The following is a 118,165-nucleotide window of genomic DNA, read 5'->3' as shown; positions in this document are numbered from 1 at the left end:
CCATTTATTAAGAATGTACCGCGTTTTAAGGAAATAGACGAACAATGTTAAAGGTGTCCGACGGCAGGATTCGAACACAGGACCTCTAGCACGGAAGGCCCGATATTGAAACCATTATGCCACGGACGCACGTACAAGTGGAACCACTGCAAGTAGCAGCGATTATATGCTTGCTTGCAGAGTCTTATCACCCTCTGCATTAAAGAAAACTATAAATTGCTTTGAAGTTTAGTCCAATTTAGGACCAGATAAAGCGTGATAAACGAATAAGCCACGAAGCCAAACGAAGCCAAGCACGAAGTGCAGTCAAATCCATGTACTACCAGTCATTCCCATGGTGGGTGAACGATCACGGCACCACAGTTCCCTACAGTAATTGTAGGGAAACTCTGTGTGACCCGAGTGGCTGGCCTCACCGAAAGCTGTAGTACGCTGCACTGCAAGAAACCTAACGCTATTCGTGGCAATGGCAACGTTTCAAGCTGCAAAACTAGCGTTGTAGAAACTGTCCCCGCTCGCGAAAACTTAACGAGCGGGGCAGGCATATTTTTTTTTTCCGGCCGGCAAAAATGCTGTTTGTCCGCGGCTCAAGCTCTTATCGCTTATGTCGAACCACGTGGGTGCTGCAACCTGTGCCGAACGGACGACTGCTACGCGGGACGGAACCTACATGGGGCGGTGCACGAATGCGCCAGCACTTCAGTGGGAGGGACCCGCCGGACCAAGCTGAGGTAAGCGCTGAACCTTTGTTTTGCACGCACATTCTTGCGCGGTCTAGAAGGTCATTTCATTAGTTTGTTTTTTACAATATTTATTAGTTACGAGTCCGCCGTGTATCCACCATACACATGAACAATGGCTAGACAATGTGTTGTGTGATGCTATCGCATTAAAACATTCCACGCTGCATACATGGTCACACAGAGGTGCGCACTGCGCTGTGTGATTGCGCCGGCTACGTCCAAGCTTTGTCAGGTCTCGCGCGTTGTCGAGTGTTCATCTTTCTTTTTTTCTTTTCAGGCGAGTAGTTGGCTGTGGCTCCCAGACCGCGCTACCCGGCAGCGTTATTGTTAACTCGTTTTTCCTACCCGAGCAGCTACCCGCGTCAAGACGAGACAAGAAAGAGTTGGTTGTTGGCGTGGCGACAGTCGGCGTACGCTTGACGTTGGCTCCCTCCCTCTTTTCTTTGGGTCGCGCGAATTGCGTCCTGCACTTCGTCACCGGTTTCGAAGTGCCCACCCAACGCGATCACGTTTGCACTCGCATTGCCTCAAGTTTACACGCGCATTGCCAGTAGTGGGGACACTCACAGTCGCGCCAAGCCACTCGCAACCGTAGTTTCACATAGCGCGACCGGATGCTTGCTTAACCTCAGCGGTTGGCGTTCGCTGAGACTCGACAGGAAACTTTCAGCCGGACAAAACAGCACGCTTTTGCAGGCGTTCACCGAAGCGCCCTGTTTGGGCGCGGTTACCGACAACGAGCATCACAGTACTTAGCAGCAAATTCTTGACCCAGACGTCGGTTATCAGGACCGACGCATTTTTATTACGATCTCTGCTACTGCAGCACAGCGCCTCCGTTACAAATCGCATCGGAAACGTTGCGAGGACATGCTTATCACACGCACTGCTCACAGGATCGGCGCACCCACGCACTTGATTACCGTGCCTTCGAAATCAACCCTTCTTTATTTTTGAGCCCACGTCAACAACGGCCGGTGAATGTGCTGCATTATGCTAGCGCGTTAAAACATTCCTCGCTGCATTCGTGGCATATATATATATATATATATAGGTGCGCACTGCGCCAGATAATTTCTTTATACAAAGTCCAAACTTCGTTCACTGATTTCTACTGTAGGGGCTTTGTCAGCTCTTTCGCAGTGTCGAAGGTTCATTTTTTTTTTTCTTTCGAGCAAATAGCTTGCTTTGGATATTTTTGCCCGTTTCATGGTCGGCGGCCGGTCTTTCTCCGCCTATATGCAAGTGATCCGATGCCTATGGTGCTTGCTATCGCGCAGCGGATCGAGTCGCGGATCGCGTTTGCCACCGAACGCCGGGGATAGCGTCTTCAAGAGGCACGTGCTCTCGCCAGGGATTTATGACGTCAGAAGGTTCAGTCGCTGTCGGCGGCGGCGGCGCCGCGTCGCGTTTCATCCGGCACCTCGGATGACGGTTGCGGCGGGGTGCATTCGTCCCCGCGTCCTTTGTAGCCGGTTCGCATCGCCGGCTCACCGCAGCTTCGCGTGTGGACCGACTCATACAGAGCGTGGGGATATGCATTGTTTTACGAAAGGTACTGCGCGCACTACGAAGTACGCCCCCTGCCGGAAATGACTGGTTGATGATGACGTGGTGCACGGCGATGCAGCGCCATCTAGGGAATGGAAATTCTCGCACTGGCGAAACTTATTTTCTGTATCGCGTGTTAACATGGAGATTAAGGTTTGTGCACCGTTAGGTTAGGTTAAAAGCAAGTTGGGGTTGATTCGGTTAGAACGAGATATTAGAGACCTTTAGCGTGTCCGCTATTTCGGCAAACCGGGACGGTTTGCATGCGCAAGCTTTTCTTCACCCTCGAGCTTCTATCGATGATTTCGGCCAAATGTGGATCCGCTGCCTGAGAAGCGCACAGTATATCTGAAGGCGTGGCAGAGTAGGTTTCGTTGGAGCGGGCACTTAAAAGGACACTACAGAGAAATTTCTGCCGTGTTAGTGAATTACCCGTGTGCAATACCACAAACATCACCCCTTCCGAGAGAAGACGCTTGGCAAGCCAGAAAGAAAGCGCGAAAGGGAGAGACGAGTGGCGACGCCACATTCGAGTTCCTGTATAAAAATGCTGTGACGTCATCGATGGTGATGGCATCTGCTAGGTCATCGTTAATTCTTTACGGGTAAAATATGAACTACACTGTGTTCCAAAGGAACCAAGGACTAAACGTGGCAAGCTTCGCGAACTTTTACTGAGCCAACGAAGCCCAAATACGAAAAAATAAGAATACTTTGAAATCCGTGACGTCACACTGACGTACCGGGGTTGGAGTTCCAGCTCCAAATAATAAAAAAAAAGACAAACTTTCATCTTGACTTTTCTCTTCTAATAATCAACCTACATTGAAATTAACGACAACAGAGTTCTCAAAGAACGCTTTGTCTGTCTAAACTGACCAAATTGTTTTGCTTTAGTGTCCCTTTAACCTTGCACTGTTGCTAATGCGAGGAAGCAAGATCTTCAAGACAAGTCACACGTGAAGTCTACTCGAAGCGATACTCTGTATCTTAAAGAGGCGGTCGAGTTAGTTCAGATCGGTGAACGAGGATTTCGAATCTCTGGCCCATGCCTCGCCAGTGTTCGCCACTCCGCCGTCTACGCTAACGACCCACGTGACCGGTGCGTTTTCTCCAGACGACCGCCGCAGTGGGACGACGGCTACGGATATAGTCCTCAGTGCAGTGAACTAGGTAAAACGAAACGAAGAGCACCTAGAAGGAGGGTACGAGACCAGAGCAAACGGAGGGGGGGGGGGGGGGGGGAGGGAGCAAACCAGTGCGGCCGGCTCGGTGCGTTGACCGGAGGACAGTGTGCCCATGGGTTGGCGCGAGAGTGGTTGCCATGCGTGGCCAGGCCCGAGCCAGCTGCTGCTTTCGGCCACGCGAAACGTTCTTCCTGTTTTGCCTCGCCGCGAGGAAGGCGAAGAAGACAACAGAATGCCGGCGGCGGCAACGACGGGGGGTATTTTCGGAAAACCCCCGTAGTTTGTTTTCGTATGTCTCATTTCTGTAAGTCCTCCCAGCTTCTATACAGCCGAAATTTGTTCCGCACTAGTATTTTCTGACGATGCATTAAATAAACTTACGCAGCATGCTCCACCACGTGACTCAACGTTTTGGGTGATCGCCAAGTCAGCATGTTTGGTTACACGCTGCGGCAACGGCTTTGCGAAAGCTTGTGCCGGCTGGTGATTCGTGATTGGACGACGTACAGCGCCTGTACGCGCGAGGCGGGACAAGAGAGACAGCACTGTGTGACTGCTCTTTTCTATGTCACGTGCACGTTCATGCGCTATACACATAACCACGAGCCACAGCAGGCTTGTCAGTGAGCTGATTGGCTTCAAGCAATTTCTTCCCGACTACGTACAAAAAGTAATATGCAAAAGAAACACACACGCATACGCACACATCCTTGGAATATTAGTGTGGTCGTTTTGAAGCACCCCGGTGGTGCTATATAGAAGCGGATGAAAGGCATCTCTAATGCTGTAATACGAGAACAGCCGTAAATAGAAGCGATGATCCTGCTTCCTCATCACTGCAGCCGGCGTATGCAATAGGAATCCCGTTATTTCATTTATTAAAGCACAAGTAATTTCCCCTATGTTGTCCTTGGTGTCAGTGTTTGTTGGCTTCTTCTGATAGGAATCCCGTTTAGTATCTCTTGAACGTGAACTCTGCGGCGCTGTAAGAGCGTTCAGAAACGGGCTCTCGAACTGCCAGCAGTATGATCAAACCCAGATGCCGCGGAAAATAAGGACCTGCCAGGCGACTCTGCGGCTATAGCATTCTCCTGAGGAAAACGAGGTCTCGGGTTCACAATTCATGGCTGAGGTGGTAAAATTTAGGTGCTAACACTTAATCTAGTACGCACCGTGACGGCGTCTCTCACACGCCCTCGGCCGCTTGCGGAATTATACCCAATCGATCCGTTGAGCGAACGACAGGGGGTCAGGACTTACGTGGGCCGTATCAGCACACCAGTCTTGTAGTGCTCGCAATACAAAAGGCAGGCCAGTTGCCACAATAATAGCAACGTAAGGAATACGTCACTCCTCCGTTATCGCCCCAAACGATCTGAAAAGCGTCGGTACCTCGCATGCTCGGTCCAACCGTTTCTTTGTGGTAGCTAGCGATGACATTAATCCAGCTTGGATGGTAATAACAAAACTACGATTAAGTCAGACCGACTCAGGATAAACTGAAAGACACAGTCTTCGTTATGTGAGTGTCCTGTTAGGTCAGAGAGCCAACGCTATTTAATAAAAACTCGAGCTTGCACTCAGTTCAACGAGTTCGATATCACGGCTGTGCACAGCCTTCTGTGGATGGTGATAAGTCGCTTCTGTCATTATTTGTAGATGGCGTTATTATCCAATTGCGAACAAAAAAAGGTAGGTAGAACTTCGTCAATCGAGCGTCGAGCAGCGACGAGGTTCCGTGTCGGATCGTTCGAGTTTCCCGCTCTTGCAAGCGAGAGAAACCAAGAAAATCAAAGCGCTTCGTTGGGCAGAGAGTGAAGGAAGCAGTCGATTGGCGGGACGGAAAGGTGGGAGGAGAAGCTGGAGGGGAGAGCAAGACAATACTCTAGTTTCGTCACAAGCATACGTCACTACCGGTCGGAGCGCCGTCGTCAGGGGACAAGCAAAAAAGACAGAATCGAGCACAGCGCGCCGACAACCTGCTTTGAAAACCGGAACGCGCCGCCGCAACCTCACATTTGGCATTGCTCCACCGCGAGCGACGCTACGAACTCCGGAGCCCCGCGGCCGGCATTTAACTTCGTTTTCGGCTCCGCGAGTTGATGTTATTTACTAGCTTATTTGAGAATTGTAAACAAGTTATATCGCAATTTCAAACTAACTTTCGGGTGTCGGCTGTTTTCGTGCGTTGGAAAGCTGTGACCCAGCGGTTGTGCTTGCAGACGACGAGTTGTGCCGCTTTTTGCAGACGACATCATCGGCGGAGTCGGTTTCGCTTCTGCGTTTTGGATACGTCAACGAGCGTTCCGTTTCGGTGTGTGTGATCGCGGGTCAAAGGACTCGGAGCTTGGCACCCGTGTCGAGGGCAGGAGGCGAAGTATCGGGAAGTACAGCGTCATCCCTGATGCTATCGAGGATCGGAGGACGCCATAAAAGTTGGTCAACCATGTCGTCAACCATCGGTGTGCTAGCAGACGACAGCGGCTCGTTCCGCAACCGAGACGGACACAAGATCGCCTGCGTCACTTGGAGTCCCGAAGTTCAACCCAGGTTTGTGTCATTCAGGCTCGATCTCGCATACTTAAATGTCAGTTGGACGAATAAGTGCCTTCGCTTCATTACGACAGCCCGAGCTACAGTTTATTTTCCCCGTTAGGCAAGTAGAAGTTAGCATCTTAAAAAAAAAAAAAAAGGGTGTGGGAGTTCATTTTGTTTCTGAACCGCCTTTTTTAAGGTGTCCTCCAGGCTGTAAATTTTTGTGTGAATGTTCTGTTCTTACCGACCAGCTTCGATGTGTCTAGAGGTGCTCAATGACTTGCATTTTGTTTTTGTTATGCTAAGTTCTCGGTGAGGCGAGAAATTTGTGTCGCGGCTTATTAGGCGTGCGTGAACGTGTATTTTGACGCAATTTGTCAAAAAGGCGATTTTAGTTATTACTGATACTTCTCGCCTCTCGCACTGCACTTGTACACCTCACAGACCAACTGTAGCTTGGTTTGCTAACGCTTGCGGACATTTCTGGCAGACGACATTCCGCAAACATTATTAGCTTGCTACAGGGTCTAAATTATAAAGCACTCGTATACGCTTAAAACTTCACAATATGATTTAATCCTTTCTTCACACTTGGGCATGCTTTGGTCACAGACATCGAAATCATTTTAACGAATTACTTCGCTGTTGTAATCAAAAAGCATTCCATTATTGTTGAAAGTTAGTACCTGCTATTCCTGCATTCCGATAAAAGATCCCGACAGAGATAGTCCACCTAAGTTCGTATGCACGGGCCGAATCTACGCGATATTTTTTTTCTAGTGCGTCAGCGTCGGTGAGCACGAAAAGGTCGCAGGTGTAACAGCCATATTGCTCAAGTTAGCTATATTTATTAAGCGCGGTGATGAACTTGTCCGATGCCACCAGAGGGAGGCGTGGTCATGTGACGTCAAGCCCCATGTTTCGGCTGCGCAGTGCACCTAGTGGAAGACGGGGAAAAAAAAATCACTGTCCAGACTTAGCGTCCCCGCCTAGCTCCAAGCACGAGACTTATTACTTGATTGTAAAGTTCTTTGTGTCGATCTCGGTTACGTTTGAGAGCGAGAGAGAGAGAGAGAGAACAACTTCATTGACGGATTTAACACGAAACCGTGGTATGGGTCCGTGGAGAAAAAGAAGGCAAAGAAGGAAAAGAAGAAAATAAGAAGAAATCGTCCTATAACTGTGTTCAATGAATGAACAGGTAAGCGTGTAACGGTATTCGGCGCAGATATTTTAAGCCGCTAACTTCGAGAGTGATGTTAGTGTCAACAGTGGCACTCAGAGAGACGTATCTCGGTGACATAGAACGGTTGGTGTTGTCTGCACTGTTGTCAGTGCAAAAGTTGTCAGCGTAATGCTAGCATGGCGTAGCCAGCGTGTTGTGTCCCGCGTGGCTTCCACAAAGTTCTACACAATTCGCGCCGCACACGCGGTCAGATCACGCAAGCTTCGGTGACAACAGACGGCAAAAAGAACCATCGATAACATTCGAGAAACTTCCGATACACGCAGGTGCGTCCCCTGCTGAGCGAAAACGTTTGTTTGACGCTGAAAAGCGGTCACCCGAAAGAAGATAAACAAGCACACGTGTCAATATCAATGCACGAACTTTCACGCGTTGGCCCGCTTTGCTCTTTCGCGCCAAACCACCAGACGGATAGTCGGAGAGCTTGCTCCATTCCGTCCGCCACGCAGCCTCGGCTTTCGAGGTCAAATGGTACTTAAACCGAAGAGCCTGTCCTTCTGCTGCCACTAACTGGAAGGTCTGTCTTCACATTCGTCTCTCAGCTTCGGGGAGGCCACGCTTAAGGCAATTAGGGTCCTTTCTGCACGACCGTGAAGCGTTGCGCGCCCACTTCTCGGCTTAGGGGGACGCGAACTTCGCTCCGGATGTTGACCAAAACTTTCTTCGCCTAATATAACTGGGAGTCTACTGTAACGCAACTACTACACGCCGGGCGATCGAAAGCAATTTGGAGTGAGACGCCATTCTCGTGTCACCGAATAGTCTATTCGAGAACGCCCCAATGCGAACGCGGCAGTAATGTGCGATATTAAACAGTAGTAAAGCGTATATCTGTATCTTGCAATGCAAGGTAAACTCAACATTGTTGCATTGTGGTCGATTCTTTGTTGACTATTTAAAGACCTGCGATATAGCAGGAGTAAGAGACTTAACGAGAAGCAACGCGGGAATAATAACAACAAAAAACGGGAACAGACTTAAGCACAAAGGGCGTATGAACAAACCTCTCGGTGACCTTGTCTTACGGCTAATGACAAGCCGACGGTATTCCCATATCTTAACTGCACGGTATAATTGTTTCTTTTGGTGAAATTCCGTGGAAGAGGGTTCAAGGCTTCGACGAACTCTCCGAATGCAACCGCTTTGTGTCACGCAATGGTGCGCCTGGTCTTTTGGATCGTAGCCAAGACGCGAGTCTCGTGCGAATCGTCGAGGCAGGGCAGCGGTAAAACGTTACAGCTGTACTGCCGGAGAAAGGGAGGTAAAGCGTTCTCTTCAAGTTGTACGAAACATATGTCCGCAACATTATTCTCCAGCCTAAAAAGTTCCCGAAAGAAAAAAAAAAATATGTGCATGGTCGAAGTCGGAAACAACGAAATCCTCGAGAGTGATGATATACGTCTTCTCTAAGCGTCTGGCACTGTTTCCTGTTTGTGCCTAGATTCATGTCAGTTTCGATCTGCTTGGTGCTAGAGCGCTCGCTCGAGACAAGAGTAGATTGAGAGAAAAAAAAATCATAAAGAAAGATACCGGCCTGAGTTATCACGTTCCGGAGAGATACTGCACATTAGTGGGTGAAGTGTAGAAGGAAATGACCCGGTGGTAACAGTGATCGCTGCAGTAGTGAAGTTCACCCGCCCGGCGACAAGAATTGTTTACACCCGGCTCACATCTGAGACTTGTTTCTCCGCATAAGGTCAACGACGGCTCTAATTGCTTTGCGAACATGCCTTCTCCCTGGCCACGGGATCCCGAGAAGGTTGCTCCCTCAGCTCCAAAGAAAAACACATCGTTAATGGCTGCCCGCCCAGCCAGTGCATGCAGAGAGGCAGCAACATTAACCAGATGGGAACCCGCCGTGGTTGCTCAGTGGCTATGTTGTTGGGCTGCTGAGCACGAGGTCGCGGGATCGAATCCCGGCCACGGCGGCCGCATTCCGATGGGGGCGAAATGCGAAAACACCCGTGTACTTAGATTTAGGTGCAAGTTAATGATCTCCAGGTGGTCAAAATTTCCGGAGACCTCCACTACGGCGTGCCTCATAATGAGAAAGTGGTTTTGGCACGTAAAACCCCATAATTAAATTTTTTTAAAGTTAACCAGATGGTAACATCCCGTTTGCTACCCTGCAATGAGCCAGGGGATGACAGGGAGAGGGCAGAAGAGGTAAAGGAACTGTGAATACCGCACGCTTAGAGGAAAACCATCAGCATAACTTCGAAAGGGAAAGCACGACGCAGTGTCGTAGATTTTCAGACGTCAAGGGGTACGAAAAGCGTTCCGACCTTGCGCGGTGATTATTTACATCGCGGCAGAATCATTAAGAAGTCTCGTCGCCCTCTGGGTAATGTTTCCCGCACGACAACAACTGCAGCGCGCCGACGTCGCACCTGCGTTCGGCCGGGCAACCTCGACACAAGTCGAAGTCGAGAGGGAACGGATCCAAGTTTCCCTCGACGAGCCTGGAATTCGGACGAAGCGGCCCACCGCGTTCGTTGCGGCCACCGAAAACGAGGAAAAAAAAAGACATCTTGGCAGCTCCGGCGTGAGAAAGAAGAAACGCGGCCGAATAACGTTGCGAATGGCAGAGAGAAAATAGCGTTTCGTTCTTTTTTTTTTTTCCCAGCTAAATCCGCACATGTGCGATGGGAGCGAGACCTCAACTCGGTTCGTACGCTTCCAGCGGCTTGGACTGGCGTCTGGGGAGGTATTCTGTAGGAGTCCACCTAGTGGACCTTCCATTTCGGCCGCTGCTGATTGGCTGGGCCCGCTCGTCTCCTCCTCGCTCGTACAGCTGCATCCAATCAGCAGCGGCCAAAATGGACAGTCCACTAGGTGGAGTCTTGCAGAATATCCCCTTGTTGGGGGTTACGGCACGTTCAGTGACCGTTACTGCGACAGCAGGGGGGGGGGGGGTGGTATCCTGTAAGACTCCACCTAGCGGACTGTCCATTTTGGCCGCTGCTGATTGGATGCAGCTGTACGAGCGAGGAGGAGACGAGCGGCCCCAGCCAATCAGCAGCGGCCGAAATGGAAGGTCCACCAGGTGGACTCCTACAGCATACCTCTCCAGTTAGACGCTCGAAATGTCCGTCTGCCCACTCTTTGTTGTATGGAAGACGATGGCAAGAGTACGTCGTAAGCATCACGAAGTAGCTGTTCTCGAAAAAGGTGAAGGTGACCTCTGCGGGAAGCTGGCAGCGGTAGCGTTTAATGATTGGAAAGCCGGAGGGGGCAGTCGCTGAAATGAGCTGATTTTTAAAAAGGGGATATCGCCGGCGTGCCCTCTCGCCTGCTGTTCCTTCTGGAGATTTACCGGTAACAAGCACGTACGGTCTGCAGTAGGAAGGAAACAACCAAAAGAAAAGTCGCGGTTTCCCAGGAGGCCTAAAGCAGTGGCAAAGACAGCAACCGCGGTATACAGCGTGTTTCAGCTAACTTTGGCCAGAGCTTAAAAATATGCCGATGCACTCTAAGACGACGCGCCCAAATGCCTATTGCTCACTTTTGTATGCAGTGTGTCACGCTATTTTTCGTATATTGCTTAATTAGATAATTAGTCAAGAATAATTAACCAACTTTCGAAGCAACGAAGTTAGACAAAACATTTCCAATTGGGAAGTTGTAGAGCGCTTTGCAAAACGTCCGAATAGACAGTTTCCAACTTTCTATCGATTAAGTATTGTTGTTTTTCAGCTTACTGCGGATGCCCGCGAAATACAAAAACACACCACGTGACATACCCGCTTGTACGCCGTGATTGCGGCGCTCCCAAACTGTCCGCGTACAAACGAACATGGCATTTAGCAGGGCGTGCTGCCGCTTAAAAGGCGACGGGACAGTCAAGAAGGCATTGGCTGTGCGATTTTCGCCTGCGATGGGCTTCCCTTCCGCCGGTTCGTGATAGCGACAAGCAGACGCAGCCACAGACGAGATAGCCACAGCATTACCACGCAACTCTGCATTGCAGATGGTAAATCTTCTTTTTTTTTTGCGCCGATTTCTGTGTACCACGCAGACCGTGGGAACGGCGGCGTATGTGTCTACATTTTGGGGGTCCACTGCAGGCACTGTAGATCCACTGTAGCCCACCCAGGACGATTTTGTGGGCTTCAAAATGTTGTCTTTGAGAAGGTGATATTGTGCGCCGCGTGAGCAAGCTGCTGTCGCCGTAAAGGAGTCAGTGTAGCCGGAGGAATCGCTTAACTCTGTGTCCCCCCCCCTCCCCCCCCCCCCCTTTACTTTTGTACGCCATCGTTCTCCGTCGATTTATAGGGACTGCGAGATCGCTGGACAATCGGCGAACGACCATGAGCCGGAACGTGAGCGAAGGTTTAATTGCGCTCCTCTACTAGACGTCCTCTAGAGGACCTTTACACGAAGTCTTGAGTCGTCTGCGAAAAAAGAAAATTTTGCCGCACGTTGCGGCGTCATCGAATTGCGAGGTCTGCGGTAATCGCGAGGCACTTGAACTTGAGTGCGTAACGTTATGCACGTTGCCACCCGTATGCGGCATACTAAATATGCAGGGAAAACACGGGGAAGGCCGGAGATGGAAATTCAAGGCGATTACCGTCTTGGTTCCCCTAGACGAGTTTCGATGTTTCGTGACGAGTTCGAAATTCCACTGACAACGTATTCGACAAGTCCATCTATCGAAACGTTGGCTCCCCCTTTCACCTTGTTCTCGTATTGCATATATATATATATATATATATATATATATATATATATATATATATAATGATATGCGTTGCACGAACAGGAAGCATTTTTGGTTCGGTGGTTGGGAAATTTGTACGCGGATAACAAACCCCTACTAAACTGAGCTGCACATCCAACCTACGCCTCTGTAGCTACACACTGGCACTGCGATATGCGCTATGCAAAGGCGGCTACTCAACATTTTTTTTCTTTTTACGCTCAAGGATGCTGGCCCAGTCCCAAGGCCGTAAAACAAATTGTCTGTACAAATATGTCAGGTCAAACTGCACCTCCGATGAGATCCGATGAGAGAAACCGTGCTCGAAAACTCTCTATTAATTATGACCATCTGGCGCGCGCCGTTGATATCTGACAAGAGAATTAAGACATCGATAACAAACTCATGCACGGTGATGCGACTTGCCTTTGCCGTTTATATTTATTTGTTCCTGGATGTGTAGGACTTTATGCTGTAGATTTCTGACCCTGTGACGTCGCTTTTCATTTTCTTTGTCTACTTCGCTATTGCTTTATTTCCCCCTCTCTTCTCTCCCCAGCATAGGGCACCAAACCAGATCTACCCCTCTGGTTAACCTCCCTGCCTTTCCCCTTTCTTCTGTCTCTCTCTCTCTCTCATACTATATATTTCCTTTGTATATTGTTATTTCTACTATGATAAAAGGGGTAGCCGTCACCACTATAGCGTGACTACATCTTTTTATTTTCATTAAAAGAGACATCAATTAGTATTAAAGCTCACTTCATGCACTCCTAGTGCCGTTCTCGTAGCTAACACGTCGCCCACAAGTCGCAATATATATATATATATATATATATATATATATATATATATATATATATATATATATATATAAAGAAAACTGCACTTGTCCCCATCGATTCAATCTTACTCCTTCAAGAGTAAGGGTTTGAGCGGTGAGACAAACCAAGCACCATTTATACACTCTTAAGGGTGTTAGAAAAAAAGTTTGTGGAGATCTGCCCTCTCCTTGTAACGCTGTTCTTTACGGTCGTGGAACAGCGTGAAGCTTTATTTCATCGCGCAAGGACGAACACGCAAGAAATAACTACTAGACGTACTACGTGACACCCGCTTCCTCGCTTGATGTATATTGCAACGAAATCTCCCCCCCCCCCCTCCCCTACCCCGTTACGTGAGAGAACGCTCCCGTGTGGCTCAAGTCACGGAGTATCATACGGCGTTCACGTGAGAAGCTGAATAGGCGCACGTGGGAACCACCTGTTTGCGCGTATAGCTGAGACATTCCGCTACGAAAGGAAGCGTACGTTAATGGCAGTGGCGTCGGTAATTGCGTACGCATCACACAATGGCGGGTTTTTAGATTGCGCAACTCGGTACGGAAGGCGACTAACTAAACCGGCGATTAACGCGCGTCAATTCAACGTGTAACATCGTTACCAGCCAGGCCGATATGTGCTCTGCGAAACCGTAGCGTATGCCAATTAATTTGGCAAATACAAAAAAAAAAGAAAGAAAGGACGCGGCTTAGTAGTTTCTAGACTCGCTGAGGTCGTTGCGAACTCTGTGGCTGTCTTTTTTTTTTTCACGACGCCAACAACCATATACCTGCCAAACCGGCATCATAAAAAAAAGAAAGAAAAAAAACTTTCGGCCATCTGCGTCATGGAAGCAATTTACCCGTGTGCGATCGAGAATTAACAAACGTCGTTGGGAGCCCGCGCTCATAACCTCGGGGCAAGGAAAACGGGTCACATTCGCCATGGCTCGTAATGGAGGCACCACATTTAACTTGTTACGTCGGAGCGAGCTCAAGCCTCCGAGGCTCGATGGTTTTGACGTTGAAGGGGGCAGAGGCGCCATAGAGATATTCTGCGAGGAGGCAACAAAGACGTACCCTGGTGGTGAGGAGGAACAAGAAGATATTCGGAAGATGTGGCGAAACTGTATATAAAGTCGATAAATGTCGATAAAAAGCAGCAGCCGCAGATCAAGCCGGCACGCAGCTCGGCGAGCTTAGTGCCAAATGCTCCGAGGCTCTACCTTATACCGATTCTCAGTACACGAATGCAGTGTGTATCCTACTGCTTGTACGCCTGAGCTTTGTTCCGTGGTGCGTTAATATGGACCCTGTCAAGGTGGCGTTTCGAGCCAACCACAGGGAGCACACAGCCTCCCCGTCGCCCAATCAGAGGGTACAAGATGGCGGGTTTTCGCGGTATCCCAGACAGGCACCGGGGGTGTCTAATTTTTCGATAACTTCTGGAGGAATAGCCCACGAAATTAGCAGCTGGGAACGCGCCTCGTCTTAAATTCATGAAACTAAAATCAATTAAAGATTCACAGTTTTAGCGTACACTACTTCAAAGCACAAATTGTTGATGCCTGGCCTGTCAATCAGAAGGTCTTTTTATTTGTTTGTTGCGCGTGTGTTCAGGAGAGTTTGAAATCATGTAATGCCTGCTATTACTTCTGATTTTCGTGAAACTGTTATGAAATAATTTAGGTACGGTGCAATATCAGCTGGAATAACAAGTATCAAGCCGGCCCGATCGGCTCATGAGAGCAGTCAATGTTTTTTTTTCTTTAACTTCTTTAACGCATTGCCGGCTGCGGCTGGGCAGCCCTTGGGTAATGTTATATGCATTGCCACTATCTTACTCGGAACGTTTTCACCACGTGTCATTTACGTTCGTTTGTTCCCGGATGTACAGCTGCATACACGGCCTGGATTACCCCGACGCGAACAGGCATGGCGTACCGTTTGATGGCCCGACGTCGCGTTTAGTAAGGAATGGCCAACAGCCCCACGTGCGACCCTTGCAGCTGTGATGATATGTTCGCACGCACTATCTGTGTCTGCCCGTGCTGTTTTACCGAGAGGCAAGTGATGTGCAGAGTGCATGGACCAATTAGGCAATCGTCTGCTATTAGAGCTAAACGTTCTAGGCCTGTGCGCCCAGAGAGACTCCGCGCAGAAGGCTTTATAGTCGCGCTGAGATTCTCGCGGTCCACGGGCCTTCAAGATAGACTAAGAACGCCGTCTGCTACCGCTCTGTAGCGTATGTGGTTGCTTTGTTTGAGATCGTCTGTCTTTCTTTCTCTCTCCCCTTTCCGTTCTCCATTTTCGCTCACTCCCGCCCGTACAGGGTAGCAGACCGAACTGGTTAACCACTTCTGGTTAACCTCCCTGCCTTTCTGTACATCCTTTCTCTTTCTATCTCAAATTTAGGTCCGCTCAAACAAAGAACGATATAATGTTACAAAAAGAAGTCCTGTCCAGCTCCCGCACTGTTCACGGAAAACTGAAGTGAGTCCATTGCACGTCACAAAACACGCATAGGACGATTTATCCTAAGTTAAAATAAGCGTACTGTACGTCACATTAAGCGCACATAGCACGGCAAGTAATGCAACTAATGACGATTTAAAAAATAAGTAAGAGGACTTATCTCTGTGACCAGTGCGCTATGTATTTTCTAGCAAGTGAAACGAGTTCTCGAGCGCGCTTTGAATTCTTACAATGGCGCCGGGATGGCTTCCCTTGAGCTCTGTAGATTATAGATGAGGAAAGGTTCGTGTAAACATGGCTGAGGAGCTTACGCCGAGACCTCGGACGAAAGCTGTGTAACTTCTGCAAGCTGCTATTTTAGTGGCGGAAGCTTGCAAAAGATTATGGCTCTGGTATTGTGGGAGTGGTCTTGCCTTCCATCAGCGCAGTTGGGAACTGCTTTATGGAGGAAGCTGCCACGTGGAGTTGTAAAAAACAGCTCTGTTACCGGTGGTATCACGAAGATGTCGCCCTTTATGGACGTTATCATGGACGTTATTGTGAACTTACTTGTGCACTTGCGAACCAATTTGCGTGCTTGCGAAATCACTTGCGAACTTGTTTGAATCTATTTGGAGTGAACTCGTGAATTTATTTGTTAATTTATGAGCTTGTATACGAACGTATTCGTCAACTTCTTTGCGAACACTTATGCGTACTCCTATTTATGCTATCTTGTATGCTATACCAAACTAACGTGCACGTTCTCGTTTAGCAGGTCTTAAAGCAATGCGCGAGTTCTGAGTACGGAGAAGCATATTTTCCGGAGACGTCTCCAGCTACAGCTTATCTACACGCGAGGTAGAATGTGTGCAAGCTAGGATGTATCGCACTAATTAACGCTTTGGTTTGCGAAAAAGGGACTGAGAGGTATTGAAACGTACGTTGCCGTCAGGCGCGTCAAGGAGGAAAGAACTTTATTGTGTGCCCTGCGAGTTGGTGGGGAGGGCCAAAGGCCCCGCCTAGGTGACGGCCAGGAGTTCGCGGGTCCTGGCGGCATCCTCGGCCCGCTGGACGGCCCATAGTTGATCCTCGAGGGCGGGGCTGAGCAGCGCGTGCGAAGGCTGCTGCTAGAGGCCGCGTTTTCTTTATTGTTATTTATTCCTCGGCATTCCCATAATATATGCTCCAGAGTGGCTCTGGATTCACATGTTTTGCATTTGTCCGTAGGATATACATCCGGATATATGATGTGCGAGAGCGCAGGATTCGGATACGTCCCCGTTTGTAACTGCCGCCATGCGACAGACTGCTTTTTTGTCAATTTTGCATGAGGTCGCGGTCGCGGGCCTCTGTAACCTATAATGTTTCGTAATGTCATTATATGTTGTCATTCTGTCCTCCCACTCCCACTCATTTACCGCACCGTCACGTCCGGAGGGTGTCGGGGCGTCACTTGCGATTGCGGCTCAGTCCGTAAGGCCACGAGCCGCGTCGTGTGCCGCCTCGTTGTTGCCGTCCTCCGCGAGGGTGTGAGCGGGTGTCCAGGTGATGTATATCTTTCTTTTGTAATTTTGACCTCCTGCAAGAAGAATGCGTAGTGCCTCCGGGGAGATTCGGCCGCTGGCAAAGTTTCTTATTGCCGTCTGAGAGTCGCTGACTATCACGGTTGCGTTAGTCTGAGCCACTGCGAGCGCTATGGCTACTTCTTCAGCTATCTCGTTACTTGTGGTGCGTATCGTCGCGCACGTCTTGCACCGTTTCTCCCTATCGATTATACGGCTGCCGTAAACCCCCGTCTGCGACTGTATCGAGCCGCGTCTACGAACACTGCGTCCTTGTCGCTGTCCTTGCCTTGTCCTTGTCCTTGCCCTCACGGGCTCCGCCCAGCCATAGTTGAGCGAGGCTATACATTATAATTTCAAATGAGGCATCTACGTCAATACAGATGCCGTCGCGCGTCATTGCATCATCTACTGTCTTTGAGGCGCGTTTAGCCCATGACATAGCAGGTGTACTCCTTTCCGAGGCAATAAACGAACTCGCGTGAACAAATTTTGTGCACACGGTTTTGTTCACGCTTGTGTTTTTGTTCGCTGACATGGTGCTTCGAGTGTGCCTACCAGCGGCGCGCCTGAGTCCAGCGTCACCGAGCTAATAATACAAACAACTAACAAACAGGTAAAAAAACAAAGAAAAAAGAAATCAGCTTGCTGAGCGAAAATTTATCGCCCCTTCACCACTGCGTCCCCATGGCTAAAGCTTGTTGGCTTAACGAATAAGTACGAATTGTTGCCCCTACTTCAAGACTTGTTTCACGCTGATTCCCCACTGCTTGCAAACTTTGCTCTTCCTCGCACATACGCGTAGTATTTTGACTTCCTGCTAGCTGTTGGCTTCGGGTCTTAACATATCTTATTTTTTCTCTGCACAAAGCAAATAAACATAAATGAATGAACGAAATTTATTGCCTCGAATGCGGCAGGAAGTGAGCCGAAAGGTGTAAGCCCTCGCTCACTTCATCATAGCACAACTGGCTCACGTCGCGTTTCAGCCCACGTTAGTATACATGAATGGAAGCAGCCCATGTGCTATACTTCCCTTGTACTAAACCTAAACTCATGTTAGAAAATGATAGGGCACTTTTTTATCCAAATGACAGTCATGTTTATTCTGAATTTGTGTATCGGCACTTTCACTACGTAAATGTCACGTACGTAAATGTACGTAAATGGCGTACAAAACGTGGCGTGTATTACGTGTTTCCGGCTCCGCAATCACTTCCGGCGAATGCAGTTAGCAAAGGCATGGCCTTCGAAATTAGTTTGGTACCCAGAGAGAGCTGTCGGTGCATCGTGAATTTGGACATCACCTATCAAACTCTGCGTCACGGCAACCTTTAATTCCTAATTATTTTTTTGCCCTATGACATATAAATGAGGTAGCCGAAGTATTTTCTGCCTCAATATCGCCACAGCGACACGTTTAAACAGAACACCGCTAGTATGCTTTACGGCTCCGCCGCGTCACCGCATTTCTCACTCACGACCCGCCTCGAATGCTGCTGCTGACCGTATAGGTCTGCACAGTATTGTTAGTAAGAATGACGCATCAACTTGAAAGCGAGTGAATTGAGTCAGAAGGGTCAAGGGACCGCGTGTACGTGCAATCTCGCCAAAAAGGCCCAGGGCTCCAACCTTTCCCAGGACGGTTGATTCAACCAACCCCGTCACTTTGGTTGGCGAGGTTATAGCACTCGACGAGCAAAATGCTAGCTCGACGAGTCATCGAGGCAGAACAAGCCTTATTGGGTTCGTGGTAAAGCTTCGTGCTGCTAGGCTGCGTCCAGGTCGCGGGTTCGATCGCGTCCGCATTTCGATAGGGGACGAAATGCAAAAAAAATAAAAGCTCGTGTACCTATATGTAGATGCACATTTATGAAACGCAAGTGGTCAAACTTAATCCGGAGTCCCTCGATACGGCGCGTATCCTAATGAAATCGTTGTCCTGGCACGTAAGACGACATGCGGTTGCGGACACAAAGAACTTTATTAAGAGGATCCTGAGAAGCGCCGCCCCTTTAGGCGACACCGTGGGCCGCTCCCACGTGGGGACAGTCAGGCCTAACCTAACCGCCGCATCGCAGGCTCTCTGGACAGCCCAAAGTTGACGATGATATTCCGAGCTCTTGATGGCCGAGTTCCACTCTGTTCAGTGATGTCCTTGTTCTCTCGTAATGAGGTACACCGCCAGAGCATGTGATCTAAATTGCATGTCCTCCACCGCAACTATAGGAGACTGTGAGCTAAAATTGCCCGGAAATAAACAGTGCACGAAGGCCAGACTAGGATAAGAGCTAGTCAGAAGCATCCCAAGGGTTATAGCCTGTGGTCTTGTGAGCTTTCTTATGTGGTGGGGGAAAGATTCTTCTCTCCAGATAGAAATGTTTTGTGAATTCATTAAAGGTGAACAGTGTGCCCCGGAACTGTTGGACATTGGACTGGCATAATTTCTGTGTTAATGGTGCAGAACGATTTACTCGGTATATAGCGGGTCCATTTCAGCCCGCTGAAATTTTTGCTGGCCTTGCACGCCGTGCTAAACCTGCCGTATCGCCACCAACCAACGTGCAATCCCGCGGATCGCTTGTTTTGGTTTCGCACGAACTCCTGCAGGGTTTCGAGTTTGGCGCGCACGTGATACCGGAGCCTTCCCGTTCTGTCCTCCCACGCTCTCCCTGCCGTCATCGAGTGCAGGTCTACGTGCATGCTGCCTGGTCGCCACTTCTGAAAGAGAAATAGAGAGAAAGAGAGAGAGAGAGAGGAGAGACATGCAAATGAGAGAAAGGCAGGGAGGTTAAACAGAGTTACAACCTCCGGTTTGCTACCCTGCACTAGGGGAAGGGAAAGGGGAAGTAAAGAGGGAAAGAAGAGCGCGACAAAAATAAACGCGTGCCCCTACGATCACCGCCCCGCGCAATGCAAGCTATTCGTCCTTGAGACCAACGCTTTCGTGCATCTATGTGTTCGCGTCGGCGACACGTAGAACGTCGTATTGGGGCGCCTTGGCCACGTTGATACTTACAGTGCTGAGTAATTTAAACGCGATAATCGGACCACATTCCTTGCCGGGGGGGCTTCTTGCGATACCCGTGAGCTGCCACCAGTGACAGCACGTTGCAACCCAATAGAATCGAAGACTGGAATCGAAGGGAAGAAAGAACAACAAGGAAGGTCCCAGGGACGGAGCCGTTACAGCGGGGGTCATTGAGAATAAGAAACCGGTACCCCCCCCCCCTCCTCCCCCCCCCGCAGTGGCGTGACCCACGGCGTGACAGGAGAGTGCAGGAAGCGGGGTGAGAATAAATAGTGTGCCAAATGCAATCGCATGGTGCTTCACAAGGGCCCTCACTTTCATCCTGTAGTATACTTCATCAACTCGGTGCCCTCAATGTTAACCAATGTCAAAAAGACGAGGATAAAAAAACGAGAAAAGAAGGGGACAAAAAAAAAAAAAAATATGCCGGCTGCCTTCCGCTTCGGGTACCGCGTTTGGAATCGCCGAACACTGTACCTCGAGATATAATTTAACTGCCATCTCGAAACACTCTAGAGAAAAAAAAAAAGAAAAAAAAAAGAAAAAAAAGCTTCCTGGAATGGCTCTCTTCACAACGCAAGCCGAACCTTCGGTGATGTTAGGACTCCTTTGAAAGCGGCTGCGTGCTTATCTTTATTTTCTCTTTTCTCCACGCCCGGTGCATCAGCGGTGTTTCTGTTTCCACTGTCTCCATCGGCTACAGAGCCCATTCCTTGCAAGCACCAACCTCTCTCTCGCTGCTTGCGCACGGCGTCATTCCAATCGCAGCCTGCGCAGTTCGCTGCCAGGAGCGACCGCAGTTCGCTACCAGGAGCGTAATAGTAGCGCAGTACTCCGAGATATATAGACCCACCGCGGCGACCCAGTGACGTTCTGATGCTGAGCGCGAGGTCGAGGGTTCGATTCCCGCCCACGGAGGCGTGCATCTCAACGGGCGCATAATTAAAGCAACAACGTTCGAGCACTTAAATTTAGGAGCGCGTTAAACGCCCAAGTGGTTCAGGTTAAAACTGTAGGAAAGCCCGAACACTCTTTTCACATCAAGGAAAATTAGAACTCGGTCATCTTTGTTTCTGGTACTCAAGGAGTAGTATACGCGCAAAAATTAATAAATAAAGAAAGAACAGTTCTTTGAGCTATAAATTGGTTAGTGTAGTAGTAATTTAGTCATTATTTATAGTAGTAATTAGTTTTCTGAGCTGTCCACAAGGAAAACATCGCTTTAGGATGTCGAAAACGCTAGAATTTGTTTTGCTTTAAGTTTCCCCGCGCTTACTTAAGCATTTCGACTTAGCAAACCTCTGCGTATCAAATATGATACGTTCAGCGTTCTGGGGTTTATCTGGGACCCTATACGCCACGGGCGTCCCCGATAATCCCTGTGTTGCTTCGGAACATTAAAACACCGCAATTTGATTTTTTAGTTTACTTCGATACAAGTTTAGAGAATGCAAAAGAATGGGAAGACTGGAACAGAAGGGAAGAAAGAAAAACAAGGAAGGTCCCAGGGACGGAGCCGGTACAGCGGGGGTCATTGAGTATAAGAAACCGGTACCCCCCCCCCCCCCCCCCCGCCGTGGCGTGACCCACGGCGTGACAGGAGAGTGCAGGAAGCGGGGTGAGGATAAATAGTGTGCGCGCTTGTGTGTGTGTGAGACATAGAGGGCTGTCTATGTTGAGCACGGGGCGACGTTTGAGGCTCGCTGCGGCGCCGTTGCCGGGGGTCCGTTCCAACCCATACATTTGGCGCGCAGCTGTGCTGTCAATTGAGCAGCTGTTCCTCGCGCTGACTCTTTGCTCGCTCGTTTATTTACGTCGCATCACGAGGTGCACTGGCATCGGACACGCGGAAGTGCAATGAAATACGGCCATGCGCAAGTGAAAAAACACGCCCCTCTCCTCCTCACCTCCCCCCTTCACTCCGCCTTCATATTCTTTTTCGTTTCGGATTGCTGACAATGCAGTTGGTTCAGGAGTCAGAGTTTTTCTTGTTTCGTTGTTTTTTTTTTTTTTTTTTTGCTTCGACGTGCACGCAAGAAGATACGCTGTATATCCACGTATAGAAGCTCGTAACGTGAACACCACGATAAAGGGCTTCCGAAAATGGGGAGCAATCGAACGATCTCCCGCCCGATTCCGTCACGCCAGACTCACTTGCTCGATTCACTCGAGCGACGTTTGCTCGAACGCGCACAGGAATTCTTTATCTCGCTCTGCCTGTTCGTTAGTGTGCTCACCTCTACAGTGATGGAGAAACTACCGTAGAACAGCAGGCGAAGCATTCGCTCGGTGTAAGCGAGGAAGCGAAGCAGTTGTTGCGAAATGAAGAGCCGCTGAGTCGACATATCCTTCAGTTGCAGCTGGAAATACGCGATAAGTTCTTGACACACCGGGGAAGGAAAGCGCTGTGTGATGAAACCCCTTCACTCCGAAAGCAAAATTTTTGTTTCCTTGATTTTATTTCTTTAGCACGCGCGCGCGCGACATTATACGCTCTCTGAAAGTGTAGTAACCCAAAGTGCTCTCCAGGCTTCTTCCAGTCTGCGATGAGAACTAGATGAAATGCGAATGGGTTAACAAAAATAAAAGTTCATTTTGACACAATCTTATATTTTGCGGAAGAAAGAGAAAGAGAGAAATTAGCAACGCGATAATAGTTCAGGTAACATATATTTGCGAAGCTTTTGCCTTCCCTCTCCTCACTTTCTCCCCCCTCTCTCTTTCCCGGCCGAACTAAGATGGAAATTTGAGTCGGTCGACTGGAAGTAGTCATTGCACGATGACGTTACACGCAAAGCGAAGGAGGTAGCAAGGCTTTCACGGAACTTGTTCTTCGGCTACATATTGTGCATACTAAAGGAAATATTTACCGCCAAGAAAGAAACACAAAAAAGAGGGAACACACTAAGGAACATCGGCACTCGCGGGGATTCACACACGAGCGCTGTTTGACACTTTTATGTTTGTTTTTCTTTTCGTGGCGGTGCTGCAACATCCACAGCTGTGCTTTACCGACGAGCCGGCATGGTCGAATTGAACAGGGTACCGCGGTGTGTGCATGAAGGAACACTATACACATCCGCTACGCGTACGCCTATATACTTGACTGACGGCTTCTTTCAGGCGCGCTCTGAACCGCACGCCCAGCAATTTGAACCGGCATTGCAAACGTGCGGCCAATTCGAAGGCAAGCGTCAGACACTCCCGCTGTGTGTGCCTCGTTCATAGACGATGCGTCACACCTATACATCGGAGAGCTCGCCGGCCCCGGGAAAGGCACTTCCGGCCGCGTGGATGAAAACGTCGTTCGCTGTGCGGATTCAGAACTTCCGCCGCACGCGACGTTGTGATTCCGCGGTGTTCCATTTCTTCAACCTCTTCCTTTCTTTTTTTTCTTTAGTGTTATTACTCTGTCCTCGGAAATTCTGTCACTATCTGCGCGCCAGCAGAAGGGGGAAAAGCTTCGCGGAAGTGGTGTCTGTCTTGTCACATGGCGACAGCACGAAGACTGTAGGAATGCTCGGAGCTGTGAGGGTGCCTCATCCCAAAGCGTGCCGCGTTAGCCGCGTTGTTCGGCGTTTACCGAAGAACGCGAAACAGCCCCACGAGAAGGCGCGCGGCACGGCCATCGCGTGCCAACTTTTTATTTGTTAATTCGCATTTATTTATCGCGTTACCGCAACGTGTGTGCCGTTATAAGAGTCGCGTGCAAAACTTGGCATGTTCGTTGGGGTCTCGCCGTTCCGTTTTTTTTTGAACGTCTGTACACTTGTATGTGCAGCTGCGGGTCTCCAGCTCTGTCTGTCTGTCTCTGTCTCTGGCTGTCTCTGGCTGTCTCTGTCTGTCTCTGGCTGTCTCTGGCTGTCTCTGTCTCTGTCTCTGGCTGTCTCTGTCTCTGTCTCTGGCTGTCTATGTCTGGCTGTCTCTGTCCGTCCGTCCGTCCGTCCGTCCGTCCGTCCGTCCGTCCGTCCGTCCGTCCGTCCGTCCGTCCGTCTGTCTGTCTGTCTGTCTGTCTGTCTGCCTGTCTGTCTGTCTGTCTGTCTGTCTGTCTGTCTGTCTGTCTGTCTGTCTGTCTGTCGGTCGGTCGGTCGGTCGGTCGGTCGGTCGGTCGGTCGGTCGGTCGGTCGGTCGGTCGGTCGGTCGGTCGGTCGGTCGGTCGGTCGGTCGGTCGGTCGGTCGGTCGGTCGGTCGGTCGGTCGGTCGGTCGGTCGGTCCGTCCGTCCGTCCGTCCGTCCCATTCCTAATTTTTTTCACCGCATAATCCCCCACCACCTGCGTATGGTAGCAAATCGTACGTGCGTCCGGCTCGCGTAACTTTCCGGAGCACAGAAGCAGCACTAGCAGCGAGCGAAGTTAAGGACACATGAATGCTGTCTTTATCTCCGCTTACGTCGAAGCGGTCAACAATGAGCCAGCTCCTCCAAACTGAACGGTACATCTGATTTCCCCGCTTTTTCTTGTCTTTTCTCTGACACGGCGACAGTGTTGCTCAGATCAACGAATTCCTCGCGCTACCAGAAAACCAGTTGCATTACGTGCGCTCATTCGCGCTGGTACTGCGGCCAAGGTACTCGGACGCTTCCGCCTCCGAAGTCTGGGATGTGCTCAATAGCATTCTCCGTGTGTTGCAAGCTATTACGGAATTATTGCAAGCACGTAATGGCAGATTATGCCAAGCAATCCGCAAATGCTGCATCATAGCAAAAAAAGGGAGCGGAATTACTATACGACCGTTCCACGTACCACTCGATATGTCGTAATTCTGTACGTCTGGAGATGTTCGATGCTGATGAATAACTCCGCGTACAGGGCTCGTAACGTCCGCGCACAATCGCGCGTCCAGCTGCTCGGCCTACGGAAACCTCCGTGAATATCAGTACCTTAATGTACATATAGCGCGCACCACCTCGTGAAACGCACATTTCCGTGGTCTGGCATTGCAATTGAGCTTTATTGCTGCTTTATACATTTTTTAATCTTTCCGTCCCCCTTTCCCTTTCCCCAGTGTAGGGTAGCCAACCGGGCTCAGTCCTGGTTAACCTCCCTACCTTTCATTTATCATTTTCTCTCTCTCTCTCTCTCAATCATCGCGAAGTCTCTTGTATCGGACAAAGAAGGCGCCGTGGTGTCATCAGGCGGGGCTGGCAAACCTTGGATTCAATGTATTCTTTGCTAAGTTTTCACGACATATTCGCGTCATAACGTCTAGCTGTTTAGTCGCTGGCTATACTTGGCGCCTATGCAATAGATGGAAATGTCAGTGAGCAACATAATTAGCAAGTCATTGCATATTGCACGGAATTACTGAGAATAACACGAAACGTAGAATCTCGGCATTGGATAGCCAAAATGGCGCACACGTGCAAAAATCTAACACAAGAAATGCTTGTATTGTAAAATAAGTAACAGTGATAGAGAAAGGAAGATGCGTCGAAGAAATGCAATTGTATAGCTAAGTAATTACGGAGTAGAAGGGCAAATGACGGCCTGACGATATCTGCGCTCCATCTCCGTTACTCGTTGGTCGTGGCGCTTACGCGCGCAGAGCTTTAAACGCAAGAAAAGGTAACTGCCAAAAAAAAAGGAAAATGACGCATACTTATCTTAATTACGCTCACTAATCTGGTCGGGAGGCATCTTGCTTCCCGACCAGACGGGCTTCCGTTACAACCTCGACTCCATTAACCCACGCCGGGCGCACGGCCAACCCGCCGTGCTCGTCCTTGATTACGTTGTGAACACGGATCGCGTGAGGGTCCCTTTGTTTGCACTCAACTCAGCGCTGGAAAGGTGCTCTGTTATTTCGGTTCCGCGCCATTGCAGTGCACCGGTTCCGGCGCAAACGAAGGGTGCAGACCCACCAGCGATGTTGCGCATTGTCGGCTATGTCGAGTTGTTACGTCAGACTCGCCGTAAACAGCTGTCGATGTACGAGGGCGAACCAGAAAGTATTTGCCCCTATTTTTTTTATTAGCCAGAATAAGGTACATACAGGTAATCACAAATGTACGTAACAGTTTACGTACCTTACACAATATTTTTAAAAATTTATTTTACACCATTTAGTTTCCACACCGGTTTAGACGTTTGATCAATCGCAGCACTGAATTCGAGATGTCCCAGTGACACGCTGTCGTCAGTCAGCAATGCACGCGGCCTCCCCAAGCACTCGTTGCCATGCGAGTGTTCACGGTCTTTTGCGAACTCGCAACACCACCAGGCCACACTTTTCAAAGCGAAACACTTTTCTCCCATACGTGGGCTGCATTCCCCGTGGATTTCCGTGGGTGTTCATCCCTTGCTCCGTAGAAAACGAATCACACTTGGTTGCTCGTACGCCGTTGACGTCTCAAGCGCAGCCGCCATCTTGAAAAACTGACCGCAGCGCCATGCCGCGGAGCTACCGGCAGATAACGCCGGGACGGTCCAAGAAGTCCACCGCAGGGAATGGATATATTGACTTCGCATTTAGAGCCGTAACTTGGCTAAAAAAAAGCAGGGGCTATGACATCCTGATTCGCCCTCGTACATATTGCGTACATAAAGTCTAATCTCCAAGTACACGCGTCTATGACGTCCCATTTGAGACGGAAGAGGAGAAACGATGACGGCAGCAGCTGAAAAAAATGCTTCCGTGCATACCAAGTAGGCTGGTCGCGCCAGCTTGGAGCACTCTGTGATGCGAGGAGGAAGACGGAAACATTAGTCGTAATGTGGTACATTTTGCGCAAATGAAGACAGAATAAAACAAAAGTAACGATAATGACAGCGTCACATCGTACCCGAAACATTAGTCTCGCGCTTGCTCATCTCTGAAAATCGAACCAATTTTCTGCAAATTCTTTCACTTTTTGTATTGCCGCATCCAAAGCAATCAACCGATGCCATGTCGTATACAATGGCGTAATCGGAGTGGGATAAACTAAATAAAGGAATAGATACACAGTCGAACTCGGATATATCGAACCCCCATATAACGAATTATTGTGTATAACGAAACTCGGTAAAATTCCCACGAAAATTTTTGTATAAAGGTTTTATTTTATATATCGAATTACCTATGTAACGAGCTTTCTTGTGATCCTTCGGGTTTGATATATCAGAGTTCGACTGTAGTTACGAAATGAGTCCCCCCCCCCCCCCCCCTTTTCTTTTGCGAATTGCGGTAAAGAACAATCATTCAAGACAGCGCGAAGATGGGCGCGAAGCCATTGGAATAAAAAAAAAAGCACTGAGAGTGTTGAGCTGCGCCCTCCAGCACACTGAACTGCATGTGTGAGCGCCCCGGTTCGTTGATAGCGTTATCTTGTCAGACCACGTTTGTGCAACACAAAGTATATCAACGTTTGGAGCTGGCCAGACCGAGAGGCTCCCCTCGGAAACGGAGACGCCGAAAGAAATAAACACGGCGGTCGAGTTTCTGGAGAGGAGAGATAACGCCTCTCCGACTCGCATTTTGTCTTTCGTGCTTCCCTGTCTCGTTTTCCTGGCGGGGCAACGTGACGCAATTAACCGGAGAACAAAAGGACGCCGAGCGGCAACGCTAAAGCGGTGGCAGGGCCTAACAATCGGCAGCGCGAACCGGCAGACTGGGTGCCGCGTTTTCACCTACGCAAGTCCCACGTGCGAGGACAGCAGGTGGTGCGAAAGGCAGCATTCGTGAAACCTCTCAGACAGGATTTGCCCAGAGGTCGCTGTCTCAGGCTCCACGAGAAGCACCGTCAGGAACGAGCATTGAATATCTGTAAGGAAACAAGGAAAGGGAGTTGGAGGTTCGTTCCAGTGTTTTGTGCTGTCTCACGGCGTTCCCCCTCAAACGGGTGCTTCAATATTTAAGTCAACGAACACGTGAATGTGAAATGTGAGTTACCAGTTGGTATGGGAAATATTGAGGACTGATGATACGAGCGAACTGCGTGCATTTGGTTCTTGTTGCCGTCGAGTGTATCAAGTGAGACAAATGAAGCTTGACGTTGCACATGAATATGTCGCGTACTTCTACGTCGAAAATACAACTTCTCACATGAATGAACTGCAATACGGCAACATCCGTACGCTGACAACAGTTTCTGCCTTTCGTTAACAAAGGGCTGAGGCGAGTCCATCAATGCAGCGCGTACATCTGGCTGGATCTGACTGGATGCTTAGTTTGAGCACACTAGTTCGACTAATCTAAACACGTTATCTAAAAGTGCGTTTGAATCTGGCTGGATCTGATCGGGTGCTTAGTTTGAGCACACTAGTTCGACTAATCTAAACACGTTATCTAAGAGTGCGTTTGAATCTGGCTGGATTTGATTGGGTGCTTAGTTTGAGCACACTAGTTGGACTAATCTAAACAAGTTATCTAAGAGTGCGTTTGACTGTAAATATAAGATGTTTGTTTAGATGTTACCAGTGAGGTGCGCAGTAGCTTTCGAAGAGTTTTCCATTCCGTCAGTCCATTGGCCAAGGAATTTTATTCACGCACTGATTAGCTCTGCCTATGAAAAGCACGAAAGACCAGTCATCCTTAACGAGCCAGTTATTTTTGTTATAGTTTCTTTTTGCCCCTGATAACGAGCTTGCTGATTTCTGTTCGTTAAACCCCTTGGTGCGTTTCATACTGCGTTTGTGCCGACCATAAATGTTTATTTTTCAGAATAAGTTACCTTCCAGTTGAGCGGCCGTCTTGTCTATCTTGCCCATGCCGTATCCTGCTTCTTTTATTTATTTTTTGCCACAATAAACTAACTCACCCAACAATACCAACACGACCTGTTAAATGATGATCTGCCGCATACGAGTTTTGCCGTATCTGCTATCAGTGCTCGTCAACATATACCGCAAAATTCCCGGTGTGACAGATGATCACTTAATAGGTCGTGTTGTTGGGCTTGACTTCATGCACAACACGGGCCGTATAGCGCACACATAATGCACAACAAATGAAAGCAAGTCTACAAAACAATGAATAATAAAAAAGAAATCCGTCACACAGGGAGATGCAGCGGGAACGATGGTTTCCTCCTGTTCGGACAAATGCGGTACACGTTGACCTTGACGTCGACACAAATCCCACGACAATGAAGGCAAGCGCTGTCGAGTCCGACTTTCGCCTCCTGCCTGCCTAATGTCTAACCAGTGGACAATAGAGCAGGGGTGGACTCCGTGGTGCAAGTTCGTAGTCGTTGGCACAGCGAAACGCAAGCAGGAAAACTCCACTCTTAACGATGCCAGCGGAAAGCTACAGAGCGCGGTCGCTTGGCCTTTTATATTAGTTAATAAAACACGCATGCTCCGACCGCCACTGCTTGTCTCGTCAAATTATAAGGTTCCTCAGGCATGGTACGATACTCTGATACTCTTGCACACGTAACGTATTGCTACGGACCATTATTTACGATGACGAAGAGGCCAGTAGTGTAACGATCACGACGATTAGAGGCTAGCGCGGGCTATTGCCTCTTGGCCAATTGCGGCGTATCTGTTTGTAAATATAACCGTACACGTATAGCTTCTCGTCTGCGTCTTCCTACGTAACATATATGGTGGAGGTGGACGTTCCCTGTACCTCGTCACGGATATTGGTAGTGGACGGTTCGGAGAACAGATACGAAACGCAGCACGCGCACGTGACATACGCACATAAAGTACTGTAAACGTATAACACAAATGTGTGCGCAACATGCAATATTCTTTACAACAACATAAACGCGTTACAATGAGACTGCCTATACATCAGTGCGAACGAAACAGCGCTAGCACTTAACACAGGCAGCTGGGCCACTGGGAATTATGGTATACAAATAAAACACTGAAATGTAAAAGGCACTTTCTTTTCAGAAAAAAAAAAAAATGCTCGTATGGTGTATGTAAATACGCTGATGTCGCCAAACTACTCGCAAATGCCACTGTCCTCAAGAAATGCTTTTTTTTTTTTAAAGCTGGTAGAAAGCACTGTTGTATTGCATTGGTTCGCACCATGATGCTGGTAATATGGTTAACCCGAATTGTTTCCCATCGAATAGCGTCAGTGATGATTTCAGTCTTGTCTTGGCATGTCGTGAGGACATTCCGAAGATGACGACATGCGCCGTCGATCGTCCCCAGTTCTCAATGCCCTAGAATATGCACGAGACATACCGGCAGATGGAAAGCGTGTTAAACATTATGAAAACTCGCTTGAGCAATCTCTCGGCCTACTAACGTATTTTGCAAACAAACAAACGAACAAATTCACGCAGAAACCGTCGAAAAAATGAATGAACGAATGAATAGCTGGGCCTCCCGCCCTCGTGCGCTCGGTGGGCAACATTGGCAGCGTTCGCTCGAAACATTCGTTTGAACTCTTCGCTGCATCCTAGGTTTTCAACTTGTGCCAACATTTGAGCGGATAACGTGCAAAAGTGGGTGCATAAATGGAGCAAGATGCAGCTTCTCGCGTCAATTTTCGTATTTATAAGTATGTTCGTTTACTACCTCTATCGTGAACTTTCTGTAGTGATTGCCAGCTGTGTTAGCCACTACAACCAGTCAACAGTAGGTTTTCGGTGTATACATGTACGGACGCGTGTAAAGCAAACCAAGGATAGACATGACTTTAGTTAAAACCCCAACCAAATGAACACGATGTTGGGCCATAGTTTTCGCGATTTTAACAGATAAGTACTAGGTTTACATCGCTTGCTCACTCGCAGCATTTAAGAGAACGTCGGTTGGTACAGCTCATCGAAACCAAGTGTGGACGGCTTCATTAGTCATCCCCGAGCGAGTACTCGCCGTCGCTGACAGTTCCACGACGAGCCGTTTCCTTCAGTCTGAAGTTCATCCGGTTTCCGATTCAACAGCGCGGTGAATTTGGTTTCCTCTGAAGAGCTTCAGTCATCGGACTGGTACTGTCACTGTTGGGTTTGAATAACCAACGCCATTCAGTTCCTCAGTTGACGTTTTCTGCTCTTCAAGCCGACCTGAGCACATTCGCCTACACTTTGCAGCTTAGTTTCAATACCATAGAGTAGCGCGTGCTTGTGACGGTGGAGCAACTTCTCGCAGACAGGCTTCTATAAGTAAGGAAACCGTGACATCACGGCAGTGGTCTGACTTTCCACATTATCACGGAGGACGGTTACACGCAAGCGACGACGATCGTCGTGTTCACGTTTTGTTTTGTTGGCGGTCGAAAGCAACCATCGACCCCAAAACCATAAAACTAAAGAGCCCCACCGGCTCCCTCTACTGTATCAAATATTGGACCCTCTAATGAAAACAGGCGGGTTTTGGTTCCAGATTTTGAGCGGACAACGCCTCACGCTGATGGCCACGCGGCGTGGTGCATCATGGGATCGCGCTCGTGATTGGCTGACGCTCGAGCCGCATAACAGCAATTCCCGAAGCCACGGTGTACGAATTATAATTATAGGTAGAAGGGCGAGGGAAAAGGGAGGGACGGAAGGCAATGCAGCAACGTCAACTATACGCGCACATCGCGTTTTCAGTGCAGTGACGGCGGGAACGCACGATGCACACATCTTCGGCGACATTTGTTGCCAGCGTGTCATGTACTTGCTTGGCGCTCTTTCGACGGACCTGGTCCCTGTGCGATTAAATCGCACACATGATCATCACCATGCCATACATAACAATAAACAAATCAATTGGACAACCGATTCAACCGACAACCGATTGGGAAGAATTTGCTGACTAAAGCTACGCTGGCTATCGCTAACAGTCAACCAAGAATATTATCAAGTATGTTGACGCCTAATAATACATCTCTGAACAGCCTTCGTAACCACCCTACGCATCAGTCGTGTAAGTAATAGTGTGGGCCCTACAGGAACACGTCACTTGCGCTTCGGCTTCGTTATTCGCTCGGATATAGCCTCGTCTTGCAAGTTCGGTTGAGCTGCACCGAACGGGACGGCCGCGTTTCGCATCGTTATGCAGCTGCAGCTGCTGCTGCCTCTGTCAGACATGAAGCTGCTTCCTCCTCCTCCTATCTAACAAGCAGAAAGGACAAACCAGGAAAGTGCGCCGGTGCGTATACGCGCAATCAATTTCTCCATCGCGAGATGTCGTGTCCTGCGTTGCAAATCGCTCCGTCGTAGACTGCGCGCTTTTTTCTTTCCGCGTATCACTGGCGCGCCACACTACACGGTGTAGTGCGGTGCAGTGTTAGGGAAGCCGGCTTTGTACTTCCTCGGCAGTACCTGCTCCTCGCCATAGGGCTAGTATTAAATTAAGTTAGTTAAATTGAGTTTTACACGTGCCGTAGCCATGATATAATTATAAGGCACGCCGTATTGGGGGTGGGGGTTCTTTAACGCGCTCCCAATGCGTGGTACACGGGCGTTTAGTTAGTATGGTGCTAAGCGCTACATTGCTTCGCAGTAGCTTGCCGCTCTTTGTGCCAACTCGATGGCTGCGGTACCCCGCCACAGTAGGGCGGGAGTCGAACCCACTACCTCGTACCAAGCAGCGAAACACACGTGTGTTTCGCTGCTTAGTACGAGGTAGTGGGTTCGACTCCCGCCCTACTGTGGCGGGGGAAATGAAAAGCAATACGCGTGCATTGAGCAACGGGTGCACGTCAGAAAGAATCCTAGGTGGTCAGAATTCACCCGAAGCCGAGCTGCAGCCTTTTCTAACGCGTCGTTTTGGGACGTGAAACTCTACCGGCGGACCGGCTAGCCAACCAGCCAGACAGACAACCAACCGACCTCTCAACTAATTAATCTACCAATAAAGGTGCAATTCAAGACATTTTTCATTCTATCAATCAAGCTACCGACAAAAGAAAAAGTCGAACATCCGCTGAATCAATCGAACATCCGCTGAATCAATCGAACATCCGCTGAATCAATCGAACATCCGCTGAATCAATCGAACATCCGCTGAATCAATCGAACATCCGCTGAATCAATCGAACATCCGCTGAATCAATCGAACATTCGCTGAATCAATCGAACATTCGCTGAATCAATCGAGCATCCGCTGAATCAATCGAACGTCCACCGAATAAGTCGAACGGCCCTTAATCAGTCGAACGTCATCCGAATGAGTTGAACGTCATCCGGATGAGTTGAACGTCATCCGAATGAGTTGAACGTCATCCGAATGAGTTGAACGTCATCCGAATGAGTTGAACGTCATCCGAATCAGTGAGACGTCATCCGAATCAGTCGAATGTCATCCGAATCAGTCGAATGTCATCCGAATCAGTCGAACGTCCTCCAAATCAACCGAAAATCCACCGAGTCAATCAAACGCCCACTCAAACAATAAAAAAAAAGATCAATAAAATAAATAACGCAGTCAGTCGGTGAGTGAGCGAGCGAGCTAGCAGGTTTGTAGTTTGCTTGGCGCGTAGTCGGTAGGTCACCTCTGAAAGAGTTGGAGCGAGGAATCGCGTGTCTCGCTTCGGCACCGACGAAAGAGTCGCGTGCGCGTGTACGTGAGCAGCGTCCGCGTTTGTTGTGGCCTCACGAATGTGTCCCGGGCAGCCGTTGGCGAGAGGCGATGCGCACAACACGCTTGGGCGTTATGCGCACACTGCACCCGTTGGGGGCTGTTCTTGTTTTTGCTGCCAGCTTCCTCGATTCTTGAAAGTGCGTTCGAATGGCGAGAGCGGTCAGGCACGTGCGGTCGATATGGCAAATAAGACGGCAAGAAAAAGCAACATATTGTCCCGTTCCTTGCTTTTTCTTTCACGTGTTGCTTCACTGGAAAGCTCGACGCCAAGATGACCTCCAGTATCGCTGACATGGCGTGTACTGCAAACTTCTTCGAACCGATACTGCTTGGTTAAGGTTGATGATTATTAACGAAAGATGGCAGCAGCAGAAATGCGTTAGCGCGTATTTATTTTTTCCACAAAAGCCTCTCGCGCAACGGCTATACTGGGAACACACGCGAGACCGCTTTCGATCAGATTTAGTTCTTGAAAAAATGGGGGCAGTAAGTTTTCAACATCCCACGGAAACCACGAGAACAAATAGAATAGACGAGAGAATATTTGTGTGCTTGTGTTCATGTGCGTATCGTGTTCCTTGAGATGGTTATTTCTATTTTTTCTTGTGTAACGATCCTAGGTTTTTGGAATTGCCGGCTCTGACGTAGCCTACCTTCCCATGTTGCTGCATCTAAAAACGAAAGGTGCAAGCAAACAAACAGCATTAGGGTTGCACACCCAACTATTCGTAAAGAAATGGAAAGCAAAGGAGCGTTTGCGTATGAAGCTCTTGGTTCTGAGTTATCACGAAGGACTCGTTTTGTGACGAGACGTGTGCGTGTCTGTGCACGTGTGAGCGCGCACATGTACATCCACATGCACAACTTCTGAACTAAGGAGCTGAAACGTATTAACTAGGCCCCCGTACCGTTTGCTATACTGGGGAACGGGGATGAAAGGAGCTAGGGTGATCCCTGCCCACCGTGGTTGCTTTGTGGCTTTGGTGTTGCGCTGTTGAGAACGAGGTCGCGGGATCAAATCCGGGCTACGGCGGCTGCATTTCGATGGCGGCGAAATGCGAAAAACACCCGTGTACTTAGATTTAGGTGCACGTTAAAGAACCGCCAGGTGGTCAAAATGAATCCGGAGTCCTCCACTACGGCGTGCGTCATAACGGGATCGTGGTTATGGCACGTAAAAACCACATCATTTAATTGAATGTTTTAATTGAAAGTTATCCCTTCATTATACCAGCCCTGGTGCCGCATTTTGGTCACCCTACATACTCTGCGCCACTGTGAAAAGGAGCAGTTACGTGTTGTAACAGCGATTCTTACAAACGTGCGAGTCAGAAGTTCAGAAGTTCACCCGCTGCTCCTTTTTTTTTTTGTGGAGTTGTCATACAAAGAAATCGCGCTTATGGAATGTTTATTTCAGCGCAAGGGTAGGAACTACCAGCTCTAAAAAGCAAATCGGGCATGTGTTCAGGTTTACACTGGCATCTTCTTCATCTTCTGCTTCATCATCACATATTTATGTCCATTGCCAGGACGGCCTATCCCAGCGGTTTCAAGTTACCCCCTGTCTTGCGCTAGTTGATTCCAATTTGCACCTGCACGTTTCCTAATTTCGTCACCCCACCCAATTTTCCGCCGTCCTCGACTGCGCTTTCCTTCCCTTGGCACCCATTCTGTAGCTCTAGTGTTCCACCATTTAGCGTCTACATCTTTGCATACTTCGCGTCTATTAGTTTCTCGATGTTGACAATACCGTGAAAGAGAACCTCCTGACGTCAGCACTTCGTTAGAGCGTCAGCACTTCGTTAGAGCGTCAGCACTTCGTTAGAGCGTCAGCACTTCGTTAGAGCGTCAGCACTTCGTTAGAGCGTCAGCACTTCATTAGAGCGTCAGCACTTTATTAGAGCGTCAGTTATCGAGAGGGAAGGTTTCAGGTTCGACACTGTAAGAGTGACACTGTGTTAAGAGTGTTTAAGGCTATTTTCCGGAATATGCAATTGCGGAGCTCGAGGTCGAGGATTCGACACCCGGTCGCCGCGGCCGCATTTCGATGGGGACAAAATAGAAAAATAACGATCATGTACTTACGTACATGTGCAGGTTAGAAAAACGCCAGTTGGTTAAGGTTATTGCAACGGCCTCCACTACGACGTCCTTCACAAAGCACCATGCAGTTCCGGAACGTTGACCTCAAGAAGACAAAGCACGTTACTTTTGATTTTGATACCTCAAAATGTACATTTCAGAGCGGGAAACGTAACGCAAAGTCCACAATAATGTTTTTGACATGCTGGAGCGAAAAATCAGTCGATCGCTCAGAAAACCAATCTTGAGTTAATTACTATACTAACGCTCTTTAACTCAAATAACATAGCGTTTTTCTTTCCAATTCTTTTTTTTTTTGGGGGGGGGGGGGGGAGTGGAGGGGTACGATTGCACTAGCAACGGCCTGGGTGTGGAACGGCGTTTGGGCTTTGTGGGGTTAAACTCCACCAATTTTATCTTGTTTCATCGTTGATATGTCAAGAGAATGCCGATCGTAGGTTCTCACCCACCCTCTTTCCGTATGTCACCGTTGCAGGGCCCTGGTGTTTCTGGCCCACGGCTACGCCGAGCACTGCCACGTCCCCTGCTACGACTCACTGGCCAGGAGGCTCGTCGAGCTGGGATGCTATGTGTTCGCTCACGATCACGGTACGCTCACGCCCGTCGCCGCCTCGTTAAAACAGTAATTAATGATCGCAGGCATACGTAATTTTCGCAAGACATCCAGATCTGTCCTCAGTGTACACTGAGTACAGGGACGTGGTCAGAGCCGGTACTCTCTGTTTCTGTATGTGTCTGTGTTTGGTTGCGTCTCTTTCTCTGTGTGTATTTCTCTGTGTGTCTGTCCATCTCCCGAGAAAAAAAAATTCACAGTCGGCCTTGTGACAAATACATAAAAGTTTATCAGTATTTTCGAGGCTCAATGCCCGTGTCGCTCGATTATCATCGGAAGGACCCACGTTCACGGTCTTTGGCAAGACATGCCCCGACTATTCAGTGACGTGTACCCATACAGGGTCTCCTTGGGGGTCTCCTTGGTGAACTGATGAGACGCAAGTCCTAAAGATACCAGCGTTGCTTTTACCCCCCCCCCCCCCTTCCCCCCTCAAATAAACATGAGTGCCACGAAGACAAAGTGTACCGTGGCCTCGGGAATTCGTCGCCGAGAGCGAGCTACATATCCGGTTAGCTTCTTTCAAATCTCCTCATCGACTCTTTAGCAGTGCATACACGCAGAGTAACGTTTCCACTACGGACCGCAGTGCGGGACTGGTCACATTATCGGCTCAACGCTGTAGAATTGGTATGGCCCTCTGACCTAAACTAAGCAAGCCTTTCACGGTTCTGCTTTCATCTGGCGGCATACGTGCACTGCGTATTCCCTAACCGTGACTACGCTAATGGGCGCCCATGCAAATGTCGCGAGCCACGAAAGCACGCACATGTTTCCTTGTGCCGCGACCTGGATTCAATGCGGCGCGCGAGGCGACATGGATACGTTTGCACGCACCGGCCAACGGATGAACAGAAGCGATGAAAGCCCGTACGTGCTACAGCCTCTTAAGTTTCTCGCGGAAACTAGCCTGGCGGGGCACTTCTGGCTCGCGTGCCCTGTAATCCCACATCCTGCACGCCGGATGGGTTAAACCGTTCTAGCTGTGACGCCAACCGAGATGGATGGTCGTGTCTAGTGATTCAAGTAGGTACAGTCACCCGCAAACGTTTACGAGACACGCGGGATTTGCGAAAGAGCCAAGTTGCCGCGAAGCCTGTGCCCGTGGCCTCTAATTAAAAGCTTTGATCCGTAGCAGTTCTTGCGAACTACACTGTGACCCATTCAATTAGAAGCGCTACGCCTTAATTTTTTTGTGAAACCCGTGCCCCGTAAACTTTTGCAGGAGACTGTACATCCCTACCAACACCGCTGAGCGAAAGAACCACTTCTTGCTGTTAGAGGAACTAACCCGAGCCCGGCCGCTTTTAAGGATGCATATATGTCGTGCGCCGGTAAACAACGGTAATTGGAGATCAATGGGAGAGACCTCCGTCCTGCAGTCAAATAGGCGGCTCCTGCTTCTGCTGCTGCTGATGATGATATGCCATGTCATGAAATTTCGCGGGGCGCCATGGGACTGTTGCGAGAGACAGGCTCAGGATAATATGGAACCGATGGACATCTTAGTGGGGCAACCACTGAAATCTTTTTTCTTGAAACGCCTAGACAAACGCAGAAAGATACCGGCGTTTACAGTCAAGCAAATTGCAGAGCTAATTAATATAGCAGCGATTCCAACAACCCGGAGTTGTTGTTGCTGTTGTCTTCAATCTGGACCATCATGCAGTTGATGGTATCTTGACATCACAACAGAGCCGAGGAATGGGCGTACAAAAAAAAAAAAAAAAAAAAAAAAGAAAAAAGAAGAAAGAAATATTTGTCGACATGCATGGATGCGCACGGTAGACTGAAGCGCGCGCGATGTTTCTTACCCAAAAGTAAGAGAGGTACACTTGCACATTGTTCGTTACTCCTCCCCCTCCTCCCCCCCAACACCCACTTCTCTGTCCTCTTCTTTTACAGCGAAGCTGTATACCTCTACCGTCCAAGAAAATTTTCGTGTCGTAAGCAAAAAAAGAAAAAAACCTCCGCATACGTGCGCCGATCCTGGAGATAGTGCAACACCGGCCCGATCCGCGTTGGAGGTGCAGTTCGCCATTAAGGGTCCCACATACAGAGCTTCGCTGGTCATCCTTCTTCACAGAGTGGAAGGGCACTGAGTTTTTTTCTTTTGGCCGCATGGTACACTTCACCTGCTCCCATAGCGGCTTACGGTCCACACACACACACACGGCCAGGCTATGCGGCGCGTTATCTTTCGTCAGCAATTAGCATGTCGCGTAATTGACATGATCGCAGACACGCGCTGACGCCGCCGGCAACCGAAGTGACGAAATCGCCGTTAGGAGGAAACGACAGTGGCCAAGCTTCCCGTGGCCGGTGTCTGGAACCACGCCAGCGGATCGAGCCGCACGAGGATCCTTTTTCTTACACACCGGCGTAAGGCTTTGCGGTGACCGCTGTTGAAGGTCGACGCTGCGTGCATTCCACCACGTGACGCTGTTACCGCGTAGCGTTTTTACGATGCCCTTTGCCCTCGCCGATGAGGTGTGCGAGGAGGCGGTGACGCCGTCGCTCTCTCGAACCCGCGTCGACTCGGCTGATCTTGCGAGAGCGAGACGCCATAACACATGATCCCCCCCCCCTCTCTTCTCTCGGCCAGGGCTTGCGATCTCTCCGACACTTCCTACACGTGCACCTCTCTTGTGCTGCACTTTCATCCAGAGCCGTTGATGCAAATACTTACGCGGTGGGTGTGCGCTGGTGCGTAGGGAGAGCATTAAAAGTAGAGCTGCGACTCTCCGATATCGCATGACTTCGCTGAGAACTTGTGGAAGTGAAGACACGCGGAAGATGTGAAGTATACAAAAAAAAAAAAAAAGCTCGCCAGTTAGATTGTACTCTGTACCGGGGCCCAGGTATACTGCCGTAAAAAGACGGAGGCCCGTCGTTCATGAGGAACGACCTGCAGTTCCTCTATATTTTAACGTTTTTATTTTTCTCTCCCTCTGTCCTCGTAAGTTACTTACTACAGACGTCGTCCAATATACTGGAGTGACGGCCGGCGTACAACACTGTAGTGGGGCCGTTCGTTTTCATCTATTTTCGACAGCCTGAATTCGTTTGCGTTAGTTAATCCAGCGTGCGTGCTCTGTATCACCCAGCCCAATCATCTTACTGCTATGGCAGTAGCAGTAAGATAATTAAGTAGGGTGCAATTTAGTTGTAAGGAGGGTGCAATTTAGTAGTAAGTAGGGTGCCGTAGGGTGCAAGTAAGTAAGTAGGGTGCAATTTTGTTTGGGAGTGCAGTTAAAACTGCACGGCTTGTAATAAAGTGCAGTACTCAATCGCACCGACACCGGGGGTCGTTTACAACGCGATTTTAGGCTTACGTAAAAACAATTGACAAATTACAAATTTGTCAATTGTTCGCACGTAAGCATATAATCACACTGTAGACAACCGCCGGTATCGGCGCTGTTGAGTGCTGATCCCGAGAGAAACCAGTTTCACACACTTGTAAAGTTATTATGCAAGCTCTGAAATGCTTGTTTTAGTGATATGCTGGTCGCTCACTTTTTTTTTTTGCATGCATAGCTTGTCGCTGAAAATGAAATGCGAAGCGAAGCTTCCCCCTGCATACTCCATTGGTCTCGCAGAACATACGTTTAATCGATGGTGCCAGCTTTGTCTTCCCGCGGTCGGGCGTGCGACATCTCCGGTTTTGCGTCAAGCCCGAGCTTATGCGGCAGAAGTAGGTCGTCCTTTACTTAGAAATGATTGCCATGAGCGTACATGCAGATTACCAAATATAGGCTGGCGAAGATGTTACAATGTGCGGTGTCCTGCCTCGATCGGTCGATGACGTATGCTATAGAAGGTAATTCCGCGCGTGTCCGAGCCATTTACGGAAGCGAGACACGAGAAGCTCCTTGTAATGAAAGGTATTTGATGAATTTGAGAGGCAAATTCTGACATTCAGCGCCCAGAACAGCATCGGCGTGGGTGTTGTCTTTGCCACCGTCAAATGGCCATTCGGTATCGCGAGCTCTTACAAGGCTCTTACAGCTCGCGAGCTCTTACATATGCCTTGGGGTAAGGCATATGTTTGAATCTTTCCGGGCTTCCACATAATGGAAATCGTTGTGTGTTGCAAGCAATCACATCGTGTATTGCAAAACTTGGCAGTCGCTTAGCTCGGCTATGCCAGGATATACGTAGCGAAAGCTAAGGCATAGCATGGTTAGCCTTGGTTAATCTTGATTGCAAGTGCAGGTTAGTCTGGTTGTCTAGCTGTTTTGCGGCGTTTAGCCAGTCGTTCGGCGCGCTGTTCGTCTGTTTACTGGGCGATTCGCTTCTTCATCCCGTTCCGGTGCCGATTCCAGGCCTCCTCCTGCTTATCAGAATTGTCGCCGTCCATACTGCCGCCTCAACTGTGGTTGCGGCGCACGCGAGCTCTCCTTTTTCAATCCGACATGTTATCAGGCATGCGACGCAGCTGGCAAAGCGAGCGGAGGCGAGCGCAACGACGAGGAACGCGGTGTGACGTCATGTGCCTCCTCGGAGCACGGCCACGGCGAAATCGCAAGTTCGCGGCTTTAAAAGCTTTCGCTTTAAAAAAAATATAAAAAAATGTGCTAGTGAAATTAGGGCAGTCATGAGACGACAGTAAAGTACGACCATTCTTAGATCGCTGTATAGTAAAGAGCTGCTAACGAATAACTAGCCCGGCGATACGCAAGTAGGCACGTCGACTTTGAAGAAAGGGCAAGAAATAAAAAAAAAAAAAACTAAGGATAGCGTGTAGGTGACGCGAAGGATTAGAAGTACACGACGCATAACCGGTGAAGTGGCGCAAGCACTGCGCGCATTTGAGCTGAGTTTTTTTTTTTTTTCATCTCGCGTTTCTTAAGCGATTTGACATCGATAATTTCTTCAAAATCTTAAACAACAGAGGAACGTTACAACGCGCTTCAGTTTACGGCAGATGTATTAGCGTACAAGCACTTACTGAATCTTTCCAGCAGCTCTGCGTGATACATCGGCCGAGTGAAGTGCAGGTGCAGTGTGGTTTCGAATGCGCAAATTAACTTCCTTATTGGCGACGGCGCATTCCAAGCGTAAAAGTTGCCGTAGTAGATAGCCTCTCGTGGTTAGACTTCGCAACGCTGTTAATTTGCATCGGGTTAATTAATGCACGCCCGTCTTAGCGGTTCGCGTGGTTCTGTAAGAGCCACCGTATACCTCGGTGACGTTGCAGAGCCGGTTTGTATGACACTGCCCAGATGTTATCCATCCATGGGGGTTTACCAGGAAACACTTATCATGCGGTGCTAATGAGAAATTATGGCCGCGCGACAGCGATAACTTTCAGGAAGTGCGATTCTCTCCAATGTGCGTTTGCAGTTGGCCACGGCAAAAGCGACGGTCCGCGAGGCATCGTCAAGTCGGCCGACATCTACGTGGACGACATCTTGACACACGTCGACTTGGTCAAACAGAAGTTCCCGGGCACGCCAGTCTTCCTGTTCGGGCATTCCATGGTTGGTAAATTCCGCAATTTGCCTTTTCACTCATCCTAAAGCATAAGCTAAAAAAGATGTACTGCAATGTCTATTTGCTTGCGAAATTTGATTTATTTTTCACACCTGTATTGTTGTGCGCACTTTCCTATAGTGTTGATGACACCGCAGTCGGCCGTATTCTTTGTATAGTCGCTGGCATATATTTGTAACTTAAGCTCTATTCAACTCAAGTTAGTTGCCTTTTTACAGGCTACACAGCGTTTTTTTTTTACAATCGTGAACACGCACTTAGTTCCTCGTCCGCATGTTGTTCCTGCAGCTTTGCCTTAAATCGTCACTATCTTCCCGAGCAGCTTCCCGTCACGTGTGGGCCTGGGAAGCGTGCATCGGCTATGTTATCGGGGAATTGTGAGTCTTGTACACGTTACAGAAAAAAAAAGAGTAATTGATTACAGTAACTTCATTTACAAACGTATTCGATTACGGTGGTTAATTACTGACCAACGGAAGTAATCGAGCAATTATTAAAACTGCAACCTATTGCATTTGCGTTGCATTTCATTCCCCGGTCCTTAACGTCGCACACAAACAGTGAGCAGAACGAGCTGGCCTACAGCTCTTTCAGTGCGACCTCTGCAGACCACCTTATCTTCGCAATTCGTTGCTCGCTCGAAGTGCTGATCGACACAAGGTCGGTGTCGTAACGCACGAACACAAAACGCGCGATGCTGTGGTGGCTTCGATGCCGCGATGTTTGCGTCTCTCTCCCCTGCGAAGCGCGGAGCTACGCCGTGGCTAGGACTCGGAGGGGGGGGGGGGAAGTCGCTTTCGACAGGGCCAACCAAGACCCGAAACAATCGTCCGCAAAGGCTCACTCACGCTATAGGCCGACCCGACACCGGTTTCGGTCTGCCGACTGTCGGCGACAGCGTTTTTTATTTTTTACCTCCGCGTCGGCGCCTCTGTCATGTTGTACCGATGTCGAGCTCTCCGCCGAGCGTCGGCAGATTTTTGGCGTCGGCGCACAGTGTGACAGAGGCGCCGACACGAAGGTTAAAAAACAAAACAAAAAAAAAAAAAACCGCTGTCGCCCACAGTAGGCAGACCGAAATCGGTGTCGGGTCGGCCTATAGCGTGAGTGAGCCTTAAGCGATTCCCAAGGATCTTCTGGTTAACCTCTCTGCCTCATCCCTTTTCTGATTCTCTTTCCCGCTAAGCAGCCGCCATATGATACTGAGTCATCAGTCGTGGCAGATATATTTACTGGATGATCATAATCATGCGAGAAATGAGCCCTGCACCTGTATTCACCATAGAAAATGTAACACGAACATTCCAGCAAAAAGAAAAAAAAAACAATGAGAGGGGTGACTAGAAGGATATTATTGCCCGTGCAAGTTCTATAGCTTTTGCAAGCTGACAACCGGCACTGGCTTCTCTTTCAGTCGCAAAGTGCCAAGGTACCCAAGTTCTGACGTGTTAATGAAATTGACGAAGAGGCGTCCATTTAAACGAACCGGACCCAATAGTATGCGACCTTGTTTACATTGCAAAGAATACTGGAGCTTCACCACGTGCACAAATTTTTTCTTCGAGTGCATGTGCTCGAATTATGTGCAGCGACAGGTTCAGTGAATTCGCTGTAGAGGGCGCAGCTCCCGCGCAACGAAGTGAGCCAACGTCCCGCATCTCAGTTACCACGTCTGGAGTGACTGAAAAACAACAGCAACAACGACAGCAACAGCAATAACAGCAACCGCAACAACCACAACAACAACAACCACTACAACAACGGAATAATCTTTAGAACCGTATGCTGCTGGGTCAGTCGATTGACTATCCTTTGCGCGCTGTAGTCTTGCACCCAAGAGCGCAGCCGAACAGTGAACTGTAATGAGCCTGTGCATAACATCGTCATGAATGTTAAACGTTTGCAGTCCCAAAAACGCGAGAATGCTAGCAGAGAATGCAAACCCCTTTCCAAGTATCAGGCCCGACACGATTATCAACCCTGATCCGCAAAAAAAGAGAAAAGAAAAACGAGAATAGAGAGAGAGAGAGAGAGAGAGAGAGAGAGAGAGACGAGCCCAAAACACGCTGCTCACACGCAGCTATTTATAACGCCGAATAGCGCGGGGATGACAGCTCATCTAGCCGTCATTTCGTTCCCCGCAGCAAAGAACGGACTCCACCGCGCAAACGGTTGCACAAAAGATGAATTCCACTTCCAAAAAGATTAGCGAAAAAAAAAAAAATCCCGCCCATGATTGAATTGTCGTTTGCTGAGACGGTCCATGGCTTGGCGTATATTGGCTACAGTCGTTACGCAAACGCCTCACTGAATGCTACAAAGATTAAAGTTTGCAGGACACGATGAAATAAAAGAGCAGGTATGATGACGAACGGAAGCCGCGATCAAAGAGCGGGATCAAATTGGGTCGCTGGAAATCTAAAGCGGAAGGAAAAAAAAAAGAGGTAACGAGAGAACCGGGTATAGATTTATGTCGATCGTAGCAGTTTTCGCGGAATTTGGCAAGGGTGCGGGCGGGCGATGGGTTGCAAGGGCGGCGGGTTCGTGTGGTTGCAGCCTATAGTGCCGAGAAATGAAGAAAAACGGGGATCGAATGGCGCAGAAAGCATCGTCAGCGGAACGTGAGCTTTTCGTGTTTTCTCTTTTTTTTCACCTAGTATTTCTGTTCAGTTGTCGTTGCGTTGGATGAAGCGATGACAAAAAAAAAAAAAAAAAAGGAAAGTACGAACCAATTTCGAATAGAATAAAAGTGGTCCGCAAATTCCACGTTGGGGACTGCGTTCATTTTCTTGCTGACTGCGCTTAGTCTAGGAGCAGCAATAGCATGACGCGGCGTTTTTTTTTGTGCGTGTGTGTGCCTTTTTTGTTTGTTTGGGTCGGGCTTCGATTTGCAGAGGAGGAGCTGCAGAATTTGATAGAAATCAATGCCGATTTGTGCTGTTGGAATGCGCCGTCTCTGAGACGTTAATGAGACACCCAACAGCCAATCTGAAAAGATTTAGACAGCAGTGCTATTTGTCCTGCGCTTTCATTTTTTTTTACAATGAGTTGCTTTTAATACCATTGTTCACCTTGCGGTATCACTTATCCGTTCCCCCTTGACGTACCACTCCTCAGTGTCGACCACTAAGCAGTCCTGCTACATTTTGTTATTGCGAAATCAGAGGTGTGTTTATTAATGCGAAAGCGTTATATGCCCAATTTCTCAAAAATCCGGCCGCGGCGTGACTGAAACACAGCACCAAAAATGGGCGACGGCACAAGGAGTAAAAGAACACGTCAATAAATGCTCGGATCTGACGTCAAATTTCTCAGTGTCTTACACGTCCCGACATCATGTCTTACCTACATGCAAAACCTCACGCGATACTTTTGATGATGTGCGGGTCATCGTGTTCTGTCATGCGCTAACGATCCTTCAATAAGAAATGGCACCACTGCATTCTGCGAATCCATTTCTTGACCAATCCCCCGTAGTGTGTAGGAACCACATACGTGACAGGAAACTACAACAGCCATCACAACCACAACTACAACAGCCACAACCACCACCGCAACCATAACCACCACCACAACCACAACAACCACAACCACAACAACACTCTCGACGCCGAATCATAAATGTAGAAAATGAGATGTACCACCACTATCACGTTTCAAATGGAACGCCATGCACCTTTACAACGTGCACAATGACACGCGAAAGAATATCTAAGCGAAAGCAATTTCACCAAATCGACTGCAATGCTTTCGCATTCCCACACGTAAGCATTCTTAAATGTGTCTGCCGAATTTGTTTGTTTCCTATCACAAACGAGTACAGAGCGGACCAGTTTGCGAGTAATATGAAAACGGAAGGTAGTGGCTCTATTAAAACCTCGGTTCCTTTACCCGGTCACTCGTCGCGCGTTCTTGCTGCACTCTTCCAGCGTTAAAGAAAACGCCTCTTGTGACACTCTTTTACTGTCACAGTTCAAGTGCGATCCTGTTTCGCGAAAGTTTTGAACCGATACTTATAAAATCGCCAGCAGCCAATGAGTATCGTGGGGTGACGCTTTGGTTTGTACCGCGCAAAACTTTGCTAGCTTTGGTCACTGGCACATCCTCACTAGGACGTTGTCTTGCTAAAAGCTCGACAAGACACGCCATTCGAGACACTCAACAGCCCGGTTCTGACAACATGCGTTTATTTTTTCTCAGTGCCTTCAAGATTTCCTTTACCATTGCTACATTTCATGGGCGTCAACGCAGCGCTGTATTAGAGTGGCGTCAGATTAGAGTTCAATGGGCTGTCAGAAGCATCGAGGTCTGCTTACTAGGTCGAAAAGCTGGTTCTTGCGGCGCCTGTCCGACGCTTTCTCGGTAGCGTACACATGAGATACGTGAGATTGAACGAGTGTAGTGTTCCCAGATGTCTTAAATAACCGCTGCACGGCCTTCTAGTTGACATCCTCGGTGTGAAATAATGTTTCTTGTAGTGCCTCCTTCTCTGCCTCCTTTTCTATTCACTTTTCCCTCACCCCCAAAGCAGGGTAACCAACCGGACGCTCGTCTGGTTGACCTCCCTGCCTATCCTCTCTCTCTCTCTCTGTCTGTCTCTTTCTGTATCTGCTTATGTTCATTTAAGTATTCGAAGTCTCTTTGGCATAACAGGGTACCTCCTACATATTCGCGAAGCGTGAAAGTTTCTGAAATTGTACATTTGTCAATGTTGTGTTATTTTATATATATATATATATATATATGCGTTTGTTTTGATATACTCGAAAGTGTACTTCCGTTCTTTTTCTGTGAGAACCTGCATGTACTGTTAACACTTTCGCACACCTATATTTTTGATATCGTAACACTGTACGCAGTAAGCTGTCATAACCAGCTGCCATGACGAAGCAGAAGCTCTGATAATTTGCGCTGGTCGCAGCCCTTTGCTGCGGCATTTGAATGCTAACGACAACGCGAAATTATCCGTTTGATTCGCTTAGATGGTGCGTGTTTCCAGTAACGAAACTAAACATCGGGACAAGGACCATCAGCACACCGGGTAAACAGCGTTTAGCACCGAGCAACCTGAGATGAACAAGCCACCTTAACCCATGTTCATATCGAAGCTGTCATCCCAGTGCACATCGTGGTTCAAAGAGGACGACGGCACCTTAGAAATGTACAGGTCACAACAGGCCACAACAAAACGGCGATGCCAGAAAGAGACAGGCGGTCTGCCGAGGTTTTGCTTTCTTGTTTAACGTTCGCAGACTGCAGAAAAGAACAGTGACCACCTTGCAGAAGGCCCCCGCGTTGTTTCCGCCGCTTCCTAGCTGGAGGCGCTTTCGGAATTTGTGCTTCTGCAACTTTACCACGCAGGTCACACATCTCGACGAAGGTCGCTGGCGGCGTTTTTTGTTCGCTTCAAACCAATTCCGTTTTGACGCCCGTCGCGGAGCAGACTTTCACGCGTCATTTTTCGTCTGCTTCGCGTCGCCTTGAGGGCATGACAGTTTTTGTCGAAACAACGCACACAACGACCACGTTCTGCGTACAAACACCATACGCGGGGTGTCAACAAGCGAGAAAGGTTGCTTGCTTTTCGAAACAGACGACAGGTTGTGTGCCCCTCCAAAACTACTTTCCCCGCCTCTCCCCTCCTCCGGCGCGCCCTTTCCGTTCCGCTGCCAACTCGATGTTATTAAGCTACGGCGGGTGACAGATCGAAACTGTCGAGTGCGGCTCCTTGCGACAGATTTCGTCAGCTGTTCCTTTCGTTCACGCTGTTGAATCTTCGGGTTACCCACCGTCGTCAGACGTGGCGTTAAGATATGATTTCTTTCTTTGTATCTCTGTTGGTGCTGGAAACTGGGGCGCGAGGTTCAATAATCGCGACTTTCGCTAGGTCTAGCTCTGCGTTTTTTTTTTCATAACTGCGTTTGTCTTTATCACGAGTCAAAACTCAGACGCTGCTCTTATATATTCTGCGGGCTTACAAATACTTTCAGCTTTACTCACCTGCTTTGCATTTTCTCGTGCTTTTTTTGAACTGATTTTCGCGAAAAATGTTGCAAGATATAACGCCGATTTATTTTTGCCACTAGTGATGAGTTCGGGCATTCACATGCTCCGATTTTATATATATATATATATATATATATATATATATATATATATATAAATTGTGCGTATGTTAGTCTTCGATGCTCGGAGCACACCTGTCAGCAAGAGTTTAACTTTAAAGCTTGTTTCCTAAACTGAGCTTCTTTTTTTGGCGCCTGCCAACATCGATTTCATTTTCCCCTGTAACATTCCATCCCTAAGCGGCAATTCAATAAGTCCGCCGGGCGGAGTTGGGGATATATGGAGAAGTAACAGAGGCTTATACTTTGTAGCAGTTAACCCTAGAATCGTCTTTACTTTAAAGCTAACGCCGGAAACGAAAGTAAACAGGGTTAACTTTTAGGTTCACACGCGTTAACCATGTTCAACAGCAAAGAAAAACTAGACCCTACTAACTCTTATTTCCCTTTCGAAAACCCCTATTCCGTGTAATCTCTTCATATCATGGCTACACAAAGACAGCAGACAATGAAGCCAAAAGCATTGGGGAAATTACCTGTGGTTGAAACTGAAATGTAGAAAATAATGAAGGGAAACGAAAGTGGACGTAAAGATAACTTTGGCGCGATTGGTAGCGCAACGCACGCGTAATGCGAGGGTTATGGGTTCGGCTCCCACCGGCGACAAGTTACCTTTTTGTCCACCTTCATTTCGCTTTTCTTCATTATTTTCTACATTCCGATTTCTACGACAGTTAATTTGCCCGAGGCTTTCCTTGTCTTCACTGTCTGTTGGCTTTGTGCGGTCACGATTAACAAAATCTAACCACTCGGTTCCCTTCGTTCTCCATGGTGTCTCGTGTATCACTACTATACCTGACGGGTTTCCGTTATTCTTTGAATTTCACTGACAGTCGTCGCCTTCCCGGAGTGCGAATGCTGATTCACCTGTAACATATCTCCACTATTTATATGTATAATTAATGCTCATCAGGCTGCTTCGTCTCCCCGACTAATCATTGTCGTACTAACTCTCTGCATCACTGCGTGCCCGTCTTACTAACAACGCCATCTCCCGGCGCGCCCTGGAACCGCACTCGCCGATACAAGGGTGGCACGGTGTGTGCCAGGAGCGCCCTGGAGCGTCCAGACGAATTCGCCGGCATGGTGCTGAACGCCCCGGCCGTGTGGCTGGACCCCGTGCAGTGCAGCTGGACCAAGGTAACGACACCGCTTTTTGTTCAGACGTTATGTGCTTCTCTCCACAGGGAGGCTTACTAGTCGCCCTGGCGGCCGAAAGGAGACCCAAGGACATTGCGGGCGTCATAATGATGGCACCGCTCTTAGCCATCGACAAGGAGCAGGGTACTTGGCTCAAGGTGCGTCGGCATGTGAATCTGTGGCCTGGTGGTGGTGGTGGTGGTGGTGGTGGTGGTGGTGGTGGTGGTGGTGGTGGTGGTGGTGGTGGTGGTGGTGGTGATCGCAGCTAAATGATCGACACCCGAAAGCAGGACGAAATCCAAATTTTTTTTTGACGGCAAACCGTCTGGCCGGGAACATGCGTGTCGTCCCAAGAGGCCAAAGTGAAGCACCTGGAATGACGGGGCACTTCCGTCGATGCATGTTGGTGCTTGCGTGACGTGCTGAAGTGTATATACTTAAACACGCTGTGTTTGTTTCCCTGGTTTTGTGAACGACGTTCCGGTGATTCAGTTCGCGTTCTTTGGAGAAGACACGAAAGCACATGTGACGATTGACGTATTTCGCACGTCGCTCGATTGTTGGTGCTTTGGTAAGCAGTTCTTGGGCGTAACTAAGGAGAGCGCGGGTTTGTGTAAGGAGACACCGAAATATGAAGTCCTGCAGGCTATAGCTAACACGGACCACTGAAACCTGAGTAAGTTAGCTGTGGTCCTTCCCGGCGGGAACAACGACAGTGGCTGGTGGAATAAGACGCCACATTTCTGTCCGAAAAACACAGCAGTACGCCTTGCGGTACATGACTGTGGATTGAGGCAACTTAAGACGAGTATGGTGGCAGACGCGGAAGAAGAGACAATAAGTCTGTACTGAAAACTAAAGTTTGTACGACCAAGCATCAAACGACCGAGTAGCTGAATTTGAGTTTATCATTTCTGCGACGAGTTCAAGCGTGAACCTTGTCGATTATGCCAGCGACAAAACTGTAGTAGAGCTATATTATGAAATTAAGTTTCTACAATGCCAAAAAGAAAAGCTACTGCTACTGTGAGAGAAAGCTCGGTGTCCTAAAAGATGACACGAAATCTGGACTGGCGTTACGCCGCCTTGAAATTCCGGTACCAGCCAACCATGACGTCATCGACGTTGACGAGACGTCATGGACGTACGTTGACACCGCTTGCTCGGGCCTACAGTTAATTGTTTATCGGTAAATACGGACTGTGAAGCATATCAGAGAAGCCACGGATAGGACTTGAGAAAATTTTGAGAACTTGAACTGAGCCCGTGACCACCACCAAAGTACGACAAAATTCTTCAGAAATTTGTGACGTCACTCCTTCGTATCGGCGCTGGGGATTCGAGGTGAAATGAGAAAAATATAAATGCAAGTTCGGCTTTCATCGTTTTCTTCTAGTCGTGAACAACTTACCCGAGCAATTATTGAAAGTAGAGTTTCGAAAAGAAAAAGAAAGAAAGCTATCAGTCAACAGTGCTTCAATGTTTCTCTTAAGTTGCCCTTTAAATGTTTCCCTTTAAATGTTTCCCTTTAAACAAGTTCGCCTGCGGTAGAACGTCACGCAAATCTGCAAATCTGATTGGCCGGCACATCTATACAGATTCTTTGAGTTGGACTGCGGTGCATTTGACAATTCATTCTGAATTTATCACTGACTATTGTTGTATCGGATAAGAGCGCACTGATTCTTTTCTGTGCGAACGAGCGTTAAGCCGCAATGTGTGTGAAGTTTGATTACTTAACGTATTTAGTCTTGTTAATGATGTCCAGGTCCATCTTACTAACCTTTGCGTCGGTCGATAAACCTGTGCAGATGTACGGTCGGACACAGAGGTTTACGGGAGATGGGGTTTGCTAAAAAAAGCCGAATTCCTGCGAAGCCACAGCACATAACCTTCAATACAAAGTTTGAATGTGTAGCGGCCGATCACATACAGTGATCCATTAAATTAGAAGCGCATGCCTAAACAGAGCAGCAATTCGCTTGTCGTGGAACCAATGTCCCGTAAGCTTTTGTTGTCGACCGTACATTCTCAGTTGACTAAGGACCGTTCACTCAACGTTGTGTCAAAAAATGCATCTGACAATAATAAAACGGTCACCAAATAGAATATTACGAAATCATTCGCAGAGCATCTTATGCCGCAGCAGATAAATATCAGCTCTGTGCACACTTTCTTCCCGTCTCTCATCTTTCCGTTCGTTATGCTCCTACCCCACTCTGCTGACCGACGTTTAGGAGTCAGCCGCGCGCTGGACAACCAGAGTGCATTCGTTCAGCGCAGGCTCTCCTCTTCCCCGTGAATCAATCTCTCTGTCCTTGTACCGAGCGACAGGTGAAACGTAGGATAATCTATAGCTTCCTTGACCATATCACACGTGCTGCCTCGGCGCTAGCTGTCAGAAAACATTAGCGGTCAATGCATTCGCGATTCGATTGCGGCATCGCTTCAATCGTATAGCGGTCGCTTTTGCATGCGAAATAAAGCGTTAAATCACGTATATACGAGTCATGTTCGATGAGATCTGGGGATGAGAGACCAGTTCATGGCAAGGCAGACGACGTTAACTGCTCTTAACCATTACCAAAGCTGCGTGATCGTTTTCCTGAAGGGTTCAGTGGAAGACGATATTTACATATGCAGATGGCGCAACCTTTACTTAAGCGGTGCCTTCGAAGAGAAGTTTCAGTCCTTTATCGGCTGGGCGTGCGCAATTATAGTCCGCATTTGACACCCAATAATCGAACGACCGAAAGAAGGACTTAATGGTAGGGCCGGTTTGTTCTCGGAATCGCTCTGCCTGTGCCAAGCCTCGCTTTCAGTAAGTCGGCAGGGCATCCTCGTTAGCGTATCCGTGGCATTAGACATGAGAGAGTACAGTTGCTAGTCCATAACATACGCATGAAGCACCTCACCGTGACTACAGTTGGCTTACTGCAGCAGCATAACATGACTGCATGCGGGAACGTGTGGCCCATATGTCGAACCAGTTTTATTGATTGTAGAATTGGAGGCCACGAGATCGCGAACAGGAAAATATAAAGCACGGAGCACCAGCCTCTTACAACTAATACGACAAGAGATCGAATTCGTATTCCTACTCTGTTGCTGAAAGCCTGTTGAAATGAGGTTGAAAGTCCGTTGAAATAATGTTGAATATCTAAAACTATGGGTGCAAGTCGAAATCACGATGACCGACACGCGAGGACCACAAAGTGGAAAAGAAATGACGCCTTCTGGTTAACCCTAATTGGTTCGCATTTAGCTCGTCCACGATGGTACGTGTTCTGAGGGCGCGTGCTGGTGAATCAATACAGCCTGTAGGCGGATCGAGCAAAATTAACTTATAAAGCAACGCTTAGCTGCCGCGAAGAACGAATGAGTGTGCCACACTTCCGACTGTTGCTAACGTTAGTCTCCCGCCTCACTACGCCAACACCAGATGACCCTGGCTCGCATCCTTGGTCGAGTGGTGCCCACCCTTCCCATCGGCAACCTGGACCTGTCCCTGGTGTCCAAGGACCCGGAAACCGTGGCCTGGATGACCAACGACCCACTGCGATACCACGGCAGCGTACGCGTCGGTTGGGCCGCGGCCATGCTGAACGCTCTCCAGGTGTGTGAGTTCGCTCTGCTTTCGTACACCATGCAATACCGCGTTAGTGGTATCAAAATAACCAGTGTTTTAAGCGGAAATTCATAGTGCGACTGGAAGCGCTCCTAAGGGTTATAATATGCGTGCTTTTTGCAGGTGTCCTGGGAAAAAAACAGCACCGTGTTTAAATTTGCAGTGAACCGAGAGTACGTTAGGGATGACGCGTGAGAAAGGGTTAAATATTGTGGGTTTATTCTACGGTATTAGCAGAATGTTAGTAAATAGCTTTTTTTTTTACTTTTGAGAGCTTTAGCGTAAGACATACTGTAGAGGATACTTAGAAAGGACAGCGCCCACAGCACTGCAGCGCGTGCAGATATAGCACCGCAGTCCGACACATTTAGTGTGCCTTGCCTTAGCAATTATCCCGTGTTGCGTCATCTACCTATTGCTTCGTAACTTGGTAGTTTTTACTAACTGAATTTCACCATATACGTTTCTCTCTTTACATTTTCTTGAATATAAAGGAGACAGCATCTGCATATGTTGCTCTGTGCTCGGACTATACCCCTGGATGAGCCTGGTCAAAATATGTGCAACCCTGTACCTCAATGTAGTTGTTGCATCCAGTACTAGCGGGATCAATGTACTCTAATGACGATGCCGACATCTTTGTTCCACATAATCAGATACTAAAACTTGGCAGACACACAAATTTTACCTTCGCTTCAGGGTTGGCCTAAGACGTCTCAATTTTACCTCCTTCGGCATAACGTACCGCTGGATTCTCATCGCTCATCAGAAAACAAACATCTGCCGCAGGCAGGGTAGCCCGAACTTGGAAGGGACTTCATGACCTCGGAGTTCGTCGGCTGGCTGATACCGCGCAAAGCGCTGGAATCACCCGTTCGGAGATCTTCCAACAGCAACTTGCTGCAGCTCTTCCGTAAATGTGGCTTGATCCGCATGCCAGAAGGTGCAGTCATCTCGTGCAACAGTTAAATGTTGCCTATCTGATTTGATATTCGCTGTGTAGAAGTCTTGTGCAACGACATTCAGTGCAGGGGTAAATCTGCCAAGGTTTGTTTTAGGAATTTCAGATACGGTACCCGCATTTTTCCGTTTTCTTTGTTTCGGTTTTCGTCAATTACCTAAGCAAAGGAACACACAGCGCTTTTTATGTCGGTCCACACGTTCGCCCTTTTTTTTACGCGCTGGTATTTGACCATCATGAATAACCAGCAACCAACCAACCAACCAACCAGTCCGAATTTGAGTTCTACCCACCGTGGTTGCTTAGTGGCTATGGTACTGGGCTGCTAAGCACGAGGTCGCGGTATCGAATCCCGGCCATGGCGGCCGCATTTCTATGGGGGCGAAATGCAGAAACACATGCGTGTATTTAGATTTAGGTGCACGGTTAAGAACCCTAGGTGGTCTAAATTTCCGTAGTCTCCCACTGCGGCGCGCCTCATAATCGGATCATGCTTTTGGCACGTAAAACCCAATTAAAAAATTCTTTTCCAGTAAAGTAAACGAAACCAAGTATGTTATGAGGAATCATTAGCTCAGGGCGAACTCAGATTTTCTACTGAAATAAATAACGGGCCTGCATGCTTATACATAACTACATTATGCCATTATGCCGCGTGGCAACCAAGTGAAAAAAAAAAGTCTTATCGAATGTTCAGTTACCAGAAAATAACTCAGCACTATAGGTTAGCCAGGGCAGTGTACCCGCCAGCACACAAATCGCTTAACAAGCGACAAGAAGTAGCTTGGAGACGACTTCAAACACCTAGCCCAACCCCGTAGCCTATCACCACTACTACCCGGACCAATACCCTAATACATGTAACCATTGTAAGAAAAAAGCGCTTCTGTTCCTTGTTATGTGGTCGTGCCCAGCCGAAAATCACACAAATAACGAAATAAGTAATACTGAGCAGTGGGAGGCCGTGTTGCTCAGCTCCGACCTTGACCTGCAGGCCAAGGTCATCAAGAAAGCTGAAGAAGCCGCCCGGGCCCAGATGCCCGTGGCTGCTTAACAACAAGGTCATCCGTCAATACCTTGTTTTCAAATAAAGTCTTTACTCACTCACTCTTATACGCAGGAAGGGTTTTACTGAAGAACCACTATGCCGATTTGAATGAAATTTGCTGCCCTTAAGGAGGAACCCAAAATGCTTGTTTTTTTATGGCGCCAATATTTTAATATAAAGAGTGCCGCAATTTGGTAAGTTAGAGAAATTCAAGCACTAAGTTTAGATATCCGTAATTCTGCACCCAAAACTGATATCGCAGTGCTGCAAACTACCCGTTAACACTTGAAACGAACAAACTTGACGAGAGGTTTACAGCTCAGGTGAAGCCGCTACAGCGTTTACGAGTGCTTTGCAAAAGTCCTAGTTCTATTCTTGCAGAAAAGTTCATGGTACACCAAATTTGTCTCCTTTAGAAAGCTCAAGATGTGCAGATAGCAGAATTATGATATTTTTTATTGCTGAATTAGATTCGTAAACTCGACAATATACTTCATACTGGTTTTCTTTTTCTTTTGCATTTTGAGATTTTTCACGTATTATAGAAAAAAGAAGCTGATAGTCTAAATTAAAAAAAAATTTACACCCTAGAGTTGGTCTTTTTTATCGTTTTCCTTCGAATGCAACGAACCTCTTCAAAATTTACAAATTTCATCAGCCGTTATACAATTTGAAATTTTAATCCTAAAGCAAATTTCCTTCTAATCACATCCGTTAGGAAGTTGCGCAAAGTGAGAACAGTTATGGTGATTTGCATAAGTACCAAAACGTGCTTTTAACGTCCCCCACGCTTGCGCTTTTATAGTGGCCTGGAGCAAGAAAACGATTGCACGTACAGTTTGGTGGGGGGGCTGGAGCGTGTATCTCGTTCTGTCTTGGGCAACCTACCTCTGATGCAAGACGCGCTGATCGCAAGAACCCGGAAAAGCATGCGCCTCAGCCGGTTGCACGGCTTCTTCTGTCGTTGCCTATAGTGCTTGGGCTTCAGCTTCGCTCAAGGTTATTGACGTTCAAACGAGCGTAGTCGTAGTCACTGATTTTGCATCGTACCGTGCGTGTGCGTGATAACAGCGGCGAGTCCGCGGCCCCAAGAAACTTCTGATCACGAGCCTTATCAGCCTACTACGGCAAAAAAAAAAAAAAGCGTGTTTCGTTTCGACCTACAGAAAGGTATCCTTTTACGGTTTAAGATAAAAAGTAGAGACGCATACTGCCTAGAGATTAGAACTTGTCAATTTTTGTACAACTTACGGCAAACAGGACTTGTGAAATTGTGATTGGAAAAACATAAAGCCGTGTGGGCTTTTGTTCAAGGTCACTCCCGCCACTCGCCCGGCCCTTTCTTTTTTTTCCGGCTAAATTTAGCGGGCTAGCTCATTGGGTAATACCGCTGATATGTAGCCGTTTTGTAAACGAAGCTACGCAAACAACAGAAGGTAGTATCAGCCTAAGTAGAAACGCGAACATTTGCGAAACTGCGCCAATTGTCGTTTCAGTCGCGGGTTCTCGTGCATTTGTATAACAGTAGCCTAATTCAGACTCCAAAACGTGCACTTGCTTAGAAGCTGGCTACCGAGCGATTGCACGTCGCGGTTATATGCTATTACGCGTAACGGGCGTTCTGGTCAGTTATTGCGTTTCAGTATATGCTCACTGTACGGGCTTTCATTTCAGCACATATTGCAATACAATTGATTCCCATAAAAATGAAAAAAGGATGTAAACCAAACTTAAACCGTTACACCCACAAAGGGTGTAAGGGTATGTTATATTAATTTACACCCTTATGAACTTTCAACGGTGCAAGTTATTTTACAGTACATGAAGGATTGACACATTAGCGTCATATGGAATGTCAGAAACGTTTTTTTTCCTTTCTTCTATTCTCCGGTTCCATGCACAAACAATTATGCTGCTCCGACAGATTTTCTAGTAGCATGCTTACTTGTTTCGAGTTGTATGTTTGGACGAGTCAAGAATCTGATCCAGGCTCCTGGACTAACATAGACGCTATCGCTTTGTCATGCTAGGGCCTTATGTGTTCTCGAATAGTGTTAACGGGGTACCCATGCAAAGTAGTTAAAAATGAGCTGCGAGCCCCTCTTGGGCGTGTATTTTCTTTTTATCATCACTGTTTGCGCATATCAAGGTTGCTAACTAAAGTATCGTGCTATTTTCATCAACCGTACTCAGTATAAGGCTTGGGTCTGCTGCACAAATATGAGCTTCTGCTGCACAAATATGAGCTCAGCATGGCATACTAGTACACCGCCTTATATGATCAATCAATCTATAAATGATCTTTAATGAGTCACTATGAGGCCATTTACCCGCCGCGATATAGCTTAGTGGCTATGACGTGTTGACAAGCTCGAGTTAGCGGGTTCGATCCCATCCGCGGCGGCTGCATTACAGGGGGGGGGGAGGGGGTCGAAATGCAACAAGCGCTCGTCTACGTAGATTAAGGTACACGTTAAAGAACCACAGATGGTTAAAAACGTTCCGAAGTGCCACACTACGGCGTGTCTTACAATCATATCGTGGTTTTGGCACGTAAAACGCCATAACTTAATTAATATAATTGGGTCATTTGTATACTAATTGAATTTCCTAAGCATTACTTATTGTACCCAGCTACGTTGGTGGGCGAAGAAACATTTTATCACCTGACACAGTGCGCAGCAGGGCCGTTTTGTTGCTGAGCTCAAGTTCACGGGTTCGGTTACCTCCTCCCGGCGCCACATGGCGGTGTGGGCGAAATGCAAGAACACTCATATCTTGCCCTGCTTTGAGTGCACGTTAATGTTCCCCTGCAGGTGGTCGGAACTGACCCGTTCTAAGGCGTCCTGGCGTAGGTAGCGAACGGGATGCCTTTCGGGTCAATATCCCTGCCTTCATCTGCCTTCTCTTTTCTTCGCATCCTTCTTATGGAACGTATTGCCTGGGGTCACTGAACTCCATCGAGAATACAAAACAAAAAAATAAATACATAAATTTTTCTTTCGCAGGACCTCCAGGCTAAAATCGACTCGGTCGACACGCCATTCCTCATTCAGCACGGCTCTGCTGACAAACTCTGCGAACTTGCTGGCTCCGAAGATTTCTTCAAGAAGGCGCCCAGCAAGGACAAGAGCTTCAAGGTACGCAGATCACGCTATTAACGCAGAAATACTGCTAGAAAGAACTGTAGAATACGAAAAGAAACGTCATTTACAAACGAATGTCGGAGAATGGCCGTTTGAAGCTGTAAGGGCGTCGCCGTCCCGGTTTAAGCACATTCGATGCGTGGTAAAGAATAAACTTAGCCATTTCGATTGATCTCGTAGTGACCTGGATGTATATCAATCGCTTCACGAAGCACGGGCACCACCCCAATTTGACGCGCAACGATCATTGGCCCTTTGGTCGTCCCAGATGTTATCGACGCAGATCACCACCAGTGGAACTCCACTTTGGTGTCACGGTGCTTTACTGCACGCAGTCATCACTTCCTTTATCTTTTCTTCTTTCTATTCCCCCTTTCCTTCAACTTCAGTGTAGGGTAGCAAACCAGACGCTCGTCTGGTTGACCTCCCTGCCTTTCCTCTCTTTGCTATCTGTCTTTCATCTTTTGTCCTTACCCCATCACCCCTGAGCAGAGTGGCCAACCAGACACGTAATCTGGTTAACCTCTCTGCCTTTCACCTCTTTTGTATTCCCCCAACGATTTATCTTTCTCTATCCATAAGAAATGCGAAAGTACAAACTCTACCAATATGTAACCGATACACGCAAGTTAGCTTGGCAGGTCAAAATTAGCACGGGCACAAATGTGTTCGTACGAAATGCGCGTTCATAAGGTAAGGATTTCTGCGGCCCTGCCTGCGTAAGAGTTCACTGAGGTATGTGGCCGAAGAACAAAGTCTCGTGGCCTAACGCTAAAATTCGGCTTGTGGTCCTTTCTCTTAAATTCCAAATCTCTCCAATATGTCTCCAATACCTAGTCTTTAGTCCAGTGGGATCCCCATATACGATAGCTGCGTTTCATTTCTGTTCTGTTCAGTTATAAATTTCTGTAGGGACTGAAGCTGGCATTACATCGGCTATCTCATTCCTATTTTACAGCAAAAATAATTTAACGGGATAATAAAGAGAACAAAAATAAAGCTACAATGCCGCAAATACATAAACACATACTTGGTGTCCGCGTTGCTGAACTAAAGCTGGTTGGACTCTAATATTTGTCTTATGTGTGCTGACATAGATGGAAAGCCGACCACAATTTTTTTACTTTACTAGAAAAGAAAGCTTAAGTGCTTCTGCAAAAGCTAACACACTCTTCCCTTACAGGTGTACAAGGATTGCTACCATAGCCTTCTCACTGAACCTGGTGAAATGGGGCAACAAGTTCTTCAAGATATCGCCGACTGGTACACGTCCCGGTTATCATCGTGAATCGAAGATCACTGATGTTTGTTAACTACGGCGGATAAAAACGGAGGCGTGCACTCGCATAAGGTGGCGATGTTCAGATAACATTCTAAATAGGGTTCACTTTTTGAAGTATTATCTTTTTTGAATCCGTCAGGGAATGACTGACGTGAAACACGTCCACTGTAGACACAACCTCCGCAACACTGATGAAGCCTAGCGAATAGGTTTCGGAGATATTTGTGGCAGCTAGAAGGCGTTGCTGTAGAACTTAACGTATTATGCAAGAACCGTCCCTAAAATGATAGCAATGCACTGTTTTGATGCCTTGTACACTTCAGAGTTAGATCCGATGGAATACCAGCTAGTAAAAGTCGGGTCTTCAAGCAAACAGCTTTGCCTTCTCATTTACCCCACCAACGATATCTAGGGTCCCTCAAACACAACGAAGAGGAACTGCACAACTCAATCCATTGTGAATTTTATTGGTAGGTGCAACAAAACCTTTTAAGGTAATAATTTTTTTTGTTAGCAATAAATTTAACCTCTAGTAAGAGTGAAATAAGAAAAATGACTTGGTTCATTCCTCTGCTGTAAGTGCCAGCAAATGCGATGTCTATTGCAGTAGCGTTGTAAGAAGGCGTACTCTCTGATACGGCACTGTCACTCTGTTTATCTGCACCCAACACCGCCTTGAAGTATTGAATTTTTGGGTGCTAACCACGTGATCAAACTGTGCTTGTTTTCGATTCAGGCTGTATCCACAATAGAGAAAATGTACAAAGAAATAGCACGCATGTTGTACAGAAACGGATGCAATTAAACTGTATATAATTCCTGCAATCATTTTCGATATTGTGTTCATTTGTCCTTCATTTATTCAACGTGACGAGCACTAGTAAAAACCAGACTAGAAGATAGCTGTTAGCATAGTTCTAAAGTTCTTGACAAGTACAAAAAGAAGTAGTAGATCCAGCACACTTGTCGGGATCTTTCAAACAAGCAAGGGTTTCCTGAAACGGTTCAAATAAATGCTGCTCATATTCTTCTTGCATCAGTTAACTTGGCTTCGCTATAACCCGCATACGAACTACATGTGTTCTACATCACGTTTTGCTGTATCAGTCCGGCGAGGCACTTATTGGCTTTCAGAATGTGCCGCTGTTCCATGATACAGGTGCAAATACCACACTTCCTCAATGCTTCCTTTTTTGATGTATGCCCAGCCTTTCCCAGCTCTCCAACGCACGTGACCACGGATTGCACCATTTCCGGCATCAGCTCTGTTTTCATTGCATCTTCGAGATCGCTTCACACACAGAAAAAAGAAATATTTACCAAAATTGTGGAAATTCTTCATAGGAAGACATCTCATGCAGCAAGAGCTGAAAACGAATATTTAGACTCGGAAATAATTTTCACGTGCACATCGAAAGACGGATGCCGATGTTTCAAGGCGGTTCACTCGTCTCTGCTGTTTACGCGAATACCGTTAAACATTGCGATGTGACCTTTCCGCCGGTTGGTGCGTTGTGCGGCCACTATACCAAGGCAGGTGTAACTCAATCTGCGAAGTTGCACCTCGACGAATTTACCCACAATGGGGATATTTTGAGCGTTTACGGACATAGCCTTCGGTACACCGACCCACTGTGACTCCACTGGAGGCTGTGTTCGCCTGGCCCACAAGGGCTTCTAAGTAACTGTGCAATTTACTATAGCAGAGGCTTCAGAAGTTACTCTGCACAGATTACAATTAGGTGTGGCCTTCACCCGACGCTACCTACATCTCATAGACCGGGCGGACAGTCCGAATTGTGAGGATTGCGGTATTCCTGAGACGACAGAACACCTCTTGTGCATCTGACCGCGATTTGATGAACAGAGAAAATCGCTCACCGATATCTTGTCAAATTTTGGTGTTGGATCAATAACTGAAAGGGTCCATTGGGACCTTCGCCTGATCGTTTCATCAGCCTGATTGTGCGAAGCGGACTGGACAAGAGACTTTGAAGAGTCTTAGAGCGTGCAAGATTTTCATCACCACCTTCATCCTTATAATCAACGTCTTCTCTATTCTTTCTTTCTACACCCTTTCCCCTTCCCCCAACGCCGAGTAGCAAGTCAGAACATTGATTCAGGCCGACCTATCATCCTTTCTATCATAACAAATACTTCAGAAGTTAACAGACAGCAGTTCAGGGACTCGCCAGTGTTTGTGGATTCTATGGCCGCTATACACACAGTTTAAGCTGACTGCTTGTGCGGATTCATTCACTCCTGCACAAACTCCGGGCTGGATGATGCAGGACAAACGGCGGAAGCACCCAAACACGGCGCCAGTTGACGCTGCAGTATTCTGACATCTAACAAACAAAACTACTGTTGCGAAGCAAGGGATTTCCTTGAGCTAGATCCCAATATAGGCCGATGCTACAGCTTTTCCGCGGTTAGGGCTTCATAAGAAACTTTGCCGACGCTATTAACGTTGTTTTTGCGATTGAGCGCGTAGAAGGATAACGTGAAGCCACTGTCGTTTGCGTCTACTAAAGTGAATGCTCGATGAATTTATTAGGGCCTTTTTATTATACTAGCCACGAAGCCAAATGCGCCTTAAGTTTCAATTGATATACCCATTTTTTATCCGTACTGCTCTAAAGACTTCGTCGCATGTTGGTGTCTTACAGCACTTAGGCAATTGATGTTTGTGGAACCCTTCACGAAAACTTAATTAAAGCCGCTTGGTTTTCATGTCACATTCATTAATGCAAGTCTTCAGAATAGTGCGACCTTAAAAAAAAAAGCAGCCAGCAAAGTACGCAGCAAAATATCCTCCGTCATATTTTGCTGCGTCATAAACAAAATATCCGGGAAGCGCTGTACCGCAGATCAACTTTGAACGCCGATATGCATCGCGGCGTGGCTTAGTGACGTTTATCACGAAACGGTGCTGATGGTGTTCTGGAGATTATATGCAGTTACCTGTCCTGAAAACTGGTTTCACTCCTGTAGTTAGACATGTTCTAGATCTGAGCATAAGAAAACTAGTCGGCGAGCTTAACCTAAACACTTTGCTAATGGTGGGTATCACCCGGCCCCTATATGCATCGTTGCTAAACAGTGTGTCAACGATAATATCAACTTCATACCACGGGACAGGTTTTCTTTAGCAGTGGGATGACGTTTTTGAAGCGATGACGATGGTAAAACGACAGCGAGAGTGGAGGCATGGCGAGAGTGGAATGAGACCAAGTTGGAACGACGACGCTGGAACGTCCGAGTCGGCAGGGCGACGACAACAATATGGCGGCGTAATGACGACAATAGCGTGACAGCGGTATGAGGAGGAGAATTGGACAACGACGAGGGTATGACGATGATGACGTGACGAGAGTCATACGACGAAGTTGGAGTGAATACGTTAGAACGACCACCACAGAAGCACGACGATGGTATGACAATGAATGCCTGACGACTCTATGACGACGGCGGTATCGCAATGGATGCGTGGCAGCAATTACATGACGACCGTCTGACGACGACCCAATCGCGACGATGGCGTGACAACGGTGGCATAATCACGCTTGGATGAAGACAGCGTTATTATTATTATGTTATTGTTATTGTTGTTATTATTTGATTTGAAAACATATATGCACTTGACAGGAAAAGGAAAGCGAGGAGCAGGCTGGTTAACTGCCAGTAGAAGGGGCACAACGCCTGTCTGCTCTTCAGAAAGCAGGAGACAGAAACATAAAAATAGAAGATAGGGGAAGGAGGGGAGGAGAGAGAAAAGAAAGAGCAAAATGGCAAATGTCAATGACTAAAGCAGAACACGCACACAGTACAGGTCACACGCAGTATAGGGTCACTGCAGGCCACGTTACTAAACACCACGAGTACGCGAGAGTGACGCAAAAGGAATGACGTAGACGGAGCCACGAGGCAGAGTGACGAGGAGTGAATGAATTTTCTGAACTGATGACCATGGCAAAACGTTAGCGTGACTACAATTTAATGACGACGACTGTGTGGCGACGACGGCTGACTATAACAGGATGACGAGATTAAAATGACGATTATAGAACGACCACGACGGTATCACTACGAGGGTATGACAACGAATGCATGACAACAATGGCGTGACGATGTCGTAACAATAGTCTGATAACAAAGCTGGAAAGACGACGCTGCAACGACCACGTCGGCAACGTGACCACGAGCAAGACCTAGTGGCCCAATCCATTAGCAACTTAGGCCACTATATCGGATTAGAAGGCGTGTCGACTACGGCATGACGGGAGTCAGAAGACGACGACGGAACAATTGCGACGGCATCGATACCACGAGCACACACCTAGTGGGACAAGTTGCTAGAGGACTTCAGTCACCAGGTCGGCGTAAGAAGATAGATAGATAGATAGATAGATAAATAGATAAATAGATAGATAGATAGCTAGATAAATATATAGATATATAGATAGATGGATGGATGAATAGATAGATAGATAGATAGATAGATAGATAGATAGATAGATAGATAGATAGATAGATAGATAGATAGATAGATAGATAGATAGATAGGCTCAAAGCGACTGAAGTAGCCAAAGAATGCTAATCGCATTAATAGGTGCACGTCCTTTTCTTTTCAAGAAATGCCGTTGTCGAGACCTTCTTAACATTGTGATGCAGCCATGTAACGTTCATGAAAGATACATGGTCAACCAGTGAGGTATTGCGCTACTTTAACTAATGCGAAAACCACTTCTAGACGTCGCGATGTTTATTCTGCCTATCATGTCAATGCTTTCGAAAATGGAGCGACATGAGAACAGTGCTGACGGTAGGTGCTCCTCGCGAGAAGTTACTTTCGTCACGTGTACTGCCATTAGCGCGTTGAGGTGTCACCGAAAATTAACGATTGATATAGGGGACGCGGACCAACATTACAGCTCATCCACACTTCTCCAAGCTGCAGAGAAGTTGTGCTTGCGGTGTTTATAATGTGGCGTAAGTATAAGCGTGCGGATAACGCAAGAGAAGTCCCGTTTCAACCCTTGGACAGGTTGCGGATTGTCCTTGGTGCGTCATCATCGGAGAGAGAAAGCTTGCAAAGTAAGGTTATCACTTTATGGATGTCTTCAACGCGGCGGCAGTCACCAAGCCGTTATGGTTTATCATCGTGGCGGGACACAAGCAAAGCACGCTTTCTGCGAGTTCATAACCGGGTGCTTTCGTCTAAGGAATGGCACTTGCTTATCCAAGTATACAGCAGGCGCACACAGGAAATCGTATGCGCGCACAACGAAATCCGACGTAATCAATCTAGTTTTGCTTGCAAAAACACTCCTTCACTTTAGATTGGGCGTACTTTCAGCCTAAATTCAAATCCGGACAGCAAGAATATAATTAGAACGCCTGTTACAAAACATCTCGTGACGTGATCTGGTTCGATCACCGTGGAACTTTATACGTGAAATAGCGCAGAGTGTTGGCAGAAAATATGAGTAGAGGACAGACAGACAGACTGGCTCTTCTCTACTCCTATATTAAAGCATAAATTGTTACCTGTTACCCGCAACTACACGTATGTGTGACGTGCAACTGCCATGTAGCTGGTTTAGAAGAACGGAGTGGTCCCAGACGTGTGCTTTGGAGCCTAAATTGGGTCAAAAACACAGGCGAACCTGAAAACGCAACAGTACAGTCACAAACCGCTTTCCACCTGTTCATGCCTGAATTCATTGCTGCTACTACTACGTAAGACGCCGTCAGATGCGAGGAGATCGCGATGACCAATCATACTGACGCAATATAGAAAACGCTTACGGCAGTGCGTCGCGCACTATCAAGAAAAAAATATATCAATATATCTACACCTCGGCAATTAGTACCGCAAAAGGTTCTAAAATTATCAGCGGAAAGAGGGTAAGTGCGAATTTATTGTTGTCACAAGTTTGCAAAATATATCCGAAGAGAGTGTTCACGAGGATTTCAGTAGCGGCAGTTCATCGCGTGTAGGAATTATGTGAAAAACTGTAAGACGCGCAGCGGTTGGCACCACGATACAACCTCATCACTGTGGTAGGTGACCGAAAATGAGAACCTAAGTTCAACGACACGCTGTAAGTCATTTGCGTTTTTTTTGTATCCGCCCTGTCTCCGCATAATAGGGTCGCAAGCCTGAGTGAATAATGGGTCTTCAGAACCGTGAAAGCCATTTCGATCTTAGCAAGAAGAGCCGGGACAGATCTATCTAGTGGGCAGCAATTGCTGCTGGGTCAGCGCGTGCTTGAACTTTTCCTTTGTGTGATTTGATTTCCAGTGATTTCTCAGCGCCTTAAGCCACCGTCTTCTTTTCCGAGGCTGGGCACCGACAGCTTTTGAGGTGCTTAAAGCATGCGAGACGTCGGTGGAGGATGTGATAGAGTAGATGCCTGAGGAGGCGGAAGTACTTGAGCAACGGAACGGCGATTACGACCCAAAAGTTATACGCCGTCCTCCTGAGTTCTGCTCTGCTGGTCGAGGGAATTGTAGGCTGCTGCACAGAAATGCCAGAAGGCTGCCCCGGATATCCGGCTCCAATTCCCGCGGGCTGTCCTGCAGGAAATCCTGACCCACTAGGCGCGCTCCAGGCGACGGAGGCACTTGGAAGGGACCAGCGGGCTGTGACAGTGAAGTTGCAGTGCCTGCACTAGATAGTCATTCTCTGTTAGGCGACCGAGACCCCAGATTTCCCGCTCTATTGCTACCAAGTTGCGACACAGCAGACCCTGGTAATACACCTGCATCTAGAGAATTTCGCAGACCGAGTCCCCCTGCGCCACTGCCGAGACCTGCCGCTGGACGTGGTACGGCATTTGGCGATGGGAATCGGTGCTCGCCGCTTTATTGGTGTAGCGTAGGAGGCGGTGGTAACTGAGGTACGCTACGCGAACCTGGGAGACCCACATACTGCAGACGCGGTGAGCCAGGCCGCACCGGGTGTGACATAGAGTGCGCCGACATTCCGCCGCCTCCACCACTAGGTTGCAGTGCATGCGCGACCGTGGTAGTCGTTTCGACAGCGCCTTCGTTCGAAGTTTCGGGCGGCTCGTGCTGCTCTGTTCCGCCTCCTGACGTCGGGGTAATATCTTCAGGCAGGTCTTCGGCACCATTCGGTAGACCCTCTTCCTCTCCGCCCTCTCCGCCCTCCTCGCCACCACCTTCTTCTCCTCCGCCTTCCTCAGGCGGAACGGTGGCCGGCGCGGGATTATCTGACGCGGCGAAGGTTTTGAAGAACTCCGGTATTTCCGGGAACTCGAGCTTGGTTTCGTTGAAGTTCGGTTTTTTCGGTGGGGGCGCGAGGCGTTTCGGCAGCTCATCGCTTTCTTTGCTCTCTTTGCCCGTGTCCTCCGGCAGTACGTTCTGCGGCCGAGTTCCCGGGGCAGTGGGCCGGCCTACTTGCTTCCTGACGCATTTGAGGACACCGCGGACGGGCGTGCAATCGGCTACAAGAAAACAGAGTGGGACAAAATTTTAAGTTTCTCAAGGCAGAGAGAAAAGAGAAAGATCAAACGCACGCACGCACGCACGCACGCACGCACGCACGCACGCACGCACGCAAGCACGCACGCACGCACGCACGCACGCGCACACACACACACACACACACACACACACACACACACACACACACACACACACACACAAACAAACAAACAAACAAACAAACAAACAAACAAATAATAATGAAATCCGTAGTTTCGCCCGAAGGGGCCACCATAAACAATCACCTCAACAGAAAAGCTTAGCGTTGAGCTGGAACTCTTCAGACGGCGTTACGAATCGGGTGTGTAAATGTCGCTCATCGACTTCACCAAAAAGGACATGCACCAAGCCCTTCATGCCTCGCCTGTGGACAGTCCAGCAAAACGCTTGAGCACTTGCTGTTAAGATTTCCAGCTCAGCTGAGCGTATTTGTCGCTGCGTTCAGCTGAGCAAGTTTCAACGACTTACTCTTGCAAGAATTGCGCTTCAAGATACATCGTTTCTGAAAGGTCGTGAGCCTCATATCGTGCATTCGATATGAGGCTCCCAGAGATGTAATGGAATATTTGTCGCCCATGGGACTAGACTCTTGTCTGTAACACTAGTACTCTGCGTGCGACCATGTTCTTTATTGCTCTCCGTTTTTATTACGATAACAATTATACGGACATTCCAGGCGCATTACCGCCATTACCGTCACCGTCGCCGTGATGTTCCGCATAAATTCCAAGGGCGATAACATCGTCGCCGCACGCCGTCTACTGTATGTGCGAGTGAAAGCGTGCAATGGCGTGCGCGAGGGAGGAAAGCGGGAAGCGGGCCGTCTTCCGTCAGGGACAGGAGGGGCGGGGAGGGGGGGGGGGGGGCGTGCTATTCTAGCGGCTGTTGCGTAGGGCGCGGCCCCGTGGGTCCTATCTTGAAAGCGATCTGCGATCCTTACTTCGTATCATCATCATCATCATCATACTGGTTACGCCTACTGCAGGGCAAAGGCCTCTCCCCTACTTCTCCAACTACCACGGTCATGTACTAGTTGTGGCCATGTTGTCCTTGCAAACTTCTTACTCTTATTCGCCCAGCTAACTTTCTCCCGCCCCCTGCTACGCTTCCCTTCCCTTGGAATCCAGTCCGTAACCCTTAATGACCATCGGTTATCTTCTCTCCTCATTACATGTCCTGCCCATGCCCATTTCTTTTTCTTGATTTCAACTAAGATGTCATTAACTCGCGTTTGTTCCCTCACCAAATCTGCTCTTTTCTTATCCCTTAACGTTACACCCATCATTCTTCGTTCCATAGCTCGTTGCGTCGTCCTCAATTTAAGTAGAACCATTTCGTAAGCCTCCAGGTTCCTGCCCCGTAAGTGAGTACTTGTAAGATACAGCTATTATACACTTTTCTCTTGAGGGATAATGGCAACCTGCTGTTCATGATCTGAGAATGCCTGCCAAACGCACCCCGGCCCATTCTTATTCTTCTGATTATTTCAGTCTCATGATCCGGATCCGCGGTCACTACCTGTCCTAAGCAGATGTATTCCCTTACAACTTGCAGTGCCTCGCTACCTATATAGTAAACTGCTGTTCTCTTCCTAGACTGTTAAACATTACTTTAGTTTTCTGCAGATTAATTTTTAGACCCACCCTTCTGCTTTGCCTCTCCAGGTCGGTGAGCATGCACTGCAATTGGTCCCCTGAGTTACTAAGCAAGGCAATATCATCAGCGAATCGCAAGTTACTAAGGTATTGACCATTAACTCTTATCCCCAATTCCTCCCAATACAGGTTTCTGAATACCTCCTGTAAACACGCTGTGAATAGCATTGGAGAGATCGTATCTCCCTGCCTGACGCCTTTCTTCATTGGGATTTTGTTGCTTTCTTTATGGAGGACTACGGTGGCTGTGGAGCCGCTATAGATATCTTTCAGCATTTTTACATACGGCTCGTCTACACCCTGATTCGGCAATACCTCCATGACTGCTGAGATTTCAACTGAATCAAATGCTTTCTCGTAATCAACGAAAGCTATATATACGGGTTGGTTATATTCCGCACATTTCTCTATCGCCTAATTGATAATGTGAACATGGTCTATTGTTGAGTAGCCTTTACGGAATCCTGCCTGGTCGTTTGGTTGACAGAAGTCTAAGGTGCTCCTGATTCTATTTGCGATTATCTTTGTAAATACATTGTAGGCAATGGACAGTAAGCTGATCGGCCTATAATTTTTCAAGTCTTTGGTATCCCCTTTCTTATGGATTAGGATTATGTTAGCATTCTTCCAAGATTACGGTACACTCGAGGTCATGAGGCATTGCGTATACAGGGTGGCCAGTTTTTCTAGAACAATCTGCCCATCATCCCTCAACAAATCTGCTGTCAGCTGATCCTCCCCAGCTGCCTTCCCCTTTGCATGGCTCCCAAGGCTTTCTTTACTTCTTCTGGCGTTACTTGTGGAATTTCGAATTCCTCCAGACTATTCTCTCTTCCATTATCGTCGTGAGTGCCACTGGTACTGTATAAATCTCTATAGAACTCCTCAGCCGCTTGAACTATCTCATCCATATTAGTAATGATATTGCCGGATTTGTCTCTTACCGCATACATCTGATTCTTGCCTATTCCTAGTCTCTTCTTGACGGCTTTTAGGCTTCCTCCGTTCCTGAGAGCATGTTCAATTCTATCCATATTGTACTTCCTTATGTCAGCTGCCTTACGCTTGTTGATTAACTTGGAACGTTCTGCCAGTTCTATTATAGCTGTAGGGTTAGAGGCTTTCATACATTGGCGTTTCAGATCTTTCGTCTCCTGCGATAGCTTACTGGTATCCTGTCTAACGGAGTTACCACCGACTTCTATTGCGCACTCCTTAATGATGTCCATAAGATTGTCGTTCATTGTTTCAACACTAATGTCCTCTTCCTGACTTAAAGCCGAATACCTGTTCTGTAGCTTGATCCGGAATTCCTCTATTTTCCCTCTTACCGCTAACTCGTTGATCGGTTTCTTATGTACCAATTTATTCCGTTCCCTCCTCAAGTCTAGGCTAATTCGAGTTGTTACCATCCCATGGTCACTGCAACGCACCTTACCGAGCACGTCCACATCTTGTATGATGCCAGGGTTAGCTCAGGTTACTTCGTGTCTATTAATTTGCTATCACAATCGATGCTTCGTCTTTCGGGAGAAACTGCGTCTTTCTTCTTCATATGCCTCCTCCTTCCCTTTCTCGTTTTCTTTCTCTCTCATCTGCAAGCGAGCGGCCGCGGTCTGCCCGTTTAGGAGACAGTTCATAGCCCACTTTTCTTTCTCTTCCACGTATTTGTATGTATGTTCACATGATTGCTAACGATAATGATATTCTTCCATACAGCATAAATAAAACATATAGCATAGACACATAAATATATACGGAACATCACGGCAGCGCCGACGGCGGCTATTCGCTTGGAATGTCCATATAACTGCTATCGCAGTAAGATTAGAGAGTTCTAGCGTATCCGAAAGCGTAATACCGATCGGACACCTAGGAGGAAATATTACTTGGGAGCCAACTCCAATTTTTCGATTCATATACATGTAAAGTGCCTAAATGCTCTCGCCAGACAACTGCCGAACCAACTGGAAATAAAGTTACGGCATATAAGAGAGAAACATCAATTCTGACTGTATAGGAAGCAGAATTTTGGTGTAGTGCCTGGCAAGCATACACTGCGAATATTAGCGGAAACTGTCGTCTAAAAAAATTAGGTGCAAGCTTTAGAAATCCATAAATCTGCACCAAAGACAGATATTGCTATTCTTCAAACTGCATCTGCTCTATATCACTGCTATATCATCTAAAGCGAATAAATGCAACACATAAGCCAGCAGTTCACGTAACATTGTTACAATGTTTACGAAGGATTTTGCATCAGTTGTACTCAATATTTACTGGTACATTTTAAAGCGACGCATAATACATACCATTGCGCGGACTAATAAGTGCACTTTACTAAAATTCAGGCGTCGTTCTTCTTATTACGGCGTTGCCGTGTTGTAAACTTGGGTTCAATTCTTGTTTTTGCTACTAACCTTGACATTTTCTTGAATTTTTGTAAACCACAATGATTGCCTGAACTAAAATTCTGCTTCCTACAGTCTGTATTTTCCAACTTTTTCTTTGGGATTCTGGCGCCGTGGATGCCGATCGAAACGATTTCTCTGTTATAGTACACGCACGTCCACGGAGTCATAATTTTTAAGTTTCCCGGAATTCTTTATGCTCGCCTGTGGCAGGTAACGTAATTTTTTGTCCTTGAGCTGGATTATTCGCAGAGGGGGACATTACTAGAACTAGAAATTGAAACACAGATACCTCTAATTAACAAAAATCACTAATTAGCATCCCAAATAATTACTTTATGGCACCTATTGAAATTTACGAATCGTAGCCGGGGACCTTGGAAGACGTGTCCACTTGAAATGAATCTGCGAGACGACACCAGTTCTGACATATTCATTGCCAAACTGTCCGGCTAAATACACGGGCGTTCACTTTTGTTCTTCATTGCACAAAGGAGCGTTTCGTTAGCTTAAGAGGAAGCTTTAGCTCGGGTGCTCCTACATAAACACATGTAAAAGGATTTTTCTCGGCAACCACTGCACCAAATTTGACGAGGTTTGTTGTATTTAAAAGAAAAAAAAACTTAAAATCTATTGAATGTTTGTTTCGAATTTTTGATTTAAGATGTCCCTTTTATTTAAAAACTGGCAAAAAATAAAACATTTTCAAAAAACTAAACTATCAATTTTACAACTCTGTAAGTCAGCAACAAAAAATGATAATACAATTACGTGAAATGCATGTAATAGAACATACAAAGCGGACAGAATTGATATGTGACACATGCACCTCAAGAAATTTAATAACATGGAAATGCAGCTTTTGCAGAACCATTGCAAACAACGTAAAAGAATTCACGTAAAATGTAAAATGACACATCGAATTTGTCCGCTTTCAATGATCTAATGGATGCCGTTCCCAGAACCGCGATAACTATTCTTGATGCAGAGCTGTGAATTTTTAAACTTCGTGCTTCTATTTTTTTTCAAGCTTCCGAATTTTCGAAAATTCATGTAACAAAATTCAGGCCCTAAATAGAAATTATGCTTCCAACAGCCACTAAAATTTAACTTTCTCTCAAATGCAACAAATTTCATTAAAATGGTGCAGGGGTTATCTCAGAAAAAATGTTTTTGTGTTTTACATGTATTTGAATACGCCGCGTCGGAGCTGGGCCTGAGCTAAAGCTTCCCCTGAAGTACGTGGAAGAACAGTGCATTCTTACTGCGAGTCTGATGCTGCACAGTGGCGTCATTTTGGAAATTCACTCCAAGCGGACTCGCTCTGCAAGCTCACCGGCCACAGTTCGTAAATGGCAATACGTGCCGTAAAGTAATGAGTTAAAAAAAGGTAAATTGCGAATTTTTTGTGTGATTTAGTTGCATACGTATTTCGATGTTTTTTTTCTTGCAAGTAATGGACGCTACTCTGGACATTCCAGCTTGAAACACAAGTATTATGCTACCTACAACAGGCGACGTTCTTTTTAAAAAATTCCGCAGTACTTCGAAACGCTCCCCCAAGCATAGCGCTGCAACTCTGCGATTTTTTTTCCCGGCAAACAGAAGTGTACGTCTCTGGTGCCCCGAGGTTCGGTTTAACGAGATTCCGCTATAACGTAGACGTCTTAAAAAAGAGACACGCACAGTGCTTGTTGCAGGGACAGTGGCCGTAGTAGTAGCCTCCCATCATCTGCTCGTCGGTGCAGCGCTCGCCAGCGCGCTGAAAACGTCTGCAGCGACGGCGTGGGTCCTTGGACCGTCGCAGGCAGCACTTGCCAATGCCGCACTCTTCGGTGTTGAGGCAGGCGGTGCCACCCCTGACCTGTCAAAGGAAAGAAAATGTTATTAATGCGTGAGCATATTATACGTCCATATATATATATATATATATTCATGTTGGTCTACAATTTTCTCATTGACATTTTCAACTGATCAAAATATTGGAAAAGCTGATTGATCAATGAAGACTAATTATGCGACTACGCGCAACGCCAACTATATATATATATATGGCCCCTTCATGTATATATGGACCCTCATGGGCCGAGGGGCCATGAAGGTCCATATATACATGAAGGGGTCATACATAGCCGAGGGACCATGAAGGTCCATACGCTCAGCATCGGCTCCACCCCCTGAATCCTCTTTTCCCCGGACACGGCCGAGCCGTGCATGGTTAGACGCGAGAGGGTCCAAACCCCGTGTGCTCGGTACGTGGTGGCGCAACCCATACAAACGCCTGCTCACGCGGACGCCCCTGCGGGGTGTATGTACAACCACACACCCTTGGCTCGCAAGAGGACAATGACACCGACTACGGGGAAGTTTGTGTCGTACAAACGAAAGACAGAATGTGGTATCCACTGTGTATATATCTCCAGTCGCACCCATGTGGGATATGCAGAAGTTCATGTATAGTACTTTGCATGGTTTAGCCGTGGTTCCAGTACCCTTGCGATTGTCCTTGGAGACATCAGTGAGGAGCTTCCAAAACCAGACTAGAAATGTGTCACTGAGTTTGTGCTAGAATAGTATGGTTTACTTCTGTGTATACAAGCCCACGTCCTACGAACGTGGCTTGGCATCCTTAAAGGAAAACTAAAGGCAAATGCTAAGGCAAATGGTAAGTCAACGTGGACTGCTAAAACATCGTTACAGAAACCTCGCCACGCTGGTGCCGTGCCGAGAAACGACTCATACGGGGAAATTGCGTCTGAAGGATCCGCATGCCTTTAGCCCAATTCAAGTCACCCGCGCCCGAGCAGGCAGTGGTGAGTGACGTTGCATACGTCATGACAGCACGCGATAGACGTCTCTAGCGCTTTTCGTGCAAAACGCAAACACGCAGTCGTGGAGAAACAGAGCCAAGCCAGAGCACTGGATTCGCCGCTTCAGCTGCTCTTGTTCAGGTGGCGGGGACCGCTCGGGAATCTCGCGACGTCACGCGATAATGAATCGACGGAAACGCGAAAGCGCCCGTCGCCGCCCTCCAGAGTTTGGTCTCCGCATTATTCCATGGACCCCACGAACAACTTGTCGCGGACACAGAAAAAATTTATCATCGGGTGGTTGAGAAAGGACATGAAAGGATATGACATCATTTTTCAATGGTTGCTAAGTCATTGTGACATCGTTGAAAACGAGCAAGTAAACGCAGCCGCTCGATTTTCACATGTGCTGTGGCGATTGCGTCACTATCCAGATGTCAAGGACAGACGCAGCGGGAAAGCTCTGTGCGCTTGCTCGCGAGCTTACGTTGGCCCGATGGAAACCGACAGAGAATACAAACCAGCAGCTTTCTTCCCTTTATCCTCATCTAAAGCTACCCCTTACCTGTCATCCAAGTTGGGATGAACGAACTTCATTGAACGGCGGCATATAAGTGGCAGCACATGCCCAGTAACGAGTTAATGATGAGCGGCACATGCGCTGTGACAGATACCCGTGATCCAAGTTGGCGTGAGGACTGTTTTCGAACTGGGTTCCCTGGTCGCAGCAGCGCGACGGTGTGAATCACAAGACCATAGGCCACTCAGTATTCCAAGTTGGCGGCTAAACGGTAGAGATACAGCCAGAAATACAGGCAGCCACATACATAGACAGCTAGCGGAAGAAGGTTGAAGTGCCCTAATGATGCTAATCACAATAAAATGATAATCGCATTACAACGAGATCACGTTTGTGTCTGGCCCTCCTACGTTTCCAATCACTGTACAGGCGCAGCTGTATAGGTTGTGCGGCAAATGTCACCTGATCATTTCTACTGCCGCATACACATTGTCACTATCGACGATGCAACGACGCCATCGACAGACACATATACCTCTGCAAACTATGAAGTGATAACCAGCTTCGTGACAAGATGCGATGAACGCTTCTTCCTTCGAATATGGGAGGTGGCGGGTTCAAAGACATTGCGGTGTATATTGCGAACCCACTACCGGTGAAACCGTGATTACGTGCAGCTGTAGTTGGCGTCTCTGGGTGGAGCGCGTAATTAGCCGCACGGTGAACTAGCCCAGGAGGTAGTTGATAATAGTGGAGGCTGTTCGACACGGTGTCACTTTGATTCCGGCTGCGGAGTCGAATCTCGGCAGAACAACGTGCGTGGCATCAATATGGGCAGGAGAGACTTGGGGTGGGAAAAGGTGTTAAGGGTTTGGTGCCGCGCAATCGACAAACGTCTCCGTTGAGAAAAAAAAAAAAAAGACACGCAACAACAAAGTAATTTGGCTCGCTGGTTCTCCCAAGCCCCGCCAGCGACACACAGGCCGAGTTTGTACGCAAAAGTTCCAAACGCAGCCTGTTGTGGTAGTTCAGAAAATGAAGAACTGCACCTTTTTGTTTTAATGCCGTGGCATTCTTACGACGCTTGAGGAGTCTGTTTATACAATTGTATTTTTGCTTTGATTTCTTATAGCTTCACAAACAATGGCGCGTAGGCCTCAGCCATAAAGATAATTGCTTCCGGGTGCAGTACACCGAATTCCCAAAAGGATGGACCGACGGCTGCATAAGATACCCCGGCATGTGACTTAAAAGTGTCTGTGTAAAACTCTAAACTCTAAGCTCTAAACTCTAAAGTTTATGAAATGCATTCGGATTTGGAGCTCTGGAGCATGCTTTGTAACTTCTAGAAAAGATATATCCCGCTCTATCAGCTGCCATTCCCAAGGCGGTAGCTGCTTAGCTGGAGGCATTAAGCGATGTTCGAGGAGTGGGACATCCATTTCAACGCTAAGCTCACTCACACGCAGTGAAAAAGGCTGTCTTACAGAGGGATGGTTACAAAAAAGTGTAGCACATGTGATATCGTTAGCGGTATTAGAGCAGGTGCGTTGATGATTAGAGCGAACTTTGACAAAATATGTTAGGCTGATGTATGTTCTCTGCAGATGAAGTGACCATCTAGAAAAAATGTTTAAGTACAAATGCGCCACGGATATTTCCTTCAATGCGCACAAGATGATCAGTTGTGGACCGCCCTTCTCTGAAGCCACACTGATCGAGATCAAGCATATTGTTCAGTTCGAGGAATTGCATAAATCGACGATTAATCATTTTTTTTTTCAAGAAGCTTACACAGGCAACTTGTGAGAGCTATCGAACAAAGGTAACTTGCCGCTGAGAAAGGGTGTTTACTTAGCTTCAGGAAGGGAATAACAATAGCTTCCTTCCATGATGATGGCAGACAGCCGGCAGCCCAGATAGTGTTGAAAAGTCATAGAAAAGTCATCTGTGTGTCGGTGTGTAGGTCTTTAATCATGTCATACATCATTCTGTCAGCTCTCGGTGCAGACCTTCTACATGCGCTCAAGGCTGCTTTCAGCTCAGCACTATTAAAAGGGCGGTTGCGTGGTTCATTCAGTCGGAATTTACGATCCAGTCACTTAAATTCAGCTACTTGTTTATATTTAAGGAATGATCTTGAGTGATGTGTGTAGCTCGATACACGCTCGAAGTTTCGCCCAGAGCGTTGGCCTGGTCTTCCAAGGTATTCCCTTGTTCGTCAACTAAGGGCAATGGATAGATTTGCTGCCCCTTTACACTGCGAAAATGTTTACTCCCTTAAGGGTGTTTTCTTGTGGCAATGTTAACACTCTTAGCGATGGGGCCTTACAAAACTTCACAGAGGAAGACAATGGAGCGCTAACTAGACGTGCGATGACAAAAGACCTAGTTGAAAACTACGTAATCATTCTGGCAGCCTTGGGCGCACAGATGTATACAACAAAAGAATTTCACAGGGTGAGATATGAAACTCTCCTGTCGGATATTTCTGTGCGACCAAGGCTGTCAGAATGATTAAGTAGCTTTCAACTGCGTCTTTTGTCATGGCACGTCTAGTTGGAGCTCCGTTGTCGTCCTCTATAAAGTTTTGTAAGGTCGTAACAGTAAGGTTAACAGTAAGGGTAGTGCGACAAGAAAGCATGCTTAAGAGTGCAAGCATATTTACAGTGTTGTTTTCTTAGGCTATTCCATACTTTAGACTCTTGAGTGTAGGATGTTATGTCAGAGAAACCTTTCCCAGCGCTAGCCCTCCTCGCCTCTCTCCGCGTCTGCCTTTCTCGTGATTTTACCAGTTTAAATTCTATGAGATGTTCCACAGTCGGGAAGCGACGAAGTACGCCTCACGATTTGTTTTGTTTCTTTCGCGCCAGTCTGCACTACTAATTCCATTAGGAGATCCGTCTTTTACATGGGAGACCTTTTTTTTGTGGAATGAATTTTTTTGTTGCATCGAGTATAAAACAAGGAAAATACGCTACTGCATCATCAATACTAAAATCGTTGATAAAATCGTGTATCAGGTTGACTATTTAAAACGCTTCCAGTCAAGTGATGTTATTTTCCAACGGGGGGGGGGGGGGGGGATTATCATGCTTCTGCGTCAAGGCGTGCATTATAGGAAAGTGGTTGCTCTCAAATGGATTCTAAACGACATTTCATTCTGCACAAGGAAAGAGGGTCGCAGTGCCAATCGCTAAATCTGTGACTGAAAATGAAATGGGGTGGATATTGTAATAGGTGGGATCTTTTTATTAAAGAGACACGCACCAGTGTTTGCCAGAAAGTTTGTTATAAGCCGACCCCTGGCATCACACCGATATAGTCTCCCCCCAAAGTGGCGCGAGCATTAAGATCACCAGCGATAATATATGGTTCTGGGAGCCGGCCACTCAGCTTGTAGAATTCGGTTTCTCAAAGTGGGTAAGAAGGCGGTATGGTAACGCAATAGATTGTTATTAATTTGTGAAAGAGAATCGCTCGCGCCGACACTGCCTGGAGGGTTGTCTGGACAAAAAGGTTTTGGCATGCCACAGACTTATACGAATACTGCTACACCTCCGGATGAGGCAACTGCGTCATCATGGTCTTCCTGTAAGATAGCATACGGTCTGAGGAAATTTATTTGAGTGGGTTTTAAATGTATTTCCTGAGCACATATCACTTTTGGATTATGCTTATGGAGTGGTTCTGTGACATCATCAACATTGTGGAGAAGCCCTCTCACAAAAGACTGGAAAACTTCGGTGTGCCCTCTTTTCTGAGGGCGATCAGGGTCTGAGCGAATGAATCTGTAGTTTTCGGCAGGAACGCCAGCCAGCCACCCTACAAGCGGACGCTGCAGCGCCTGTAAACACAGGTCCTACAGACGCCAGCTGTACGTCGCCACTATAAGCGAATAGGACATAACCTAGGTTGGCTACTCACGCAGAGTTAACCCTCGCTGCCAAGAAGATTGGAATATAGAAGAGAGAAGAAAACAGGAAAGATTGAAAATGAGAGAAAAATACGAAGGCTTGAGAGGATAATAGGCAAAGGCAACTACCGATTTCTCCCGGAGTGCTGTCTACGTGAAGCCGAGGCCTAAGGTGTGTGTTGACTCCGCTGAGAGGTCATGAAGGTCCATACGCTCAGAATTGGCTCCACCCCCAGAATCCTCCTTTCCCCGGACACGGCCGAGCCGTGCACGGTTAGACGCGGGAGGGTTCAAACCCCGTGTGCTCGGGTACGTGGTGGCGCAACACACCAAACGCCTGCTCACGCAGACGCCCCTGCGGGGTGTTTGTACAACCACACACCCTTGGCTCGCAAGAGGACAATGCCACCGACTGCGGGGAAGTTTGTGTCGTACAAACGAAAGACGCAATTGTGATATCCACTGTGTATATATATCTCCAGGTGCACCCATGTGGGATAACGAGAAGTTCATGTCCAGCACTTTGCATGGGTTAGCCGTGATGACATTAGCCCTGCGATCATCCTTGGAGACTTCAGTACGAATCTTCCAAAACCAGACAAGAAATGTCTCACTCAGTCTGTGCTAGAATAGTTTGGTTTGAAGTGCCACACCAATCCAATCACTCAGCTACTCAACAACGGTGTTGCATGTATTTAACTTTGGCCAAGAGTATGTCTAAGGTTGCAACCGAACCAATCAGCGTATATCACGTGAAACCACAGAATTCCTTTTCAGCCACATAAACGCCAAGTGCTCAGCTTCTTGGACTCTACTTTTTCTTCACCGGAATCTGCAACGTTCCTACGGCATTGCTGAAATGTACAGTTGCATATTCGGGCGAAAATGACCGATCGTTTGCAAACTGAACTGTGCACGATGGCTCGCACGATTATCGACTGCGTCTTGAATATTTCCTGCTAAGGGTTCTTATTTTGCAGCGTTGACGTTCTTGAGTCCACCTCTCAAAGCGAAACTTGCTTTGCCTCTTGCTTCAATTTTTCCAGTTGCTGCTCATGCTGCTGCTCTCTTGGTAGGCCGGTACCTGACGTTAATGCAAACACCATATATAAGTCGGGATTAAGTCGTTCCGGCTGGCCGGTACCGGACATGGTGCAAGCAGACACCGAACACAGTGCGAACTAAGGCGGCGAACAGCGTCAGGTTATGCACCTGAACGTGATCTCCAACGCCGGGACGCCGTCGTTGTCATTTCATCGCCTTCATGCCATTACGATCATTCCATCGTCGTTGTGTCATCGTCATCTTTCCTCTGTTTTCACTTGCCGTTGTCACTTCGTTGTCATATCGTCGTCAGAACGTCGCCATCTTGGAACCGTCGTCATTCTGTCAGTGGGTATCACAGAGTCGACGTCATGGCTCCATGGTTGTTCCATTAGTCGCCATATTGTCGTAGTTGTTCCTGAGTCATCATCCCATTGCCATCATCCCTTGGCTATCGTAACGTCATCATCGTCATTCCTACATTGTGATCTCATTGTCGTCACGACGTTATCGACCCGCCAGCATCGTCATACCATTGTTATCATTTTAACATCGTCATTCCATTGTAGTCATTCCGTCGCCGTAATTCCAGCTTCGTCCTTTCGTTCGTCACACCATCGTTCTTATGTTGTCATCGTCATATACCATTGGCGTCATTAGAGCATCGGCGTCATGTTTACGTCACGCCGTTATCCCATGGTCATCATGCAGTCATCGTCATACCATTGTCGTCACACCAGCTTCGCCACTACAGCGTCGTCATCTTATGGGCACCACGACATCGCGCCGTCGCCTCATACTGTCATCGCCACTTCAGACTCGTTATTCTACGGTCGTCATGTAGTCTTCGGTACGCCGTTCTGGTAATTCCAGTGTTCTCATGTCGTTACTGTTTTTAACCATCGTCGCCCTTCCGTCGTCGTCGTTGTGTCGTCGTCGTACAATCATCTTCATGTGCGACAGAGTCACATTCAGAATGCGACAAGTTTTATGTTTAGCGAGACCGTTCGCAGTAAAAATTCTGCCCAGCTCAGTTGTGCTTACTTGCAAGTGGTCGCTAAGCAGCAACCTCACTCGACTCAAGCACCGATGAAAGCTTTGCTTAAACCGATTACCATAGTGCATAGGATCTGCAGATTTTTTTATGTGTGTCAGTTTTATCTATGCAACACAAAGCTGACGATCTGCACAGCGGTCATCGCGTATTGAATGCTAAAGTAGACAAACCGAGTGACATAACACAGATTAACAAGACCAAAACTACAGCAGATTTTTGTTTTCGCTTGAAGAGTCCGCAGCAAGAATACAAACCCCCCGATGCTTTCTAGCGAGCCATCTGTTCTGAAAACATGCAGATACAAAGTGGCACGCTGTTATTTTCTATAAATGCGTAGAGAGAGAAAGACCGGAACGAGAAAAATAGGAGGCAACATTGTGTAACATTGCAACGTACTGCTTAATTCTCTGTCTCTCAACTAATCCCTCTGAAAAAAAAATTAACGTGCTTTACGTTCCAAAACTACGATCTGACTATGAGGCACGCCGTAATGGAGGACTCTGGAAATTTGGACTACCTGAGGTTCTTTAACGTGAACCTAAATCTATGTACGCGGTTGGTTTCGCACTTCGCCCCCGTCGAGATGCGGTCGCCATGGCCGGGATTCAATCCCGCGGCCTTGTACTTAGCATCCCAACACCACAGCCACTAAGCAACCACGGCGGGTGACTGATCCCTCTGCCCTGGTTGTATTATGTTAGACGTAATACGAATGACGCGAGCAGAACATAGTTGAGTGCAACAATGCTGTGGGAAAAAGGCCGCAAGCAGACTGTAGTAAGTTTAAGCAGTATATAAAAATAACACTAAGAAAGAAGAAGTAGTAGAAGAAAATATATACATAAATTGTACGATGCATTGCAAGTAATGAAATTGAAGAGCAAGGAGGAAAAGTAACCAGATGGTGCATCCGGCTCGCTTTTCTACGCACTAGTATGGGGGGGGGCTAAAGAAAAAGAGAAAGGATGCGTAAGGTGATAAATATAGAAAAGAGAGGAGGCACTAAGCGCGCGCGAATTGAGATTGAGAAAGAGTGTAGAGAGAGAGAGCGAGGACGCAGGAAGGAAGGTACGCACAAAGGGCAGGAAAGTTAAATACGCTTTGTCTAGTTGGTTACCGTACACGCAAAGAGAGGGATGATGGAGTGGAAGAGAGAATACAGGAGCTAAGATTATTCAATGTAAGACGCAGCGTGTCTGTGCGGTTGGACACTCGAGTTGCCTGCAGCTACAGGAGGAGGTGCCTTCGTGTGGCTTTCTCGGCTGATTAGGGGTGAGGCCACTCTCCCAGGGCCTCTTCCTTAAATACACGATGTTTAAGAGGTGTCGGCGCCTTTAAGCGACGCTGCCTACTCCTTTTCATTATAGAACTACATTACGTACCAAAAGGAAAAGAAACGAGACGACATTGAACGAAGGAAAGGTGAAGGACATAAAAAAGACACACAAAACACTCAACATTTGGTCTTATAAATAAAGATAGCTAACGACAGAGGGCGAATAAGATACTAGAACGTAGTCTGCACACATAACTGCACTGAAGAAATCAAGTAATACATAAAACGAAGAACCGCTTGCGGTAAATGAGTGGATATGGCATCAAGCTGCTGAGTACGGGGTCGCGGGTTCAATCCCGCGGCCGCGGTAGCCGTATTTCCGTGTGAGACTGAAATGCGAACATACTCGATCCTGTACTGTGCCCTGGGCGCACGACGCAGAAACCCAGGTGGTCGAAATTAATTCGGGGTACTCCCACTACAGTATCCCTGATAACCGAATCACTGTTTTGACGCAAAACATAGAAATTCTGCGGTTTTACACGTTGAAAAAAAAAAAAAACGCCTTGGCAAGAAGCTCTATAGTCCACGATACGCGAGGCGAACAAATCCGAAGGCAGCGGTTGCGAAGGCCACCAGCTGACGCGATGCATCTGCAAAACACGAGGCGCGGTTGAGGGACAGTACGCTGTGAAACAATGCACACGCTTAAGAGTGGAAATCGGTCCACAACTCACACCCTTAGGAGTGTAGCGGTGCGAGTTATGGACAGAGAACACCGTTAAGGGTGTAGGTGGGCTCCCAGTGTGGCTGTACATATGGATACTCACTTTGCCCGTGACGCGTGGCTTTCGAGTGCTCACGATGGCGGTGTCGGCTTCGCTGGTGTGACTGCCGGCCTCAATCAGCCACGTGGGGAAGGGGTTGTCCTCTTGTTCCGCCGTCATCGACAGCGCGCATGTCGCCAGCAAAACTGACAATCGGAGCAGCATGACCGGTCAGTGCAAACTCTCCACAAGAGGCATATGAAGACTGAAGCTGGTTAGACTCTGCGGAAGTGGGTTGACAAGAAAAAAAAAAAGAACCAGCGAATTAGCACACTTGTGACCGCTGTCGAGTCCTCTCGAGGAAGATGCCTTCAATGACGAAAGGGCGCGGTCGCTGTGGGCGGAGCCCGCTAATGGCGGCGTCGAGTCTGGCGGCGTTGTCAACACCACCTCGTGCGGGACATTCTCGAATTCCCCAGCTGTGGAGAGTGTCGCATTCCGTTCTTGGGTGCCGAGGCAAAACGCCGACGAGAGGGGGTTCCGGTATTCGCCCTCCGTCCCAACACTGCACTCCCTTACTGCCGTCAGCTCGCAGGCGCCGGTCGAAGGGCAGAGAGGTCCGCGAAGACAAAGGCGCACAGCACGGGCGCACCTGCCGAAGACTGTGCTGTCATTGTCCACCTGTGGTCGTCATCGTCCTGTCGGTGCTCGCGTCTCGTCGGTGTCCTTAAGAAGACCGCGGAGAAAGCCTGGCGAAATCGCGAACGCCGTCTCCGTTCGTCATTCACATTACTGCGCGTCGTTAAGTTGGAAAAAGGAAATATTCAAATTCTCGCAGCGTGGTTCGTACATAACACGTGCCCTCTGTGCAGCTGCGAATCCAGCCCTGGAGGGCTTTCTGTTATGCGAATCACTACGTCACATGCGTCATCCCCCCCCCCTCCCCCTTCGGGGTGCATTGTGTTTGGGCGGCGTTGGGCAAGCGGGACCGGCAAGGTGAAACAAAGAGCATTGTTCCAGATTTTCGGTATCTTTTTTTAAAGTCGTGCACCGAGATAATCGATCAGCGCATTGTAATACGACATATTTTGAGAAGCCTACGCGAACCTGTGCGCACCTAGGGGATTGGGTTTTGGTCGCACTCAGCTGGGGCCGGCTGCTATACATATGATATGTACACATGTATTTTCATATTCCTCGAAATGTATTCTTTAGAAAGCTGCGCGTTATCAGCTTCTCTCTTTCATAAACCACCGAGAGCGGTGGAACGCGAGCTCATCCCCTGTTACATGATACTCGACCCGTAAGGCGGTCAACGCTTCATAGCGAGACAGGCGACGACAGTGCTGCGTTTCAAGACACGTTGCGCCACCAAGCTCTTGCTATTATACTACCTAATGTCCAACCTAGGTTAAAAGAAAAAAAGAAAAGAAAAACCCACGATGAATTCCCATGACCAAACTTTCTGAACCTCTATTGTGAACTTCGCATTTGCACGCCTCCGTTTTTTTGTCGTTTCCCTACTTTTCTTCCACCAACCTTCATATCGCCTCTTACTAATCTCTAGTGCGGACATGTTTACTTCCCCCTGCTCTCGCTGAACCCAAGGGTTTCAAGGAGGCCAGTGGTGCCTAAATCGGCCGCTGGGCAGATGTCTTCACATTCTAATGAAACATACTCCATCGTTGTTGTTGTTGTTGTAGCCTGTGGCACGTGTGGCTCCTACCCACGATGGGGTATTGGCCAAGAAATGGGTGGATTATTCCAAAATTATATAGAGCATAAATTTCCTAATATCTATGGGAATAGCATTGAATAGGGTTGAATTACCGGCTAAAATAAAATTAGGAAGGTGCTGTTGAATGAGTAATAATTAATTTAAAAGTAAGAAAAAAAATTGAATTTAGCAGGGCATTCATTTAGATTCTGTAAGGAATGTTTGGACAGCGAAGCATGCATCCCTGTGGCTGAATCCCAAAGTGGACGCCCCGAACGAAAGAATTGCAGGTTCTGTCAAGTCCAGGCCAATTCTCCGAAAAGGTATCTCCAACAATCTTTTTCTTAACGCAGCAAAGCGGCGACAAGATAGAAGAAAGTGCTGTATCGTCTCCTCCTCTTCACAAAAAGAACAGAGGGGAGAGGGAACCAAACCCGACCTGTGTAAATAGAAATTTAGGGAGGGAATGCGGCAGCGTAATTTGGTGAGGCAGACCTCAAGCATCTTTGTGTAACAAGATTCGCTATGCCAGGGAAATGCCAGGTGTTTATACTATGGAGAAGCTGTCAAATGTGGGTTTGATAAGGCTAATCTAATTGATCTCATCCGAAATCTTGCCGCCGTGATCTGTGCTGTCACTGGTAGAATAGGAAGAACAGGGCCGGATAGTGATGCATGTGCCAGTGAATCGGCAGTTTCATTAAAAAACAAACCTTTATGACCAGGCACCCAAATCAAATGAATACATTGCACATGGGCCGGAACTAGTAAGTGGAAGAGTTTTAGCATGGGTGACTCATTAGTAGCGGTAAGGCAAGAACATACAGAAAGGGAGTCCGTAAGAATAGCAGCCGTTGTAATCATTTGGTCTAATTTACGTAACGCTAGGATTACTGCTAACAACTCGGCCAGAAAAATAGGCACAAAATCAGGCAATCTTAAAGAAAAAGACCAGTCGAGCACAGGACAAAATATTCCAATGCCAGCTTTTTCCACACACTGTGAGGCATCTGTTGCAATGATAATGTTTGTTTCTAGGGTGCTTAGGTGGTCTTGCAACATGGCGTTTAAGATGCCGTAAGGGAGTAGTTTCGCGTGGTTCGGGAAAATGTCGTCGAACCTGATCTCTGGGTAACTTGAATGCGTATTATTAGGAATCACATCACGAATTTGCACGTTTAGTGGTTCAAGTAATGTTTGCACAAATATAATCTGTGGTCTATGAAACCTGGGCCAATGAACAGGAAAAAATGATTCTGGATCGGAGATGAAAATAATTTGAGGACGGTTTAATGGTGATTCATATAGCCTTAAGAAGGTCTGAACGGTCAGAAGGTGAAATCGGCATAATATGGGTGGGATTCTTGCTTCCATGTATAATACGGCATTTGCAACGTATTTTGGAAGGCCTAAGCACAGACGTAGTGCCTCTCGTTCTAACAAAACTAGCGGCCGAAGCTTGTATGATGGAACACCTGAGAATAAAACACATCCAAATTCTAACACCGGACGAACGTACATTTTATATACCATCAAGAGGGATTTTCTGCGCATACCTGTTCTTCGATTGCTTAACTTGCGCAAAATGCCCATTGTACGAGCTCCTTTTGTCGCAATATATTCAATATGTGGCCGCCAGTTAAGATTTCCGTTGTAAATAACTCCAAGGTACTTTAGTGACTCTACTTGTGGGATATCTTCGAGATGGTAGTTCAGCGATATGTATACTGGGTCTTTAACTGGAAAAACAAGTATAGCACACTTATTAGCATTCAGGTTTAAGTGTAAGCTATCCAGCCAGTGTTCCAGTTCCCTTAGATACGACTGCAAAATTTCGTAAAGAGAGTATATGTCACTAGCCATACCAAAAAAGGCAATGTCATCAGCATAAACGTAGGTACTGACTCCTGGGTGAACGGGGATTCTGCTCAGTAAAATATTAAATAATACTGGAGAGAGTACCGATCCCTGAGGCACACCTCTTGTTTGCTTATGTTTTCTAGAAGAATAGCCGCTTCGAAAACAATAGAATTCCCTGTCTTTTAAAAATTCATGCACCCATGCTACAATATAGCCTGGAAAACAATGGCTCTGTAACCGATTTGTTAAAATTGTGTGTTCAATGCTGTCATAGGCTTTACATATATCTAAAGTCACTAAAGCCGCGTATTGTTTTTTCTGTCTGGCGATGTTAATTCGACTTTCAAGGTCTACATGCGCGTGCCATATTGAATAGCCAGATCGAAATCCAATTTGGCAAGGACTCAACAATTGATTTTCGTCAATAAACTCTATTATGTGGCCGAGAAGCACTCTTTCAATAAGTTTCACTATGTTTGATGTCAACGCAATTGGTCTGATGTTGTCGATAGTGTACCCTGCCCCTTGCTTTTTAAGTAACGGAACAATTTTGGCGATCTTCCATTCTTGTGGAATCCATGCATTGCTAACACAGTAGTTTACCAAGTTCAGAAGCTCACGTGGAGCTTCTTGAAAGAAAATCTTCAACATTGCATTTGTTATTCCGTCCGGGCCAGGCGCTGTAGTTGGCAACCGTAACATAACTTGTGCTACTTCCGAATAGGATATCTCTTTGTAGTCTGATAATGCAGGAGTAAAAACAGAAGCTTGAAGGCGCGTTGCGAACCGGTTCTCCAGTCCTTTAGCCAATAGCTCTAAGGACTCCTGCATTTCCTGTGAGGTATAGACGATTGAGTCTACATTAACGCTCATTGGGAGTCTGTTTCTAAACCGAAGGTAATTAAATAAAGCACGTTTGTTTTTGGATTTAGATAGATAATCGAAATGGTTTTTATCGTACTCATCTTTTGCGTTTTTAATAGCACGTTTGAAGGTTGCCGAAATAAATTGATAATCTTTCCAATTTTGTGGGCTCTGATTATGTAGAAGTTTTTTCCAAGCAGCTTTCCTTCTTCGATAAACTCGTGTGCACTCACTGTTCCACCAAGGACTAGATGGGGAACGCTTAGAAGTCTGAATTACAAATTCAGACTTTTGTCGGGACATCTGTAGCGCTGAACAAATATTCAAGCCAGTTTCTTCGTTATTACTATTAGTTAATGATGCAATGGTGGAGCGCAAGCAGTCTTTAAATTTTTTGCAATTCACAAATATTCTGTCGTGTCAATCAACTGATGTTAAAGGGCATGCAATTTCAAAGTATACTGGAAGATGATCACTGTTTGTACCGAAATCAATCGTAGTCCAAGATGTCACGGCGACGCTTGTGCTAGAAAACGTCAAATCTAACACTGAGCGAGATTGCCCACGGATAAAAGTAGGTCCTCTGACATTAAGGCATGAAAGATTTTTATCTATGGTCCAGTCCCATAGACGTGTCCCACATGCATCTGTTTTGTAGCCCCATGACACGTGATGCGAGTTGAAGTCACCAGTAAGGACGACTTCATTTTTGCAGCTGGCAAGCGCACTATCCAATTGGTATGTACTGTGTACGCCCGTAGGGAAATAAGCATCTATAATTGAAAGCGAACGGTAGCCTGGGATGCTAAGGTGCACTGCCAAAATTTCACATTCTGGAGACATTAACCTGAAAGCTATTTTCGCCTTATGACAGAATTTAGACGATACAAAAATCATTAAACCACCTCCTAGTGAAAGGCGATCTAATCGAAAAGATCGAAAATCTTTAAAATGAAAATTTTTCTCAGGAGTAAGCCAGGTTTCTTGTAAGATTATGACGTCAGGATTAAGTTCAGTTGTTAAGTAATTTAAGTCTGTTGAAGCAGAGAACAAGGAACGACAGTTCCACTGTAGCACTTTTAAAAAAGCTATGGTGATGATCTAATTGATATTCAGCGACTATCGTCGCGATGAACTTTCTTGGATGCCAGAATGAGAAAAAGAATTACCCTTTTTGTTTTTGGTATAAGGACAAGAAGTAGTTACTGGAGACCCAGTTCGCTTTTGCGGCCTGATATCATGACCCGTTTCCATGTCGACCTGCGAGTCTGACTGACGCGAAGAACAAGGATCGGATCCTACAAATGTTGGGTCCGATGTGGTACTCGGCGCTAGAACTGAACTGGCTACCTGTTCTGCAGCACAAACAATCGATTTGGTGATTGGTGCGGCAGCTGTTTGCAACAGCTGTGTCATCTGCGCAGTAAACACTTGTGAAATACATTCGGTAACACTTGTGACAATATGTTGCATAGCCTTTGTCATAGCTTTTTCTACTGCTGATTCAATAAGTTTAGGCAAGTTATCTTCATGGAAAGTAGATTGCCTCGCAGTGACGCCAGCGTATCCAAAGGCTCTTTCCTTGACGACTGCAATAGCTTCTCGCCGCGAACATCGTCGCCTGTCAATTATCTCTAGTAACTGTATTTCGTTAGCTCTAGCCGAGCAGCTTCCATAGTCAGCCGCATGGTTTCCTCCGCATAGGCAGCACGTCTCGGTTTCAGCTGTGCATTCATTGGGGGAATGATCGGCACCACAGGCGCGGCAGCGTCCATTTGATTTGCAGCCTCCTGCACTATGGCCAAAACGCCAACAGTTTCGACACTGAAGTGGACGCGAAGCGAGAGGTTCCACTCTAAAAATAAGTGGCCACACTTTTAGTTCAGATGGGCAGGTCATGCCAGCAAACGTAGCAATAACCGATTCTGTGGCAACTTTTTCCCCGTTTACGAGTCGGTTACATCGGTATACCGCTATCACGCCAGCATCAGACAGTTTCTCCAGAGTCTCAGTTGGGCTCAATCGAGAGTCTACGCCCCGGACAATGCCTTTAGTGCATGCTAGATGAGGAGGAATGAACGCACTCACCGGGACAGATGCGAAAGTCTTACACTTTAAGAGGTCTGCAACACAGGTCGAATCTGATGACCTACAAACTATACTACCTCTTCCAAATTGTCGGACATCGCTTATCATCTGGAAATGCTGCGTCATGGCTTGGAGCTCGGCCTGAACAGCTTGTGGGTTGTTCAGCCGGATGAATCCACCGTTCGAGGGCACCAGCGCGACAGGGATGCTGCTAACACCGCTGCGGAAGAAAGATTGCAAAGGAAAATCATCAGGAGAAAGGGAGGCTGACCAAGGGCTGGGCCCTTGCCCAGGAGAGTTTTTAGACATCAGTGCTGATTCAATCACGAAATAAGTCCTACAAAAATTAGATAACTGAGATAACTGAGATAACTAGGTCAAATCCACCCAAAACTCAGCCAAACCACCAAGCAAGTTCCAGCTTGGGCACACCGGGGCGGAGAACCGAACGAGTCCACGGGGCTTGTCACAGGCACCGAAACACGCAGCCGTTCGAACGTTCGAACGCAAGTGCAGAGCACTTGGAGCAGCTTTACCCTAGCTTTACCGCAGCAAGCACATGCTTCTTCTTCCTTCTTATATATCGCTTTATAGGTGCGTGTTCTAAGGCACCCTGATATCGCTTCCAAAAGTAACGAGCTTCCCTTTGAGTTATCATAAACTGTTTTATTCCTCATTTCGTTTTTTCCCCTTAAGTAGTTACTCATGGCATGTCTCTTTTCCATAGCCGCCACCCATGACATTATTTCAGCCTCCCTGACATTCCGCTTGACGTTCTTTGTTGCTGTATTTCTCATCAAAAAGTTTTATGGAAGACCAGCTCACACCGATTGAAACGAACCCGGTGGCCAAAGTTGGCATCAAAGAGGTTCATTGAAGATCAGCAAGGACCGAGTGGAACATACCCTGTGGTCCATTTAGGCCTCATAGTTAATTCGAGCAGCTGTGCCTTACCCAGTCCGGCATCTACACTGCCGTGTCCAATATCGGCTGAAAGAGGTTCGTTGAAGAGCGGCGGAACGTAAGCACACGTTGCCACATATACACAGCGACCCAAGTTGGTCCGATGGTTGGTTTCGAACCTTGTTACCTCATCCCAGCTGCTCGATGTGTTACACATTGCACCACTGACCACACAGTGACCCAGGTAGGCGGGAAGACAGTTACATACAAACATTCATAGACAGATACACAAATACAAGCATAAATGCATAGATAGCCCCTGGAAAGTGCGTAAAGGATGCTAACGCATTAATACATTGTAGTGAAGAAGACAGAAGTAAGTAGCACTTTCTGAGGTGAAAGGCGCCTAGACGATGACACACATAAGAGAGGCCCACACCCAAGGCGTGTGTATCTCATGTTTGTCGTCGTCTACACGCCTTTCCCGCCAGAATATGCCAAACCAACACGCCCAGCTTTCCCTCCTAACAACTAGCACTGGAGCACTGCCAGCGACATGGGGTGCGAGCGCAGATCACAAGCTGTTGGGGCCGAGACTGGTGTTCTGTTGATGCTGGGCTGGTTTTTTCACTTGCCGCTTCCCGTCAATAAATCCCCTCATCAAAATAAATTAATAATTAAGACTCATATGACATGTCATATTTACTGCACCTCTTTCTCGGCACTCTTTCGGTGACAACACATCTGAAGAGGGGGAGGACGCTTTCACTTTTGTTCGCCGTGGCCAGGCACTACTGTTTTTTGTATCTTGCTGCCTGTCATCACATGAAAAATTATGATAATAATGTGCATTCTAATGCCCTTTGTACCATTCTGATCATTTGACAATGAAAATATGTGGCACATCATTCCTCACTGCTACAAATATATTTACTATAGCCCCTATCTTACCTGGCACACACTTCGCTGAACATCCCCTTTCCCCCTACCCCAGTGTAGGGTAGCAAACCGGATGCTGTTCTGGTTGACCTCCCTGCCTTTCCTACCCTTGTTTTATCTATCTCTCTCTCTTCGCTGAACAAGCCAAATAGCCGCCTCACTGCTCGCACCGCACAATCACGCTTACACCTTCGAGAGGTGTTTCTCGATAACATGTCTTGTACTTAAGTATGAATGCGTTCAGGTTATTATATTTGAGGTCACAAGTGTTTACTGAACTTCAAGATACACTTTCTCTAACATGTTCTTAGTATTCGCTATCCTTTCTTTCTTTTCTATGTGCACCTGACTTCTCATGATGAAATGTTGCCGTGTTGTGCGCCAAATCAGCACGAAAATATTCAGCTTTGCTTTCAGACATTGTTTCATAGGAATGTTGTTCCATGCACTAATTCTAATCTACTGTCTCGGCCATGGTTCATGCCACCGATGCTTGGTGACCAAATTATTCTGTTATTCTTCGTGCTCTGTGACCTGCCAGTGGCAACTTTCTTGCCAAGGAGGCCACCAACGTATGTACAAACGTTGCGCATGGGGAAAATATGAAGATAATAAGATTGAACAATCACATGGTAATTTGATCATGATGACAGGAAAGTCGGGTCGAGGTGCCAAATAAAAACTTGAAAGGAAGGCCTAAGATATTTAAAGAAAGTTTTGGTTGGCACTCGAAATGATACTGTGGACACGTACTCTAAACAGGAACCCAAACGCGAGCATTCCGTTGCAACATTTCGGCCACCGGCCTTGCTCCTTCAATTCGTCATCGCTCTTACCCATCAGACGGCCTTCTGTTGTTTAGCGGAGTTCGTTGAGAAGGTCACTGCGCTCCGCATTTCCGGCATGGAGGCGGGCCAAACAAAGCGTCCAAAAACAGAACTTGTGGCTACAGACAGTCGCAGTGACATGTGCGGCGGATCGCCGGCTATTGCGTAATGGTGCTGAGTATGAGGTCGAGGGTTTGGTCCCCGACAGCGGCGGAAGCGTTCCGACGGGGGCGGAACGCAATGAACGCTTGTGTACCATGCTTTGGAATCACGTCAAAGAGCCTCAGGCGGCCAAAAATTAACATGGAGTGCCCAACCGCACTACGGCATCTCAAGTAGCCCGTGAGTAGCTTGTGAAGATAACGTGTGGAGATATTTTTTTTAATGCGAAAGCATTATATGTACCTTTTACACGAAAGTCCGTCGACGTTGGCATGACCGAAATATGGTACCAAAAATGGCCGATAGCGTCAATAGTAAAAACACGTCAAAAATACTCGGATTGGCTTCAAATGTTTCGGGGAGGTTTTTATAAACAAAGTGAATTAATGGCCTTGAAAAGAGAATCTGGTTAATTTCGATCTGGGTGGAAGTCGAACCCGGGCTTCCAGGGTGCGAGACGAGCACGCGTTCCCGACCCCATGGCGCCTCCACGGTTCTGGCTGACTAAAAGTGTGCCTAGTGCTTGCGTCATCGCATACGTCACGCCGCAGCCATCTGGCTGACTAAAGGTGTAGCCTAGTGGGCGCGTCATTTGGCACGTGACGGCGCAGCCAATTGGGAGGAGGTGGCGCTACGTCATGTGTGTGTAACATCAGACCGTCCATGGCGTTCTGAGGTCTAGAAACGGTATAATGCTTTCGCATTCCCGCAAGTAAGCAGTCTTAAATGTCGGCTTTTAAAAATCTTTATTGATACTGGTTCTGGTGAGCATCGTGTCATATATATGAACGACTACTGAGAATAGCGTCGTGTAATGGTACATGTGAGCAACATGATGTTGCGTGGTTTACTGGCACCGGGCATGAAATGCTTGGACTGCTGTCGGTCAACTTTTGACGCCGGCTGTAGTATAATGTGCTGCACTCCTAAATTATGGTAATCAAACTAAATATATTTATGCTACTTATGTAATTAGCACAGAAATACAGCCTGACCGCGGACATGATTGATCACGTTAAAATTTGTCACCATATCATTAAGTAAAGTTGACTGCCATCCAGGTTCATCATTTCATTACATGACCCGCCGTGGTGGCTTAGTGGCTATGGTTTTGAGCTGCTAAGCACGAGGTCGGGGGATCAAATCCGGGCCACGGTGGCCGCATTTGGACAGAGCGAAATGCAAGAACCTGTGCGCTTCACCCAAGGTGGTCTTTAACCCAAGGTGGTCAAAATTAATCCGAAGCCCACCTACGGCGTTCATGATAATTAGACCATAGTTTTGGCACGTAAAACCGGATAAATAATAATTGATTAATTGCATTCAAAGTCCCGAGCTCCGATTTGGCATCGTTGAGACAGAAGTTAATTCCGAATTGAGGTGTTCCAACTCTCCACACCCGATATGTCTACAAAGCCCAAGCGCGGCATGGTCATGGGATGGCCCAACCTTCCGAAGCTTGCGGACGCTCTCCTTTCGAGCTTTTCAGCAGCTGTAAGTGCAAATTATATTCGTTTTTATTGCTAAAAGTAATTACTTAGACAAAAAGAAAAAAAAAGAAAAAGAAAACGAAGAAATGAAGTAGGGCATGGAGCTCGTTACGACAATCGTCACAGCAAGATTCCGTTAGGGAGCGGAAATTTTTCGGAGCAAGCTTCTGCTCGACTAAAATATCTTTGCAAGAGGGGCATCTCTCTCTCTCTCTCTCTATCTCTTTGGCAGCTAACAGGTGCTGCTGCAAAAGCCGTAATTTACTCGCAGGAATGGAAACAAATACATGTCGAACATCAGGATCTGTCAGAGCTGGATATAATGCTATATTTTTCTCGATTTTGCTCCTGAGCGAGAGAAAGCTGGAAATCCTATCCCTGAAGCATTCAGTTCACAGGGAAATAACTTTTCGACACTGCTTCCCGCGCCTGTCCTCTCTAACGCAAAGTTCGCAAGCACATTGCGGAATAGGGCTCTTCAGAAAGACACTACTTCATTGCTTAGGATGCCGTAACACGAGATACATTTCACATTATGATTGCCGACGTGCGCATGTATTCGATATCCAAAAGCTTCACATTTACAGCGTCAAGTTAACGCTACTCCGCCACTGAAGTAGTGCTAACGAAACGCAGTCAGATAATTTCAGTCCACGGCTGATCGCGCAACCATGTATAATATGAAAGCATCTTAACTGATAGGGGTTCTCAGTCCGAAGCAATCGAGTCATACGCTTCACACATGTAGGTTTCACGCACGTACACAAACGCACGTAACGTACGTAACGTACGTACGTACATGTACGTTCACGTACGTACATACATAACCGCGCACGAAAAATACGAATTTATCGCTGCGTGAAAATTTAGATACAAGTGTCAGACGGAGCGCCTGCCGCGGACCTCATTGTCTTAATCTGGGTGCTGACGTCAACGCACTATGAAAAATGGCAGCCGCTTCGCTCGTGATGTGAATGGCTGCGCAGCTGGACTTGGCCTCTGGCAGTCATTCTGGTTTATCATTGCGAGCGATGACCTCGGCAAGCCAGAAACTGTTTGCTTCGTCATCGGGTGCCAAAGCCACCGTTGCCAGAAACCGGTGACTTGTTTTGTAGGATGATGTCCGCGCGCTGAATTGTGCCTCGTTCAAGCAACTTCCTTCCATCTCCTCACGCCACTTTCGAGGAAAGATGTAAACAAGAACAAAGTGATCTTCGCGTAAAACTTCGACAGAAAGGAATTTAGAAAAAAAAAACGTATGGGTTTATTTTTTAGCTTCATGCTGCTGTCGGGTGGATGAAAAAGCTTTCCATTTTTTCCTTTCGTAAATTTTCCTTGTCCTTCCGAATTTCCGCATAACTCATGTTCATTATCTCCGAGGCTCGGGTTTTCGACTAGTTCCCCCTGCCTTCTATTCTAGTTAGCTCGGAAGATAGAGCGACTGCATGTCGAAGGGTGTTCGTCCCGGGTTCGATTCCCGGATCAGGACGAACTTATCCTAAGGTGTGAAACTTTTTTTTGTAGGTTCATGCTCCTATTGGGTGAATGACAAATTTTCCCAATTCAGGAAAAGACACCGAAGGCAGCGCTGTCCAGCTACGACTCCACGGACCTGCTCGAATTGGTCCACATAGCGAGAAGAGCAGCTAAGGCAGCTGCGTTCCTGCAGCGATGACAGTTTCAACAAATGCTATAACAATCAAGGGTAGAATTTCCTATCTTTACACATTTTTAGCGAGCTACAGAAATGATTACTCAGAAGACGCTGAGTAAGACAAAACGAGCAGCTCTGCACCGCGAATTCTGTTGGCACCGCAGATGAGCTCACGATCGTGGCTCTTGAACTGTTTTCTAATAAGGTTTACAATGTGCTTATTTATTACTGCTTTTAGCTATTCTCGGGCCGTTACAGGATGTACGAGACCATGGGCGGTATAACGTAAAAACTACTCCCATCTGTTTTCATTCCAAATTCACTATGAACCCTCCATGATAGGTCAAAGGGCTTGGGCGCTGCCTATTTGTGCGTGGCACCCGCCTATATGAGTTGGAGTCGAACCATTTTGACCTATCACGGAGGGCTAATGGTGGATTTTGAATAAAAACCGATTGGAATAGTTTTACGCTATACCGGCCCATGAGTTATTATTAACCCAGAGTAAATAACAAAACGGATGCGAGACAACTCAACAACTGCCGATACAAATAAATATTTATAAAACTTGGATTAACAAAAAATAAAGTAGGACATATATCACATGTTTCGTTAACAACACGTGATTGAAAACGTGATCCCTTGTAGCGTCTCTCTCTGTTATAAGGACCTCTAGGTGTAAACGTAATCCCGGTAGTGCGTAGTATTTAATTTATTTAATTTTTTTTTGCATTCGGCACGAAAGAAGTGCAGGAAACATGAAGAAAAAACTTGTCTTACGACAGCTTGGCGAGGTCCGTGTGCCCAGGCAGATGCTTGCAGACTGTTCTGAAAAAGGTCACACGCAACAAATAAATGACAAAAACATGATGCGCGTGAAACAGATAAGTACAAAGGTAATGCTACGATTGACAGTGATCACAACACACTTAAGAGGAAGCTTTAGCTCGAGTGCTCCTATCTAAATACATGTAAAAAGAGAATTCGTTTTTCTCGGCAACCACTGCACCAAATTTGACGAGGTTTGTTGCATTTAAAAGACAAACTTAAAATCTAGTGACTGTTGGTTTCGAATTTTTGAGTTAGGTTGTGAATTTTTTATTAAAAATTGCCAAAAATCGAAAATTTTCAAAAAACGAAACTATCAAGTTTACAACTCTGTAACTCAACCACTAAACACGATAATACAATTCTGTGAATTGCATCTAATAGTACATCTAAAGCGGACAAAATTGATGTGTTACACATGAATGTAAAGAAAATTTAATCATAGGAAAATACAACTTTTGCGAAACCGTTGTAACCGACGTAACAAATTCACGTAAGATGTAAAATGACATATGGAATTTGTCCGCTTTGAATGATCTAATGGATGCCGTTTACAGAACCGCGATATCAGTTCTTGATGCAGAGCTATGAATTTGTAAACTTCGCGCTTCCATTTTTTTCAAACGGTCAAATATTTCAAAATCGATTTAAGAAAATTCAAGCCCTAAATCGAAATTCCGCTTCCAACAGTCACTAGAATTTAACTTTCTCTTTGAAATGCAACAAATTTCATCAAAATCGGTCCAGGGGTTATCTCATAAAAACGTTTTTGCGTTTTACATGTATTTGAATAGGCCGCGTCGGAGTTGGGCCCGAGCTAAAGCTTCCTCTTAAGAAACTTCACAGGTCAGAATAAAAAAGTGTAACACAATCTGGGACACATTTTCAAAACTAATTAAGGAAATAAAGTTCGATGTATCTTCAGTAAGTTAGTAAGCTTAAGGATTTGACGTTTCTTTCCTTTAGAAAACGTCGCTTTGCTGTCGGATAGGTTGTTTCTATTTCATGATGGTGATGATGACTCATTGGCATCCCCTTTCAGTGGCGCGGTGACATATAGTCGCCTAGCCTGCTTAATTTAATCAGGTATACTGTCCATGTTTTTCGTTCTAGCATTTTAGTATACAGCTCCACAATCCTTTTTTTTCGTCAAAACTTCTCTATCGCGTATCGCTACCTAGGACTGCAACAGACGTGTTCGTATCCATCTCTTCCCTGCTTCTCTGCATTAATACTCTAAACATCTCTTGCTTATCTCGACTGCTGACCCGTCGATGCTTCCGTCCACATTAAATCCAAGCGCTTCTGGCAGGTGTATGTGACCTCCGGGACTGACTGGGTAATTCTTTCTCATTCCATTAGCATGTGCTAAATGGTCTCCGGATTTTTGCTGCAGCATACACATGCCTTACCTTGTTGCTAATATTTGCTCCGGCAGGTTTTTGTCGCTAGGCAACCAGCTCGAGCCTCAAATAACAAGGGACTGCCCTTCGTGTTATATCGTGCAGATTTTCCCTTCTATTTTATTTCTTCCCATTCTTGTAAATCTCCATGGTCATTCTTGTTTCCATTCTTTGAAACCAACTCACTGTCTCTGTTTCCCTCTTTCTTCACGATAATCCCTGGTTGTTTGTATACACTTCCAATCACCCTGTACTTCGTTGCCAACTATCTTGACCTCTTCCTCCTATCTGTGTCCACAGTTTCAGGTACAGCTACTTGTGCACTTGAGCCACCCATTTATTTTGATCCATGTTCCTGAGTATTTCTTCAAAACTTATTTTCCTATGAGCTTCTCAGACTTCAAAAGAGGCCCAATTGATGTCACCCTGCAATGCCTGATTTGTGGTTTTACCGTGGGCTCCCAAAGCCACCCGGCCTAAAGATCTTTGGTCAGCCTCCAAACCCGACAAGATATCCTATTCGAAGCACAGAATGACATGGGCGAATGTTAGCGCTGGCACCAGTACTTCTTTACAGATTCCACACACCACGTGTTTATTGTGGCTCTTCTTTTTTGGCTTTACGTGCCAAAACCACTTTCTGATTATGAGGCACGCCGTAGTGGAGGACTCCGGAAATTTCGACCACCTGGGGTTCTTTAACGTGCACCTAAATCTAGATACACGGGTGTTTTCGCATTTCGCACCCATCGAAATGCGGCCGCAGTGGCCGGGATTCGATCCCGCGACCTCGTGCTCAGCAGCCCAACACCATAGCCACTGAGCAACCACGGCAGGTATTGTGGCTCTAAAGGGCTCTATGTTTCATTATTGCTGCGTTCCGCTTCCCCTTTATTTGCAGATGATCTTGGCCGGTGCTTGAGTAAGTTTTTTCTTCGTTATGTATACGCCGAGGTACTTATATTGCTTGGTTATACGTATGACCAGTACGCTGGTATGAATGGCTGTTGAATTGACACCACGTAATGTCTCGTCTCTTCATTAATTATCATAATTCTGTATTTTTCTGTGCCAAAACTCAACGACAAGATTTTTTGCTGCATTGCCACAGATATTCGCAAATACCTGTAGATATTTTGCATTGTCCCCTAGTATCACTATACAGTCCACATACGTATGTCTGGGCACCCTCTGTTGCACCATTTGTCAATTACGCCTGTAGCATAAATCAAGCCCTAACTCAGTTTTGTGGTCGTATTTCTATGCCCTTAACATACAGTGTGAACAAAAATTGAGACAGGGAACATCACTGCTTCAGTCCTTGGCGAATTTGCACCGCTTGATTACATTTTCGGCCTTACGATACAATTTGTACTCGGTTCTCTCTCTCTCTCTCTCTCTCTCTCTCTCTCTATATATATATATATATATATATATATATATATATATATATATATATATATATATATATATATATATATGTCGCTCAGCAGCTCCAAGCAATTGTTTGATTTGAAATTCAAGTTTGACGCGCCACCTTTCGCCTGTCTCCGAAGGCTTCGAATTGCATCGTCGCTGAGAATCTCTAGACGGCGCTCGTTGACCAGGTTATAGAAAGTTATTTTTTCCGCGGTAATGTTTTTTTCTTACGTAATGTACCGCACGACGTGTTACCGCCGGGTCCAACGACGACGAGTCGCACAAGGAGCATCGTTTACAAGATAAAGGATGATCTCTCTGTCTCTAGATCTGAGTTAAACTCTTGTGTAAGAATTCGCGATTCTACGTCCTGCCTTGGCACTGCTCTGGTTGTGCCTTGTAGTGAATTGTTCTGTAGGTAGGCAGGATAGCGTCAAAGAAGTCTAACTTGACGGGTTGGAAACAGTACTCCTCCAGCTACTCCAATTCACTTATATGTAATAATAATAATAATAATAATAATAATAATAATAATAATAATAATAATAATAATAATAATAATAATAATGTTTGCTAAGGAAAAGACGAAAGAGATAAACAATTCTGATGATAATAGGACTTTATAGCACGGGCAAACACCAACGCACACAAGAAAGCGACAAATAGAAACAAAGGAAAAGATGGAACATTAGAAGCGAAGGGGACACTGCGTAAGATCGCCCCTAGTATTTCGAGCACGTGTACGTAGTTATAAGAAAGCCTTTCACTGCACTGAAAACGGCCCTTCGAGGACCACTGAGCGGTCCTGGTCCAAGTATATAAGCCTCTGGAGTTGCAAGTTCCTTTCTTTATCGCTGAACATCAGCTCGTGAACAAGGGAAGCCTCAGGCTGGAACCAAAGTTTTCAGTGTTGTCACAGGTACTGAATTATCAGTAGGTATACTGATGTTTTTCAAGGATTAGTGACGAAGTGATAAAGCTTTGGAATCCACTGATTCTTGGCGTCTTCACAAAAGAAGATCAATAGCGAAATTTGCTAATCCTAAAAGAAATCGCACGTTTTTATTACTTTCTCTAAAATGTACGAGTTTTCGAACAGATAGCGGTAAAGCGTGAGCAACTTTTACTGCGCACGAACAACCAACCACATGAACCTTTCTTGTCATTTTTAGACTTACCATAGTTAAAACACACTGAACACTTCAGATTTGAGGTACCAGATATCGTCTGAAGCCCTTCCGAAACAGGTGTGAGGGTTGAAACAAGGCGCCTTTTTACCAGTTATGGTACTTGAGATGCACTGTGCGCCGTTTAGGTTATCCGAATGACGCACTACACCGAGAATTCTGTAGGTAATTGTTATGTGTTGCTGTGCCGAAGCAGACGGCACATTGCACAACTAACAAAAACCTGAATCCGTGCCGTCAATAACTTAGTTTAAGATGCCTTTCTTGCAATCCTAAATAATCTACTGAATTCGAATAATTTTTCGAGGAAAAATTACTACAAACATTTATGACCGCTCACAGCAGTGACTTTAACGTGACCTGTTTAGGTCAAGGCAACAACTGTTTCATTTGGCAGTGTTTATGTAGTACCTCAACCTCCGCGAAGAACTAGGAGCCCAAGCAGGTATCAAAATGAAGGAAAATTTGAAGTACTAAAAAAATGATTAGTTATTATATTAAGAGGGATTGGTACACGTGTTGAACTTTCTTCTCATATATGTAAAAAAAAAGTAAGAAATTGTTGTGTCAACAGACATTGTCATTCTGGTGGACTTAACTTTCTACAAAGCCGAACGTAAGCAGCGTTAGGCTTTGAAAAATGGGTATAATGAGTTCGTAAAGAAAATAAAAAGAAACTGAGATTTCGCAGAAAATATCTAGTAATATGGGCCTACAGAAAATAGAAAGCGCAGTGAGTACAAATATACGTTTTTTCGAAATAAAGGAAGAAGAGAAAATAAGGAAGTGATCGACCATACATAGCTGTTGACTGGAGAAAAAGAAATTAAATGAACCGCGGTAATAGATTGTGGGAGAGATATTAGTTAAACTCTCTCATGAGAAAAAAAATAGAATGCGACCAGTATAACAATAACACCACATAGCACAATTTCAAACTATAATGCGTGTTGTACAGTTTATCTGAAAAAAACAAGACTGTGTTTTTCCGTCCGAGTATTGAGCGCTTTAGGTTGGAACTAGGGTTCTGCGTTTGTGGAGCTAATTTTTTTTTGACAACTTCGGAGGGTGCTTTTCGGAGGTAATTTTTAAAAATGAATTGGAAGTTTTTCGGTGCGTTTGAATTTAGCATACGATTGCCTGCCCGAAAATCAGAGTTTTTCGGGTTTTATTTATTTCTTCTCAAATTTAGGCAACTGTTATTTAACACAACAAGGCACTGTCAATGCTAAAAAAGAAACTTTCTTGGGCAACTGGTACCACAATCATTGTCGCTGGTTACAACTTGTTGTAATATACGTACAAGCATACTTCCCTATGTTTGCATCCACAAATTCGGCACACTGCTTCGTGTTCACGACTCGGAACACAGAGAGAAGCCCCTTTCGACGTTCGCAATGTATACTAGACAAATCTTGGAGGCCTTACAGGCCTCCACGGTACTTACAGGCCTCTAAGGTACTTGTAAATAGGTACATTGTAGATAGGTACTTGTAAATAGGCCTGTAAGGTACGCGTAAATAAAACAAAATAAAATAAGTACAGTGCACAACGTGAAAGAAGAGGCCAACGGTGAGCATGCATACGCCAGACCACCACCGGCTCAACAATTTCTTTCACGTCGTGTGCCCGATACTGCAAAATGGCTGCTGCAGTTCGGGGGACATCACTGTTATCTGGCACAACTGTAGGACGAACAATGACAAGAAGGTCTCGAATGTTCCGGGGCAAATCGGTCCTTACGTTGGGCTTTAGGATTTGCACCCAGTACCAGAATGAATCGTCTTTATACTGCAGTTCAGTGGCAATGTTAATTCCTTTGGACAGTAAGGTTCCAGTTCTCGAACACTGTGTAGCAGAGCTTGCTAGAAAAGAAAGGCCGACTGAGCCAGACCGTTTTTCCTCTTTATTGATGTCAAGCATGCAGCCAAGTTCCTCGGCGAAGTTCATTAGCGGCTATTTGCTCCATTGCGCAGATAGAGCATTCAGGGACATAGCAAGCACAGGCTAGACTCGGTGGGCTGCGTTGTGCCAAGAAAAGTCCGGGAGCAGTTTGCAGGTGCTCAAAGTGTTTTCTGACAAAGTGCAATGTGCGTGTAGCACCGTAGAATGGGTGAATGTAGTCCGGCGAGTTGCACTCTGGTCTGTGTACGCTTTCCTCATTCCCATTTATTTGCGATAAGCTAACATTTTCTTAGCAAATAAACTTGTTTTTATGATGTTTTTTTGTATCTCCAGCCCAGTTTTGTTGCACTTTGGCGTGTGGCTTTTTTTTCTGAAGATGTCACAAATTGCGAAGTTCGCGGTGAAATGCAATGGCAAGTCCGAGGAAGAAAAGCCATCCGCGAGTATTTCGAGGCTACGTGCGTAAAAAAAAATTGAGTTTTTCGAATAAATCTTAATCGGGGAAAAAATTTTCGGCGAGTGTTTTTCGGAATTTTCTCGGATTTATCTGAAAATGCGGAACCTTACTTACAATGAATTCATAATATGACGTAATTGCGAGTTCACAAACAAACTTAAGATAGGATTTCTGCATTCAAAATTAATATGGTTTATTATATCTTATATTTCGTAGTCTTCCATTTATTCATTCTGAACAAAAAAAATCATTTAGGACCGAAAAGACGTGGCTGGATGATGCTACTTTTTGCTATACAGTAAATTTAGGATGTCAGGTTAACCTAAAATGACAAACCAAAAGTCATTCAAAGTCAAAGGGCGGAAGTTTAGATTAATTCATGCACCTAACGCCATTTACACGTTGTATGACGGGCTGTACTGTAGGCATGCGCAGACACTATAGCAGCTAATTGCTCCTTAAGTTCGGCGGATACCTAAGAAGTCCTAACATACTCCGCCCAAAAGGAAAAAGAAACCGCACCCCGTCCGGCCCCAGTACCTCAGCTCAGAAAAAAAAAATATGGTCCCCGAGAAACTCAGATATCGAAATATCTTCGCCTCTTCTTTGACTTCACGGAAAGGAAACAGTGTAATTGATTGGCGCACTTCTACAGGTTTTCCGAGATGGACATCGGAGTATGCATTTTTCTACGCATTCCGAGGTTGTCACCTACAATAACATTCCTATTCCTAAACTATACGATTTATCTGACGACTGCGCTTTCACGTTCGTCTGTTTAAAATATCTAGAGTTTTACGTGCAAGAATGTAATTGCGAGGCACGCCACAGTGAAGGACTGCGGAGTAATTTCCACCACCGGGGTATTCTTAACACGTACCTAAATCTAAATACACTGACAGTTTTCTATTTCACCACATTCGAAATGCGGCCGCCGAGCGCGGGATCCGAACCCGCGACTTCGTGCTGAGCAGCGCAGTGCCATAGCCGCTAGGCCACCACGGCGGGCGCGTTCATGTGTACTCTGCCACCACATTACACATCTGATTGCTGAATGCAAGCTCTCTCCATAAAGTCATTAACTCTTAGATCTTCGTGTACTGTGACGCCTGCCTGCATGCTGGCAGGGTCACTAGTGTCACACTATATGCGTGGCAGTGTCACACTACGTTCTATCTACCAACTGCGGCCATTGCAAGGAAAGCTGCTTGAATTCGTTGTTTGATTCTCGCGGTACCCTTATCTGTCAGTATGAGCTCATATCGCGCCAATTCGGTGACAAAGCCAGCCACCTACTGTAATTCTGAACCCAATGTGTACTGATCAGGGTGCATGCGTTTTCGCTGCGCTAATTTTTTTTTTTTTTTTTTTTTTTATGACAGCGCCGACGTTTGCGGACACGGGAACAAGCTTGGCAAACTTTAATACGGTGCGGCGTCGGGCCACCAGTTCTTCGGCAGGCACAACTTCAGGGCACGAGTTCCGCGACACCGCACTGCAATGGAAGATCAAAACAGAACACTTGAACAAACGTGGCCAAGATGTCATGAATGCCGATGCAATGGCCTAACAATATTACTCGATCAGCAGCTAAGTGATGTACAAGTGTGACCTTGACAGACTTCGTACTCCCTCCTCCGAGAGTGACGTTCAACGCTTACAAGTCCATGAATGTTCTTACAAATGAAGTCAGGTGCGGTTTTCGGGGGACAAAAATCGCCACGTACTTGACTTATTTAGCAGAATCACAGCGTACTTTTAGCGAGGCTGTTTTTTTTTCCAGCAGTTGAATTAGTCCTTTTTTTTACTTCGAATGCCTGTAAATGAACCACACACCTTTAAATTTTGTTCGCAGCTGAACCATAACATAGCTCCCGTTTCACGGATATTTATATACAGTATATTACACCTCGTTCTACCTGGACGTCACGAAAATATGTGTATGAATGTTGTATATCATTCTCCAGTAGTCAGTAGATAATTTAACTTGGAAAACATGACTAACGAATGCACGTTAATTTCGCTCGCACATAAAGCATAGTGTGCCTCATCTTCAACAAATGTGAAGCTGGTACCGCGCCGAGGTATTCTCTCACAACAATCGCCAAGCACTCAACACAGTCTGTCGAGCACACGCACAAAGCACTAGAGCACATGCACACAAATGAAATAGAGCAATGACCGTAATTGTACCATATACCTTAAGCGTTACCGGTAAATGACGCATAACATGGCCTTTATTTCCAGAAGTGTAAACTTGGGGCCACATTTGGTTATCCCGGAAAAGATGGGAACACTGCGGATAACAGGTATGAGTATAATGCTTCCTTGCGCTTGAATGTATACCTTACAATAGAAGCCTTCACTACAGCGTACATCTTCTGCACTTTACAAGCAGATCAATCATAATATTCATGCATTTCAACTAAATTTGAAGTCTGTCAGATACAGTTCTCCCAGGCCAGCGGGAAAACCTTCTACGTGGTTCACTGCATACAAGGACACTTATAACGCTCTGTCAATGTGCTGCAAAAGGCAAAACCTTTCAAACTTCTGCGCACCACTTGTTGTCCGCCCCCTATTTTCGCCAAATATGCAATAAGTGCCGCACTCATTTCATTGAGGACACGGGTGAAGACTACACGATTACTATTACGCGGGGAAATAGGGGGAAACAAGTACTCAGTATAATTATCTGGGAAAATTGTAATTAATCCAAAAACTTCGAGCTTTAGCCACATATTACTTCTAACATCGCTCCTCCCCTTTTCACCAAATGTGAACTTTGGTACCGCATTCAGTTCTGCCAGGACGTCGGGTAACATCGTGCATACCACGTGTGTAAAGCTTTCGAGCACTTCAATCAGTAGACTTTTGCAAATGCTTTTTTTCTTTTCACAGGCGGATGTGTTTAGCCCTTTATCTTCTGAAGCCCGAAATTCGCTCGAAACCCGAGCTGCGACAAACTCGCATACTCTCTCTAGCAAAGCGTCGATACAGCAAGTGGGCAGGGGCGCCATTTGTACACAGCCAAACTGGCAGCTGGCAGCGCTTACACGTGGACCACGTTACAGGAAATGGCGAAATAACTACGGGTGCGGGAACAGTGATTTTCGTGACCGAATTGAACATGAACGGAATTGTTCCAGAAGCGTATCGAATCGAGTATAAGATACTTTTCGAATAATGGAAAGCCGTTATCAGAATAATCAAAAACTATTTTCACATCCTAGCAATCTTAAAGTTAGCAAGTTTCTGTCATTACATAGTACGTTATGAAACATTGTTTATTAAAAGCTCATTTGGTGCGTTAGGTGTAGTAAAGTATAGTTTCTTCGCATGCACGGGACTTTTCAGAGAGTGCAAATGACCGCTGTATAGCCTGTAAAGTATGGTTACTTAAGCGACGTAGCTTGCTCCGCTACGGAATGTTTTTTTGTTTTATGTCTCTACTATGATCGTCGGGGTGAAAAATTTACAGTACCTTTGCTCCAATTCTATGTTCAATTGGGCGCATTTGACTTTATGAGATATTCGAAAAGTATTCGAAAAATATTCACGTTTACGAATAGTGACTATTCAATTCGAAGACCAAGTCGAATAGGACACTATTCGATTCCTTATCCGAAAGGTTAGGATCTTCGCACATCGCTGGAAGTAACGCTTCGAAAGAGATAGGCGCATTGAGCATTTGATCACATCCACTGACTGCCGTCACTGCCGTGCAAACCTGGTTCCAAGAAACAGTGAAAGTCACGTGTTCGCAATATTATTTTCAGAGTGCCTTGCAACACCTCCAGCATCGAGGCGTCAAAAGTAACCAAAACGAAATAAAAACATATTTTCTTGTAATTGCCACATTATGCAAAAGAAAAAAAACAACAACAACAACGCTGTGCAGCATATGTGCACCATCACGACTCCAACACGAGAAATCGCAGCCTTGGAAGCCATGTTGTTACGCCACGCATTTACGGAAAATATCCTGTGCCTGCATTTGCAGGCAACGCTAATGGTTCTACTACGATTTCTTCGTCTTTCTTTTTTTTTTAATATCATGTCACGCCATTTTCACCGTGCATCTCATGTCAAAGCTGCTCTGTTTGCGTTTCTTCGAATGTTGCACACTCTGGTTCTCCACAACATGTAGTGTAACATATGTAACTCAACATATTTAAGTTGTCCCCTAACTTAACGTTGAGGAGCTTCGAGCGCTCTCAGCGGTTGTGCACCTGTTCTTCTATTTCTTTCTGTTTTCATTTTCTCTCTTACGGGGGTGTGCGATGGCAGGTGCTGTCCGAAGGATGGGCTGCCTGGTCTCTTCCAGGGCCATATGCTTCCAGGGCCGCCTGGCCCTGGAAGCATATGGAACCTGTGCAGACGGAGCCACCCCATCAAGAGCTTAACGGGCTCCATTTAATTATGGGTCAATAAGGTTGTTTCTCTCTCTCTCTAACTTTGCTGCGTTCTTCTTCTTTTTTTTCTATCGCAGGATGCCGTTAGCGGCCACGGGCGACCATTTGGTCACATTTTGTTTCGCAATTAGACTTAGATTAGGACGTGTTCTTTAAGCTTGTGTCTGTGTCGAACCCGAAGCTTAATAAATGTTGATTTGTTTGTTCCGGAGAGCTTCGCCTGGAGTCTCCCTTGCTGCGTGCGCGGTCTCGGCTCCCCCCCTCCCCCCATCCTAGCTGGGACCGGTGGGGTGCGCGGGCCGGATTCGGCGGCGGCTCGGAGCGCACGAACCCGCGGTGCACGTCCGACACGCGCGCTCAGAGCGTGCGAACCGTGAGCGTAGCGCGAAACCACAACGTGAAAGTAAAGTATACAAAAAAAAAAAAACGCTTCCAGTATGCTTGGCACGCCTCATCGTCATCACGGAGTTGTGATCTCATAATGGCCAAGTCGCCTCCTTCTGTCATCTTTGTAACGTGAAAAGGGCAATGAAAGGAATTAATAATTGATTCATTCATTCATTGCGAAGAACCATTGTACTGCCATTGTGTTGGGCAGTTTTTTATGTATATTATTGTCACTGTACCTCTTTTGTTTATTGCGCAATACTAATATGAATGTATCGGTTTTGTATATGGTTGCACATACTAAGTATAATTGTTACTACGGTATTGTCACGAATATAACATACAAGATAATATTGTGTAAGCTTTTCACCTTCTATACTTGCTTTTATGGGATAATACTGTTTCCTTCTCCCTTGATTTATTTGTTTCTGCATTAATTTTCATGTGCTGTGCCAATTGTTAATGCTTGTACCTTACGAGTTTGTAAAAACGTAAATAAATAACCATATAAAAGAAACATTCATTCATTGAGTGCTATAGCCAAGTATGCATGGCACTTACAATGGCTGACGCAAGGACAGCGCCTGAGGTACAATCCAGCCTTAACCTCCGTCTGCGAAGAACACCTCCGACCAATTCCGAGCATCTTCTGACAAGTGTAATCACCATGCTTGTACTGTCTCACGCAACACCAACCATGGCGACATTGCCGCGTGCTTTGGCAGTAGCCCCCAGGTCCCACCGACCCCTGCGTTGCGAAAAGAGAAGGCCAAGTTAGCACCTAAAATTTCAATTCGCACGGAAGAAGTACAATACAACATAATGAAGACGCATGCATTATACACCGCCCGCACTGGGAAATCACCTTACCACAGCCTCCTCTAATTCTTCAGAATTCCTGCCCAGTGACGCCGAAACCGTGTGTCATTAGAGGGCGCCACTTTTCCAGTAGTTGGTCACAGTTTATGGGGCATGCTTAGGGCTACTTCAACTTCCTTTCATCAGACGCCATGCTGAAGCAAAGTGGGCTCAGAGTTGGAACGGAGCGGTTGGAGCGCGCGGCGAATGTTATCGATGCTCTTTGAACAACATGTGTAAATGACAGGGAATGTGGTGATGCGCTAGTGGCTCGCACTGGCTCCCATGCATTGGAGAGCGAATTGGCTGGAATTGTAAAAATAGTGGGGACAATGGGCCTGTCAAACCGGAAGTTTGGGCATAGCCAAAGAGCTTTGGGGTAGAATACCAAGGGGCTGGAATGATGATGACTACAGGATTGATTGACAGTGCATTTTTATCGATACGATTTGGCGTGTCTTCGTTGACAAACCAAACTGCAGCTTCTTTGATTGTCTTTTTTTGGAGTCAAATGTCTTGCGCGCTAGTCCACGGCATTTATTTAGAGTAGTGGAGTGTTTTAATTTGTTAACTACTTTTGTTTGCTACGTAACTTCGACTGCATAAATACGTAGGTATAGACACACCTGAGTATGCACATCCTTAGATCTGGATGGCGTTTAGGCAGTGTTGTGTTTAATTTTGGGTTCAACGCTACGGAAGAGGGAGGACATGGACACTGCCATGATTTCCAAGACGACACTGTCTTTATTCTCACTTTTAGTTTTGCCCTGGATTGCTGCATGGCTTCTGGGTTGGCTTGGCTTGGCCCAATAGACTATATTACCCCCTGTCTTAAATGAAAAGTCGCAAAATGAAGTTTAAGAATATACGAGAAAAAAATGGCAGAATAAAATGAACGAATGTATTTAACATTACATTTTGGGGTTTCACGTGCCGAAACCACTATATCATTATGAGACACGCTGTAGTGGGGAGACTCCGGATTAATTTCGATCAGCTGGGGTTCTTTAACATGCACTAAATACACGGCACGCGGGCTTTTTTGCATTTCGCCCCCATTAAGATGGTTCAACATTTCTGCGCAGTTTTAGTGCTCCTTGTACACTAAGCTTAGATGGATTTTCTTGGTTGACAGTAGGTAGTATCACCGTTGGTTGTTTCCATTACCTCTTTTGTCATCGTTCCTCTTGGCAATGTTACCTGGGACAGGAAGATGAGATATTCATCAGTCATCCTGTGTGTTCTGTACCAATTCTGAGTGAATTTGAGTGGATGACGTGGCATGCAGTCGGATGGATTGTCTATGCCTTGCTGATGCTGCACGGAGAAGCTATAAAGCTAGATCCTGAGGCACAGGTACCCTATTCTAGCGGAGAGTCGAGCAGAAAGATTGCACAGGATGCTGACAAATGGTTTGTAATCAGTGCGGAGCAGGAAGCGAGTTCCGCACAAGTAAATGTTGAAGTGCTCAATTCCCCACATAACAGGCAAGATTTCTTTTCGATGTGGGAGTAGCGCCACTCTGCACCGGTGAGCGCGCGGCTTGAATAGGCCACAATTTGGATGCTGCCACCCTCTCTCTATGCCAGTATGGCGCTAAGACCTTCTGGGCCTGCGTCAGCGGTGAGATGGGTTGACGTCCTGCTGTCGAAGTAGGCCAGAGCATGAATACCTGTCAGGAATTCTTTCAGCTAGACGAGAGCCGTTTGTTGTAGACCATCCGCTACCACTAAACGCATTTTCTCGCGATGTTGCGAAAAGGTGCTGTCCCGTTTGCGAGGTTGGATATGAATCTGCCAAAGCACGTGATCAGCTCCTCACTTCTGATGGGCTCTTTGGTAGTGACATGTAAATTACTGCTTAGACCTTCGTTGGGTCAGGTCTGAGGGCTTTTGCTGAGGAGATTTGACCAAGGAATATCAGTTCGGATTGCGAGAAGCAAACTTTCTTTGGGTCGAGTGTTAGTCTACAGTTATCAAGGGATCGCAGGCCCATCTTCAGACAGTCATTGTGTTTTGTTTCTGTTTTATCGTACACAAGAATGTCGTCACTAATGTTGATGACTCCTGGGATGCTTGTTATCACCTGTCTCACTGTGTTTTTTAATAACTCTGCTGCGGCACTGATTCCGTCGTGATGTGCCTTGACTCTTCATATAGCACCAGTTGGCGATACTCATCATTTGGGTCAAGCTTTGAGAAGACTGATGCACAAGTCAGGATTGTGACAAGTTCTTCAAACCTTGAAGATGCATGCCGCTCTCCGGTTATGGCTTGATTGGCAGGATGCATGTCCACATACATTCGTACGACGACTCGCCACTGGCGTTTCGGCGCCACAACAACCACGTGGGAGGGGCCAGTTGCCTTCCCAATTACATTGAGTCCTTCGAGACGTTCAACCTCTTATGTGACTGCATCTCGGACGCTGAATGGGATGGGTCTAAGCTTTTGTGCTACTGGTGGAAAAGACTTAATTTCGATCCATAGGCAAGCACTTTTGGCGCTGAATCGCTCAAGATTGATTTGTCTCGCATGACGCCATATTTTGCTCGGCTGATGATGTTCACCGTCCCTCCCATGTCCACGATGAATTCAATCCTGAGGACATTCAGGGCTTTGGCGTGAGGGCTTCGGCGTGAGGACATGAGGGCTTTGGCATTGCCGCGTTGTATTGCAAAGACCTGGTCATCAGAGTCCGAGCCTGAGCTTACATTCACTAATCTGTGTTCTGTACTTCGGTTTTGGTGCTTTCCCTTGCAAACTGCAGCAAAATGACCCTGTTTTCTGCATGCCTGGCAAGTTTTGTTTGTTGTGGGACACGAGGTTCATCCGCACTCCACGGGGCCTCAGTCCACCACTGTTAAAGCATTTCCCCTCTCTCTGTCCGTGGACGTGCTCTGCTTTGGTTTGCGTTCTGATGCTAGCCCCGACTACTTTTCCGGACGCACAACTTGGTTAACTTCAGCAGTGGCTGCTGTTTGCATCTGCTGCAACTGCCTCGATGGTACATCGTATGTGCGCCCTTGGGTCAGCAGTCGTTCCGGTAGTGCATCCGTTTGGAGTGCAAACCGATGGAGTTTTGTAATGTGGTTCCCAGCACAATTTATTCGCGCACGAGGACGTGCCCAAGATCGTCGCTTTCTTCCCTCAGCAAGTGAGGACACAGCTTCATCATTCCCTAAAAATATGAGTTCACTGAGTCCAGCGCATCGCAAACAAAAAGAGAAAAACAACAACGCATGATTACTTTTAAAGTCTTATGACAGGATAATGAGACCCGTCCCTACTGTGGTAGCTGTATTTAGTAATGCTAGTGATGGTGTTTCTGTTTCAGCGGGGGTAGCCTGACCAACTGTCCGGCGGTTCCTTCACATGAGTTTCTCTCTGCACATGAAGACGTGCCACCTTGACCCCATCAATTCAGACACAGGAGAGAGAGAGAGAGAGAGAGAGAGAGAGAGAGAGAGAGAAGGGAAGAAGGAAAGGCAGGGAGGGTAACCAGACTGCGTCCAGTTTGCTACCCTACACGTGGGGAGGGGCATGGGGAGTGAAAGAGAGAGAACTTCGGTGTAGGATGTCTATAGTCGGGCACTCAACGTCTGTTGCCTTCAGATAGTGAAAAAGCGCTCGAACTGCTTTCTGGGATAATGAACTGTGAGGCCAGGCTCCCAAGATCTTCGCTTCCGTAAATGGCCTGTCATCCAGTCTACTCAAGGCACACTGGAGAGTCTCACGTTGATTATCGAAGCAAGAACAGTGGCACTGAAGGTGACTGATGGTCTCTTCACACTTGCACTTAGCGCACATTGGTGAATCCGCTATTCCCATGCGATAGCTGTAGGAGTTGGTGAATGATACTCCTACCCACAGCCGACACAGCAGTGTTGCGTAACGTCGTGGAAGGTTCGCTGGTAATTTAAGTTTCAGTGATGGGTCGAGGCTGTATGAACGGCACTTAGAGTTCTGTGGTGTGTGCCAGTAACTTAACGTGATGGTACGAGCGAGACTGCGATGCTCTCTTGCAGCGTCGACTCTCGATAAAGGTATAAGGAGCGTCGGTGAGCCAGCCTGGGCACGTCGGGCAGCGTCATCGGCGAGGTGGTTACCAACGATGCCACAATGTTCCGGCAGCCACTGAAATATGATATCACGTCCTCGTTCAGAAGTGCAATGGCAGGTTTTGTTGATTTGTGACACCAGCTGTTCATAATTGCTCTGGAGGGCTGCTTTGTGGCTGCTTTGCTTGAGTCACAAAATATTGCCCATTTTTGCGCGGTTATTTTTCAATGTATTCGACAGCAGCGCGAAGAGCGGCCAGTTTGGAACCTGTAGATGTCGTTACGTGTGAAGTCCTAAACTTGATGACGACCGACTGAGGTGGTAGAACAATGGCGCCCGTAGAATTTTCCGAGACGGAACCATCCGTGTAAACATGGATTCGGTTAGCGTATGAAAAATACAAAAGTTCCAATGTGATCTGCTTGAGAGCCGCGGTGGTCAGGCTAGCTTTCTTCACTATTCCTGGAACAGCAAGGTACACAGGAGGCTTTTTCAAGCACCACATAGGGGATGGCGTTCTTGTTGCGGGTGAGTGCCTCAAAGACATGCCGGTTAGCCGCAGTTGATCTGGAGAACGCTGCCTTCGGTCTTTTCTCAGGCAAGCGAGCAATATGGTGGTCAGGGACTCTGGATATATGGCCAACATGCGCCTGGAGTGCGTCGATAGCTATATAGGTCATTATTGGGTGGTCTCTCGCGCTGGAAATTGTTGCCACGATTGAAGCATTTCGAGGTAGCCCCAGACATGTTCGAAGGGCTTGGCCTTGAGTGCTCTGTAGGACATGGATGTTAGTTTTATTAGCATTGGACAGCACTGGTGGGCTGTATCGCAAGTATCTTAGGAAGAGCGTCCTGTATAGATAAAGCATAGACACAAAAAATAAATTATAGGAGTAAACTCGTTCTCGCAAGCTTATCTAAATTTAGCCCCAAAATGTTACAGGATTATGGCTAACAACGAAATAATTAGGAGCGTAGAGTCAATTCGTTGCAAGATGTACGAGAAAGTCGTATTCAGTTTTTCTTCTTTTGATATGGTTGCATGCAAAACACCTCTTAAGTACGGCATGACGCGATAGTTCAGAATAACGTTGTTATGTAACGGCAGCCTGCGTATGGCTACAACCGGTACAGCTATGCAATATGAAAAAATAAAGACGAATGGGAAAGTTTGTATGCGCCTGATATCTTTTGTGCATACTTCGTACGTGAGCGTGCTTGTCAGCAGCAAGCATGCATTGAGCGTAGCGCTCCGGAAAATATAGGTTAATCATCGATATGAACCATAAGAGGCCAACCTGAGTAGTGACCTGTGAGTGCCTATAATGTTAGTAAGAAAACGTAGTTAAATGGTCATATCAGTTGCTCGTTGAAAAATCTCGTGTTAATAACATCGAATTGTGCAACCTATAGTCGTAGAGTCTCTTATTCGCTGAGAATAATTCAGAATATCCGCGTGTACAAATTTCGTCGTCCTTCAATCGACAAACACTTCATAAACAAACTCGTCGGAGGAGCATGCCATGCGCTCTGAAACAGCAGTCAGTCTCAATGCGACGTCCGACCGTCATTTCCGGACGGCGTACGATGTCAAGACAGGCCACAGAACAATCCGAGTGGCGTCGAGACAGCGAATGACACTTTCCAAACGGCGATGTCTCAGATCCACAAGATCCCAGGCATACACAACAGTGGCTCAGCCGCCGTGGGGGCATTGTCGCTTTGGCGCAGCCCTGCTAAGTCCGAGGGCACGGGATGAAATCCTGGTCGCGGCAGCCGCATTTCGGTGGGGGCAAAATGCCAAAAAAAAAAGAAAATAACGCCCGTGTGCCGTGCATTAGGTGCCCATTAAAGACCGCGCCGAACAGGGCAACGCCTCTCGCACGATAGCGAACGCTTCTCGAGCAGAACGGGACAGGCTCACCAGATACAACGACATCACCAGTGCATATTTGAACGCCAGAAGGATATACCCACCACCGAGTCCCAAATTGAACAGGAGGCAGGCCGTCGCCTGGCGACAACTACAGACAAACATGTTCCCTAATCTATTCCGTCTCAAACGTATCTTCCCAGATAAGCATCAGGACGACACGTGCAAATTGTGCCAGGAAGGACCAGCAAAACTCAAACACATGCTGTGGGAGTGCAATGTAGTTATAGAAGGGATGGCAGTTACTCCGGAGACCCTGTCGTCGAGGTGGGCCGCCGCTCTGCGCAGCTCAGACCTCGGAATTCAGATGTGGGCAGTCCAGCAAGCCCGTGAAGCGGCGTTGAGGCAGGGCCTTGACGTTCCTCCGTGGGAGACCTGAGCGCGGGTCGCGTTAAACCTTGCCGGACATACACGAAAGTTGTATCCATCCATCCATCCATCCAGTCCCCCACTACACCGTGCCTGAAAATCGTATGGCGGTTTTGGCACGTGAAATCATGGAATTTATTTTCAACAGTAGTGGATCGATCTCCGCCTGAGCCCGAGTTTGGATTGGATTGGAGTGAACTTTATTTATGCCTGCAGTTGGGCGCTCGCGCGCCCCGACGAAGGCCTACGTCATCCTCGAAGTCGCCGTTACTCGGCGCGGGTCTCCGCTCGCCGTTGCCGGCTCGCTGGGTCCCTGCCTTTCGAGCGCCTCGAAGACCTGCTGGACGGCCCAGAGCTGTTCGTCTCGGTCGTAGCTCTTCGCGGCTGCCTCGAGCCGCGGTGGGAGCGTTCTTGACTCTGGGAGCCCGAGTTTGCGGGTTTGTTCCCAGCCACGGTCACTTCGTTCCTATCGGGGTGTAGTTCAATACCGCTAGTGTGCTCACATATAGGTGCTCCCCAGAAAAAAGAATATCGTAGGTGATCAAAATTAATGAGTATCTGAGCTCTAAGAAAAAGTTTGCGCCCGTTCAAGCTTACCTTATCCCCCAAAATAATCATATATCTTGGGTGCCTTTCCATTCTTCAATGCTGCGTGCCCGGTACTTCTAGGTCACGAAAGGCATGCAAGTTATCAGCATGACGTAGTATTCTTGACAGGGAGGTAGCGAGTGCAAACTTTTCAATAAAGGAAACGCAAGCAGGACAAATATGACATCTATCCCAGACGAATGTTGCTGTGGAGCGTCAAACCTGAAGAATCAGAATCAATTAAATGGTCTCCGGCTAGCATTGAAAGATAGCTTTCTTTGACCCTCGACAGTACCTCCACAAAGGGTCTATTGAAAGCAATAAAACCTGAATGGAAAGGAACAGAAGGTTCGTAATCAGATCTTGTTGTTCTGGCGCTTTGGAAAGAGCGTGACAATATGAAGAAACATCTTACAGGAGAGTAAGGCCGCTGGTCGATGGGATCGATCGGTTGCTGCTCCACAAATGCGCGCCCTTCTTCGGACAGCACAGACACAGCGACTGTCAACAGCGCAATGCAAACAACGACGAGCAATGTTCCAACGTCCATGGCTGTAACCTATTCGCAATTGGTCGTATGGTCCTAATGGCAGGCACTCTTCTAATCAAGTTCACCTTTTGCCCCGGGACGCCTCTAACCTTGGTTTACCCTTTGCTTCTTCTCTAAAACGTGCACTAACTGTAACAAGCCGTGCGAGAGAGAAAAAAGCGCACCATCAGATCACGAACCATTCGGAAACGTCTGAAGAGGCGCACCTGGATACCACCGATGCCCTCCGTATCGCCTGATTCAGACGTTTACATATTGTTAAACCCGCAAACCGGGCTTTGAGATGCAACGTATACATCACCGTCAGCGCATAAATTATTGCACTCACAAGCTACAGCTGCGACGGTGAGAGTGACACGGAATGAGCGCAGGAATTGATATCCCGCTCCTGAGGCTCAAAAGAGTCACGTGGTTTCATGAGGGGTCGCCATGGCGGCTCTTCACGACTCGATTTAGACCGCCCGTTCCTTCTTTGAGGCTTCTTTATGACGAAGGAATAAAAAAAAGAAACTTTCCTAAGTGTGCAGTCGTTCTTTCACTCTCTCTCTCTTTTTTTTCGTTTAGCTCTGTCATCAAAGTGCCGCTGTCGTACCATGTATTGAAGCCGAGGAACTTAAGGTGAGCGGCCGAACGTCGCCTTGGCAACCAAAGAAAAAGACGAGCGCTGGCACGCAGACATCGCGCACAAACGCCGATGTCTCGTCAAAACACAACTACACGTGTTCCTTTCTTTCTTATTTTTCTATCCAGTAGTAATATGAAGTTAAAGTGTGCTCGTCCCTGTCACTCATACTCTGTGTCAGCGTCACGACAGGCCACGCGAATGCTCCAAACCATGGGAAAGAAGTACAAGCGTTGCGTCCTTAAATCTTTTCTAGGTGTAAACATTGCTGCTGCAGAACAAGACAACACAGACCATACTGTCAGTTCGAAGGTCTCTAAGCTGAAGACAGAGACGTACATGCAGTAGCTGTCGGTAGAAACGCTCAGTAAACTGCGATCCCTGCACCTAACGTGAAATCGGGGTCGCGCTTGCTTTGAAAAAGGAGTGACCATGTGAATGGGCGAGTAAAACTTCCTTGTTCGATTCGACATTCGTAATGCTGCCTCCTTTCTATTCCCCTTTCCCTTCCTCCTACAAGTCGCACCGGTCCCCAGATGGGTGCACCCTGGGATTAATTAGGCAAGGGGGACACAGAGAGTAGCATTCTTCAAAAGACACGTAGGGCACAAACCACATGGCACCTATTGCTATCCAAATGCTAGCGTCTAAGACAAAAACACTGCTATAACGGCAATAGATCACACCCTTCGGGAGATATACAATGAATTAACTTCAAACACTGGTACTGCCATAGCAGAACTGCAAGCAGTAATAGCAGCGATACATCTTCCAGTAACACTTATTACTCAACCATCATATTTACTGAATCGATGCTACCACGTACAAAGTTCATATATGACGACTTCCTTAAACATACTCCAAAGCAGTTACAAACATTCCTCCATTGACAGGTAGAGATTGCCTGAATTCCTCGTCATGAGGGGATGTTGGTGAATGACTGAGCTAATCAGCTAGCCTGCGATATGGTACTCCAAGCTGCCAACAGCTCCCAATTAAATACATTTGTCTCACGAACGCCTTCAGTACAACTGCACCCATATAGGGATGAGCGCAGAGTATAAAGCTACAGCGCGACATTACAAGGCGACAGGGCATACTCATCCGACAAGCTCAGACGAACAACCTGCTCACTCCATCCCTGAAGCACCTCATCCGAGGACCCACTTACTGAAGACCCCCGTCGCCGTAGACACTGCGGTGTCTATCCTCCCAACACATCACACGTCTTACGGCAATGACATACAACGCTACCCCTCCCCCCTCCCCTGTTACCAAAAATTGCAGGACGCTTAAGCTTCGCCTTTAAGAGTAGAACGCGACAGCATTCAAAGATCCCTGACTGCTTGTCACGCGTCCCGGCAACTGTAGCGTATGTAACCATAACGTCTACCGGGAAACGCTCGCGGTGAACGCTATACAAATAGGTGGGCTTTCTGGTAGAAACGTGGCCTCTTGCGTGCGCCGCGATGCGGCGGAGGCGAGTGCCACCTGGAAGTGTTTCAAAGAAGCGGGCGCGCCGCTAGGTGGACTCAAAGATATTCACACGCCGGCACATGCAAATGGCGGACGCCGTCGGCGGTATATGAATCGTAGAAACGCCGCAAAAGGGGTTTGTTTGAGTTTTCGCGAAACAGAATTATCCTTTGTCGTATATTCAAACTACAATCCCAGCGCTGTCATGTTTGTAGGTTGTGTGTAAGTCATAGTTTACGATGTTTCTACGTAGTTTACCTTGAGAAATGCGATTAGTTTAGTAAGTATCTCGCGCCACACGGAGAGCCTGGGTATAGGTGGTTCGAAAATATTTTTTTGCCGGAACGACGTCCGACGCCGACCCCAGATTTTCTGCGACACGAGCTTCTTAACGCTATCGCGTTAAAGCTCGTATCTCTCCCACCCATCCCTTCCGCCAAGATGCTGGCAGCCGCAACTACCCTTCACCACCAACGGTTTTTAGCGGTCTTCGTCAGCCGATAGGCCGACCACTGAAGATTGCCGCCAGCGACGCCCTAGACTGAGGAGGGCACCGATGATTTTTTTTTGTGTGTGTAGAACTTCTCCCTTTCTTTCCTCCTCAACCTCCTCGTTTTGTAGCTTCCTTACCACTGCCGTCATTTATCGTTAGTCGCAGGGGCCTTCAAGCAGCTCTGTCTGAACCAGTGTGCTAGTGGTAGTAGTAGTACCCTCCTTGGTTGCTTAGTGGCTATGGTGTTAGGCTGCTAAGCACCAGGTCATAACCGTGACCAGTCATCGAGTCCCGGTCCCGGCGGCCACGTTGCGATGGGGGCGAAACGCGGAAACACCCGTCTACTTAGAACCCCGGGTGGTCCAAATTTGCAGAGTGCTCCACTGCGGCGTGCCTCATGATCAAATTGTGGTTTTGGCACGTAAATCCCCATAATTTAATTTAGTTGTAGTAGTGGTCGTAGTGGTGGCAGTAGTAGCCGCGGTTATCGTAGCCTCTAAACATGGCGCATACGCAGGAGGGGATTAGTCACAGAGAAGGGGATTAAGGCAGCACGCAACCAGATAGAACGAATCGAACAAACAATAAACACGTATTCCGTACAAGCAGTTCTGCCCTCTTTCCATTTGGATATTCCAGCGCAGCAGTTTCTTTCTTCTTCATTGCCTATAAACTTTAGCACGTGACCTCGTGAAGACTCAATAGCATCGTTCTCAATTTTATTTTCCCAAAGCCATAACTGCTTGTAAAAATGTAACGCTTATCAGGCAGTCACGTTAGTTTCTTTATATACATGACGCCCAAACACATCGTCTTTATGCGAGGGTTAGGTTGGTGATGTGGTTCAGTGGTTTTTGAGTGCACAGCGCTGAATATGTGGCAACAAAGGAGTTTGCGCTGCACAAGAC

The 118,165-nt window shown here is 47.0% G+C and overlaps 2 protein-coding genes and 1 long non-coding RNA gene across 4 annotated transcripts; 1 reads left to right on the top strand and 2 right to left on the bottom strand.

Moving 5' to 3' along the window:
* The first annotated feature begins 329 nt into the window (after positions 1-329).
* On the top strand, positions 330-59,656 carry LOC126527327 (monoglyceride lipase-like). 2 transcript variants are annotated; one of them, XM_050175116.2, is made up of 8 exons: positions 330-731; positions 5,730-6,031; positions 35,865-35,977; positions 41,352-41,488; positions 48,656-48,766; positions 52,209-52,382; positions 57,412-57,543; positions 58,733-59,656. In XM_050175116.2, exons 1-8 carry the CDS (start codon positions 570-572, stop codon positions 58,835-58,837), a joined length of 1,236 nt encoding a protein of 411 aa, XP_050031073.2. In that variant the 5' UTR covers positions 330-569; the 3' UTR covers positions 58,838-59,656. The 2 variants fall into 2 exon arrangements, with proteins under 2 accessions (XP_050031073.2, XP_050031072.2); XM_050175115.2 differs by lacking the exon at positions 48,656-48,766 and adding an exon at positions 48,814-48,924 and having other exon boundaries at positions 332-731.
* Positions 59,657-64,735: 5,079 nt separating this feature from the next.
* LOC126527325 (uncharacterized) lies at positions 64,736-82,657 on the bottom strand. The gene is made up of 3 exons (XM_050175112.3): positions 81,863-82,657; positions 72,096-72,273; positions 64,736-66,303 (listed from the first exon to the last, which is right to left on the bottom strand). Exons 1-3 carry the CDS (start codon positions 82,022-82,024, stop codon positions 65,702-65,704), a joined length of 942 nt encoding a protein of 313 aa, XP_050031069.1. The 5' UTR covers positions 82,025-82,657; the 3' UTR covers positions 64,736-65,701.
* An 18,367-nt stretch (positions 82,658-101,024) lies between these two features.
* Positions 101,025-114,839, bottom strand: LOC126527319 (uncharacterized). The gene is made up of 3 exons (XR_011890270.1): positions 114,532-114,839; positions 106,866-107,052; positions 101,025-102,997 (listed from the first exon to the last, which is right to left on the bottom strand). It is a non-coding gene; the product is annotated as an uncharacterized lncRNA (long non-coding RNA).
* Positions 114,840-118,165: the final 3,326 nt, after the last annotated feature.

Source organism: Dermacentor andersoni, chromosome 9, assembly GCF_023375885.2.
Source record: "Dermacentor andersoni chromosome 9, qqDerAnde1_hic_scaffold, whole genome shotgun sequence".
NCBI classification, from domain to species: domain Eukaryota; kingdom Metazoa; phylum Arthropoda; class Arachnida; order Ixodida; family Ixodidae; genus Dermacentor; species Dermacentor andersoni.
The sequence above is the reverse complement of the archived record's forward strand: the minus strand, read 5'-3'. Positions and strand labels throughout refer to the sequence as shown.

Coding starts and splice junctions, on each gene's coding strand:
- LOC126527327 (XM_050175116.2), top strand. CDS start 570: ATGCTGTTTGTCCGCGGCTCAAGCTCTTATCGCTTATGTCGAACCACG. Junction 732..5,729: donor ACCCGCCGGACCAAGCTGAG/GTAAGCGCTGAA, acceptor CGCTTTTTGCAG/ACGACATCATCGGCGGAGTC. Junction 48,767..52,208: donor TGCAGTGCAGCTGGACCAAG/GTAACGACACCG, acceptor CGCCAACACCAG/ATGACCCTGGCTCGCATCCT.
- LOC126527325 (XM_050175112.3), bottom strand. CDS start 82,024: ATGCTGCTCCGATTGTCAGTTTTGCTGGCGACATGCGCGCTGTCGATG. Junction 72,274..81,862: donor AGCCACGCGTCACGGGCAAA/GTGAGTATCCAT, acceptor TTCCTTTGACAG/GTCAGGGGTGGCACCGCCTG. Junction 66,304..72,095: donor CTGTCCCTGCAACAAGCACT/GTGCGTGTCTCT, acceptor GTTTTCTTGTAG/CCGATTGCACGCCCGTCCGC.